Source organism: Podarcis cretensis (assembly GCF_951804945.1).
Source record: "Podarcis cretensis genome assembly, chromosome: 1".
Classification (NCBI taxonomy): domain Eukaryota; kingdom Metazoa; phylum Chordata; class Lepidosauria; order Squamata; family Lacertidae; genus Podarcis; species Podarcis cretensis.
The window spans coordinates 16,229,472-16,372,249 of NC_137170.1; the positions used below are offsets into that span (position 1 = coordinate 16,229,472).

At 44.9% G+C, this 142,778-nt stretch overlaps 1 protein-coding gene and 1 long non-coding RNA gene across 3 annotated transcripts; one reads left to right on the forward strand and one right to left on the reverse strand.

Annotated features, from left to right (window-relative positions):
• Positions 1 to 19,861: 19,861 nt before the first annotated feature.
• On the reverse strand, positions 19,862 to 120,320 carry TRAF3 (TNF receptor associated factor 3). Of its 2 annotated transcripts, none has more exons than XM_079947300.1 (13): positions 120,179 to 120,320; positions 118,511 to 118,570; positions 79,235 to 79,354; positions 71,911 to 72,169; positions 66,137 to 66,188; positions 60,623 to 60,727; positions 58,578 to 58,745; positions 56,905 to 56,985; positions 50,896 to 50,970; positions 40,619 to 40,711; positions 35,259 to 35,399; positions 34,708 to 34,882; positions 19,862 to 29,723 (listed from the first exon to the last, which is right to left on the reverse strand). In XM_079947300.1, the coding sequence occupies exons 4-13, from the start codon at positions 72,147 to 72,149 to the stop codon at positions 29,152 to 29,154; spliced, it is 1,701 nt and encodes a 566-aa protein (XP_079803426.1). In that variant the 5' UTR covers positions 72,150 to 72,169; positions 79,235 to 79,354; positions 118,511 to 118,570; positions 120,179 to 120,320; the 3' UTR covers positions 19,862 to 29,151. The 2 variants fall into 2 exon arrangements, with proteins under 2 accessions (XP_079803426.1, XP_079803425.1); XM_079947299.1 differs by lacking the exon at positions 120,179 to 120,320 and adding an exon at positions 119,146 to 119,497.
• Positions 46,976 to 48,447, forward strand: LOC307208962. Its single transcript, XR_013835276.1, has 2 exons — positions 46,976 to 47,588; positions 47,733 to 48,447. It is a non-coding gene; the product is annotated as an uncharacterized lncRNA (long non-coding RNA).
• Positions 120,321 to 142,778: the final 22,458 nt, after the last annotated feature.

The following is a 142,778-nucleotide window of genomic DNA, read 5'->3' on the forward strand; positions in this document are numbered from 1 at the left end:
ATTTCCCCTTTGTTATTTATATCAGTCCTGGAGGTGCTCTTGAATATGATTAGAGGGGACCGGTTGGTGGAAGGGATTCAGGTCGGAGTGAAGCAATATAAACTTAAAGCTTTTGCAGATGACCTAGTTTTGACCCTGCAGGAGCCAGAATCTAGTACAAAAAGAGTATTACAACTGATCCAAGATTTTGGTCGGGTGGCGGGATTTAAACTAAATAAACAGAAAACTAAGGTGTTGGGGGAAAATCTGACAGATGTAGAGTCGGAACAGTTTCAGAGAGAAACAGAACTAACTGTGGTTAAAAAAGTAAAGTACCTAGGGGTAAACATAACAGCAAAAAATCTGAGTCTATTTAAGGATAACTATGAAAAATGTTGGTTTGAAATTAAGAGAGACTTGGATAGTTGGACAAAATTGAAGCTTTCTTTGTTAGGCCGAATTGCTGCTGTTAAGATGAATGTATTGCCAAGAATGTTGTTTTTGTTTCAAACATTGCAGATTGTGGACAAAACAGAGTGCTTCCGGAAGTGGCAGAGAGATATATCTAAATTTGTCTGGCAGGGCAAAAAGCCCAGAATTAAGTTTAAGATACTAACTGATGCGAAAGAAAGAGGGGGCTTTGCCCTGCCGGACCTAAAGTTGTATTATGAAGCCGCAGCCTTCTGCTGGCTAAAAGATTGGCTACTTCTCGAAGACACTGACGTATTGGATTTGGAAGGGTTTAACAATGCTTTTGGTTGGCATGCATATCTATGGTACGATAAGGTTAAGATCAATAAGGTCTTTAAGAACCATATTGTCAGGAAAGCAGTGTTTAATGTCTGGACAAAATACAAAGACTTACTGGAAAATAAAACCCCGAGGTGGCTTTCACCTCTGGAAGCTAAGGCCCGAAAGAGACTTAATATGGAGGCCAAATGGCCAAAATATTGGGAAATATTAGAAAAAGACGGAGACAATTGGAAATTGCAGAGTTTGGAGAAAATGAAAGATAAAGTGCGAGACTGGTTACATTACGCTCAGATTAAAGAAGTTTTTAAAAATGACAAAAAGGTAGGGTTCCAGGTGGAGAAATCGAAGTTGGAAACAGAATTGTTAGAACCAAAAACTAAGGTATTATCAAGAATGTATAACTTGCTGCTGAAATGGAATACACAAGACGAAATGGTTAAATCGGTTATGATAAAGTGGGCTCAGGATATTGGGCATAATATTATGTTTGAGGACTGGGAAAGGTTGTGGACCACTGGGCTGAACTTCACTGCATGTAATGCTTTGAAGGAAAATGTAATGAAAATGATATATAGATGGTACATGACCCCAGTTAAACTTGCCAAAATATACCATTTGTCTGATAATAAATGTTGGAAATGTAAAGAACAAGAAGGAACATTCTTTCACCTCTGGTGGACCTGTCCTAGAGTGAAGGCCTTCTGGGAAATGATATATAATGAGTTGAAAAAGGTATTTAAGTATACCTTTACTAAGAAACCAGAGGCCTTCCTTCTGGGCATTGTCGGCCAGAAGGTGTTAAAGAAGGACCGAACATTTTTTATGTATGCAACAACGGCAGCAAGGATACTCATCGCTAAGAGCTGGAAAACTCAAGATCTACCCACACTGGAAGAGTGGCAGATGCAGCTGATGGACTATATGCAACTGGCCGAGATGACTGGCAGAATTCGAGACCTGGGAGAAGAGAGGGTTGAAGAAGACTGGAAGAAATTCAAGATTTATTTACAGAAGTATTGTAATTTGGTTGAATGCTAAGAAGGATGCTAGATCATAAATAATTGCCTACCATTAAATTAGATCTGAATTTGATGATAAGTGAGGTTGAGGGAAACATAAAATTTTCGGAGATTAGATTAAGTTAACGGAATAAGATTCAAGAATATAAATAAGATGATAAATTGCTGGGGAAAAAATTACAATGATGTAAGTGGGAGTGGGAGACGTGAGGGAGTCCAAAGAAGTTCTGAAAAATGTGTTATGATCCATGCTATATTGTTTACTATTTTTGCATTTTGTATCTAAAAAATCTCAATAAATATTCATAAAAAAAAAATTTGCAATGTTTGTATTCCAAACACCTTTAAATCATTTTCATTAAGTTTTCTCTTAGGGCATTACATGCCGTAAATTTCATACCTGTGGTCCATAACTGTTCCCAGTCAGCCATCATTATGTTATGTCCAACATATTGTGCCCATTTAATCATATCAGATTTCACCATTTCATCTTGAGTGTTCCATTTCAACAGCAAGTTATACATTCTTGACAAATTCTTAATTTTTGAATCTAACAATTCTGTTTCCAATTTTGATTTTTCCACCTGGAAGCCAACTTTTTTGTCCAAATTGTATGCCTCCATTATTTGATAATAATGGAGCCAATCTCGCACTTTATTTTTCAATTTTTCAAAACTCTGCAATTTTATTCTGTCTCCATCTTTTTCCAAAATTTCCCAATATTTCGGCCATTCACTCGTATTGTCCTTTTGTAAGGTTCCATGTGCTGGGTATATACAGTAATTCAAAAGGATATTTTACTCTGTAAATGTAAGCCTGTTCCGTACTGTTCTGTTGATAGTTTGAGTTAACTTCTGTCAAAACTCTTTCAATATAGGACATATGTTTTAGAGAATCATTATCCCTATTGCATCTCCAACAGTTAGATACCTTAAATAGCCCTTTTTAAAGCAAACATAATGGGGTCCAGTATAGTCCAAATATTAATGTTTTGTTGTATGAGCCTCAATTTAAGGTCCAGAGACGCCCTTGTTATAGCACTTAAAACAGATTCAAACTGTGTGGTCAAAATTAATAAATAATAATAATAATAATAATAATAATAATAATAATAATAATAATTGCCACTGACCTAGCCACTGTGATCCACGCGACGGTCACTTCCAGACTGAATTATTGTAACTCACTCTATGTGGGGCTGCCCTTGAGACTGACCCAGAAACTCCAGCGGGTGCAGAATGCCGCGGCGAGACTCCTTACTGGGTCCTCGCTGCGAGATCACATTCACCTGGTGCTATACCAGCTGCACTGGCTCCTGGTGGAGTACAGGAGCAGGTTTAAGGTGCTGGTTTTAACCTTTAAAGCCGTATACGGCCTAGGACCCTCATACCTATGGGACTGCGTCTCCTGGTATGCCCCACGGAGGACCTTAAAGTCTTCAAACAAAAACACCTTGGAGGTCCCGGGCCACAGGTTAGGCTGGCCTCAACTAGAGCCAGGGCCTTCTCGGCTGCGGCTCCAATCTGGTGGAACGCTCTGTCACAAGAGACCAGGGCCCTGCGGGACTTGACATCTTTCCGCAGGGCCTGCAAGACAGAGCTGTTCCACCAGGCCTTTGGCCAAGGCACAGTCTGACCCCCTCCTTTGGCAATCCTCACAGAACTCTAGCCCAATGGTTGCCATCAATTTGATATGAACTGGTTATATAATGAATTGATTTTAGAATGCTGTATTGTTTTACTGTTGTTAGCCGCTCTGAGCCCGGCTTTGGCTGGGGAGGGCGGTGTGTGTGTGTGTGTGTGTGTGTATTTATTATTATTATTATTATTATTATTATTATTATTATTATTATCTACATTGGGAGGAAGGTGGGGGGAGAGCAGCAGCACCTCCTGCCCACCAAGAGGCCTCTGTAGAGGCAGCATTGGGGGCACTGTCAAGGATGAGGCATATTTTGGTGCCACAGCAATGGCAGCAGTAGTGGGCAATGCATTCCTTGGAGGCTGGATCTGCTGCCCCTGTAGATCCTGTCGCCTGAGGCAGCTGCCTCACTTTTGTTAGTGACTCAAATTGATCCTCAAAAACGTTTGCCCATAGCAACAAGTTTGACCCTGGCAACAGGTCTTCCCCAGCAACAGGGTTGCCCTTAGCAAAAAAGAAAAGAAAAAAGGCTTCTTTATAAGGCAGGGTCTGGAGGAGAGAAGGCGTCTGTGGTGTGAAGGCTGTTAACTCTGGCCAAGATGGCCGAAGAGCAGTGAGACAGAACGATTCTCTGCATATAGTTCTGTTATGTACTGAAGTTCTCACCCTGGGCCAGCAGGGGGATACTCTAGATAGTTATGCAAATAAGGGATCGAAGGTGACGTTCAGTGATTGGATAGTTTTAGAAAATTGTTACAGTTACGTTGTACTGGAGCTCTATATAAGCAGGCTGACTGAACCCTTCAGTTCAGTTCTCTTCTGGCCTGTGAATAAACAAGAGCTGTTTGAAGAATCGCTGTGTCGTCTGATATGTTCACTCACAACTTAACAAGTTCTATTTCGCTTTCCTCTAGACCAGTAGTTATATAGGTTGTAGTGTTAATTCTGCAACAAATACTTTAAGAAGAACTGAAATGGGCGAGGTGTTTATTCCCACGTGGGAGTTCACCAACCGATGAGCGGAACTGAGAAAGGAGATTCCGGAAGACTTTCTGGGTGACTCTGGTGACTAAAACGGGGAACCCCAAACGACTGGCAAACTGCACTAACAACCATGCCCCATGGGTGAGCCAGCCCTGGTGCCCTCTACCCGAAGGGCTGTCCAGTCCAAGACCAGTTTAAAGAACCACAAGGCAGGACTGAGCAGTTGCACATCTGGAACATAGGAAGCTTATTCTGAGTCAGACCCTTGGTGGAACTCTCTGAGTATCACCTATGCTGACAGACCCTGAAGCAGCCTTTCTCAACCTGTGGGTCCCCAGATGTTATTGAACTACAACTCCCATCACCCCTAGCTAGCAAGGCCAGAGCTCAGGGATGGTGGGAGTTGTAGTCCAACAACATCTGGGGACCCACAGGTTGAGAACCACTGCCTAGAGGATGGTAGTGGCCATTCTCAGCCTTACTTGGATTGAACTTTCTGCATGCAAAGCTGAAATCATAGGAGCCAACTCCTAGGGGCCAAGGGGTCTTTGCCCCCCCCCAAAAAATAAAACATTTGTGAGGGCCGCCGCCCCCAAGTTGATGGGCATTCCAAATCTGCAACCTGTTGAGGAGTTCCTTTCCTTTTTAGTGTTCTGCTCGTCCTTGCATATTGATGAGAGAGGCTTCTTCTTCTGCTTCCTTTACCGCACCAGTCATTGCAGTACGTGCCTTCTTCACCCTTCTGCATGTAACACTTCCTGCTCTCTGTCTCGTCTTCTCTCAAAGGGAAACAACCCCTGTCATTGCAGCCTTTCATCACAGGCTGCTCCTGCTCCCTTAATCGCTTTCCCAGAGCAACTTTTGCCAGCCATATGCCAATTGCTGCTCGGATGTTGCTGGGGAGAGAGGGCAAAATGCATGCATGAGAATGTAACCAGTGGTGTAGCGTGGGTTGTCAGCACCTGGGGCAAGGCAAGTAATTTGCGCCCCCTAACCCTAACCCCCAGAAGTTGCGCCCGGTGCGGCCGGCCCCCCCTGCACCCCCCACGCTATGCCACTGAATGTAACTGAGCTGAATTAAAAGCACTTTGCAAAAACGCACAGACCAGCTATTATAACCATGCAAGTCTTTGTAGTGATGCCTTTGCCAGATGAATGGAGTCAGGGACATTACGCTGGTGACCTCACAAATGGATCCTGCTCAGTTAAGGCTGCATTTCAGGTCAGCTAGGAGAACCCATTCCAAGGACTCCCCCCCCCCCGACATAATGTATGATTCAGGAGCTAATGCAAAAGATTGTAGCTTCACAAGCAGAGGGAAATGGCCCTGACGTATGGCAGCCATCACATTATACTTCAGGATAAATGAAGAGGGGAAATACATCTTTCATTGGTTTAGCTAAGTGATGGGGAATCATTTGGCCTAGGCAGGCCAGATCTTTAAGCGGATTCCAACAACAGTGGTACCTTGGATTAAGAACTTCATTCGTTCTGGAGGTCCATTCTTAACCTGAAACTGTTCTTAACCACAAAGATTTCCATAATAAAGGACAAAAGTGGAAAGGACCTAACAGAAGCAGAAGACATCAAGAAGAGGTGGCAAGAATACACAGAGGAATTATACCAGAAAGAAACGGATGTCTCATATACCCCAGGTAGTGTGGTTGCTGACCTTGAGCCAGACATCCTGGAGAGTGAAGTCAAATGGGCCTTAGAAAGCACTGCAAATAACAAGGCCAGTGGAAGTGATGGTATTCCAGCTGAACTATTTAAAATTTTAAAAGATGATGCTGTTAAGGTGCTACACTCAATATGCCAGCAAGTTTGGAAAACTCAGCAGTGGCCAGAAGATTGGAGAAGATCAGTCTACATCCCAATCCCAAAGAAGGGCAGTGCCAAAGAATGCTCCAACTATCGCACAATTGCACTAATTTCTCACGCTAGCAAGGTTATGCTTAAAATTCTACAAGGAAGGCTCAAGCAGTATGTGGACCGAGAACTCCCAGAAGTGCAAGCTGGATTTAGAAGAGGCAGAGGAACCAGAGACCAAATTGCAAACATGCGCTGGATTATGGAGAAAGCTAGAGAGTTCAAGAAAGACATTTACTTCTGCTTCATTGACTATGCAAAAGCCTTTGACTGTGTCGACCATGGCAAACTATGGCAAGTTCTTAAAGAAATGGGAGTGTCTGATCACCTCATCTGTCTCCTGAGAAATCTCTATGTGGGACAAGAAGCTACAGTTAGAACTGGATATGGAACAACTGACTGGTTCAAAATTGGGAAAGGAGTACGACAAGGCTGCATTTTGTCTCCCTGCTTATTTAACTTATATGCAGAATTCATCATGCGAAAGGCTGGGCTGGATGAATCCCTAGCCGGAATTAAGATTGCCGGAAGAAATATCAACAACCTCAGATATGCAGATGACACAACCTTGATGGCAGAAAGTGAGGAGGAATTAAAGAACCTTTTATTGAGGGTGAAAGAGGAGAGTGCAAAATATGGTCTGAAGCTCAACATCAAAAAAACGAAGATCATGGCTACTGGTCCCATCACCTCCTGGCAAATAGAAGGGGAAGAAATGGAGGCAGTGAGAGATTTTACTTTCTTGGGCTCCATGATCACTGCAGATGGTGACAGCAGCCACGAAATTAAAAGACGCCTGCTTCTTGGGAGAAGGGCAATGACAGGCCTAGACAGCATCTTGAGAAGTAGAGACATCACCTTGCCAACAAAGGTCCGTATAGTTAAAGCTATGGTTTTCCCAGTAGTGATGTATGGAAGTGAGAGCTGGACCATAAAGAAGGCTGATCGCCGAAGAATTGATGCTTTTGAATTATGGTGCTGGAGGAGACTCTTGAGAGTCCCATGGACTGCAAGAAGATCAAACCTCTCCATTCTGAAGGAAATCAGCCCTGAGTGCTCACTGGAAGGACAGATTGTGAAGCTGAGGCTCCAGTACTTTGGCCACCTCATGAGAAGAGAAGACTCCCTGGAGAAGACCCTGTTGTTGGGAAAGATGGAGGGCACAAGGAGAAGGGGGCGACAGAGGACGAGATGGTTGGATAGTGTTTTCGAGGTTACCAGCATGAGTCTGACCAAGCTGCGGGGGGCAGTGGAGGACAGGAGTGCCTGGCGTTCTCTGGTCCATGGGGTCACGAAGAGTCGGACACGACTAAACGACTAAACAACAAAACCCCTTTAGCTAATGGGGTTTCCTGCTGCCGCGCAATTTCTGTTCTCATCCTGGGGCAAAGTTCTTAACCCAAGGTACTATTTCTGGGTTAGTGGCGTCTGTAACCTGAAGTGTCTGTAACCTGAGGTACCACTGTACTACAGGCTCCCCCTACATGTGTCTCATGCCCACCCACCCTCAAAAAAATCTGATCCAGAGAACTTGGGGAATACCTAGAGCAGATTTGTGGCGTACGCAGGGAGAGGTGAGGGCAGGCATTTCCAATAAACAAATGGAAATCTTTGCACTGATGGGATGCATTAGTTTGATACCACCCTTGATCTCTCCCTCATCTGGTGCTGTGGTCTAAACCACTGAGCCTCTTGGGCTTGCTGATTGGAAGGTTGGCGGTTCGAACCCCCGTGACAGGGTAAGCTCCCATTGCTCTGCCCCAGATCCTGCCAACCTAGCAGCTCAAAAGCATACCAGTGCAAGTAGATAAATAAGTACTGGTGCAACGGGAAGGTGAACAGCGTTTCTATATACTCTGGTTTTTGTCTTGGTGTTCCACTGCGCCAGAAGTGATTTAGTCCTGCTGGCCACATGACCCGGAAAGCTGTCTGTGGACAAACACCGGCTCCCTCGGCCTGAAAGCAAGATGAGCGCTGCACCCCATAGTCCCCTTTGACTGGGCTTAACCATCCAGGGGTCTTTTACCTTTACCTTTACCATCTGGGCAGGACCACTCATAATCATCTTATGTAATACAGTGGTACTTCGGGTTACAGATGCTTCAGGTTACGGACGCTTCAGGTTACAGACTCCGCTAACCCAGAAATAGTACCTCGGGTTAAGAACTTCAGGATGAGAACAGAAATCGCGCAGCAGCGGCGGGAGGCCCCATTAGCTAAAGTGGTGCTTCAAGTTAAGAACAGTTTCAGGTTAAGAACGGACCTCCGGAACGAATTAAGTACTTAACCCGAGGTACCACTGTAAGGAGATAGCAAGTCGGATTGTACTCCCCACATATCAGCTGATGGATTCAACTGATACTATGCAGGAATTGGTTGTGCAACAGAGGGTCCCTGACAGGCTGGGGGGGGGTTAATGCTGGGGGTAAGTGGGAAACGGAGCTGTTCTTTTTGCAGAGCTGGTGGAGTGAACCCTCCCCCTCTGCCATAGACAAAGAGAGTGGCAACTGGTAGCTGACAATGAAAAAAATAAAAACTCCTGCTGATCTTATGCAGGATCTAGAAGACGTCCCAGCCTTTTATGCCTGGCAGCTGGACAGCAGTTCAAAAGCTGGCATGTTCCTTTGCCAGCAGAAGTTGGTCCAATAAAAGACCAGCATTATTTTTGCTATTTCGCAGATTTGGCTTTCCGTCGCAGTTCATCAATAGCGGACTCTGAAAGGCGTCCTCTCCGACTCCTTTTATCCTTGCAGGTAGAATTAATGACATGGTTTGTGTGACAGCGGCAGCTGAAGGAAGCAGAGATGACTTTATCACACCCCTGAGATGATTTCCAGCTGGAACCACTGGAGGCCAAATGCATTAATTTCAGTTACTCTCTCTCTCGCCCAGCCATCCACTCCCAGTACAGTTTGTGATGATCACGACTGGTACCTCTCCTTGGCAAACCTATTGGGTTCCAATATGTAGCCTGTGAACAAGAGAGACTGAAGTATATTTTACGCTCTCTGCTGTCAGATGCAATAACTTAAATTTCGGAACAGAAGAAGAGCCTTGCTGCTTTGTTGTTGTTGTTTAGTCGTTTAGTCGTGTCCGACTCTTCGTGACCCCGTGGACCAGAGCACGCCAGGCACTCCTGTCTTCCACTGCCTCCCGCAATTTGGTCAAACTCATGCTGGTAGCTTCGAGAACACTGTGCAGCCATCTCGTCCTCTGTCGTCCCCGTCTCCTTGTGCCCTCCATCTTTCCCAACATCAGGGTCTTTTCCAGGGAGTCTTCTCTTCTCATGAGGTGGCCAAAGTCTTGGAGCCTCAGCTTCAGGATCTGTCCTTCCAGTGAGCACTCGGGGCTGATTTCCTGAAGAATGGATAGGTTTGATCTTCTTGCAGTCCATGGGACTCTCAAGAGTCTCCTCCAGCACCATAATTCAAAAGCATCAATCCTTCTTTATGGTCCTGCTCTCACTTCCATACATCACTACTGGGAAAACCATAGCTCTAACTATATGGACCTTTGTTGGCAAGGTGATGTCTCTGCTTTTTAAGATGCTGGCCTTGCGGCTAGATCAGGGCAAAGGCCCCATCTAGTCCAGCATCCTATTCCCACAGTGGCCAACTGAGAAGCTCAACAGCAGTCTCTCCCTCAGAAGTGGCATACAGAGAGAGGCATTTTTCCTCTGACTTTTGAGGTAGAAGCTAGGTACTATAGCTAGCAGCTATATACTCTACAGTATGAATTTGTCTATCCCTCTTTTAAAGCCATTCAAGTTGTCGGAGTGAATTTCATAGTTTGACTTTGTGCTTTGTGAAGAAGTTCTTTGTCCTGAACTTTTCAACATTCAGTTTCATTGGAAGGCACTGCATTCTAATATTTTCAGTGCCTACTAAAAACATTTTTCTACCCAGCTGTGTATTAACAGGTGTTTTAATTTGGGTTTTTTTAGCTTATCGTTGATTTATTTATTTCCCCCAAAAAATGTTTCAAAAAGGTTTTTTTAACTACTTTTTCTTTCACTGATAATCTTCTTATTTTGTTCCTTTGGTAAGCTGCTTAGAGGTTTTAGGGTTGGGTTTCTTTATTTTGTTGATTGTAATAAATAAATAAATAAATAGCTATACAAAGTTTTTTTTTTTGGGGGGGGGGGAATAAATAGGCAATAAAAACTTCTATCCACTCGCAAACTGTGTGAATTTCACAAGATGTCTTGTGCTTCAGTTAGCGTAGTGTTTTGGAAAGGGCAGATTTGGTAGGTTTGCCTTTAAAATGCAAACTGAATCAAATTTCTCCACCAATCCTAGGCACTAGATCCCTTTAAACTAGGTTAGGCAGGGGGCCACACATTTTTTTGGCGCCACAGTTGCTTGAGATTTTAAAAAGGCAGGAGGGAGGAGGTACGCAGGAGGCAACTAAAGCCAGCAATTCTCCTTTCCTCAAATAACAAGCATTCTGAATAAAAACCAAATCTCTCCATGGCTCTGGTGAAAGGGCTCCAAATTGATAAACTGGCAAGAGTTCAGCGATGGCTGAGGTAAAAAAAGGAGAGAATTTGAGGGTCAAACTGTGCTTTATACGTAATGCATAGTGTGTATCTAAGGTCTCTTGTTTTTCTTAAGTTAATTACAGCCACAGGGAGGGAGATGTTTACACTGAATGCCAACCCTTCCACCCAGCTATACGAGGCTGAACAAAAAGCAGAAATAGTTTCCGTTGGCAAATTAAGCTCAAATCTACACCATGCCTTTAAGACATGTGGCTCCCCCCCCAAAAAAAAAGAATCATTGGAGCTGCAGTTTATATAATATATAATAAAATTTATATCCCACCCTCCCCAGCTGAAGCCAGGCTCAGAGTGGCTAACAACAATAAAAGTAACACAGTTTACATAAAATCACAATCAAATTAATTGAAATGCATTCTAAAATCAATTCATTCTAAAATCAATTCAAAATCAAATTAATGGCAACCATTGGGATAGAGTTCTATGAGGATTACCAAAGGAGGGGGTCAGACTGTGCCTTGGCCAAAGGCCTGGTGGAACAGCTCTGTCTTGCAGGCCCTGCGGAAAGATGTCAAATCCTGCAGGGCCCTAGTCTCTTGTGACAGAACATTCCACCAGATCCGGGCCACGTCCGAAAAAGCCCTGGCTCTGGTTGTGAGGCATCTAATCATAAGCCTGCATTTTTATCAAGCTTATATTTTGATCAGGGCCTGTATCTTAAAATGAGCTTAAAGATTTTCAAATGTTTCATGCCAGGCAGAAGAGCAGCTGCCTAAGAACCTTGGCAAAATGTTTTTCCTCCTAGACAAGGGGGCCCCCTGATTTATAGCAGAAAACAATTCTCAAAGTCGTAAAAAGGGAATTACAGGCTGACAGCCAAGGTTACACTGACCCTACATATTACAGAAGATAAAAAAAGAGATAAACATAATTAAGAGTGGGTAAATAGTAAAATAAAACCATGTGCCTCCCATTAAACTTGAGCCATATTTTCCTAAGGTTCAAAGGTCAAGAGCAATGGAAAAGCATCTAGCTGGCAGAAAGGAAGAGAGTATTTTGGGAAGTCTTTTTCTAAAGTTGTTTCTTTCTTAAACTGAGATCCTTTTAAGATTTCTTTTCCTTTTAAAAGGTTATTTATGTTATGTATTAAATATATTGGCTTAAATGTAATTATGCAAAGGAATTAGAAGCTAAGAAATGTTAAATCCTTATGCTAGATTCTTATTTCATATAGTTGGAAGAGATCACAGGGGCCATCAGCCACCAGCCCAGCCCCCCTTGCCAAGCAGGAAACATCATTAGAGCATTTGTCAAGCTTTTGTTTAGAGACCTCCAAAGGAAGGAGATCTTTCAATGATGATCCTTGACATCTGTTTAAGATAAAAATTTGAGATTAAACCATTTGTTTTGGAGGGCAATAGGGCGAGGTGAGCTGGTAATTAAGGTTCCTTGTTGAGACACATGTAAGATATATTACTACTTATTTGTCATTTATAGATAGAAGAATATATAGCTTTTTGTTTCCCATAAAAGGACAGAAGGAAATGGGTGTATCTTTTGTGATTGGTTCTAGCAAACAGCCAATAGGAATTTCAACCAGGCGGATTGGACAGAGGCAGCCACAGGAGGAGCAAGGGGGCTGGATTAAGGAAATATAAGTGCTGGCCAGAATGGCAGGAGGCCAGGCCAGAGCTTGGTAACCATATACCACTGTGCCTCATATTTATTTATTTGTCTGACAAATAAATTATTATTTTAATTTCTCTATTGCTGCGTTGAATATTTCATTCCAGCTAAGCGTTAACCACAAGCAGGGTGCTACAGTTGAGGCCAGCCTAACCTCCCTGTGGCCCAGGATCTCCAAGATGTTTTTATTTGAAGACCTTAAGGTCCTCCGTGGGGTATACCAGGAGAGGCGGTCCTGTAGGTATGAGGGTCCTAGGCCGTATAAGGCTTTAAAGGTTAAAACCAGCACTTTGAACCTGATCCTGTACTCCACCGGGAGCCAGTGCAGCTTATATAGCACCAGGTGAATGTGATCCCACAGCGAGGACCCCGTAAGGAGTCTCGCAGTGGCATTCTGCACCCGCTGGAGTTTCTGGGTTTACCTTCCAAAGCACTACAGTTCCCAGCACAAATCTACAGTTCCTAGGATTCTTGGGAGGCAGCCATGTACTTTCAATGTCCTTTAAATGGTGAGGTTGTGACCTAAGTGCAGTGTGTGGTTTAACTCTGAGCCCATCAGCTGAACACTGTGTATCCCAATAGGTATTCAGGTACATAGGAACCAACTTCTAGGAGCCAAGAGGGTGTGGGGTGCTCAGCGCAGGGCTCAGCGCAGCACCCAATCTTCTTCCAACCATAGGGTGCTCCGGCGCAAGACGCAGGGGGCTTGGCACAGCACCCGGCCTTCTCCTGAACATGCAATGTCCTATGAGCGACTTCACAAGTGCACGTCGTATGCCATGAGTGTGACGTCACAAGTGCATGTTGCAAGTGCAATGTCAGGCCCAACTCTGGGGTTGCAGCGCTCATCTCGCTTTACTGGCCGAGGGAGCTGGCGTACAGCTTCCGGGTCATGTGGCCAGCATGACTAAGCCGCTTCTGGCGAACCAGAGCAGTGCATGGAAACACTGTTTACCTTCCCACTGGAGCGGTACCTATTTATCTACTTGCACTTTCGAACTGCTAGGTTGGCAGGAGCAGGGACCGAGCAACGGGAGCTCACCCCGTTGTGGGGATTTGAACCGCTGACCTTCTGATTGGCAAGTCCTAGGCTCTGTGGTTTAACCCACAGCGCCACCCGCTGAATAAACGCCTGTAAATAATGCTTACACATGTCTCTGTCTGCCACTTCCGTTGTGAGAAGTTATTCACTCTGCTGATTAGAGTGTGCTCAGCTTCTGAACGAATCTGAGGCTTGAGTTGCTGATTGATGCTGTTCCGGAGTTTGTCTGGCTGCCAGCTGGTGGCTGGAGCCAGCTAAAGGTAAAGGGTAAAGGGACCCCTGACCATTAGGTCCAGTCATGACCGACTCTGGGGTTGCGGCACTCATCTCGCTTTATTGGCCGAGGGAGCCGGCGTACAGCTTCCGGGTCATGTGGCCAGCATGACTAAGCCGCTTCTGGTGAACCAAAGCAGCACACGGAAACGTCGTTTACCTTCCCACTGGAGCGGTACCTATTTATCTACTTGCACTTTGACGTGCTTTCGAACTGCTAGGTTGGCAGGAGCTGGGAGCAAGCAACGGGAGCTCACCCCGTCACAGGGATTCGAACTGCCGACCTTCTGATCGGCAAGTCCTAGGCTCTGTGGTTTAACCCACAGCACCACCCGTGTCCCTTTGGAGCCAGTGCCACCCTTGGAGCACCCTTGGAGCACAGCGCCACCCACGTCCCCTTGGAGCCAGCTGGGGGCCTGCCAAATGCCCCCGTCTCCCTGGACACATCCCATCAGTCTCCAGGATTTCACACAGAGGTCTTTCCCAGTCCTATCTGGAGATACCAGCCAGGGATTGAACCTGGGAACTTCTGCACACAAAGCAGACGCTCTTTCACTGAGCTATGGCCCTTCCTTGATTTATCTCCTGTACCTTATTCCCTTTCCATTCTTCTTTTCCCATGTCACCAGGTAGTCTGTGACTGCTCTGTACCAAAGTATTTAAAATTGGTTGTAGGCAAACATTTGGGAAGTAACTTTTGCCCTCCTCCTGCTCCCCATCGTGTCATTAGGCAATGGTGCTGCATTATTTGGACAGCACAGCAGGACTGTGAGTTGCCGCACATTTCTGCTCAATATGTTTTCTTAGATGTTATTTTGTTTATTCTCTAGCTACTTGTTAGCTTCGGCTGGTAATAGCCAGAGGCTAGTTAAAAAGAAAATCCTTCTGCTTTTTAGTTTCCAGTATGGAGACGCTTAGGGGCACGGAGGAGTTAGAAGGCCAAACTAAATAAAATGCCACTTCTCCGAATGTAATTTGCATGCATGCTTTTTGTTATGTAAATAATAGCCTTATGGAAACATGAACAGCCTCAGGACAGGGGACACAGTGGAGAGGGGAAGCTTCTTTCTCTGCCTCCAAGGTCCTAACAAAATACTGTCTCTCAGAAGTTGCTATTTGCTCTATCGGCACAAGAGGCTCGCTCGTCAACAGTGCTGATAATCAAGATGTTTCTCTTCCTTAATTTATAACTAGTATCTTGTAAACTTTGGCTCAATCTTGCATTTGGCGCTGCCTAGCAAAGTGCTCAGCCCAGCCCAGCTTCATGCAGCCTCGCCGTTTAGGGGAGTTAGAACAATAAAACAATGAGATAAAACAATAAATTAAAACAACAAAACGAAGCACTAAAAGGAGTTAAGAAGTAAAATGGAAGAGAGGATAAAAACAAGTGCTAAGGGTTGGTTATAAAGCAGAAACTTGCCTTAGAGTTGGCCTTAGAGCTCAGGACCCTGCTTCAAGCATTTGACAGCCATCTTCCTTTTCCAAGAGGGAGCTTTCCTTGAAATGCAAATAGCAGTTTTTGGTGGTGGGGGGGGGGGAGAGAGAGAGATGTACCTTCCTCACCCATCACTCCCAGAGTCTTGAGGTTGTGCCCAGGTTTCCCTGTAGCTAGGGTATTGTTTTTGTAAACTGCTTCGAGGGCAGTAAATATAAATATAAATATAAATATAAATATAAATATAAATATAAATATATAAATGTTACTGTTGTGCCTGTGTCCTGCTTGTGTTGGTTGCTTTCCCTGATACTCTAATCATGGTCCAAGCAGCTTCTACAGCAGACATACACAGATGGCATAGTGTCATCCATTTAGGGCCATCATGGCTGCTGTGCTGTGCACATGGAATATACCATAACTGCTGGTTGTGATGGCTATGTAGGCCTAGCAGGACCCAGATCAAGAGCTTATAGGATTCCCACAGGCATTTGGTGCAGCTGAACTGCATGGGACACCTGCCAAGGCAGGAGCCAGGAGTCAGTCAGCAAGAGCTCCCAAGGTGTCAGTTTCAAAGAACAGCTCAAGCAGTTCTTCCCAGTGGGCCTTGCCCCGATGAAGCAGTTGCAAGGACTTGTCTTTCCCACCACTCTCTAAGTCTCCTCCTCCCCGGGGTCCTTCCCAAGAGACCTGAGACTTCTTCGCCTGGTGTGCCCTTGCTCTGCCCTCTTCACACCTCTTCTGGGAGACCACGGGAGCGGGGAGCTGGTCACAGTAAGAGAGGAAGACTCCCTGGCTCCTTCAGCAGCCTGCCTCATCTCTGCCTCCCCTCCTCTCCAGCCTCTGCTTCTGCCTCTGATTCTGGCCGGCTCTCTGCCACAGCCTCTTCCTGCTCACCAAACCCTGTTACCTCTTCAGCTTCTGATGCCTCCTCATCTTGTGCCCAGGTTTCCCACGGGCATCTGGATGGCCACCGTAAGAAGAGGATGCTGGAACAGATGGACCATTGGCTGCTTGATCCAGCAGACCCCTCTGCACTTAGAATACTAGATTAGGTAGGACTTTGGTCTGATCCAGCAGAGCAGATGGTGGGGAGGGGCAGCTCAAATGGATTGATTTATTGAAATAATCAAACCCAGTCACCCTCTTCCTCCATTTTGTCCTTCTCCATGTCTTTAATTTGTAAGCCATCCATAGCTCTCAGATTTGGACCTAGCAGAATGTCGAAGTCAATGGCATTTTTGTATTGTCAGGAAGTCTGTTTTTCTTCCCTTTACAGATAAAAGGGAAATAATATCCACCTATATAGGAAGTAAATGAAAGGAAATGGGCCGGTGACAGATTGTGGTAAATTGTGAAAATGGAAGAAATAAAAAGAAGACGACTCTGAGGCAAAATCATGTTTGACAAAACTATCTGTCACTTCTAAACTAGAAGCAGTAAGAATAACAAAAAACATTCCAGTTCCTGCATGTGATAATGAAAAGTCCCATGTGTGAATGAACAAGTAAAAAAGCCTTCGTAGAGTCTACATCATTAAGTGCACAGTAAATCCCTGACGATTTTGTTTTTGTTTCAAATTTAAAACACTGGGAGGCGGGGAGAGAAATGACTCTTAACTTCCTTTTCAAGAAATTCAGGCTGCAGTTATCATTTCTTTCATTCTCCTGCTCATGCAGAGAGCTAGCATCACACACATGAGAAATCATCTTAATTATTTCAACTTCATCTGCAAAGGGCATTAGGATTAATCATGCAGAGGCTGAGACACAAAGCAGGCTTCAGGTTTGAGATGAAGTATCCTAATGATGATACTACAGTTGTGTGTCAGCTTCAAGAGTGCAGCCTTGAATTTGATTCAGGAGGTATCTGTAAGATTTGAAGATGATCCTTTGTGCGTGCCTTGCTATGCTGCAGGATTCTATTGAATGTGGTGAACTGGTATGTTAATATTGAGCAAACTCAAGACTGTTAAATCACGGGAAGCTGTGTGTACAATGTCCACTTGAAGCATCTCCTCAGAATGTCTCCTCATTCTGGAGCACGGACAGTTGAATGAGAGAACAGGTCATTCCAGTGGTGGCCCTACATTTGTGGAAAACTCTCCTCTAAATAGGTCTGTCTGGTGCCTAACTTTAATATATTTTTTGTACCGCAGGGCTTTCTACATTTCTTAACAATTTAATGTTATTTTAATGCAATTCATTGTTAGCCTCTGTTTAGTGGATGACGATTAGCTGGTTTTAGCTCGGATGCGGGTCTTTAAATTTTTTTAAACATTAATATGAGCGTGCCAGCGTTGATTTCTATTTTTTTCCCATTTTGTTGGCTTTGTTATCGTGTTTGCATTTTGATGCTTTCATCGTACACCGCCTAGAGCCCTTCGCTGCATGAAATTGATAAATATACCAGACAAACAAAATTATGGAAAAGACTGAGAAAACAGTGTGAAGTCACAGAGCTGGAAGCTGTCCCTCTGATCCGGAGGCATGTATGATCCTTAAGAACTCCAGAGCATCTGTGCTGGATCAGAACAAAGGCCCAGCAACTTGTTTACCACAGTGGCTAACAAAATGCCTCTGGGAAGCCTTAAAGGATATGAGGGCAATAGATTTTTGTTTTTGCTCAGCAACTTCCGAGAGTGGAAGGAGCATATCGCCATGACGACTGATAGCCACAGCCTCTATGAATTTGTCCAACTCCCAAAGCATGTTCAGGGCAAAGGATGCCAGAACCTTATTTGGTGCGATCCCATTCTGCTTATAAACAATCTGCTCCCAAGAAACTGTGATGTCAAAACCTGAATACTGTACCCCAATCAAGTTCATAGCAGTACGTTACTTCCATACTCAAGTGTCCTGGGGAAAAGGGACATCGCAGCAACCTACAGCACAGAAAATACCACCATTTTATTTCTCAACAATGACATCATTGGGCCTTAAGGTCTGTAAATAGCAACACCCTAGAGGTCCCGGGCCCTAAGGAAGTCAGATTAGCCTCAACCAGAGCCAGGGCCTTTTCAACACTGGCTCCGGCCTGGTGGAACTCTCTGTCCCATGAGACCAGGGCCCTGCAGGATCTGATTTCTTTCCGCAGGGCCTGTAAGACAGAGTTGTTCCGCCTGGCCTTTGGTTTGGAATCAACTTGATCCCCTTCCCCTCTTTCATTTCTCCTTCTGTGATGGAACTCCTATTTGGGGACTTCCCTGGCTTTTTTCTGGCCCACGTAGGACCAGTCTGGATAGTTGGCCTTGCCGAAGATTTGATGTTTTCATCCCCAAAAAGTTTTTGAGTTGAGTTTCTACTGAAATGAGGCTGCATTTTAATGTTGTGTTTTAATCTTGTTTTTAAGTTGTATTTTAATCAATTGTTTTTATGCCTGGTGTTAGCTGCTCTGAGCCCGGTCTTGACTGGGGAGGGTGGGGTATAAATAAAAATATATATTATTATCATAATAATAATCATCATCATCATCCAACTGAACTCCTGCACTTTGTTTTAACCTAGCCAATGAAGAGTTTCACTATGTAAAAGAATCTGGTTTAAAATGTGTTAAATATTTTGGTTTTTCTAATACTTCTTTGCTGCTCCACATAAGAAAGTCCCAGCTCTTAGTATATCACAACTTTCATTGTTTTATTTCATCCTTTTCAGATTTTCATGCTTTGCTTGTTTTGTTGCTGAGTATATGAAAAAGCTGTGAAAACTGATTGGATTGAATTTCATATTGTTGTAAGACCAGCTCTACAAAATATTGAAATCTTCCCACTACTGTATTGCTGCCAATTAAATAAGATGTTATCCATTTCTTTGTCCAAGGTATTAAACTAATGTAGTGAACTATACCTGATAGGAATTGATTGAGAAGCCAAACTTAATAGTTCTTGTTTACTGTCACTCTCCACTCAATAATATACCAAGACTGAAATTGTATGCCCACTTTCCTGGGAGTAAACAATGCTGAACTCAATGCGCTTACTTTTGAATAGGCATGCATAAGATTGCACTATAAATGAAATGTTGAAATCCACCATTTGTCAGACCTTGATACTTCCTTCAAGTTATTAAAAGCATGTCTATGTTAAGCCAAGAGATAGCCTGCATGCAAAAATTGATCCAACACGTATCTCAGTGAAAGAAAATTCAAATCCTTTGTGGAAACAAATCTACACAGGATTGTATTTATCCCAGTGTTTCCCAAAATCAGATCTCCAGCTGTTTTTGAACTACAATTCCCATCATCTCTGACCACTGGTACTGCTGGCTAGGAATGATGGGAGTTGTAGTCTAAAAACAGCTGGAGACCCCAAGTTTGGGAAACACTGATCTATACACCATGAGTTAAGTTGTGGTTCTCCAGATGTTGGGGGACTGCAACTCTCGTAATTCCTAACCATCGGCTATAGAGATAATGGGATTTCGGAGTCCAGGAACATCTCAGGGACCACAGATGAATTATTTTTTTTGGGGGGGGTTATTGGGTTGTTGTTGTTTTGATTATGTATTTTGTGATTTTGTATTTTTATTTTGTTCTGTGAACCGCAGTGAGACCTCTGGGTATAGGGTGGTATATAAATTCGAAGAAGAAGAAGAAGATTCCCCATTTGTGAGAGAACATGTTTCTAGGAGCCATGAAAGTGAACTGGAAATGGCTCAACACCATACGACAAAATAAAAACACAATTCTGTTTATTTAAAAAATATCACTTCCTATTTAGGTTTATTGCCCCTCCCCCCTTTAATACAGTTCAGCATTTCAAAGTTTTGCATTCTACACACTGTTCTCATTTATTAGCATCAAAACACAAGACATAGCAAGACCTTCAAACACAAATAAATACCAAATAACAATACAACAAACCGAAGGACAACATATAATAATGCTATTGGGAAATCAGGGGCTTGTTGCTAATCATTATTAACAACCTGGGTATTGCTGAGCAATAAATTATACACTTTAAAAGTTCTTTTCCTTTAAAAAATAAACATACAAAAACCATTGATTACCAGATTCACTTACTTGCACTGTATCCTTTATAGCTATCAATAATTAAGACAGGCAGAATATACACAGTCAAATGAGGTTGGCCTTCTTTGGTCTTTGTTTCTGGATCAGAAAACCGAACACAACCAATGTACCTTTTTACCAAATATGAAATAAAAAGAAGTCACACAAGTTTTATACAGACTGATTTTGTACACAGTTCATGATTACTGGTGTGTTTTCAACAGATATTTCTTCTTGGAAAAGGATGCCCATATTATTTTTTCCAGCTCATTCAATAAATGGCATTTTATGGATGTTAAAAGGTTATCCTACTTGTCCTAAAGGAGAATGGATTCATTGCCCATCTCTTCAGCACGGGGGTGTCTCCCAACACCCCCTTTTTATCCCTAAATCATGAGAGCTTTTGGATCACAGCTGGGCGGGAAAATTATATATTTTCTTATAGTCATACAAAATGCAGAAGATATATATATCCTAGATAGCTACATGGAAAACAATACTAGGTGAATGATTTGGTGCCTCAGCACTAGCAAAAGCATTATTCCCACCCCCACCCCCAATTCTACAAGTACCAAAAACTCTGCGAGCAGAAGCAGTAATGGCTGGGAAGTGATTTGCTCGCAAGCGCCAGCCCAGTTCATAGCTCTAAGAGTATTCTCTCTGCAGGGAACGAGATCCCTTAAAGTATGCCAATAAATGGTTTAATCTCTCTCTCTATATATAAACCAGTTTACCAAGCAATCTGCAGGCAGTACTGCCTTTTATAAGAAGTTTAAAGTCCTTGCAGAACTAGCCACTGCAGTTAATAGTTTTGTTCTTAAGGACGACTTTTGAGTCCCTTACATGGCGGGTGGGATGGATGAAATCTAATCAGCAGAGTTAGGAAGGGAATCCCAATCTTAACTCCAAAAGCATTATGGGATTCCAGTTCAAAGCTGCATGCTTACAAATATTAAAAGTGTTAGCATGAATTCCCCATTAATAATAATGAAAATTATTGAATATTGACTCTCACTGCCTGATCCTAAGCTTCGATAAACCTTGCCGATCCTCGCTTGGAATATGGTCTCCTGATAGCTGGTCCCGCAAGTCACGCTCAGCATAATGCCAGAAGTGCAAACAAATGTTTAGGATCAGGGCTTAAAACTGTGAAGTGGAAGACAAAAAAGCTACATAGTCTTGCCAATATGTCAGAAGGTAATTTAGGATGAAACATATCCCTTTTGTGGTGTATCATTGCTTCGAAACAATGAAGGATGCCCCCTCATCAGCACCCACTAATGTACTTATTCCTACATCTGGCACAGATCTCAATAAAGTCTAGGGATCAGTTCCAACGTAATATTTTGCATCTGAAGGATGGCTCCTGAATTAATCATTCTCATGGGTGCATACTTGGAAAACACTGTCAGAACGGGCCAGTAATTCTACAAGCGGAGAATGGAACATCAAACTCCTCAGTACACACATATAAGGTATGAGCAAGTTCATTGGCTATAACCAGTAAGTGTGTGGATAGAGTATACACATTCCTTGGGAATACATTTCAGTAGCCATGCTGCAGATGCAAGAATGTTACATTGGATTAAAAGGCAGGAAGTAATAGTAAAGCCCTCAGTATTTTATTTTTGTTTAAAGTACATAATTAAAGTATTCACAGTGGAAAAGGTGACAGAACCAGAATTAAGTCATGCACTTAAAAATATTTTTAGTTTTCCTTGTCCAATAAAGCCCTTAAAAACTGAATCCTCTAAAACAAAGAACATAAATTGCTGTATCAGAAGATTTATTTATTTTTTATAAAACCAAGACACAGGTTATCGTTTATTATTGGGCACAAGTGGGAATATGTTATGCTAAGCTTCTCGTTAATCTCATGAGCTCTGAAGAGTAAAAAGGGACACTGGAACATGGACAGCTGAGTCAGCACATCACAAATACATTCCCAAAGCATGACAGCCGATATGTCAGTTATAGACTTTGCAATCCGTAAAACAGGTTCCTTGTCCCCCATCCCCCCCCCCAAATACCCATTCTTTATGGGTTAGAGATCAAAAAGGATGTTTCAGTGGCCTGAAAGCGGCACAAGGAAGTAAGAGCCGGTGTTTACCATATAGCACCAACACCAGCTTTTCCTCTGTGCAACATTCAATTTCTACATAGATAAGCAATTCTATGTTTATTCATTTTTTGAGGCTTGACTGACATTTTGTAAAGCAGTGCACAGATGAAACATGCACCAAGCACCAAGAGCTGTTATTTTAAACAGACTTGAAATCCCAGGTTCATTGGCTTGTAATTGTTTTTAGATTTATAACAGTGAAGAGTACTAAACAGTTAACTGTGGAAGCTGGTAGACATTCTCACACTGCCAATTTACTTATTGTTTTGTCCCTCCTCTCCCCATATTCCATTTCGGTCTGCTGAGTTCTATGGTCAGTTTCTAGCTTGACCCTATGGCCCCTCCAGAGGCTCTCAGATATGGATGTTTCCAAGAAGCAAGCAGGCTGCTACTTCACATCAGCCAAAGCTGATCTTTTATGTTCTGGGCTTTCGTTGCCCAAAACTATTACTTACATCCATGAGCCCCTCACATTCGCAGCAAAGGGAGGAGGTGGAAGGTAATTGAGCTACTAGAAAAGGACAAATTTCTGTGAGATTAAAGCTTCTGTCTTTTGCCTTGGAAAAAACCCAAACAGAACACATGATTTGTAGCAAACCAAGGCTATGATCTATTATATTAGGGTTTGTGCGGCACCAATTTTAAGGTTTCTTTCGTGGGCTTATTTCACAGAACCACAGTTCCCCCACCCCCAGTGGGAACTGGTTTTAAAACTCTTCTTGGATTTGGCACAAAAACATTTCAAGAGGACACCCTGGCTGTGCACAGGAGCTAATTCTCCCTATCACCCCCTTTTTTTGTGTACAAGGGACAAAAGGAAGGAACTTCTTTATGACCAGGTCAGACTATTTTGTTTCTGTCCACCTGGCTATTGTGATTTGCATGAGCCCCCCTGGGTCTCCAGGAGAGGCCTTTGAAATCATCAGATACCTGGTCCTTTGAGGTGGAGATGCCAGGGATTTTATCCAGGACCTTTTGCATGTCAAACATGTGCTCTACCTCCCAGCTATTGCTTCTCTCCCTATTAAGGGACTTTAGAGAACAGTTGGGAGCAGCTATTGGGAGTATGTGCTTAGAAGAATTCCGGCATGTGCTACATGCCTTTAGGTCCAGACCTGGAAAAAAAATACCAAGTTGTTGTTGTTGTTGTTTTTCTTCTTAAAACCTGCCCACCTCTTTATACATTTGCATAGTTTGCATAAATGAAGGCATCAAGACTACAGGAGATTGGAACTTGTGTCATCGAGGTGCAGAAAACATCTCCTGTAGTGACTGCTCTATGCCAGCCTTTGCATGCACCAATCAGTATTTCTAAAGAGGCTGGTTTGTCAGTGAAATGCCTGTTCAGCACAATGAAAAAGAAGATATAAACAGGTGAGGTTTTAGAGAGAGAAAAAGCCCACTCAAAGTTTTATAAGCAGGAGAAATTGGTAGTACAGTCATACCTCATGTTACGTTTGCTTCAGGTTACGTCCTTTCAGGGTACGTCCCATGGTGACCCGGAAGTACCGGAAAGGGTTACTTCCGGGTTTTGCCGCTCGCGCATGCGCAGAAGTGCAACATGACGTCACGCACATGCGCAGAAGCGCCGAATCGCAACCTGCGCGTGCGCAGACGCGCTGCTGCGATTCTGCGCTCTTTTCATGTTGCGAACGGGCCTCCAGAACGGGTCGCGTTTGCAACCAGAGGTACTACTGTACTTTGAGCAATACAATCCCAATCATTATACCAAATCTCTATTTGAATTTTGACAAAGATTAGTATAGCAAAACATAAACATTCCACATCTTTGAGTTTCCCTTCTCCCAAGGCGTAAGGAAACGCAGCTTTTATAAAGGAACTGAGAGTGCACCACACTTTTAAAGTTTTAAGAGATCTATTACATTCCATCGCTTGTAGAGCCATATCTCCACTTCTTTTCTTCCTATTCTACATTCTTCTCAAGAACAATGAAAGTTACAGTACAAGGCTGAAAGTCAATGCTGCATTTTAGCCGCTCGCATCTTACTCAATAATTGTGTCGTAGACAGCAGCTGAAACGAAATCAACAGAGAAGCAATGCAAATACAGTCATGCAGGAAGATCACACGTTGATCTTCAGGCACCGGAACAGTTTATTCCTGTTTGGATCTGAGACTTAAAAAAGAAGAAAACAGGGCGGACGCATGTGGTGCAAAAATTGTTTGATGTGGCAGTCTAAAGTGCTTTGTAGAAGGTAGGAAACAAAAGCTGCTTTGAAACATAGAATGGGGAGATAAAGAACAGCAGCAATGGGACTGTGCTTTCTTAAGCAGTCAGTGGCCAGAACTGTACTTTCAACATTGAGTTCTATATACCCTCGTGTTGCAACACAAAAAGCTAGTTATGCAACATCAGTGCAACTGTGGGGTTATCACAGGAGTGCAGAAGGGTGACACTAATCAACTAATGAATGATCTATACATCACCAAATTGGCCCTACAAGGCCATGAAGGGAGAAGTGTGATTTTGGGTTGTGCTCCCTCACGAAACTGTAGGATCCTGACATTTGAGCATCTTTTCGAGACATTTTAAGACCTTTAAACTGGGGCTGGTTTTGGCAATCAGAGTGGGGTAATTGCTTGCTATATTGCTTTTATTTAACTTGTTTTTTTATGACACTTTTTTTAAACCTACCTGAGCATTTGAGATAGGCTACAAATGTAAGTAAAATAATTCTGAAAACTTGAGGAAAGTTAAAAAAAAATTAAAGAAAGGAAAAAGAAAGACATTAACCAATAGTGCAAACCCTAATCTTATTTGAAGGCTGCATCTTCAGAGAGTAAGGTTATCTTAATTTCAGGAAACTGCTTCCTCCCCAAACAATTGTCCTGTGTGGCAGGCCAGCCAAATTTACTGTAGTTGTTCATCAGAAAAAGTGAGCCAATCAAGGTATATTCTATGAGCCAGCAAGTACTTGGGCTTACATCTTTATTAAATATCGAGTACAGTGGTACCTTGGGTTTAAGAACAGCTTAGTTTATGAACAACTTGGATTAAGAACGCTGCAAACCCAGAAGTAGGTGTTTTGGTTTGTGAACTTTGCCTAGGAAGCAGAAGAAGAGTTTGTATTTGATATCCCGATTTATCACTACCCAAAGGAGTCTCAAAGCGGCTAACATTCCCCTTTCCCTTCCTCCCCCACAACAAACACTCTGTGAGGTGAGTGAGGCTGAGAGACTTCAAGGTCACCCAGCAGCTGCATGTGGAGGAGCGGAGAAGCGAACCCGGTTCCCCAGATTACGAATCTACCGCTCTTAACCACTACACCACATGTGTTCCGCGTTCTGTTGAGTGTGTTCCATTTGTAAATTGAGTCACCCGCTGCTATGGGAAAGCACTCCTTGGTTTAAGAAGGCTTTGGTTTAAGAAGGGATTCCCGGAACGGATTAAGTTCGTAAACCAAGGTACCACTGTACTGTGATATATAACCTATTTACAACATAGCAGACTGCATACTTCACCTAAGATTAGTGACCAGTATCCTGAGCTGAACATGATTTTGCTAAGATGCTTGAAGTGAGTGACAAAGTTGTGATGTGGAAAAGGGAGTCCCAAGAGTCATGTCTGTTGTAAACAGCACCATGTTTGAAGGTCAAAATCCCACCCAACCCTTTTGGTAGTCCAAGCTACCTTTTTTCCTACAGGGTTGCGGGAGGGATTGCTTTTTAACAATGGAGAGAATCTGCACTATGAGTTATATGAGGAGCATTTGATATAACGAGGATGGCAGAAAGAAATTAAAAAATCCACGTCACGGTGGAGGGGAAATAATTATAGCAAGCAGTGTCACGGCTGGTGCTGTATTTACTCTGATGTTCAGCCGTCTTTAAATGTAGTAACATTTAAATGCCGAGGTCCCAATCAGGATACGGCCCAATGAGATTTAAGCTTCGGGAAGCTGTTGACTTAATTTGAACCCCATAAAGCGAAAACATAGAACTGTAAGCACGTCAGAGAGTTGATTTGAGTTTACAAGCTGAAAATTAGGCTTCTGTGGACTCAGGGAAAAAAAGAGGGACTGCACTGACTTCTACTCCATTCACATTTTCTAGGGTTTCAAAAATAAAGAGATGTTTTGAAAGGAATTCTGCACTGCATGGGGTCTGGATTGTCCTCTAGCAGTATCATATTCAAACAGGACATAAACTGTTCGTAGAAGACCGCGCTCGTAAAATGCCCATGACGTAAGAGCAATGAGGAGGGTGAGCCCTTTGGACATTTCCACTAGGGAATCCTGTTTTCAGTAAAATTCTGTAATGCATATACAAAAGCTCAGCTGCCTACATTCATGACTATTAAAAGAGTACCACAAGCCAACTTAACACTTTCCTCTAAAGCAGAAGGTTATGGGTTTACACCGGCCTGCGTAAAACTGCGCCAGGTTGTCTCTTCGGCAGGAGAAGTCTTCCTTTCGTGTCAGAGCTAGGATTTTAACGCTTGCCTTTCTCGCGGCAGCTTGCACCAGCGGACACAGCCAAGTTAGTACCATAAGAGAAAAATACAGTACTTTGAACCATGGAAGGCAAGAAGAGGAAGACAGGTTGCTACTGAATGCTTTGGCTGCCAGGCAGCAGGCAGTATTTAAGCAGGCGCCTGGGAAAAAATAAAAATAAAATAACCCCACGAGGATCACTCGGCATGCACGGTACGTATATATTTGTCAACAGAACAAAAAGGGGGGGAAAGCCTTTGGCAGGCACTGAGTGAAAAGGCACAGCCATAAAAGACAAGAGCAAGGAACTTAACTACAATGACGTGAGGTTTCAACTGAGCCCTAGACATGGAACTCTGGCTATAACACCCGACCGAAGCGGAAAGGTTGAGTGGGTACAACAATTGACTGGTTAGGAAAACGGGGGCCACGATCCCTCTGCCCGCGTGCACGTCAGCTCTGTCCAGGGGGAGCACTCTTAAGTGTTACACAGCCACCCATGCAATTAAAAAGCAGCACCCACATGGTTGGTGTAGTATAGGTCAAGCTATGCCATTAGACTTACTAGTCGCACAAGGGACTATTAAAAACAGAAGTCGGTAAGTTCTGTGGGTTGCAATCAGCATGATTCGAAGGCTGGGAAAGATGCTTCCTAGTAAAGGCTCAGGTAGTTGTTTATAATAGCAGGGTCCTGTGGGTTTTCCCTGCAGGGATGCATGTCGCACCCGCCAGAAAACCAACCCCCCCTGAATACATCCCCTTGCAAATTCTGAAACTGAGCCAGTTTGAAATGATGTTAGCTCTGCTACCTAGGAGCATGGCATCATTGAACAGCCGCTCTCCTTGGAAACAGGGGCGCTGTCAGAAGTCCTGGCTCCATAGGAGCACCGTGCACCAAATATATATATATATAGCACCTGAAGAAGTAGTATTCCACAACACTGAATGGATGGAATATCGGGTTAAGTCAGAAGCGCAGCTGTTGGGCTTCTGTTTCCGTATCTTGCGAAAAATATTGGCGTGGGTTTTTACAGACCAGTCAGCACATTATGCCTAAAGTCCAGTTAAAAAAATGACCATTTCAGGAATCTGAACTTAAAATCTGAATACAAAGCTATGAGCTATAAAGCAGCACGTTACAGCTAAGGCACATGAATTGCATGCAAGCCACCATTTCTCCATTTAAGACACTGCTTTCTCCTAACGGATTGTCCTCTGCAAGATGTGGTTAATTCCCAAGCAGAGGATCAATTAGCAGGTTTCCTATATAGGTATTACTCAGCACTATGCCCCCTTCTCAAACACCAAAAATATGTTGCACATTTATGCTTTAGCAAAAAAATAGATTATATATAGATATATAGATATATTTTTATAGAGCTTGGTCTGAGCGCATGAGGCAGAACTTTAAAAACATACAGGATTCCGTTTAGAACTCCAAAGTTCAACAAATGCCCTATTTTAGGGTGAAAATTATAAATCTGATAATGATGCACAGCATCCATGAGTGATTATTTTTTCTTAATTTTGAAATAGTGTCATTAACTACGACATATATTGTTAGGTTTACATTTCTAAAGAGAAATAACAGCTGTAGTTGAATAGTTTCTTTTCATATCACAAGTGATAACCTGCATTTGATCTTTTTTTTTTCTTCCAAGAAATATCAGTCTATCAACAGTTTTAAAATAAAATGCTTTTTTTTCTGTAGCAATTAATAGAACTCTAAACAAAAATATGACTCTGATTTAGACACTTTCGAGAAGATCTGGACATTCTGTCGAGGTCTTCTGGCAAAGTAATTATTTTAAAACAGAGACCAGGAGAGGCCTTAAAAATAAACAATATACTGTATTTCAGACAGGATTGCACTTATCGATTTTCAAAGTAATAATATCTTTTAACTGCAATGTTACTTCATAATTTCTTCTTCTTCTTTTTTAACTTAACATGCTGACAGTTTCTAGCTAACCCACATGTGAACTTTTACTTTTGTTTTCTAGTTAAAAAGGAATAAAAGTTTCATGTCTTTTCCAGCACAGGATATTTTGTCTCCCCCCCCCGCCCCTTCCAACCGATTAGAGATTACCAATAAATTATGAAAAGGTTTTCTGACTGTAATCGTTTGTCCTCGTGAGGATTAAGTGACTTGTCAGAACTCGAAGTGTTCCTATTATTTTTAATTAGAAAATATACCATGGTATGACTTCTTAATGGGTTGCTACGTTTGCCATTGGACCCCTATGCAAATTTATGCCTCCAAACGCTTCCTTCTGATAACACAAGGTTGTCCCCTCTGAGCTTTAGGGACCTCTTATTGAAGACAGGTAGATATAAAAAAGAGCCCCAAATGGAGTTGTCTTCTGTTGAATCTGCCTCTCTGCTATACGTCAGGGGTCTGGTAGGTCCGATGTATCCACTATGACTTTAATAAAAATAGTATCATCTTTAATATATGTTCCGTTTTCTAGAACAGTCTGTGCAACGAAGACTGGGCAGCCAGAAGCAATATTCATTTCTCCGGTGGGCTTCTTGAAACTACTGCTGTTGGGGTCTGGTTTGAAAGCATCCCCTAAATGGCGCCTGGAAGGTCCTTGATCCATCAACATAAGGGTAACTTTTTGCTTGAAGGGCCACGGAAGCAACGCGTCGTATTCTCCCCGCATGATGACAAAGAACAAGGACAAGTGCGTCCCTTTCCCCATGCCATCTCCGTTGAGATAAACTCTGGCACACATCTTATAGCCGAAGTACCCCGTATAAAAAGGTTGACTGTATAAGGACAACGTCTTCCCCATCACCGCTTCTTGCTTCCGACGTTTATAATCTCGGATTTTCCAGATCAATATGCCATTGTAGCTGGCTGTTTCCAAAACTTGAAAGCGGAGATCCATATCAGCCAATCGGATGTCGTGGACGCTCAGCATCTGATCATGCCTAGATAATTGTGATTCTAGCAGACCTGGAAGGAAAAGAGAGGAAACCCAAGCATTATCAAAGAAAAACATTTATTTGGGGGGTTTTCAGGTCAGTTTTTAAAAACGGTACTGGGCTTCTTTTTTCTTGGGACCTGAAAACACAACGTGAACAATGTAATACGATGGATCTCAGCAGTTAGCCTCTATATACAGTGGCACCTCAGGTTACATACGCTTCAGGTTACATATGCTTCAGGTTACAGACTCCGCTAACCCAGAAATAGTGCTTCAGGTTAAGAACTTTGCTTCAAGATGAGAACAGAAATCGTGCTTTGGCATCACGGCGGCAGCAGGAGGCCCCATTAGCTAAAGTGGTGCTTCAGGTTAAGAACAGTTTCAGGTTAAGAACAGACCTCTGGAACGAATTAAATACTTAACCCGAGGTACCACTCTGTGTGTGTGTGTGTGTGTGTGTGTGTGTGTCTGTGTGTGTGTGTATTTTACTGCTCGTGCAGACAGATGTATTCCAAGTGCAAAAAAGATGTAAAGAGCTCAATATGAAATGTTATCAGCAACAAAAATGCAAGGAAAGAAAGCAATACTTTGACAACATGACCCAAAACACAGCCTTAAGACAAGGCACACCTCACTGCCAGTTTCTAATTACCGTATTTTTCGCTCCATAGGGCGCACCTGACCATAGGGCGCACCTAGTTTTCAGAGGAGGAAAATACGGAAAAAAATATTCTGAATAAAATGTTGCACTAAACTATTTAAAACAGCAAAGCGGGTGGCTCCTGTCCGCTTTGCTGCTTTAAATCGAGCCTCAGAGGAGGGTAGGAAGGGGAACCATGGCTTATCTAAGTCCAGTTAATAATGCTGAGCCAGACTTATGGCCATCGAGATTAGCCTGGCCGTCTCAGTGGAAATCTGGGGAGGCTGGGGTGGACTTTCAGTGGTCAAAGTGTGGTTGTGTCTTCCTGCCCGGCATCTATTTCCTGCCGTCTTTCCCCCCTGCACCCCCGCACCCTGCTTCGAGGGAAGGAAGCGGAGCCATGGATCCTCTGCTCGCAACTGCAGTGGATTCCCTCCACTTTGAAGCAGGAAAGTGGGAGAGGAGCTGCTTACACAAGTGTAAGCTGCTACCCTCCCACTTTGCTGCTTCAAAGGGAGCCCAGGAGGAGGGAATCTGCTGCAGCCGCAAGCAGTGGAGGATCCATGGTCCCTTTCCTTCCCTCCTCCGCGATTGCTTTGAAGCAGGAAAGTAGGAGAGAGGCTGCTTACACAAGTGTAAGCTTACAAGTGTAAGCTGCTCCCCTCCCACTTTCCTGCTTCAAAGCAATCACGGAGGAGGGAATCCGCTGCAGCTGTCAGCAGTGGAGGATCCATGGTCCCCTTCCTTCCCTCCTCCGTAGTTGCTTTGAAGCAGGAAAGTGGGAGAGGAGCTGCTTACACGAGTGTAAGCTGCTCCCCTCCCACATTGCCGCTTCAAAGGGAGCCCGGGAGGAGGGAATCTGCTGCAGCTTCCCCCACCTCCCGCAGAAGCCGCACGCTCTTTAAAGGGGCTGCGCGGCTTCTCCTGGCTTTTCTGGGAGCCCGCAGGAGCCGCGCAGCCTTTAAAGGGGGCGCCGCTCTTGGGGGCTTTTCCCCGAGGAGGGAGAAGGGACTGATGCGGCCAGTCAGTCCCTTCTCCCTCCTGGGGAAAAGCCCGCAAGAGCGCACGAAGCTTGTGTGCGGCTCTTGGGGGCTTTTCCCGCCTGCCTCCCCCCTGCATTCGCTCCATAGGATGCACACACATTTTCCCTTGCTATTTAGGAGGGGGAAAGTGCGTCCTATGGTGCGAAAAATACGGTAATGCTTAGTCCACAGCGCTTTCACTGTGACATTTTGCTCTGTGAAGGTTGCAAAAAAGGAAGAAAAACCTTGCAATTTTGACTAACCGTTAAAGAAAGGTGCACAGTAGCATCCACAGCAGGCAGAACTGGGTGTGGTGGGATGTCTTACCTGGCTTCCCAACCCAGTGGTGGCTGCTGGGAACCAAGGAAGGAGGGGCGAGGCAGCAGAGAGGTCAGCAAAGTGTGGACACAGCAGCAGGAACAGCTGATCCCCTTCCCTGCTGCACCTGCCTCTACCTCTCCACTGCCTTGCCCATCTTGGTTACTAGCAGTGACCTGGGCATTAGGAAGCCAGGTAAGCAACATCCCACCCCACTTGCCACTACTAGTATTTGTTAATAATAATATAATAATTTATTATTTATACCCCGCCCATCTGGCTGAGTTTCCCCAGCCACTCTGGGTCCTAGTCAAGTGTTAAAAACAACACAGCATTAAATATTAAAAACTTCCCTAAACAGGGCTGCCTTCAGATGTCTTTTAAAGATAGGATAGCTGCTTATTTCCTTCACATCTGGTGGGAGGGCGTTCCACAGGGTGGGCGCCACTACCGAGAAGGCCCTCTGTCTGGTTCCCTGTAACCTCACTTCTCGCAACGAAGGAACCGTCAGAAGGCCCTCGGCGCTGGATCTCAGTGTCCAGGCTAAACGATGGGGGTGGAGATGCTCCTTCAGGTATACTGGACCAAGCCCTTTTAGGGCTTTAAAGGTCAGCACCAACACTTTGAATTGTGCTTGGAAACGTACTGGGAGCCAATGCAGATCTCTCAGGACCGGTGTTATGTGGTCCCGGCGGCGACTCCCAATCACCAGTCTAGCTGCCGCATTCTGGATTAATTGCAGTTTCCGAGTCACCTTCAAAGGTAGCCCCATGTAGAGCGCATTGCAGTAGTCCAAGCGAGAGATAACCAGAGCATGTAGCACTCTGGCGAGACAGTCTGAGTGCAGGTAGGGTCTTAGCCTGCGTACCAGGTGGAGCTGGTAGACAGTTAGGAGACTTGTTGGTATTTTAACAACGTAAGAACATAAAAAGGGGCTTGCTGGTTCAGACCGAAGTCTTACATAGCATTCTGCTCCGACAGCGGCCAACCAGATGCCCATGGGAAGCCCACAAGCAGCCGAGGAGCACAAAAGCACTTCCTTGCTCGCAACATACAACAGCTGTGGTTCAAAGGCTTACCAGAGGTACTCTAGCAATCAGCTCAGAGGAGGAGAAGTTATATGCTTAATGCCTGTATATATTCTCTGTGATCTCAACTGAATAAGAGACCTGCTCTATGGGACTCCAAAATCAATTTTCAAAATTCATGGTCTCTAGCAACATAGGTCTAAATGGCTGTGCCCCATTGTGCCCCCCCCCTTCAGGTGGCAAGGGGGAAAGTGCCCTGTGCACTGGTGAAATTCCACCGGTCGGCATCAAGCACAACACCCTAACCTGAGCACTGAGTTATAGATCTATATACAGTGGTGCCCCGCAAGACGAACGCCTCGCAAGACGGAAAACCCGCTAGACGAAAGGGTTTTCCATTTTGGAGGCGCTTCGCAAAACGAATTTCCCTATGGGCTTGCTTCGCAATACGAAAATGTCTTGCGAGTTCCTGCAGGGGTTTTTCCCTCCCCCCCTTTTCCTAAGCCCTAAGCCGCTTATCAGCTGATCCGCTAAAAGCCGCTAAACCGCTAATAGCACTAATCCGCTAAGCTGTCAATGGGCTTGCTTCGCAAGACGAAAAAACCGCTATACGAAGAGCCTCACAGAACAGATTAATTTCGTCTTGCGAGGCACCACTGTACTACTGTTCAGCAATGAATGGACTGCATATTTACACAACAGTCCAAGCAAGGTGCATTAACAGATGGCTTATTCTTCATAAAAGTTATTTTTTTCCTTGCTGATTCGCGTTTGAACCAAGCCGTATCGGGTAAGCCGCTAAGAAAGGCCTGCGTCATGTTTGTAGTTTTTATTACTTTGTTCACAGAATAAGGCAACGGTCTCATTTATTTTATCATGGTGATGCTCAAATAAAACATCCCTCTGAACTACACATAAAAGACAGTAAGCCCTACAGTAAAAGAGGCCACAGATTATAAATGGGGAGACTATAAAGGATTGGGGGGGGGGAACGATGACATTTTTGAAAACCGATTATGTTTTTGAATACTGATTATGCTTTTTCCATCACAGCGGCTGAAAAAGCATACCAGCAACTTGATTGGGAGGTACTAATGTCTGTTGTGGGACGCAGGTGGCGCTGTGGGTTAAAGCCTCAGCGCCTAGGGCTTGCCGATCGAAAGGTCGGCGGTTCGAATCCCTGCGGCGGGGTGCGCTCCCGCTGCTCGGTCCCAGCGCCTGCCAACCTAGCAGTTCGAAAGCACCTCCGGGTGCAAGTAGATAAATAGGGACCGCTTACCAGCGGGAAGGTAAACGGCGTTTCCGTGTGCGGCTCTGGCTCTGGCTCTGGCCAGAGCAGCGATGTCACGCTGGCCACGTGACCCGGAAATGTCTCCGGACAGCGCTGGCCCCTGGCCTCTTAAGTGAGATGGGCGCACAACCCCAGAGTCTGTCAAGACTGGCCCGTACGGGCAGGGGTACCTTTACCTTTACCTTTAATGTCTGTTATGAGGAGCATCCAAAAGTTGTTATTTCCATCAAATTTATCACCCACCCTTCACCGGCAGGTCGCAACAACTTAAAATTCAAGATTAAAGAGAGTTAAAGCGGGTAACAACCACAGGAATAAGGTGGGCCCTGGAAACACAAAATTTCAGGTGTCAAAGGCAAGGTATAAAGAGGACTCATAATGTTCGTTATTAAGGGGTTGGGCCACACAACCAAAGTGCATAGCCTGGTTTTCTCTGACAGCCACATGGTTTGGCAAGGGAATCGCATAGGCTAAGGTCCTCAATTGCTGCTGTAGAACAGACACAATGGGGATGAACTTCTGAGATGGCTATTAACCAGACAGCTCTCAAGAAACTACAAGGTTTGCAGTTATTGCTTGTCTTCAGAGGGGAAACATCCCCAGCAGGAGTTCCATTTCAGAATGCACCTTATTAGTTATTTTGACAGGATCTGCCAGGCAAGTTCCTTGCTGGCTTTGTGCTCAGATTTATTTATTTTTTATATTATTTTTTACCTGCATTCCTATTTCCTTGCCCGGCATTCTTATCGACACTTTCCAGCTCAGTCACTCTGTTCTGGAGAGACTCGACGCTGCTCTTCATGCTGTCTGCCTCCTCCCAGTTCTGTCGGAAGGGACGGATCTCTTTGTCCAGTTCTTTCAGCTTCTCAGCTTGGCTGTCTATCACTCGCTTTGAGAAAAGAATAAATCTTTTTTTTTTTTTAAAAAAAAATATTTAAAAGGAAACCTCCAAGGGAAACAACAGATGAGGGAATATAGGAAGACTCGCTATTACTGAAGGAGGATGCGGGAACTGCTACGATGCAAGCATTTAAAGTCAATAAACGTGCATGGATTGTATTGAACGCTAGTACAACCCACCCCAATAAGCCTTCGTAGCAGCAAAGTAAATGGCAATAGACGTGTTCGACTGGACTTTATTCCTAGGAAAGTGTATATAGGACTACAGCCTGAATTGTCATACTTTGCTCTGCAAACAGGAAGGCAAAGAGGAGAAAAATGCTCACCATGCTCTGCTCAAGCACGGGAAGAAATCAATAACTTACCTGTAAGTGATGTATTTTGGACTCATTACTCCGCAGCATTTCCTTCTGTCTCTCAATTTCTATTTCAAAGCTACAAATCTGATTGTGTAAAGTTTGTATACTCTTGTTCTTTTCCAAACTTTCATTCTGGAGCATGGCCACCTGGGGGGGGGGGGGAGAATAATCTACAATTACTCCCACCAGACGTACGCAAAAAGAACCAGCCATCTCTCACAAACAAGGAGGAGCGTTCCAAATAAAATATATCTTCACTGTGTTTCGTGTATTTTCTAGCCCTTCCTGAAAGCAGATTTCTTCTTCTTCCTCCTGGATTAAAAGGAGGAGTACAACACTGGTCATAGCTCTTAACTTCTAAGCAAGTTTCACTTATTTAGTTGGTCGTTCCCAAGGCTTTGATTTCTGGAGATAAGGAAACTGCATTATTTGAGAGCAATCCATACTGGGCATCCAAGTCCTTTACAATAGACAGGACAGTAGAAAGACTTACAGAATAAAACGATGACCGAAAAGAAAAACAGAAAAGAAGAGGATGATTAAAATTGCTTCACCCCACTTGGTGTCTAAAAAGAAATAGGCTGTAGCTGCTTTAAGAATCGTATTTGAATAGTTCTTCAGTAAAGGACACAAGTCAAAACCAGCCTGTAATGATTTCCATGGATGAAAGATACATACTTAGGGAGCAATATGAAAGAACAGGGGTGTGCACTGATGATATCATCTAAAAGAAATCAGCTTGTGCTTTGTTGTTGGAAAATACCTAGCGCACCTACTGGACTGTGCTGGAACCACAAAGAACAGCTGACTATCATTTTTCAGTCACTGTGAGGATCTTTGCTCTATTCATCAGTGCTTTTCTTCCCTTCAACCATCTCACACCTGGAACCCTGCCCTCTCGTCCTGGCAAAACGTGAAGATTGCATTCAGCATTCATCAGCAAAACAGCCAAAAAAGGAAACAGCTAGAGAGGGTATTTATGTACCTGAAATACCACCACAGACTGCCTAGGACCACCACTTGTGATCCATCTTACAAAAGTAGGGAAGGTTTCTCAAATGTTTCCGACACAATGCTGCCTATCAATAACACCTGTGCCAGTATTGATAAGGATGAAAGCACCCGGTTTTCTACCACAAGAGGGGTCAAACTCTTTATAAAACTGGTTGCCCTTCATTTTGCAATAAAGCCACACTTCCTTGCCAAAACAAAAAAAATTTGCTTCTTTCTCCCTGCCCCCAAAATGAAATTGTGTATGAGAAGGAAGCAGGTGCTTTTAAGATGCAGAAATACTAAGGGGGTGGGGGATTTGACAGGCAGATTAGTCGGCCCACTGAGATGGCATAACTCAAGGATAGTTTGTCAACCCTAGGATTTCAGTCCTCAATCTGCTCTTGGCTTTCCTGTTGGTTCCTGGATCTATGAGTGATTTGAGCATTCAGCCCAGATTCCTCTGAGACATGGCAGTTAAGTGCACTCACCATGCCAACACACATACCCAAGCCTAGGGGTTAAAAAACCAAAACTGAATCTAGCTTTGTTAAAAGTAGTAGGAGAGATGAGGGCATAATACATGCTGGTTTTCTTTTGACATCTGAGAAGGGAACAGACCGTTGCCATCCTCAAAGGCATGGGTAGGCAAACTAAGGCCCAGGGGCCGGATCCGGCCCAGTCGCCTTTTAAATCCGGCCCACGGACGGTCCGGAAATCAGCGTGTTTTTACATGAGTAGAATGTGTCCTTTGATTTAAAATGCACCTCTGGGTTATTTGTGGGGCATAGGAATTCGTTCATTCCCACTCCCCCCAAAAATAAGTCTGGCCCCCCACAAGGTCTGAGGGACAGTGGACTGGCCCCCTGCTGAAAAAGTTTGCTGAGCCCTGCTCAAAGGGCTGACAAGGGGGTTTTCTTGGTAAACATCTGAAGAAAAACATCATTTCCAGGTTCCTCTTCTGCACCAAAACAAAATAAAACAAAAACCCAAACCCAAACCCAAAAATCTTGTAGCATTTGCCAGTTATATTCCAGCTATTTCGCACTGGACAAGCTGTCTAATACATTAGCACACTAAATTCCCTGATTATTTCAGAAGGCTATTTTTAGAAACCCAACCACAAATGAGCAAACTTCTCAGCTTGTACCAGATTTGATAAAATGCTTATCGCTATTGCCTCGGGCTAAAAGAATAAAATCTCTTTCATCAGCTAATAGGTTTTATTAGAGAGAGGGCGAGGGGTTCAAAATTTGAATTTGGATCGCTAGTTGCGAGATCCTTTTCGAAAGAAGTTTCCGTCTTGTAAAACTGGGGAGGGGTTGCCATCCTACTTTGGAAAATTTTCTAAGTGAGGATTAATCTGGCAACTCTCCTCCAGCTGTGCGAAGACAACTTCAACCAAACCAAATGGTAAAATCAGTGCCAATCTGAATTACCAACTGTATAACTGCATCTGCAGATTATAGATACTACTCAGAGGTACTTCTGGGTCTTTTGAGAGAGCCTTTTTGAGTGAAAATGGTTGTGTCCCGTCCCCCGTCCCCCAATCTTTTCTACTATGCTACTCAGGGTATAGCTATGTAAGATGGCAGTTTGGTATCAGTTTAACAATTGTGGCTTCCTCCGAAAAATCATGGGAATTGTAGTTTAGTAAGGAGAGCTGGACCATAAAGAAGGCTGATTGCCGAAGAGTTGATGCTTTTGAATTATGGTGCTGGAGGAGACTCTAGAGAGTCCCATGGACTGCAAGAAGATCAAACCTCTCCATTCTGAAGGAAATCAGCCCTGAGTGCTCACTGGAAGGACAGATCCTGAAGCTGAGGCTCCAATACTTTGGCCACCTCATGAGAAGAGAAGACTCCCTGGGAAAGACCCTGATGTTGGGAAAGATGGAGGGCACAAGGAGAAGGGGACGACAGAGGACGAGATGGGTGGACAGTGTTCTCGAAGCTACCAGCATGAGTTTGACCAAGCTGCGGGAGGCAGTGGAAGACAGGAGTGCCTGGCGTGCTCTGGTCCATGGGGTCACAAAGAGTCGGACACGACTAAATGACTAAACAACAACAAGGACATTGAGATCTATTTAAAAGATCTTTAGCCATGCTCACAGAACTACAGTTCCCAGGTTCCCCAGGGAAAGGTGATGGCTTCTGAAGTCTGCTGCACCGATTACAGCTCAGTAGAGCAAAAATAAGAGCAAAAAGAAAAGATTCTTTGATAAGGGGACTGATGAGGATGGCTGTTTTTTGTTTTTTTAATCTGTCAAACCTGCCTTTTATGTAGGCAGGATAGAAATCTCACAAATAAACAAACGAGACATGAAACAACCCTACAGAACAATCGTACGTAATTTTATTCCAGTAAGTGTGCGTTTTCTCCTTTGATTGCTAAGGATTTATAATTGTTCAACTTACTTTATGCTGATTTGGAAGGAAAAAAAAAAAGTTTTAAATTTTAACTTTGGTTAGTCCCGCCAACCAAACCTCTCACATCTTAAACCACATATGGGACTTCCGTTTTCTGAATACCTGATCAGTTTGCATTAAATTAGGTCAGGAGTCCATTTCCCCACCCAACTCCACTCCAGAGCTTTGTTTGCACCATGAACACAGTAACATGCAAAAAGGGAACAGGCCAATCAGGTTGGTTTTTTTTTCCTTTCCTTTTGCTCTTGGGGCTTTGGAGGGGGCAGCAATAAATGTGAACTATAACTACATATCAGTCCCTAAGTAGAAAAATGAATCAACTTAGAGCAACACCCATGGCTATTTCAAACCTAGATCTAGGCATCCAGGGAATTATCCATTTTATTATTTAACCAAATTAACAAAAACCAGCACACACAGAGACACGTATATTAAACTACCTAGTGGGGGAGGGGGCTATTGGTTTGTTTTGTTCTTGTAAAGGTAAAGGGACCCTTGACCATTAGGTCCAGTCGTGACCGACTCTGGGGTTGTGGCGCTCATCTCGCTTTATTGGCTGAGGGAGCCAGCGTACAGCTTCCGGGTCATGTGGCCAGCAGGACTAAGCCACTTCTGGCGAACCAGAGCAGCGCACAGAAACGCCATTTACCTTCCCGCCAGAGCGGTACCTATTTATCTATTTGCACTTTGACGTGCTTTTGAATTGCTAGGTTGGCAGGAGCAGGGACCGAGCAACGGGAGCTCACCCCATTGCAGGGATTCAAACCGCTGACCTTCTGATAGGCAAGTCCTGTGCGCTCCCGCTGCTCGGTCCCAGCGCCTGCCAACCTAGCAGTTCGAAAGCACCTCCGGGTGCAAGTAGATAAATAGGGACCGCTTACCAGCGGGAAGGTAAACGGCGTTTCCGTGTGCGGCTCTAGCTCGCCAGAGCAGCGATGTCACGCTGGCCACGTGACCCGGAAGTGTCTCCGGACAGCGCTGGCCCCTGGCCTCTTAAGTGAGATGGGCGCACAACCCCAGAGTCTGTCAAGACTGGCCCGTATGGGCAGGGGTACCTTTACCTTTACCTTTACCTAGGCTCTGTGGTTTAACCCACAGTGCCACCCGTGTCCCCTGTTTTGTTCTTATTCTTGTTCTTATTATGTATTTTGTGTTTTTATCTTGTATTTTTATGATGTGAATCGCCCCAAGATCTACAGATGAAGGGTGGTATAGTAGTAGTAGTAGTAGTAGTAGAAGAAGAAGAGGTTCTTATGCCAAGAAGCAAGAAGGGTTGGAAAACATTTTCTGCAACGAAAGAGAGACACGGGTGCACTGATTCAAGTGTAACCCTTCGTAGTACTTTCCAGATGTTGTGAGACTACAACTCCCATCATCCTTGAAGATTGAGCATGCTGGCTAGGGATGATAGGAGTCGTAGTTCAATAACATCTTGAAGGCACAACATTGGCTACGCCTGCCAAGTCTACCCAAGCAAGACCCTTTAAAACTGAGATGCCAGAGAATGGAAGTTGACACCTTGTGCCTGTAAAGTATGAGGGGTCTAATACTGAGTTATGGCCTCTCGCTCTATGCTGAGCTGCTGGAAATGCCCACATTAAAAACATCCTTAATATCAAGCAGCAATGCAGGTTTTAATAGCGTAGGTTTTTCTTACTTGCCTGTATTTGTAAGGCAGCCCAATGGGGGGGGAAATTATAATTAACCAGTTGGGAGTGAAAGACTAGTTTACCTATCTATATTATGCACATTCTACCAGTTAATGAAAACCTCTTTGGAAGACTTCTTGTTTTTCAAACCATAAGAACAAAAATCCTGCAGCTACACAATTCATTGCTTTTGGAAACAGAGAAGTGTTTCAGCGGCTGTTCCAAACTCCCACAATGGTATCCCTGCTAGATGCATAAAACATAAAAGTAATGCAGATAAGCTGAGGAGGAGATGTACCTTATTTTCTAGACAATTACTCCACTCTTTCAATAAGTCTACATGCTGCACTGCTGAGGTGGCTTCATGTGCTTTAACTTGCTGGTTTGTTCCCTGTGACAAAGAACATGATTTAGCCAACTTCATTTCTTAGCCAACACTGCATTCAATGTAGCCACCCAATGAACCCACCCACCATAGGTTTGACCCATGATACATTTCTCAGGCATATTATTGCAACAAACCTGCTTTAATAATAATAAAGACACACAACACAGAGACCGCATTTGCACATCCTGCTAAACCATAGGTTGGTGCAAGGTGCACAAGCAAACAATGTGCCACAGGGAGCCTTGAGCTTATGTGCTCCAGTCTTCCTTTTCCTCCACCTGTGCAGCTGGGAGGAGGAGTTTCATGGCCCAGGTGTTGAAGCTAGATTGTTGTAAGGCAGCCTTCCCCAACCTGATGCCCTCTGGATGCTCCTGGACTACAACTCCCATCATCCTTGCCCATTGGTCATACTGCCAGGGCTGATGGGTTTTGTAGTTCATCAAACGTCTGGAGAGTACCACGGCCATGAGGGGCAGCTACTTTAACCTAACCATAGGGTGTGTTTTTTTAAATTAATATTTTATGGAGAGAATTTCTTTTATTAAAAAAAAAACAGGGTAAGGAAAAAAGTGAGAATGAAAAAATAAAGACAAATACTGTTACACTACCACACATTAATATACAGATGGGAATATCCTTATCCTAATACACATATAACTGTCAATAACCTAATATATTCTGTGCAAATGTCACTGTATCTATCCAAAGAAAGTCTGCGTCTATAAGCTGCCTGTCCATATGTTGCCAATCTTACGTTGTCAATCATTGATTAAGGGGAATTGTATCTGTTGGGGTGCAGAACTTACTGGGTTAATTGTGTTCTGAGTTGTGCCTCCCATTCTGACGTTTGAAAGGAGGGAGGAGCTCTACTTGTTGTTCTCTCTGTGTCTCTGAGAGAGGACGCCATGAATGCTAGCAGTCCAGGAGAATTTGGGAAATGCTGAGCTGTAAATATTTGCTGCAATAAAGAACTGATGAATTTGGACATACACAGTGCTTGGTGTGTTTGGATCTGAAGCAGACTGCAACGGTTTTGATCCGCTGTGTTTTTACTCTGCAAGGCGAAACCGGAGGAGAAGAAGGTCTGAGAGCAGCTTGGCTGGGAAGCGTGCCGGACCGCATTATGCTGGGGCTAATTGGGGCCATAAAGTAATTAGCCAGCCAGTGCCAATTAAGATCTTATCAAGATTTCGTCACAGGTTATGGAGGACCTAATTACCGCTAATAAAACTGTTGCTAAGAGTCTGCCGGTGAGCTTTGAAGTCTTGAAGTCAGCTTGGCAATAGCTGGAAGACGCTACTGAAGCAGAGCAGAGGTCTGCGTTCTGTGTTTTGCCTGCTGCAAAGAGGCAAGAGTTGCTGAGGCAGAGAGCTGGGAAAGCAGCTGAGAAATCGGGTGCCGGAGAGCTGACTGGTGAAACGTGAGTACAGCAGCTGGGGCCCCGGGAAAGAGGAGAGAATGGCAGACAGCCAGGTCTTTGAGGACGTTCCGCTTGAGAAGCTCACTTTAAGAAGTTGGGCAACCTGGTCCAGAAGAGTAAGGGGTTGGTTTCTGGTTACTGGGCTTTGGGATGTAAGCCAGAGAGAACCGCTTCCCCTGAATCCAGGTCCTGAAGGGACAGACACTGCAGGCTTTGAGGCTGCGTTGCCTGAAGATAGCCAGCAGAGAATGCAAAGAGAGCTTGCTATGCTAAAAGCATGCGTACACGCATCACTTTTGCCCAGTTTGGAGGGCGTAAAGTCAGCAAGGGCTGCCTGGGAGGTGCTGAGAAGTTTGTGTGAAACTTCAGCAGGAGGCCAGGGCCCTGGGCAAGTCATGAAGAGCCCGGAGATGGCTGTAGCCCCAGTCCCTGAGGTGCAAGTCGGGGGGGCTGAGAATTCCAAAGGCAAGTTTCAAAAGTTTTCCACTGTGAGTGCTGAAGTGAAACGCAGTTTCAGCGAGGGCAGGGCTGGCACAGAGTGCTCTTCCGGAAGAAGGGGGGCCAGGCCAGCTGAAAGGAGCCCTGGGCAGTATTTTTCCACTGGGGATTGTCGTCGTCAGCCAAAGGCTGGGAAGCTCCGGAGAGCTAGACGCTTCAAGGTCGGCCACCTGGACAAAGTGAAGATAAGGCCTAAAGAGTCGCGTGGGAACGCAGAGGCCAGGCCGGTCTCCAAGGCAACGGAGGAGGCTACTTCTACGGAAGCTGCCAAGGTCCTGAGCAAGGGGGAGTTGGTTGCCAAGACAACCAGACAGAACTGCTGCAGAAGCCCAAAGAGAGGGAGCAGCGATACGTTTGTTGCCAGTATGGCTTTGTTTGAGGACAGCTCTGAGAGACACACTGATTTTCGTTTTTTAATCGACTCAGGAGCTAACTGCAACCTGATCTCAGAGACCCCTGCAGTCGAGATGTGGAATTGCAAGGCAATTCCGGCTGGGAAAACTGTTCAGTTTGCAAGTGGGGAAAAGAAAAATGTGAATAAAAATGCAAATGTATTGTTTTCTGTTTTGCAGGAGCAGATGGAAGTTTGCATTGTACCAGGAGTGCAACACTGTATTTTATCTGTGCCTTATTTGTTGAAAAAGGGGTTTAAGGTTTGCTTTGAACACGATGTTTGTACAATCTCCAAAGGAGGGAAGCAACTGGTCAGAGTTGCAAAGGGGCAGAATGATCTCTTCATTCTTAAAACGTCTCTGGAGGGTGAGGGGAAGGTTGAGAAAGCACAAGCCCTGCGTGCTACAGTTCCCACTCATGTTTCATGTTCTTGTGTGTGGCATAAGAAGACAGCCCATGCTTGTCTTGAAGAACTACAGGTGCTACCTGAGGTTTCCAAAGGCTGTAGAATTGCGGAATGTGCAAGAGTCCTAGATTGTCAGGCTTGCAGACAGGCAAAGGTAAGAGGGTGCAGTTACCCCAGGGTGGAGAGGGTAACCACAAAACCTTTTGATCTTGTGCACATAGATCTGTTGGGTCCCATGAAGGAACCAAGTTTGGGAGGGGCCAGGTTTCTGCTGACACTGCAGGATGATTTTTCGCAGAACACCTGGACACATGGTCTCAAATCCAAGGAAGATGCAGCACAGCTGATTAGGTGTTGGATTGAGGAGGTGGAACTAATGTTCTCCACCAGAGTCAGGGAAATTGCTAGTGACAGAGGTTCACAGTTTACTGGGTCTGCTTTGCAGAAGTTCTTTCACAAGAAAGGGATAAGTCACACAGTGACTTCTCCTCAACAGAGGGGGGTGGCAGAGCTCAGAAGTGAGGCTCTGGTTAAGGCTGCACAGGTGATGCTGTCAGACTCTGGGTTATCTCCGAAGTTTTGGATGGAGGCAGTTAAATATGTGAGCTTCACCTGGAATCGGTCCTACAATTCAGTGGTAGGAGACACACCGTTTTTCATGCTTCACGGGAGGAAGCCTCAGGTTCACTTCCTCCGTGAGTTCGGATCAACGGCCTTGCTGCCGGTACCTGAAGCTTTGCGAGGGCCAGGTGAACCCAAGTTCCAGAAAATGATCTTCTGTGGGTATGAGCCAACGGCTCGTGCATGGAGGTTTGCGTACCCGTCAGGTGATCAGAGTAAGCTGCTGATCAGTAAACACGCTGAGTTCTGTAAGCAGGAGGAAAGGTCAAAGACCCCTGCCAGACGTGATATCCTTTCAGAATGTCTTTCTGATTCAGAGCAGGAAGGTTCTGATGAGGAGGAAGGAGAGCCAGGGGCTGAGTCTGCTGATGACGATCAGCTCACTGACCAAAGTCAGGAGCAGGATGGGGCATCTCCACAAGTTGTAAAAAGGGAGCCCAAGAGTGAGCCTAGTTCTCCTGTGAGGGTAATTCCAAGGGTTCGAAGACGTGTTAAGTCAGAGGGGGAATCCCAGGATGCAAGGGACACACCTGCTGACCACAGTGAGTCAGAGGAAGTGCCTGAGTTTGTGCCCAGGAGGTCCAGTCGCACAACGAAGGGAATTCCACCTGAGAGGTATCAGGCCACAGGTGCGTGGGTAAGTTTCGCACAGTGCGAATCTGAGAGTTGTGAGGATGTTCCACAGATGCCTGACAGGAACGCCAGGAGAGGGCGCAAGGCATTGGGGAAGGGATTGATCTCACAGAGGTCTGCAAAGGTACATCCACAGGTCTTGTCAGAATGCTTGACAAGAGGGGGTGTTGGGGTGCAGAACTTACTGGGTTAATTGTGTTCTGAGTTGTGCCTCCCATTCTGACGTTTGAAAGGAGGGAGGAGCTCTACTTGTTGTTCTCTCTGTGTCTCTGAGAGAGGACGCCATGAATGCTAGCAGTCCAGGAGAATTTGGGAAATGCTGAGCTGTAAATATTTGCTGCAATAAAGAACTGATGAATTTGGACATACACAGTGCTTGGTGTGTTTGGATCTGAAGCAGACTGCAACGGTTTTGATCCGCTGTGTTTTTACTCTGCAAGGCGAAACCGGAGGAGAAGAAGGTCTGAGAGCAGCTTGGCTGGGAAGCGTGCCGGACCGCATTATGCTGGGGCTAATTGGGGCCATAAAGTAATTAGCCAGCCAGTGCCAATTAAGATCTTATCAAGATTTCGTCACAGTATCTCCACTCTTCCAATTCATCAGTATCAGCCTCTTGGCCACGGTTAATGGTATTTGCAGTTTGTCTGCCATGGCCAACTGTGGTTAAGTAACTGCAGAAGCAAAAGCTTCTGAACTCCTCCTGGCCTTGCTGCAGCTCATTCCTGCTCATGCGCTTCACTGTAATCTGTGGCTTAGCATGATGTGCAAACACAGCCTGAATTCACCTTCCATTCAGGGATGCTGGAGCCCCAAACCCCTCCCCCGTGGCTTTAAAACTACCATGCAAAAAGAGGTTTTTGTTTTAAAATGCATTTCAGAACCATTTGTGTAACCACCAAAACACACACACACACACACACACACACACACACACACACACACACACCAGCCTTCAAAAGGTAAAGGCTCAATCCACCAAACCTTGCCCGTGGGAAAAAAATTCCCTATTTATTTCATTTAAACAGTATGTTGAGGAGATGAACAAAGGGGCAGGAACCCTATTTTTCTACAGTGTTTTGTTAAGGTGAGACCTGAATCACTCAACTGCTTCCTCTACTAACCTGACCTTAATTGCTGGCCATATAAGCAAGAGTTCTTCCACCAAGGGTCCCCAGAGGTAGAGGTGCCTCCACACAACCTGCTTATTAAGCATTCAACCAGCTTGCACGGTGGCTGTTATTACGGCATCTGCCAATTAGGAAGCGTCCAGCCCAATTAGATTTGCACGGAGGTTGTACAACTACCCGTCAATTGCTTTTTCTCATAGAATCGTAGAGTTGGAAGGGACCCCAAGTGTCACCTAGTCCAGCCCCCTGGGGCTCAACTAAAGCACCCCTGACATACGGCCATCCAACCTCTGCTTAAAAACCTACAAGGAAGGAGAGTCCACCACCTCCAGAGAGAGACCGTTCCACTGCCGAACAGCTCTTACTGTCGGAAAGTTTCTCCTGATGTTTAGTCGGAATCTCCTTTCTTGTAACTTGAAGCCGCTGGCTCGAGTCCTACCCTCCGGAGCAGGAGAAAACACTCGCCCCACAATACAGTGGTGCCTCGCAAGACGAAAAGAATCAGTTCCGCGATTCTCTTCGTCTAGCAGTTTTTTCGTCTTGCGAAGCAAGCCCATTGACGGCTTAGCAGATTAGCGCTATTAGCGGATAAGCAGATAAGCGGCTTGGCGGCTTAGAAAAAGGGGAGGGGGGAGGAAAAAAGCCCACAGGAACTCGCAAGACATTTTCATCTTGCGAAGCAAGCCCATAGGAAATTCGTTTTGCGAAGCACCTCCAAAACGGAAAACCCTTTCGTCTAGCGAGTTTTCTGTCTTGCGAGGCATTCGTCTTGCGGGGCACCACTGTATCTAAAGCAAGGATGTCCAGCTCTGAAGAAGTATGCATGCACACGAAAGCTCATACCAAGAACTAACTTAGTTGGTCTTTAAGGTGCTACTGGAAGGAATTTTTTTATTTTGTTTCAGCTCCCAAGAGACTGTGATCTACTCCCAGTATAAAAAAACTGGCAGTGATCTACCCATTGTCAGTATAGGGAAGAGGAGCAGCATGTGTGGGTGGATTGCCCAGAATTGTTGAGCTTTTCTTGGGGAGGATTACACAGGGTTTTTTTTAGCTTTTTCCATGAAACTTGTACACGATCAGCCAGAATCAGCCAGGTGATCTACTGGTTGGGCATCCCTGACCCATAGCATGTTTTCCCCTTCGCTTCCCACTTATCACGAAATTTATTTATTTATTTTGCTGTGCAAGACTGCTTTAACCCATTTAACAATGCACACCTAAATTTGGCAGCATGCAAATTCAACTGGACCCCCTCCTGCAAAACGGCGAGCCTGGAAGGGACCTACAATTCACACCATCCCTGAACGTTGTTCTATGTTGACTGGAGATAATGGGATATGTGGTACAGTGACATCTGAGGACCCAAGGGTAAAGAAGCTCTTGTAAAACCTGCATCTTCCCTGAAGACTCAGAACCCTAGAGCTGTGGGGGCCATTCTCTAAGGGGCACAGACCCTGGTTTGCTGAGCTCTCTCTTCCAATGTGGTCTGGAGAGTGCTTCTCCTTCTCTCATAACACTGGTACCCAAGGTCATCCAGTGCGGGTGATTGGCAGGAGATCCAGGTCAAAACAGTTTCTTCTCGCATAGCATCCTTGGGATTTGCTGCTGCGAGATGCTTATGATGCTGCTTTTACAAGGGGGATTAGACCAGTTCACAGAAGATGAGGCTCTCAAAGGCTGTGTGATACATCCTGGATCAGAAACAGCGTGTTTCTGTATGGCAGCCTTAGGGAAAAGGCTGCTCCTTTCATGTCCTACTTCCCAGATGTGTCTAGCTCAGTGTTTCCCAACCTTGTGCCTCCAGCTGTTTTTGAACTACAACTCCCATCATCCCTGACTAGCAAGACCAGTGGCAAGGGATGATGAGAATTGTAGTCCAAAAACAGCTGGAGGCACAAGGTTGGGAAACACTGGTCTAGCTAGCCACCATGAAAAACAGGATGCTGAACTGATAGGCCTTTGATCTGTTCTCTCTTCAAACCTTTAAGGTTGGAAGCGAATCACAGATGTCCACAGAGTCTGGCTTCACTGTGTCTTGGGGGGGCACAACAACGCAAGCTTGCCAGGGGGCAATTTTTACTTGCTCCCCAGCAAGTGGCTATTTGCAACCTGCCTTCCCAAGCAGCATAGCACAATGCCCAATTTTTAAGCAACAAATTAGCCAACAATTACCTTTCGAATCTACGTGCTCTATTTTATTTTACTTGCCTTTTCTACTCTATGGTTATCACGTTCCCAGGGAAAGGAAGGAAGTGTGAGGCAGAGAGAGGGAGAATGGTGGAAAAACTGTGAAAAGCAATATGCCTTCTGCTCTCTCCTGTGGCCAACGGGACACAGGTCTAGTTCTGGTGCTGCAAACCATTGATCACAACCTGTTCTGAAGCCCCTGAATGTCTTCACTCATTGGCCTAAAGGGTTAATTCCACAGGAGCAGAACTTGGTGGATTGTCTACCCAGGAAACTGGAGAAAGTAAACCAACAGGATCTGATGCTTTTATATACGGAAATGCTCATTGGCTGCATTTGGATATAATGCTAAACCATGGTTTAGTGTTACAAGGACAAGCTTCAGTGAGTCCTGCCCTTCTGTTCTATATTAACAGCAGCTTTAAAAAGAAAAACTTATCTAGACCACTTTTTTAAAAAATAAAATAAAAATAAAAATATGTGTAGTAGTTTAGTGTTTTTTCAACTCTAAACTCTGGTTAATTTTAACTATGATTAAACCATAGCTAAAACCATAAACTATGGTTTGAAGTTGGTTTGTTTCCACTAAGCACAGTTAAGATTAACTGCAGGTTGTCAAGGTTCAGATGACACACTAAACTACAGCAAAATAGAAAACAGACGCAGAAGCTCCGGGTTCACTGAGGCTTATTCTCATAATGCTTAGCTATGATTTAGCATGACGCCCAAGCCAGTCCACTGAGTGAAAAGAGAACAAGATGTTTGTGGGGTGGGGGTGGGGAGCAGATTGAAAGATTAAAATTTAATTCATCAACCCTAGAAATGGCAGTACTGCTTCAAGAGAGTGAAATTTTCCATTTTAGACAGTTTCCAAAATGCTCTGCTTAATGCTTTTAGGTAATCAGAAAATATGTGATCCTTACAAACACACACATCAGTATGAATAACTACTACATACAATTACACAGAAAACAAGTAATATGCGGAGTATGTACATCTGCTTTTTTCAGTCCCTTTAGGGGATGAGACACCGTGCAAAAATGTTTTGTGTAAATTAACCTTTTAAACGTGCGTAAATCAAGATGCAAGTTTAATATTTATGTGATTTCCAATGTACATGTTCTGTATAATAGGTATTCCAGTAAAATATATATCTACATACGCACAGAAACACGGAACATAAAAGTAGTGATTGGTGATAAGGGAACAGAAAGCAGTGCCAACAAGACAAACTATTTCTACCACTGAGAGCAACTGTGTTTGTGTGCAAACTGTTGAATGCTTTGTTTCCCAGGTGTTAAGAACCCCTTGGAGGTTTCTTCACAGTGTAATCGTAATCAAGCCTACTCAGGAGTAAGTCGTATTAAATTCAATGGAGCTTGCTCCCAGGTAAGTAAAGATAAGATTACGGCTCCAGCCCTGTTGCTCCTCACTGCTCTTATGGCTTGTCTGTGCTACAGATATATAAAGGTAAAGGTAAAGGGAACCCTGACCTTTAGGTCCAGTCGTGGCCGACTCTGGGGTTGCGGCACTCATCTCGCTTTGTTGGCCGAGGGAGCCGGCGTACAGCTTCCGGGTCATGTGGCCACCATGACTAAGCCGCTTCTGGCGAACCAGAGCAGCGCACGGAAATGCTGTTTACCTTCCCGCCGGAGCGGTACCTATTTATCTACTTGCACTTTGATGTGCTTTTGAACTGCTAGGTTGGCAGGAGCAGGGACCAAGCAACGGGAGCTCACCCCATCGCGGGGATTCGAACCGCCAACCTTCGGATCGGCAAGCCCTAGGCTCTGTGGTTTAACCCACAGCGCCACCCACGTCCCTACTACAGATATATAACCCAGTTTAAAAGAATATTGAGAACCGTAGCTCTATATCGGAATTGGACACAGCTACTCACCACCCAAAAACCACCTGCAAATCTCACTAATTTTGGGAGGGCGATACCTGTGAGTTTGGGGGGCTCACACTTGGGCTAAAGAGGGTTTAAAATTTTAAATTAAAAAAGCAATAAACTGCAGGTCTGCAGAATGTCTCTTTATATCCTTGTTCCGGCACATTTCCTCAAAAGGAACAAGAAAAGGGCAATTTATATTAGACTAAGCACTTCCCACTAATGTCCAACCATCAATGGGTTTCACTGGAGAGCTAAGACAAGAGGCATGGCAGGAAAGGAAGAATTGATCTACCTGGCAAAAAGTCTCATTTTAAAGTTCACCGTCTTCCACTTGGCACACTCATTCTTGATGGCTTCGTTTGCGCATGCCAAGGGTTGGACAATGAACCTACTCGTTGTAGGTATGAAGAACCAGGGTCATCCTTCCCCCAGCGCAGAATTCTGCAGGTGTTTGGGGGCCACTGGGCACACTGGGTACCCCCGGCCTAGGCTGACACATTTTAAACTCCTTAAAGGACACTCACTAAACCTCCACATATACCCTGTTTAAACGCACAAGGGCAGAAGTTGCAGGACAGCAGCTGATAGCAAGTTAAGCCTTCCGTGGATTTTATAGGGCACAAGCAGTATTAAGGGCCAGAAAGTTTCATTGCAGAAAAGTAGTAAGTTTTGTGGAAACAACTTAAGTAATTGCAGTCTGCTTTCTTGAGGGGCAAATTGTGCCTTTCGAATTCCAAATGCAAGGTATCTATTATGTTAAACAACAGAGTACTGAAACCCTGACACACTGTGGTTCCTAGAAACACGCTTACACATTTAAATTTCTATGGCAGGTAAACTGATCATCACCCAATACATAACTTCAAAATCACTCAAGCCACTGGGTGCCTTTCTCTTAGCGGATAACGAGAGACGTCAAGCCCAGTCGAGAGAGCTATCAATAAGTATTAAGTTTTCTTATTGTAGACTTTCAATCAAGTATATAAATCATTATATACTGACCTGAAAAATGCAGCCATAACGCTTAAAACTACAGGTGCTTGGGGCATTAATACATTCTGACAAATGTGCATTCAACTGTAACGGGAAAAAAATGTGAGTTTTTTTCTTTCTTTCTTTTTTGAACGGAAAAAAATGTATGCACAATAAGGTTCATAAGTATATTGGGCACACAATGCAGGTTTGTGCATTCTGTGGCTTGGTTTTGTTTTTGTTTTCTTGCTTTCTTTAAAGGCATGTGCTCGTATATTACCTCCAGTTGTACTTGAGGGGTATACATATACACATGTAATCACAAGAACATTCCAATAAGATATACAAAAGTGACACATTTACAGTGAAACCTCTTTGGGTGGCTACTGCAACCTGATTCAAAAAGGACCTCTGCACGCTTCCCGCGTAATTTTGATTTCTGGTGAGAGACTAATTTCTCAAAGTTATCATGGTCCGCTGAGCAGCCACTCTCGACAGCAGTTTCACTGTATTAATAATAATGCACACACACCCCTCCCTCCTGCCCTCTCCGAAACTGTTTTTAATTCGGAACGGATTTTTTCCTCTTCCCGAAACGTGTCATGCAAAATTCCAGTGATAAGAATAAAGAACAGAGTGACAGAGACTTAGAACAAATATTGCATGAAACGGACATATACATTTTCAATAAAGAAACACGGGTTTTATATTTACAGAAGCAGCAGGCAGAAATAAGAGTTACTTAAAGTAGAGAAAGGATCTTTCACACTCAGCATATATAAGCATTTCAGCTAGTTTTGGCTGAGAGGGCAGCAGCTAAGATCAAAACAGAAGACAGCAAGGAAATGGATAAATAATAAAGGAAGCAAAGGTCCGTAAGTTTCCATGAAATGTTTTTGGACAGGCGTTGCTAGACTGCCACTCCCATAATCCCCAACCACTGACCATGCTGCCTGGGGATGGTGGGAGCTGGAGTCCAAGAACTTCTGGAGAACCATGTTTCCTGTTCCCTACATCTGCTTTAGGACCTTTCAGGGTCCTAATATTGCCTATTCCAGAGCCTAGGGCAGGGTATACCAAACTTGGGTCTCCAGCTGGTTTTGGACTGCAACTCCTTTCATCCCTAAATGGTCAGGGATGATGGAAACTGGAGTCCAAAAACAGCTGGAGACCCAAGTCTGGCCTATAATGTACAATCTCTCCAGAGCTTCAAACCGCCTCACTCCTCGACCCATCCTTGCAGCTAATAAGGCCTGCATAGCCAGCTTTTTGTTTGAGGTTTGTAGCACATGGTGTGAGAGAAAAGCAGGAGAAACAGCAGATGATGTGTCCCTTATTATCACAAGGCACAGAAATAATCTAGGAATTTACTAAAGGTCTGATCCTGAAAACTTTTTATGAACCAGAAGACTTAGTGAGGAGATAGAACTGATGGATTCCTTCCTCTTACATTTATACCCCACCTTTCTTCCATCATGGAAACCAAGGCATCACACATGTTATTCCCAAGGAGTCCCAATTTCAGGCCACTGACCACATCCAGAGCGGGTTCGCTTCGGCCTTACATGCCTCCAAAACATCCTTTGGGAGTTGGTGCTGACCACAAATATTGTCTGGCCTCAAAAGTTCAGATCACCTGATTTGGGGCATTACCTCAGGCCGCTTTATTAAATTGCATTTTACCTTTCCAAGTTCACTACATTGTCTGTGCACCGTCTACACAGCCCAAACCAGGACAGCTCACAGGAAGATAAATCAGCTCATATAATCTTTGCACCAGATTCGCCTGCGGATGGAAAAGGTGGCTCCACAGCACATCGATAATAATGACCATGCTCCTCACTTTCAGAGATGCCTGTGGGATTGTTCCCCACCATTTTGGGAGGCGGGACTGAAACCTGTTGTTTCGTAGTATATTACTCATGAGAGAACAGGCATTATATGTTCTCTCTCTCTCTCTGCTCCCGACCTCTGCTCAGCACATACACTTTGACTTATGACAGGCCTGCTCCCCCAGTTTGAGTAATCACCTCTGTCAGTAGTGTTGTTGTGCTAAAATTGATGTTTATTAGTATGTCCCGATATCAATACTGAGCATTCTTGGGGTGCTCTTGACTCTAGGGTCAGATTCAACTGAATCTGGCACAACAAGACTTCCCTCTCACTTGAACTCCCCCCAAATCAGCTCAGGAGAACCTCAGAACAGAATGGAGGGGAGGAATAGGGGAGATGGTTCCATTTGGCAAGTGAAATTCTTGTGTTGATGGAACAATCAACTTAGCATGATGCTAAGTTAGCATCTTCTAGGGTCTTAACTTCCATGTCAGTGGACCATTAGTAAACAGGCTTAAGGATTTATATCTTAAGAAAGTTAATATCATTGATCCATAAAAAGGTAAAGGGACCCCTGACCATTAGGTCCGGTCATGGCCGACTCTGGGGTTGCGGCGCTCATCTCGCTTTATTGGCCGAGGGAGCCGGCGTACAGCTTCCAGGTCATGTGGCCAGCATGACTAAGCCGCTTCTGGCAAACCAGAGCAGTGCACGGAAACGCTGTTTACCTTCCCGCCGGAGCGGTACCTATTTATCTACTTGCACTTTGAGGTGCTTTTAAACTGCTAGGTTGGCAGGAGCAGGGACTGAGCAACAGGAGCTCACCCCGTTGCAGGGATTCGAACCGCCGACCTTCTGATCGGCAAGTCCTAGGCTCTGTTGTTTAACCCACAGCGCCACCCGCGTCCCTCATTGATCCATGCAGACAGCTAAACAGTATGCCTTATTGGACCATCACAAATACTATTTCCCCCCTATTTCATACCAATAAACTAATGTGGAACAATACATGACGCTGGTCGATGTATTTCTATAAATGTGTGTGACAGTTAATGATGCGAGGTGCATTTATGTGCTCATATGCAAATGTCAAATGAGAACTGATGGGCAGAATATGGGGTGCTCCCAGAGATTTTCCGCTATGGCCTTCCCTCCCCGCAGTTTGTTTTCAGTTTTGGACATGGTAGGGCATGGCAAGGAAAAAATGGCTGGACAGTGTTGCAGGGGAGAAGCAACAGACAACAGGAAATAGCTCTACCCCTTCCACATCTTCCAGTTCTACCCTGCAATCCCATAGGATGTTCATTCTTACTTCCTTCAGCTAGATGTTTATCCTAAAGACTGCGTAATTAAGTCACTCTTAACGCTATACTTGAAAATGATGGTTACAGGAGCTGGATCACCTCTTTAAAGTTAAATTACCAGTGCATAAGTTTTGTTCCCAGTAACAAAAAAAATCCACAAGTCAAATTAAGTGTAGCAGGAGATGTCTGTGCGTACACAATGTCAAATGCAAAGGGTGGTTGTGACGGACGGCTGACCCAGACCAATCTGGTGGTGCAGTTCCCCTGAAACTCCAGCAGAGTACCGAAGCCTCTCTCTGATTGGCTACAGAGTCGGCTAGTCACACAAAGGGGAGGAGCAGCACTTTTGGATAGAGAATAAAAGGAGCGCTTTCGGAGGGAGAGAGTTAGAGAGGGATAAGGTTCAGGTTATGAGGCAGGGCTTGATTTGAGATGTTAGACAGGGTTTAGGTTGAAAGATAGGGCTTGATTTAAGAGGAGAGATAGGGCCAGATTTGAGAAGATGGACAGGGCTTGTTTTGAGATGGGAGTGAGACTGAGGGAGGACTGGTCCTGAGTTCAGTTAGACTATCCATAGCGAGAGGACAGAGACTCACAGCTTAGATAGGGAGACTGGGTTGAGGGTCTGGGAAAGGTATACGGACAGGAGTTTCCTGGGAGGGCTGTGACTGAACCGGGAGAGGGAAAACCTGTGGAAATTCAGGCTAACGGCATCTCTTTCTAGCCAGGAAGGGAGAGTTCTTCTAGGTCCAAAACTCCCAAACCAGTAACAAGGGGTGAGGTGATTCCCTGGGTCTGTTATGCTATTTTGAAATACCTCAGGAGTGAGATTGTTAAGTGAGTGGGTAACTGGGGGGAAAGTGCCCCTCGCTCATGAACCAGGGTAATAAATCTGTGAAGGAAGCTGTGTTGCAATAAAAGTATTTAACGGAACCGCCTGTCATAGCTAAGTAGCAGAAACTGATTTAAGCATCTTACCAGCTGATTAATAGCGGCTGGAGTTTAAGAAGAGCTGTGCCGATACTAGTGTATTTAAGACCGTGACATCTTTTTTGCCCACTTCTAGTGATAAGTTAACTTCTCTTTGTTGAATACACTTTTCTTGTTTGTTTGATCAACTGCTGCCTGGGACTCTAAATCATTAAGTTTTCTCTCACACAAGTCCCCCACCCCCAGACACCCCGTGGTAAATTTGCAAAACTCTGTATTAATTGATGTACGGTTAGGTGTGCACGCTATATTTAATAGGGGGCAGTTAGCGGGGTGAGTCCGCCGCATTATTAATTGGTGATAAGCGTCTGGATCCGCTACAATGAGGTAGTTCTTGTTGAGGTTCTTTCAATTGCTGTTGAAAATCTGGTGCCCATGTTTCCCTTATCTTGCACCTGCAGGTCTTGTAATTAGTGTTCGAAGGTCCAAGTGACCTGGCAACTGGCCAAGAAGGTCACTGTGACCTGGCAAAAGTGTGGTCATTCTTGGGTATTTTAAGAATGTGCTGGATAATAATAATAATAATAATAATAATAATAATAATAATATAATAATAAATTTTATTTATATCCCGCCCTCCCCAGCCGAAGCCGGGCTCAGGGCGGCTAACAATAATCAAATAATCAAACAATCAAATAATCACACATTCTAAAAATATTTCATTATAAAAATTAATTAAAATCAAATTAATGGCAACCGATTAAGCAAGATTCTGTGCAGGTTGCCAGAGGAGGGAGTCAGGCTGCGCCCTGACCAAAGGCCAGGTGGAACAACTCTGTCTTGCAGGCCCTGCGGAAGGATGTCAGGTCCCGCAGGGCCCTGGTCTCTTGTGACAGAGCGTTCCACCAGATTGGAGCCGCAGCCGAGAAGGCCCTGGCTCTAGTTGAGGCCAGCCTAACCTCTCTGAGGCCTGGGACCTTGAGGATGTTATTATTTGCAGACCGTAGGTTTCTCTGTGGGGCATGTTGTGAGTTGTGCTTGCTTTGCATTTGAAGCCTGCACCTTCTACTACGGATCTAGTGGAAGCATATAGAGTATTGAAACTGCCTTAAAGCTTTGGACCTGGTCAGTAAAGGACTGAACTGACTGAAAAGCTGGGAGTCCGGCTGAATTTCTTCCAGCACAAACTGGGGAGCTGCACACGTTTGCTACATGCCATACGCCAACTGGTGCAAAGACTTCTGGTTGCATGAAGGAACTTCCCATCCCCAACCCCCTAAATCCATTTCAGGGTTTCTCCCAACCATCCAGAACAGATATGGGGAGAGCGCAGAGGTGCACAGAGAGCGTAGAGAGCAGGGATTTGTACTCACAGAAATCCATGTGCTAACGGAACTGCTTTGTTGGGTACTACACAAAACATTTTTAAAAACTGGGTCTTTTGTAAAAAAACAAAAACAAAATACAGCCTCAGTGTTGGAGAAGCAGACTGCAAGACTACATATTATGAACTCTTATTCAAATTATTTTAGGGTGTTGTTTTTTTTATTTAAAAAAAACCTTTTAAAGCATTTAAAACTACAACTTAAATTCAGAATACGAACACCACCTAGATGATGCAAAGGTTACACGGTGCCGAGAAATTCTTCTTTGATACCTGCAGTAAGCATTTTGAATTTAGCTCTAACTATGACTGAAGCGATGAGAAAATAGATGGGATCAACGCCAAAAATTTAGGAGAGGGGGAAGCGGAATTTGCATTACAAAATCAGAGAAGTCTATAGAGATTTCTTTATAACAGTACGAAGGTTTGTTTCCTTTTTACCAAAAAACCCCCCAAAAACACACTAGAGCTGCTTCTCGCAAATTTCTTGCACGTTATTACTAAGAACAACATTCTAAGCAAAGTAATATGACAGGCTATTCTTCATTCTTTCATTTTCATGAATGGCTGTGCAATATGATCTCTTACCTCTTTTCTCAGGAGCGCTGAAACACTACATTTATGAGGACACGTGACCATAACGCAAGGGCAGTCTGCATCTTCATGTTTCTAAGCGGAAGAATGGGAAAATCACACACTTGAAAGTCCATTAATAATTTTCGCAGGAGCACGTCTCTCCTTCGTAATTTACATCTCAAGACTCTGATCTTCGGAGACATATTGCGGTGTTTATGAAGTCATGCAACCCTCGTTACCGAAGTTCACACTTAGAGCATCAACACACTTATTTCCTTTCTGATATAATTCACAAGGGTGCACATTATTTTAAAACGAATTATTAACGTAAATAAACTAAAAACCCTTGCTTTCAGCTGTAGCACACTCTTCAACCTCGGGTCCCCAAATGCTATCATCATCATCATCACCACCACTATTTATTAGATTTCTTCCCTACAACTTCTCTCCCCCCCAAAACTCCATAAAATATTAACTGCATGGATTTCAGACTATACAGCTGCAATTCCAGTGTTATAGTTTTAAACCATTTTAATTTTCATTGTATTGCATTCCTTAGACATAGTTGTGATTAGGTGATATATGAAATCTATAAATAAATAAATATCAGACATGCACATGGGGGTGGAGGCTGACACCGTGAATTCACAATTCTCTGTGTTGTTAAGTTTATTTTATATTATTATTATTATTATTATTATTATTATTATTACTACTACTACTACTACTACTATTATTTATTCTATCCTATACCCTCAGATCTCAGGGGAGTTCACAATATAAAATAACAATATAAAAACACAAAATACATAATGAAAACAAGAACAACAACCCTATAATCCCTAACACATTTTAAAAGGGCACTGGATGTCAAACAACCAAACACCTGGTTAAAGAGGAAACGTATTTTGCCTGGTGCCTAAAGGTGTATAATGAAGTTAAACTAACTGATTAATTAACAGGCTTCTATTACACTGGTCATCAGTGCAGATACCAGGGCATGAAGCATAAAGCAAAGCATTTGAAATATAAGAGACAATAAAACAAGTTGACAAAACGGAAAAATTAGGAACCAGTGCAAAAGTCACCAGGCTCTGGAAAGCTATGGAAAATCGGTTTGTTAGTTCTTGAGCTACAAAGGGGATTTCCAACTCTGTGAGGCATGCAGAGTCTATGAATCCTTGAGTTCTAGCTAGCAGAACAAAAGATATTTAAAGATCTCGTTTGCATAACTTTGATTCCCTTCCCTCCCCACAAAAAAAAACCCCTTCCCCCTTCCGAAAGGGCAGAGAGAATTGTTTGCTTTCTTTCATTTTCAGAATGTCACTGGAAGGCTGCCTGATATGATAAAAGATGGATGGGTTTATCTTGTGACCAAAACAAGAGGCGCCTCCAAGGAAGCAGCTGTTAATTAAGAGCAGGTCTCCTTTTGATCAGCTTAAAATGTTTCTCCAGTAAAGAGAAGAGGTGTCTTCCTGCACTGGGCACAGTGTCCCATTCACTGTAGATCAGATTAGATTCTAAGCAGAGATCACAGGTTCTATACTACAGCACCATTTGTGGGTCCAAATGCTTCCCTACCGTTAAAAAAACAACAACCCTTTTAAAATTTCCTGCTGTACAGAAGTTGAAAAAGCAATGGCAACTTTTAGCAATGAACTATTTTAGTGAAAAGCAACACTCACCTGTATCATAATCATTGGGACTTGGTTTTTACAGTATTTACACGTTGTTTCCCGATATTTACAGGTCTTCTCTACGTGGTCTGGCAAGTCTCTTCGCAGTATTTTCTCCTTACAATCAGCCCGAGGGCATGGAAGCTCTTCAAACAGACAGTCATTTCTCAGGTGGGTCTGAAGCAAACATGTACCAGGCGGTCATGTACACTTTTGGGTTTCACATTTTCTCACTTTAGCCATTAACAGGTAAATCTTACCAAGTTAATTTAAAGAGAGATAGCACCACTCTTTCTCAAAATCAACCCTTTCCCTCGTTTCAGATTAAGTGCAAATATACTGTATTTTTCGCTCTATAAGATGCACCAGACGATAAGACGCACCTAGTTTTTGGGGGAGGAAAACAAGAAAAAAAATATTCTGAATCCCAGAAGCCAGAACAGCAAGAGGGATCTGGCTTCTGGGATAGCCTCTTGCTTTTCTGGCTTCTGGGATAGCCGCACAACCTGCATTCGCTCCATAAGATGCACACACATTTCCCCTTACTTTTTAGGAGGGAAAAAGTGCATCTTATAGAGCGAAAAATACGGTAACTAACCAGCACAAAGCTGGAAAAATCTCAAGACACCTGGCTACCTACACACCTGCGGTTGCCACCCAGAAAAGCTTTAAACATGACTTTTGAAGAAGTGGTGGTTGATACCTTTGAGACTAACTCCTAAATCTTACCAAAGTAGCACCTAGAAAAGGTAAGGAGGTTTCCCAGCTTTGTTCAAAAAAGCAAAATATTGGTACCTGACATCTTTCGTGACCACACAAATCCTAATGGCACAGTTCCAAACATCTTGCCTCCTCTACCCACTGTTTCAAACGCTTCCTTTTCACACACATTTAATGAATTAAATGCCCCACCTTTCCTCCCAAGGGAGCTCAGGATGGTAATCATACAAGCGATAAAACAATCAAAAAGTCGAAAAAGCAATTCCAATAGATGCAGATGAAAATGTAGATTCTGCCAACGATGCTTGGATAACCAGCGCCTTTTCTCACATTGCATTAGGAGCTGGTTTACAACACCCCCTGCCAGATAGTCACTTTATTCTGGTGCTTTGGTTTTGATCTGACAGGTCACAAACAGTGACTGGAGTGTGACCTGACTGAGGGCTGGACCAGGAGAGAGAAAGTAGGGGGAGTAAGTGTTGGGAAAAGCAAGAGAAAGATGCTTGGTCTGTTTTTTTGAGATCTCAAAATCCACCTTTAATGATTTCAACAGGGAATGATATTTGAGGTTTCGTAGTCTAGAGCAGTGTTTCCCAACCTTGGGTCTCCAGCTGCTGTTGGACTACAATTCCCATCATCCCTGACCATTGGTCTTGCTAGCAAGGGATGATGGGAGTTGTAGTCCAAAAACAGCTGGAGACCCAAGGTTGGGAAACACTGGTCTAGAGGTCATTAGCTGCTCTGCTTTCCAACATTCGTTCCCTCGTTTTGGTTAATAGGGTGGACACGTTTGCACATCACAATAAGCCAAGGTTTCTGGCGTGCTGTAGTTTACTTTGGATGAACGGCACACTTGCACATGCTGCCCAATCACTCCCTCCCTATGCATGAGCCAGGAAGCAAAACAAGCAGCTGCAGTTAAAAACTGGCTTCCCATCGCATCCAAACCCAGGACTGTGGTTGGCTCCTCCCTAACAGGCTAGGATCTGCTAAGCCTATTGACTAGCCATGGCTTAAGCCAATATCAAACCACGGCTTAAGGTTGAGTAGCAACCCTGCCTTATTAAGGAGAAATAAATGAGATGTAATGGGAAGCCATTCTTAGATGCAACTTCCTTTTTTCATTTCTCCCACTTGCACCAGGGGAGTGGTGACGCAGGAGCATCTGGGCAGCTCGTGGGTATTAAAGTGCATAACTGAGAAACCTTGGCTTACCTTAATGTGCGAACGCAGCTGCTGGGGAACTTTAGTTAGTTGACCACAGAACACAGACCACACCATTCTGTAAACTGGGGGGGGGGGGGGAGTAATTGCAAGATATTCCGACTACTTACAAGCAACTGTCCCAAGGTCAATTGTTCTCTGCAACCTTTATTTTCATTCCTGCAGAATATCTGAAGGGCAAGAAGCTCCCTCCGACAGCAATTATCTTTAAATATCTAGAATTAAGAGACATTTAACAGATGGTTTATAGCAATGGTCCAAGTCTCCACACTATTGCAGCTCTGCTGCATGATTGTAAGTGGCTGACTAAAAGGCCAGCTTTTTAACAGCTATATAAAGACACACAGAGATTCGCATGAAATGAGGAAAATTGTTTTCAGAGCAATTTCTCGAGAACAATATCGGCTAACACCAGTTTTGAGCGCGGGTGCTGCTGCTGTCACCTCGTGCCGACAGGCTATCAGTCAGCACAATGAAAACATTCTGATTTCTGCATGCACAGCAAGACAACAGTGTTGCTGTGATGTCCAATGTAGCCTGGGAAAAAGCTCTTTTTTATTTATATCATGTTCTTCTGCTCTGCTATGAATACAGGTCTGAAGGTTGTCTACACTTTTAGAACACTTGTTTCTCTGCTCAGATAATTTGCCTTTTTTTATTAGCAGGTGCACGAGTACAAAAAGCTAGGACACAAGCAGGTTTGCTCTTGGTTTTGTGCAAAGCAACGTGAATGAGGAGCTACAAATTTTTTAGCTGGCATCCCAATGAATCAAAGGGGAGAGCATGACTGGCTATTCCAAATTAAATCAGAAGATTGCTACTGAATATTCTCTGTAGGTAACCTTTCATATCCTCAGCTGGTACAGATTTATACTTTAAAAAGCCCAGCCATGAAGAAGCCTCTTAGACTGAAGACACTGAACAGCCACAACCTCACCTAACCTTTTGTGGGGATAATGAAGTGGCAGACCACAGACCACATCAGCCCAACTGGCACCCTTCCAAAGGAACTACAATTCCCATCATCCCTGACCAATGGGCCGTTGCTGGTTGGGGCTGATGGGAGTCGAACAACATCTGCAGGGCACCAGATTGGGAAGGCTAGACTACATACACCAGTAAACTTGCTTTTATCTTGTATTTTAATCTGTCGACCGCCCTGAGATTTTAGAATGAAGGGTGGTATATAATAAATAAACAAAATTAACTGATTTTGAATCACCCAGACAGTTTTCTAGGCCCCATGGAGCCAAGAGAGCCTGAGTGAAGTCAATGAGCATTCATTCCTTCTGACCAATATGATGCCCACAGGTTTATTGTGGTGTATGCACAGACAAAGTGAGATCACAGATCACTGATATGGTCCCCTCTAAATATGCCTCTCAACATAGGTTGGAGTTGAGGCTTGGGCTGATGACACCTGGAGAGAACCAGGGTCTACCCCATCACCGGTGGCAGAACACACTATGCTTCTTGTGGCCCAGCAAACACCCAACTCTCTTTTCCGCAGACCACACAGACCCAAGTTTAGAACATCTGAAGATAGGACAGATGGCCCGTGGGAAAGGAAATCGGCTTTATGATGAAACAAAAGCCTACACTGGGTTATAGAAATCTGCCATGAGCAACCAGGGAGGAGAGAAACGCAATAGGACAGTGAAGAGTGTGCACCAAAAACGCTCTGTAGCCAAAATGCAACAAGCTCAGCTGCAGTAGCAGCAAAGGAACAGAGAATGAGAGAAGGGATCAGGTGGCCAAACCCATGATGGAGTGAAGAAATATGAAAACAACCACAAAACAACAGTTAAGATTTGTCTTTACTAGGCACTGGAGAAGAGTCAACACTTCTAAGAAGCCTCCAGCTCAACTAGCTTTGGCATGGTGACGCATTATCAATTCCCACCTCCCTTCCCGCCCTCCACTCCAATAAGGAAGTAGGAGGAGTCTTCCTGGATGATGTCGTCAACAACTGCTGACCACTGCTCCATGTGGCAAGCCATCTCTCTACAGCTTCTTGAGGAAGAAAATTCCAGACTGGCCTTTGGCTGATCCTGGGGATGGCAGAGTACAAAAGGGATAGCTGCCTTGGTGGATATTTGCTTGAGCAACAGGGCCTACCTGAGCTGTTGCTCACCTTGTGTTTCGCCATTTTCCTGCATTATGTTGGGATTCACGTTTATGTGCCTCTATGGGCATTAATTGCCCTTGAGCAGGCACCTTCGATTCTCTGGACCAATCCCCAGTCTGATGTCAATGCTATTGTTATATCCTCCCTAAGTGTCCAACATTTGGCCCAGGTGCTTGTATTAACTTGCTTGGGTATGGTTTTGGAACGTGAGGCATGCCTTGTGCCACCTACCTCTGATCCCACACTGGTCTTGATCACAGATCATTGACCATAAAGCCTTGATCTTCACACTGATTCATAGACCACCTGGTTTTAAGGATTCAGTCCTGTTGGGTTTTCAAATGACCCAGTTCTCACAACAATGCAACGGAGGCATGGGGCTGGTATCGACAGCCGTCCTTTCTCCTACCCTGCATGTTTCAAATACAACTACTGCAGTCTTGGTGCCCAGCTCCAGTCTGGATACCAGGATTACCTTAGTATGAACAGTCTCAGTATCCTGCTAAAGCTGTAGTACCTAGAGCATTTCTTGGCCGGCTCCAGTTCAAGCCTAAACACCTGGCATTCCTTGGATCTGGAAGTCTCAGTAGCCAGGCACATGCCTTGGTACCTAGAGTGTTTCTCTAAACTGGCAGTCTTGATGTTTGACTTGTATTCTGGTCCTACGGTTCCTCAGCACTAACTCATGCCTAGTGCTAGTCCCAATATCTAGCCTCTCTCTCTGTCCTGAAAGGTTTGAATCCCAGCTCAAGTCTCAGTTATTGGGGGTTTTTAATGCAAAGTTCCTCTGCTTACATTCCAATTTCAGTACCTAACATTTCTCAGCAATGATGGTTTCAGTGGCAGGTCCCATCCTTTGCCCCTGATATCCAACTCTATCCTCGGCATCGCGTGTTCTCTGTACAAAGGGTGTTCAAGCTTCAGTATCTCCTGTCTTCTCATTACTGGTCGCTCTAGGACCCGGACTCAGCCTTGGAACCTCGCATCCTCTACATTTTATGGGCTCAATGTGGGCATCTTCATTGGTACAGGTGGCCTTGACACCTACGATGGTGTCCCTGGGTGGGCATGAACCACCAACCTACTTCAACACCTAGTGGCCACTGGTGGCCTTGACATCTGGCTTATGACTTGGTGCTCATTACAGAGGCAGTCCCAGCCAAAGCCCTTGTGCCCTACACTTGGCAACCCTTGGCGTAAAGCACACACAGTTGAAATGCACTCAACAACATAGGCGCCACATTTTCTGGGTACATAACTGCTTTTCCCTGAATGATCTGGGTTCCCAACAAGTTCTAGCACAAAGTGTATGCTGTAAGGTGAGAGGAACCTTAAAATGTGGCCCTCCTTGCATCTCCATCTGGTCCTTGGGGGTCTCACCCAGGCCTCACCTGTCACCAGCCCTGCTTAGTGCCTTCCTGGAGTGCTCTTGCCTGACTAAAATGTCAACAAAGTTTTTTGCTTGCCATGATGGGAGGCAGGTATGTGTGTCTACAAAACCTCTGGCTTTTGCACAATCGTCAAGAGTTGCATGCAGCTTTAAGTCTGGCCCCACATGCCACTGGCATCTGGTCTCCAGAAGCCTGCCCATGAGCAAAGGCAGCTATAGGGGCCAAAATTGCTCCCCACCCCTGCTGTGCAGACTTGCTCCAAAAAACATGTAGCCTTGTAAACTGGCTTCAATCCTGGAGCGTGCGGCCTTCGCAAGGAGTGTTTGGGTCTGTGATCCATACCACAACATCTAGCCTTCTGCTATGAATGCTTTATTTGCACAGCAGGCTTTCTCCTACTCCTTCTGCGCTCTCTGCATGCTCCCCAGCATCCCTCCGATTTGATTCGCCTTCAAGTGAACTTCATCAGCAGCCCACGTCTCCACAGCCCTTTGTTAGCCTCTATCTGCATGACTGCACCTCTCTTGGACTGCGGAATGCAGCATTGTTCTTAGAGACCGCATGCTGTTGACTACCTGGCTGTATATATCCTTAAGGCTCGAGTTCCTACCTGCCTGTCATTCATTAGCCTCATCCCAGTAGCAGCAGAGGAGCTGTCCTTACGAATCAAAGCAGATTACACCACGGCTATGTGTCTCCTGATCAGGGACAATGCGCACCAGCACACTTTCTGCATAGGGAGCATCTAACCTTCTAGGGCTTCTGGGACATGCCCTGCGTGTTTTCCTTCAGCAGATGCACCTGCCTAGCTGTCTTCCAAGCACCTGCCCAGCTTGAGTGTCAACGCAGAGCCACTAACTGGTGCAGCAGGACCAGAAGCAGGGTTTTCATGACAGCCTCAACCATCCCGCCAACTTTTGCCTAGTGACAAATCTCCATCAGATGATCGCTGTCAAGCATCACCTGCTGGCTTTGCTACAAGACGAGTCAATACTTGTACTTGAGAGGAATACCTGCTCTTTCATCGCTGGATGCAACTTCATCTACTTTCCCCCATGGGGACTGGACAAACTCCACACTAGTAAAATGTGAAGAGACAAGTCATTCTAGTTTTTAACACTGATGCTGCCATGGGGCAACTATCTGCTTCTCTGGTGAATTGACCATGACTCTATAAACCTTCTACAGCTTCCCTTTCTTGCATGGATCCACATCCATGAAGCTCTATTCAACTGCACAAGCAGAACGATTTCCACTTGTGCCAAGGGACTTCCTCCTCGCCCCCCTCCTCTTTCCCCCACAACCCCCAAATCTGCTCCAGAGTGTTGTGGGAACCTCCACAATAGGTTTAGGGAGTGAATGGGGTGAAGAACATTCTGATGCATGAAGAGAAATCATTGCACTGATGAAACATTTCCCATAGCACTCTTGTGAATACAACCCATGATCCTCAACACTACCAGCTCCTACGTTCTTTGGGAGAACTGCGGGAGTAGCCAATGTGGTAGGGTTCTCCACAAGTTGTGGGACTACAACTCCCATCATCCTTGGCCATCGTCTCCACTGGCTGGGGCTGATGGTAGTTGCAGTCTAATAGCATCTGGAGGACACCATGTTAGCTACCCATGGTGTATTGTTTGCAAACTCCCTACTGCAGAACTATCTTGTCATGCTTGCCTTGTTATAACAGAACTTGTGCAAGATAACTACATCTCTATCCGCCTGTTATGGATTGTTGGCTACACGCACCTTGGCTGATTCCTCAGGGAAGAACTGCAGTTATTTGTGAATGGCGAGCAAGTAAGGAGACAGTTCATCATTAGCTGTTTGCTATCAGGAGTCAGAAGATCAGCTATAAGAATCCTGCTCTACCTGCTTTCCTGGGGGTCAGGTGGGCCCTGTTTTTGAAAAGGACAACCCATACAAGAACTGCACTCGTGAAAGATTCTGGAGCAAGAGAAAGAAAGCTAGAAATGCATTTACACTGCAGAAAGTAAAGGCCAATTTCTTGTCTGAGATAAGCAAAGCAACCTAGTTTAAGATGCACAATAATGTGGTTTGTTTTTGGTTTTTTGGGGGGAGGGGGTGGGGAGATGGAACTATACCTTATCTTTCACTATTGTTTCTTGACATGCTGTACATTTTGGAATTGCAGAGCTAGAAAAGAAAAACAACAACAACAACTGATCTTACACCAAAACTTTGTTTGCATACATGTAGCATTTCATATATGTTGACAATAAATTTAAACAGAGGTCAGTACATTTAAAAAAAAAAGAAAAATAGGCAAAGGGTGGGACCGCACTAGTCACAGAGGTTAAATGACACACATACACACAAAAAGCAGGCAGAATACAAACAATCAAATCAAAATGCAGCCTTTTAGTTGGGTCCAAAACTTACTCCTGTATGAATGAAAGGGCAAAGGAAACGTTGATCCAACAGAGGCTCCCCACTAGTGAAAGGGAGCAGAGTGGCAATTTCTATTGGTTTCCCCTTTCCACTGCAACCCCCAGCACAAGCACCTATGCTCTTCCAGAAAATAGTCTCCCAGGAGAGGTGGTGGACTCTCCTCCCTTGGAGGTTTTGAACCAGAGGTTGGATGGCTGTCCATCATGGACGCTTTAGCTGAGATTCCTGCATTGTGGGGGCTTGTACTAGATGACTCTTGGGGTCCCTTCCAACTCCACAGTTCTATGATTCTATGACCCCCTCAACCCTCTGGGCTGAGCATCTCAGGGGGCTACAGGGAAGAAAAGGACTCAGCCTCACATCCCATCCTTCCAGCACAAGGAGAGCTCTGCTCAGCGCAAGTCTGGACCCAGCCCTGTGATGTTCAGAGCAACTTTCCTTCAAGCAGAATTTTATTATCTCCCCCTTCCTTTTTTTTTTTTTTTTTTTTTTTTTTTTTTTTTTTTTGATCTGCATGAATCTCCTTGCATTAATCTCCTGGTATGCACCGCGGAGGACCTTAAGGTCCACAAATGACAACATTTTGGAATTCCCAGGTCACAAGGTGGTTAGATTGGTCTCAACTAGGGTCAGGGCCTTTTCAGTACTGGCCCCGACTTGGTGGAACACTCTGTCACAAGAGACTAGGGCCCTGTGGGACTTGACATGTTCCCCCAGGGCCTGCAAGACAGAGCTGTTCCGCCTGGCCTTTGGTTTGGACTCAGTCTGACCCTTATGTTACCCTCCCCTTATGGTCTTGATTTATCGGCTACTTTTAAAATGACGCTGCATTTTAAATTGCATTTTAACCTGTATTTTAAATTGGTTTCCTTGTTCCCCCTATTATGTTTTTACTGTGATTTTATTGGTGTTAGCCACCCTGAGCCCAGCTCTGGCCGGGGAGATCGGGGTATAAATAATTTTATTTTTATTATTAATTATTAATTATGTTTATTATTATTATTATTATTATTATTATTATTATTAGCAGCAGCTCAGCGAAGACACCAGGTCTGCATTCTCTTTGCCAACAAGGTTAAGTCTTCCCAAGAGAGGTTGTGCCAGCTTCCCTTAACCAGGTGCTTCTCAGTCAGGGATGATGGGAGTTGTAGTCCTAAACAACTGGAGGACACCAGGTCGGAGGAGGCTGGGTTATACTATTTACGGCTATGACAAAAGTTTATGGCATTAAATGCCTGGACAGCTCAGTTGATTAGAGTGTGGTACTGATAGCACCAAGGCTGCAGGTTCGATCCCCGCATGGGACAGCTGCATATTCCATCTCTAAAATTCTATGTTTTAAAAATGGGAAACCATAACTTTATTAATGATGTAGCAAGCTTACTGTTCCGGGTCAACTTTTAAAAGCATGGCTATAAACAGTTTCTTTTTTAAAAAAAACCCTACTTGCGCCATAAGACCGTCTACCTGCAACACTGAGCCAAAGCTCTTGCAAAAGCATCATAATGCTATTGCAATGCTCCATTCACAATCACTTGTCGGCTTTGATGCAACAAGAAGATTACCTTAAGAGCATAAGAGAGTGAAAGCTTCCTTTCTTACTGACAGCAACAATGCTGGGAGATAAGGTTGCTTTGCAGCTGATGCCTTCAGACACACTGTGTGCACACACAATTCTTCATGAGTGGCGGGGGGTCCGCTCCCGTACAGCTCACTATGCCCCCCTGACAGCTGGACATGCACAGTGCTGGCACAGCGATGAGTTGGGGGGGGGGCCTTCCTAAGGGCACCTGCTGGCATCTTCCAAAGAGGTCCAACATCCCTGCTCGTCTCCAAAGCTCCAGTGCACAGTCTGTATGCGTGCCAAAGTTTCAGCCCAGATTGTCTGCCGCTCAATGGATGAGTAAAGGTAAAGGGACCCCTGACCATTAGGTCCAGTTGTGACCAACTCTGGGGTTGCAGCACTCATCTCGCTTTATTGGCCGAGGGAGCTGGCGTACAGCTTCCGGGTCATGTGGCCAGCATGACTAAGCCGCTTCTGGCAAACCAGAACAGCACACGGAAACGCCGTTTACCTTCTTGCCAGAGCGGCACCTATTTATCTGCTTGCACTTTGACGTGCTTTCGAACTGCTAGGTTGGCAGGAGCTGGGACCGAACAACGAGAGTTCACCCCGTTGCAAGGATTCGAACCACCGACCTTCTGATCGGCAGGCCCTAGGCTCTGTGGTTTAACCCACAGTGTCACCCGCGTCCCTAATGGATGAGTAGAATGTTGGCAATTCAGTTGTGCAAAATGCAGCGGCAATTGCTGTTCTAGACGGTGCCCTTGCATCACCTATATTAGCTACTGCAATTGCAGCCCTTGATTACTCTAGTCAATTTAATCCTCATCTTTTAAATGCTGTCATGCTAACAGCAACACACTTCCTAACGTCTTAGTAGGCTCACAACCTTAACATGAGTTAACAGAGTGATGCAGCAGCAAAAGGAAAAGAAAGCTAATGCTATTCTAGGCTGCATCAACAGAAGTACAGTGTCCAGATCAAGGGAATAGTCCCACTCTGTTCTGACCTGGTCAGACCACACCTGGTGTCCAGTTCTGGGCACCACAATTTAAGAAGGATGTTGACAAGTTGGAGCGTGTGCAGAGGAGGGCTACCAAGATGATCAAGGGTCTGGAAACCAAGCCTTATGAAGAGCGGTTGAAGGAGGTGGGTATGTTTAACCTGGGTAAGAGGAGACTTAAGATGAGATGTGATAGCCATTTTCAAATCGCTAAAGGGCTGTCAAATGGAAGATGGAGCAAACTTGTTTTCTCCTGCTCCGGAGGATGGGACCTGAACCAATGAACCAAGTTACAAGAAAGCAAATTCCAACTAAACATCAGGAAGTACTTTCAGATGGTAAGAGCTCTTAAGACAGCAGAACGGACTCCCTCAGAAGGTGGTGGGTTCTCCTTCCTTGGAGGTTTCTAAGCAGAGGCTGGATGGCCATCTGTCATGGATGCTTTAGTTGAGATTCCTGTGTTGCAGGGGGTTGGACTAGATGACCCTCAGGGTCCCTTCCACCTCTACAGTTCTATGATCTCCACTGACTCTCTTCATTTCTTTCATCTCTAATTTTCCTTCCCTTTGAGATGAGGATAATGCAGGAAACTTGTGTTCTGCATTAGAACAAATACCATTCATCTGATACTGTGCTAGTGTCTCCTAGTCCTTATTGAATGCACTCAAGCATCCTGTTTGCTCTTTTAAACTACTGCTGCATACTGAGCAGTAATCTTCACTGGGCTGTCTTCAGTGGTTCTTGTCTCTCTATCCTCAGATGACCCAGAGAGAGAGAGTGCTAAAGGCTCCACGGCATAATCGTTATATTCTAACAAGTACACGAGAACCGAGAATGGAATTGCTTTCCACCCACAGCTCCAAACCCAATGCGGTGGCACGCTCTCCATTCATTTTAACAGTCGGGAGTTGGAAATGGAAGTGGAGCCCACACAATCACTGCAAACAATGATTCTAGAAGAATTATATAGAAGGGGGAATGGTATGCAAACAACAATGCACGAGCAGCGAAACACCACAAAGCCATTTACTCTTTGCAGCTTTCAGGTTATTTGAAATTCATATTATTATTTCATTCACACACACACACACACACTTTCAGAAGGCCATTTGCTTGGTACAACACAGAAAACACAATTAACATTCAATCACATACCTAAACATCTTAGGGAAGTAGATGCCCACCAACTTAGCATTTTGGATTACAAGTCTCATTCTTCCCAAGTTGATTTCATCATAACAGGAACCTTCCCCCCCCCCCATCTTTCACTTTACCTCATCTAATTATTATTAATTATTTTGCCTCCCTCTTATCAGCTGTTAACAGCGTGAGATGACAGCATTCTACTACGAAAATCGTGTGTGTGTGTGTGTGTGTAAAGGGACCCCTGTCCATTAAGTCCAGTCACGAACGACTCTCGGGTTGCGGCACTCATCTCACTTTGCTGGCCAAGGGAGCCGGCGTACAGCTTCCGGGTCATGTGGCCAGCATGACTAAGCCGCTTCTGGAGAACCAGGGCAGCGCATAGAAACGCCATTTACCTTCCCGCCGGAGCGGTACCTATTTATCCACTTGCACTTTGACATGCTTTCGAACTGCTAGGTTGGTAGGAGTAGGGACTGAACAATGGGAGCTCACCCCGCCGTGGGGATCCGAACCGCCGACCTTCTGATCGGCGAGCCCCAGGCTCTGTGGTTTAGACCACAGTGCCACCCACCCAATATACACAAATGACTTTCGTCTCTAATATATCCTGCAGTGCAGGGAGTTGGACTGGATGGGCCTTTGAGTTCCCTTCCAAACCTATGATTCCATTATACATATATCCAGGAAGAAATAACTAGACTTTTTCCTTTATTTGCAATAAAACAGCACTTTTATCTGTAGGACTCAGTAAGATTTGTTTCTGATGTCTGCATATTTACAGTGATTGATCAAGAAGGACAAGAAGCCTAGGTGCTGCGCAATGAGCTTAGCAGCAGTAGCGAGCAATTAACAACTGCCTGAAACAATATTGCAGCCCATCATTCCAAAAGCTCAGAGCCACTAGGAAGGCCCTAGGGCTGAGTGTCTTCTTCACTTCCCTGTTTTCTTCTACAGCTATATAATTGTTGACGTGGATGTTTCATATCTATCCGGCAAAATACGAAAATGTCAACTCCTTCGTTTCTCTGGACTATTTCTGAACCGGCAAATAATTTATGGTAATGTTATCAGCATCAACTTACAAGAGATGCAGTTTAAAATTAGCTACTCTCTCAGGTGTTTCAAAACTCTTGCTTTGGTCTTTAGGGAAAATATAATCCCATTCTTTCCGACTATCTGTCTGTCATAGAACCACAGAATTGTAGTGTTGGAAGGGACCGTGAGAGTCATCTAGTCCTTGCAATGCAGGATTTTTTTTGCCTAATTTGGGACTTGAACCCACAACCCTGAGATTAAGAGTCTCATGGTCTACCGACTGACCTATCCAGTCTGTCTTCTCTCTCTCTTTCTCTCAGTAACATGTATCAAGCACTAACTAAGGAGCAAAGGAGTTTTGGTTGACCTTCACAGTCAACCAAAATGTATGGTTCCCCTAACTATGGTGGGGGGCAGAATCGCATACCTGGTGTCACATAGAGCACTGTTTTCTGGAATGCCTCTGAAGTCCAGAGTGAGGTCACAGAGGAGCCCACCTGCCCACTTTGACCCAATTAAAAAATGTCTGGTGAGCTCATTTGTGGATTGTTAGATATGAAACTAGTCCAGGTGTTTGCTCTTTACTTTATGCATATATATTCAACATGCAAAGTTACTTCATGCCTAGAACTTGACCACGAAAGGATTTAGGATAGAAAGCCAGCACCTTGCCTTCAGTACCATTTTACCCCATTGAAACAATACCAAGAAACACTAACCTTAGCAAAGCATTCATACAGGTCTCGCAATACCGATGCCCACATTCTGTCTGCTTTGGATTGCACAAAATGAGGTGGCACTTTTCACATTTGTATTTGTCCTCCACTGCATTCACAAATTTCTCTTTGTAGCCACCTTGTTCGGGCACGTAAATGGATGGCACTGGGCTGCGGTCGGGATTTGCCTTTTGGACCAGTTCCACTGACACCGGGGGATCTGTTTTCTTGCTTGCGTCCATGTTGCAGTTGATAAATATTACTAAAAGAAAACACATATGCACACAAGCATGAAGAGAGAGTCTTGTACCCACACAATTCAGATGAGAAACAAGTGCGTATTTCATGCAAACATTTGTCTAACGTTCCTCCAACACCATGAGCGTTGGAACATATTGAGTACACAGAAATATGCAAAAGCACTTCCCTCTCCTTCCTTTGAAGAGAAAGTGCACACATGCAGATTCACTACTCAAGAGCTGCAGCAGCAAGTGGTGATTTGCATACATGGAAAAACAGCTTCAGACAAAATTCCCATATCATCTATCACCTCAGACACAATGCTTCTCCAATGAGGTTGTTCCAGCATTCAGTTGCAAACGACCAAATGAAAAGTCACCAACTTGTGTCTTTGGTGGGGATCCTGCAGCCCTGATTAAGTCCATCAGACCGCTTACCTGAAGCCACAGTCACCTGCCCTACACCTGACATCAGGTATTATGTTAAGGTGTGGTGCAGATAAAGACGCAGCTCCCTGCCGAAAGGAAGGTTTGAAGGCAACTGCAAAGCCATTCCTTTTATTCCAAACTATGCTGGCCAAAGAAATGCATCACCTGACCTCAAGGTGACGCAAAGCTATAGACAGGTGGATGGCCAGGATGAAGCCCACCAACCAGATCCAGGGCCCCCACCCCACCCCAACTTACACTGAAGATGTTGGAATTTGATATAGGTGCCTAGTCTGAAAGTAGTAAGAACCGATTAAGCCTGAAATATACTTATTTTATCTAAAATATTTATACGCCACCCGTAGAAGCAGACTCATTCAAGGTGGCTTCCAAAAAAAATGCCAATTAACAATACAGGCGCAATAAAATATTAACAGGTCAGCGATTAATATGACTTAGGCCTCCAATTTTTGAATTGTGGTGCTGGAGGAGACTCTAGAGAGTCCCATGGACTGCAAGAAGATCAAACCTCTCCATTCTGAAGGAAATCAGCCCCGAGTGCTCACTGGAAGGACAGATCCTGAAGCTGAGACTCCAATACTTTGGCCACCTCGTGAGAAGAGAAAACTCCCTGGAAAAGACCCTGATGTTGGGAAAGATTGAGGGCACAAGGAGAAGGGGACGACAGAGGCCGAGATGGTTGGACAGTGTTTTCGAAGCTACCAGCATGAGTTTGACCAAACTGCGGGAGGCAGTGGAAGACAGGAGTGCCTGGCGTGCTCTGGTCCACGGGGTCACAAAGAGTCAGACACGACTAAACAACAACAGACCTCAAATATTTGAACGGACAGCTCCTTCCCTACAAACCCTCTCAGGTTGTAAGGTCAACAGAGGGGGTCTTCTGGGTAGTCCCACATCCCTCAGAAGTTCAGGAAGGGTGGCCATGAAGAGGGCATTCCCTGTGGCAGCCCCTGAGTTGTAGAATTCTCTTCCCATAGAGGTGTGTCTGACATATTCAACTTTTGGCAAATGCTGAAGAGGCACCTCTTTGACTACCCGAGATGTGTGTGTCCTCAGGGCCCATCCTATTCCTGTGTCTGTACTGCATTTCAACCGTATTTATAATTCTGAATTTTAAACTCCTGTCATATGCCCCAGGACCCGCTTGTGAAGGGCAGGTAATAATCATCAGCATCATCCCAAAACTACTAAAATATGACCAACCCCCCCCCCCAACGATAGTCAAAACCCTAAACTAAAACACCTTCTGTGGAAAGCCAGCAAGAAAAGATGGGTTCTCCGACATTTTCAAAAGGCTGGGGCCCAACTGGCAAGACCTTCAATGAAGCTGGCAACACTAAAAACCACAAGGAGTAGCCAATATTCTCCTTAAGCTCATTCACAGCCCCAAAGAGTTAGGGTCATTACGAAAACAGCGAAGAACAATAGAAGCAGTAGGCTATCTACTCTGTAGCCTCCATTGCCTCTAGCCGTATTCTGTCCGAGAATACGGTGTTAGGAGACTGAAATATAGTAGCTGTCAACATACTACTGCAGAAACATCTGACCTGGTTACCTCTTGTTTATCTCTCTCCCTGGCCTTCCCCTTCTGTCCCAGTTCCACACTTCAGTCAACTCAGAATGCCTTGCTCTTAGATCAAGGTCGGCCAGTTCCTCAGAGGCGATGTAACGAGATCTTCTTACAACTGACAGCTAGAGGGCATAAATTAAATTTCCTGCCATCGCAGCCTTCCCAACAGTCTGCACTGTCACCAGAATGCCTTCCCTCCTGACTCCAGCCTACTAAGCATTCCCGGAGGGCGAAGAAAAATCACATTTCGAGCCGAGAAAGGTAAAAGAACCAACGCACATCTCCATTGCACCTCAATGGCTACAACCTTCTTGGAGCCATTTCTATTCCCTCTGTTTAAATTATTGTGAGCCGCTCTTGACGCTAGTCCCTAGACATAACTTGGCATGCCCTTGGTGTTAAGCAATGAACAGTAGCAAATAGTTACACACTGCAAAAAATCAAAGCTTATATTAAAAGCCGTTATAGAATTCCCTTCCCCTCATGCCAAATCCAAGGATGCATGGCCATTTTGTTTCCCAAGACGTTTAATGGTTGCTAACAGGGCTTTGGCTATGTTAACTGCTTCCCAAAGAGGCTGCTGCTGCTGACTTAAATAGCTACTTATTCTTTTCTTCTCTTCTTTTTTTCAAAAAAAATTAATATTATCGCTTCTTTTTAATCCGTTTGCAAATTCAAAGGAAAAAGAAGAGGGAAGAGAACTTTTTAAAGAAAATTTTAAAATAGTATTTTTATTACTTTTGTGTATTTTTATTTGAAAAAATTATATTAAAAAACAGTATTTGTGGTTTTTAAAAAAATTATGGAGACTTCACAGAATGTAAAATGCTATGGGAACTTTGAACAGAAAGGCAGGATAGAAGCTATGCAAAATAAATAAATATAGGTGATAGATTATTGAAACAAACAGCAAACTCTTCATTAGAGGAGCAGGCTTTCTACACCAAATGGAAGTACTCACTATCTATCCAGATATACTCTCTTCAAATCCCCTGCTCTCTCATTCTTAAAGGTAATGGTAAAGGAGCCCTGACAGTTAAATCCAGTAACAAAATGCTCTGGGGTTATCTCGCTTTACTGGCCGAGGGATCCAGTGTTTGTCCGCAGACAGTTTTTCCGGGTCATGTGGCCAGCATGACTAAGCCGCTTCTGGTGAAACCAGAGCAGCGCACAGAAATGCCGTTTACCTTCTCGCCGGAGTGGTACCTATTTATCTACTTGCACTTTGACATGCTTTTGAACTGCTAGGTTGGCAGGAGCTGGGACTGAGCAATGGGAGCTCACCCCGTCGTGGGGATTCGAACCACCAACCTTCTGATCGGCAAGCCCTAGGCTCAGTGGTTTAGACCACAGTGTCACATTTTGCTAATGCTTGTACAGTCAATATACACCCGAACCCATTTCTGGTAATATAAGAATTCATCAATATCCCATTCATACACAAGCTTCCCATGCTTTGCTTGGGTTGCCTTTCAATAGCTAACCTTGTTTCAGATTAATTTTTTTCATCGAATGTGTTTAAATCAGGACTACTCTGCTAGAGAATTAAAAGCAAATGAAATTGGGTTGTCACACAGTGCTTGGATCAAATACTGCATCTGCCTCATGCAGAATCTCATGCAGAATTCATGTGGCGTTTGAAGTGTGGGTATTTCTGCAGGAAACTGGAGAAAACCCAAGCGCTGGTCACTGAGATGGCACCTGTGATCCGCCGCACGTTCAGCTTATGTCACTCTTTGCCTCTGAGGCTCCCGATTCGGCGGTACCTGTTTTATGGCGGGGCAATTTCATTTTAACATTTTAACACAAGTGCACCCCCCAGACAATTGCTCATTTGAGTTGAATCCAATTAATAGTCGTATGTTGCCTTAGAGCCAGGGCGGCGAAACAGATCTGATCACAGGGCCGGATCCTTATTTCCTCAAACTCCAACTCTGACACACCCCTGACTGACACCTGTCAAAAGTTCAGAGGAGGGGGGGTTACAGCAACCTCCTTCTGAGATGCTCCCTGCAATTGCCCACTGGCTGATCACAACTTGGAAGTCAATGGAGACAGGGAAAAGCTTATTGAAAAAGGAATATTTTCTCCTCTGCTGAGAAAGCGGTTTGTATTTAATGGACTTCCTCCAGTGCCTGGAATACAAACTCCTTCCTCTGGGAAGAAAGAAAAAGATGCTGTTTTCCTTTTCTTTCCAAAGGTTGTAGTTTGTATTCAAAGCTCTGAAGGAAGCACCATGAATGCAAGTCGCTTCCTCCAGCCCCCCCCCCCCCCCCCGCTATGCTAGGGAGTTTCCAGAGGATTAGAGCAGTTTATCCCAGCTGATTTTGGCAGCTTTGGCTGTGCAGGTCTCTCTTAAAGCTCTGACAATCAGCAAGGCTCTTCAAGGAGCCTTACAAAGGGGCGTGTAGACTTTCTGGCCCAGCTATGATTTTACCTGTTCCACACCTGACATCGCATAGAGCATCAGGTGTAAGGCTTGTGGCCATGTCTCCCTGGTGGGCCAAATGGGAAGGGCAAGCAAACAGGCCAAAGGTGCCGCACTCCTCTCTTACAAGTTAACAGGCAGTATATAACTTACATTTCAAAGAAAATAAAATTATTTATTTCTAGTCCCTTTTTATGGAAGAAAGAATTATTATTTATTAAATTTGTATACCGCCCGATGCACGCAGGTCTCAGGGCGGTTCACAGCATAAAACTGCTATATAGAAGCATAAAATACGTGATAAAAAATTAAAACAAGAACAGTCATACCTCATGTTACATATGCTTCATGTTACATTCTTTCAGGTTATGTCCCGTGGTGACCCGGAAGTACCAGGAAGGGTTACTTCCGAGTGCCGCCGCTCGCGCATGCGCACAAAATGACATCACGCACATGCGCAGAAGCGCCAAATCACAACCCGCGCTTGCGCAGATACGCCGCTGCGGGTTGCGCTCTTTTCATGTTGCGAACAGGCCTCCAGAACGGATCCCATTCGCAACCAGAGGTACCACTGTAACTCCTCCATCCTCAGCACATTTTCAAAGGGCATCAGATGTCAATCAGCCAGAGGCCTGGTTCAAGAGGAAAGTTTTTGCCAGGCGCCTAAAGTATAATGAAGGTGCCAGGTATGCCTTCCTGGGGAGAGCATTCCATAAATGGGGAGCCATTGCAGAAAAGGCCCCGTTCTCGTGCTGCCACCCTCCAGACCTCTCATGCTTAAATAGCTGTGCTTAAATGAAGATGCCTCATAATCTGCCCTCTCAATCACCTATCCCATCTATAGCAGGATATTAGCAGACATGAGGCACTTTTACAAGAGTGTTTTGCAAAACCAAACCAAAGCAAGAATTTTCGTGAAAACTGGAGAAAGCATATATATTCAGTTTCCTCTAGTCCTCCTCACTACTGCTGCCACCCCTTGGTTTTGCAACATCTACTTGTCTGTAAAAAAAAATAATACCCAAAATTTCAAGAAGAACGGTAGACGGGACAAAAGCTGTCCCTCTCCTTCCCATTTTCCACTCCCAACTGCAATCCTTCAAGCTTGCCTTTCATTTAAAAAAATAAAATAAAGGAAATTGAGATCAGGAGGAAAGAGATCAGGAACTGTGCATCATGTATGGTTTGGCCCTGAGAAGAGGTGGGCAGGTCAGCGGCTGATTTAGGGACTCATCAAAAGAGGTTGTTAAGAATTCACCTGAGCAGATGAGATCACCAAGAGAAATAAGCGTGGGCTTAACAAGTTTCTCCACTCCTGAATAAAGCATAAATTGGGGAAGAGAAGGTGACTAGAGAAGGCGATGAAGAAATGGTTTTACAATTTGAGGAGAATTACAGAGAGTGCAGGATGTCAGGGGCAGAAAGAAGACAGCCATTCAATGTTTAATAGACACGCAACAATCAAAAGAAGAAACAGGAAAATAGCACAGACCCCCCCCCCCCAAAAAAAAAAACCCTCCCAAATAGCAGTATTTTGTCATATGGAACTGAACAACTTGATACAAAAAGGAAAGTGGTAAAACACTGCTATTTGGAAGAGTTTTTTGCTGCTATATTTTTTATAAGTGCCTATTCACAGAGGCTCAGAAGCAAATTCAGAAAGAGCAGCCTACGAGGGCTTTCTGTAAGCTTTAGGCAGCCTGATTGTCAGCTGGCAAATCATGCTTCCTATCAACTCAAGACATGGCTCCTCAGGGTTCCATTTTATGAAACAGCATATATTGGCTATCGATTTCCAGAAAACAGCCAGAAAAAATGCACCAGTAAGCTATATCTCAGCAGGAAGTAGTGCTGACATACTAAAGACTTTGACAGGAGGCAGAAAAGTAATGCAAGGTGCCCAGGAGGAAGAGAACTTCACCCAGGTGCCACCCTGGATTCTTGGGTGCGATGGGAACAAAAGGGTGAGATTGTCCACAAAATTCGGAACCAACTAAAAATATGAATAAACAATTCAGTATAATTTGAACACTACACTTACAAAAAAATTAATCCAGAAAATGAAAAATTTGCACTCATATTGGTCCGTATAGTTAAAGCTATGGTTTTCCCAGTAGTGATGTATGGAAGTGAAAGTTGGACCAGAAAGAAGGCTGATCGCCAAAGAATTGGTGCTTTTGAATTATGGTGCTGGAGGAGACTTGAGAGTCCAATGGACTGCAAGAAGATCAAACCGATCCATTCTGAAGGAAATCAGCCCTGAGTGCTCACTGGAAGGACAGATCGTGAAGCTGAGGCTCCAATACTTTAGCCACCTCATGAGAAGACAAGACTCCCTGGAAAAGACCCTGATGTTGGGAAAGATGGAGGGCACAAGGAGAAGGGGATGACAGAGGACGAGATGGTTGGATAGTGTTCTCGAAGCTACCAGCATGAGTTTGATCAAACTGCGGGAGGCAGTGGAAGACAGGAGTGCCTGGCGTGCTCTGGTCCATAGAGTTACGGAGAGTCAGACACGACTAAACAACTAAACAACAGCAGTATGCCGCTATACCACCAATATTCTTGTTTCCCTACACAAAATTTATCCATTAAATTTGTATACCACCGTTTCTCCCCAAAAGGAGCCCAACAGCTTACCTGTATAATGGCAGACGAAAGGGGCAAGGACATCTACGTTCGAACAGAGAAGAAAAGGCAACAAAAAAAGAACTGTGAATCCGTTTCCCAGTTGATACCTTCAAATGTTGACTCCTGTAACTTAAGAGACAGAAGAAAACACAATTTAAGTCCAAGTGCAAAATTGAGATTGAATTTAAAATCACAAAAACCTCTGGAAAGTAGCGATAGAAGGACCTTGTGAAATTTGGTTCTCTTAATTTCTCGTTCTTCCAAGCTTAAAAATCCAGTTTCCCACATTTCCATAGCAATCAGCATTTTATTTTTTAAAATCCCCATGAAAACTTCATACACATTTTTAACTAAGGCATGTGTTTTTGCAAGCAATTTCTCCAGAGCTTTACAGGGCAGGCAGGGCGGCAAGGAGCAAAATGTGCCCCCTAACAAATGCGCCTGGGGCCACCAACCCTCTGGCCCTCCCCACACAATGCCACTGCATAGATTTATTGATGGCAAACATCCTAGCATAACTAAGCAGAACATAAAAGGACAATGTCTTGCAAAAACGAAACGGGGGAAAAAACCCCCCGATACTTTTCAATCAGATGCCCAAGCGTACTTTGTACTTGGCAAGCAGGAGAACAGATTTTTACTGATCACAAGCAGTGCTACTTCCAGCACAGTTCCAGATCTTGATCAAGACTGATAGGTTTAGGTGTGTGCTTTATGAATGTCGTTTAGGAAAGCAGGTCACAGGACCAATGATTCATGTAGCATTGCAGCTTTGCATATCTGGCTCACATTATCCCTAGTGGAGCCCCATGACAAAGACATGCCCGGGCATCCTGAAACACAACGGCAAAATCGACACCTCCTAGTTATAAAACAGAAGAAGCAGCTACACCTTACGCAGGAAGAACCAAGAGTTCAAAAGGTCTCACTTGTGAATAACATATTCACAATCTCACCTCCCTTCCCCCCCCCCCCACGTTCTGTCAGAATTGCTTTTCTGCGAGGGGAAGAATTTGAATTGTCGCAAGAAATGCATCTTCCCTGCTCCACTCTAATGTATGTGAGTAAATCGGGATAGCAACAGTGCCAGATTTACATATAAGCTAAACAAGCTATAGCTTAGGGCCCCACTCTCTTGGGCGGACCCAAAAAACTTAAAGGGGGGAAAACCTGGATGTACATTTCCAAAATATAAGATAAAAAACAAATAAAATAAAACCTACGTACAGCAACAGCGTTTTGTGTTGTGTATGCTCCTATGATGTAAGTCATGGGCCCCGCCTGCTAGCCTGCTCCCTAAAATATCACTGCTTTGCTCTTTTCTATATATAGGGTGCCTACATTCTGCATGTGCAAATAGCTTTAGATACCTATTAGGTCCATAAATTACCATATAGTATATATTCAACACAAAAAACAGCAGCAATTTGTTGTTGACAAAGGACAGCTGGACATATAAAGGGCCCCATTACCTTCAGTAGCTTAGGGCCTCATCAAACCTAAATCCGGCCCTGGCTAGCATGCAATGTTGCAAAGGACATTGTTATGTTTGCGGGTGCATGAACACACCTCTGCTTGCCCGGGTAAGGATCAAGCCTTTGCCAGCTTTCAACTGAAATGCAGGTTTAAAAGCCTAAGCTTTCTCAACAAGTCTTGTTTGAATGCTTTCAAAACAGCTTGGAGGGCGCGAACAAACCACTCTCCACTTTCCCATCTCTTCCTGCTACGAGGTCCCAGAAAACTATCTTTGGGGCAGAAAAAAGATGGGTAGGGCAGGTTAGATAGCAGCAGTGAGCACTCCCCAAAACCCTAGCCAAAGTGGCATTTCCTGCAGAAACCCCAACAGAAATGACTTAATAGCATAGGCTTTGCACCAGGGATTCTAAATGACATTTGGAGGATACTTCAAACAAAACAAAAAAATGCATTTTTTTCTAGCAGACAGTGCCAAGAGCAAAACAATACTGTAGGATTCTCTGAGTGTTTAATGGCTACTTCTGAAAGATGCTTAATTCGTGTTACGGGGAAAAACTGGGCTGCCTCTTTGTACTTAGTCCTGCAATAAGTTTCTCTAGTGCTGCAAGTACAGTTGTGACTTTCTAGTAAGTATAAATTGCCCAGCTTGACACCCTTGCCTTCAACATTTTAGGTTATAGTTCATTCCAAGGGATGCAGTAATGTTTCTGCCCACCTTTCCCAGCAAGATGGCTTTCAATATTTTGGCTGCAAAGAACAAAGCTTTTCGACTGAAAAGAGTACGTTCTAGCGAGCAAAACATCTGAAATGTTTCAAAGAGAACCTTGATCCCTTCCACTGGTTTAGACTAAACTTGCAGTACTACTATTTAAAAGTGTACCTTAAAACAAATATATATCAGTGACAGCAGCACAGCGGAGATAGCACACGTATATTTCCACTTGCTCTGACAAGAGGTATTTATTTCACTTAACTTAGACCTGGAACGCCTTTACCATAGATTGCCTAAATGTGGCCTAGAAGCAGTAAGAGTACCTGTGATTGATTGGGCCTCGGCAAACCCTAGACAGAATCATAGAAGGGTCAGCTAGTCCAACCCTCTGCAGTGCAGGAATATATGACCAGCTGCTTCTGCTGCTGAATGGAAAGCTACATTCCCATTCACTGCATATTTCCTTTAAAAAAAATATTCAGGGAGCATATATCTCAACTGATATTTCTACCCGAAAGAGTCTCCACCCCCATCGTTCAGCCCAGACATTGAGGTCCAGTGCCGAGGGCCTTCTGGTGATTCCCTCACTGTGAGAAGCCAAGTTACAGGTAACCAGGCTGAGGGCCTTCTTGGTAGTGGCACCCACCCTGTGGAACATCCCCCCACCAGATGTCAGAGATAAACAACTACCAGGCTTTTAGAAGACATCTGAAGGCAGCCCTTTTTAGGGAAGCTTTTAATGTTTAACAGACTATTGTATTTTAATATTCTGTTGGAAGCTGCCCATAGAGGCTGGGGAAACCCAGTCAGATGGGTGAGGTATAAATTATTGTTGTTGTTGTTGTTGCTGCTGCTGTTATACCCAGGAACGTGTGCAGAGGAAGGCAACCAAGATGACCAAGGGTCTGGAAACCAAGCCTTATGAGGAATGGTTGAAAGGTATGTTTAGCCTGGAGAGGAGGTGACTGAGAAGAGATAAGATGGCCATCTTCAAATACCTTTATGGGAGATGGAGCAGGCTTGTTTTCTCCTGCTCTTGAGGGTAGGACTTGAGGCAATGGCTTCGTTACAAGAAAGAAGATTCCCACAAAACATTTGGGGGGAAATTACAGGCAGTAAGAGCAGTTCGGAAGCGGAACAGACTGCCCATGAGATGCGGTGGACCCCTGGAGGTTTCTAAGCAGAGGCTGGGTGGTCATTTGTCATGGATGCTATAGCTGAGATTTGTGCATTGCAGGGGGTTGGACAAGATGACCCTTGGGCACCTTCTAACACTATAATTCTATGAAGCCCAACTGAGAAGTATTGTTGCTCTACGAATGCTTCTGCAGAAACGTAAGAACAGCCTGCTGGATCAAGCCAATGACCCATCTAGTCCAACATCCTGTTCTTACAGTGGTCAACCAGATGCCTGCAGGAAACAAGTGAGCAGAACATGAGCACAAGAGAATTCTCCCCTCCTGTGGTTTCCAGCAACGGGTGTTCAGAAGCATTGCTGCCTCCAACTGGGGTGGTAGAATATAACCATTGATAGCCCACTCCTCCTCCGTGAATTTGTCCAATCCTCTTTTAATGTCATCCAAGTTGGTGGCCATCACTGTCTCCTGGAGAGCACATTTCATAGTATGACTATGACGAGTTATTTTCTTTCAACTCCCCTTAATCTTCCGATGTTCAACTTCATTGGATATCCACAAGTTCTACTGCTATGAGGGAGAAAAACCTTTCTCTATTAAATTTTCTTCATGTCATTGTAAGTTTTTATAAACTCTTATCATGTTGCCTCTTACTTGCCTTTTCTTTAAATTAAATAGTCCCAAATGCTGCAACCTTTCTTCATCCTCTTGATTATTCTTGAAGGCACTTTTCTAAACCTTTTCCAGCTCTACAATATCCTTGCTGAGGTGAGGTGGCCAGAACCTACAGCTTGTGTGCTCCACTCTCCTCTTTCATGAATCAGAGAGAGATTGAAAGGTTTTATTTTCAGTTTCAAACAGACCACAGTTCCCGGTGACCTCCAAGCTCTGTGAACTGTGGTTTGTTTAAACTAGGGTTTAGTGAGAACAAGGCAAGATCTAAATCAAATTTTTACTGACTACGCAGTAAACACAGTTTGAACAAATGGTGGTTCCCCGACTTCCAAACTCTGTGAACTGCAGTTTGTTTAAACTAGGGTTTAGTGAGAACAAGGCAAGATCTAAATCCCTTTTTACTGACTTTTCAATAAACATAGTTTAAACAAATGATGGTTCCCAGAGCTCAGACACCACAAGCAACTGTGGTTAGTTCAGAAGTAAAGTGGAACCTTTCAGCCTTACCAATGAACTCAATGGGACTTACTACTGAATAGAGCTGTACAGGATTGTGCTGTAAGGGCTGTCAGTCTGAATTTAGAACACCTTTGCATTGTAGCTGTCAGGGGACTGCCATCAGGGCCAGAGGGAGAGAGCGGGCTCCAGAGGGATTCCAGAGAGCGTCCCGGGATGGGGAGAGGCAGCCCATCTTCTGGGGAAGGGAATCAGCGTAGCACCAGTGGAGAAGGGGGGCAGATGGGGGAATCGGCGAGGCGGTCCCATGACTCCTCACCGGGGACCAGCGGGGAGAGTAAGGGTCCTCCGCTGCCCACACCCTCCTTGCGCAGAAGGCTTCCGCGCAGGGAGAGTAGGCGGAGACTAGGCGTCAAACAGCTTCTTTGCTGGAAGAAGTTCAAGAAACGCCCACTGACGGATTCTGCCAGCGATTGAGACAGCCACGGGCGAGTGGCTGTCCGGACAGAAAAGGTTCACTCTGGCAACCCAGCCAGGTGTGGCGCCGGTTTACGCATGAGCAACCCCTAGAACCATTACAGTAGCACACATAAACCTATGTGTCACGGGGATCAACAAGGGCCATGTATTGTAGAACAAACCCATCCATTACAGAAAATAATTTAAATGTCAAGGAACAAATCTAATTGACCTTATGAAATTTGCAAAACCCCTGTTCCAGAAAAGAAGAACGTCTTGTCTAGGGACACAGAGTGACAAATGTAGAAGCCTTTTAAAGGCAGATACAAGAGAAGATTGTCCTCTATTACAGCATTCTCCAAACATGTGCCCTCAAGAACCACAGCTCTCATCAGCTTCACTCACCATGGCCAAAGCATCTGAAAGGCACCTTGGAAGGCTGCACTAATACAGCTTTTCTGCCGTAACTTCAAAAACTATCTTTCCATACATTACATGATTCTTTATTTCAAACTCACATGGAGGTTATTATAAAAGAGAAGAGTTTCACATAGCACGTTATCGTAGGGGTGGGGTGGGGGAAAGATCCCTAATTTGCACCTCTGAATGAATTATATAGTTGAATTAATTAATCAATCTATCTTGAAATCTGCATTTCACAGTATATTTCACACTTATCAACTAGCAAAATATTAATCAAAAAGGGAATTTCGTATGAAGGAGTTGTCCCGGCTATTGCTCCTCTCTGTAAGTCCCTGTTCACTCTTGGCTTTCAACTTACATCCCTTCCAAACAATCAAGTATGGTGGTTCCTGCACCTCTTCTTAACATGAAGCGAGTTGGTTGGTAGACATGCAAATAGATTTGAGGTGAAGCTGAAGAACAGCAGCACCCCAGCTATGGAATGCCCTCCCCTCAAAGATATAGGTGGCAACAGAATTAGCTGACGTTGGATTGTAAGCAAAGAGTTCAAGTCTTTGCAGGGGGTTAATGCAGTGCAGCCAGTTGTAAACCAATAGACTGCCTGTAGTATTACTCATGGTGTTTACAAAATCTGATGTTTTAACTTTTACATTGCAATGCTCTTTGTGGTTGTAATCCTTTGTGTAGGTTCCATGATGCAACCCACTGTGGGATTGTGTATCAATGAACAGTGGACTAGAAACTGAATTATTAAAATTATTTGCTCCTGATGGCACCAAGGCAGCTATGGCTCCTTTAAGAAGGAGAACACCACGTTCCTCTATGTAGTTTGGGGTGTGTGACCTTTTAGAGGCTCTCTGCCAGATGGAAGGATATGATATATTATCTTCCACCTCTCAGTTTTCCCAATGGTACCTCTTCACACATCCAAAAAAGAAGAGAAATAGCAGATTTTGTGAAGTCTTTTGTCTGCTGACTATGCATTGGTCACCTTTTAAGATGTTGTACCCAAATTTTGCAGAACTGCTCCTGAGATCAAGGAGCAGGTTTTCATCTATGAACACCACTGGGCACCATTTTGAACCAAGATGGCGGACTGAACTTTTCATAACTGCCCTGGTTTTTCAGTGTCTCAGAATTCCTGAGAAATGCCAGGTAACAAGGCTGCTTGTAGTTCATGCGAAGAACAGCAAGGAATGGACAGATAGGATATTTCAAGAAAACCCAATAGAATTCGGTGGCAAATCCACTGACACACGCCCTTCTCCTTCCTGCCCCCAACCTACACGAGCTGTGCCAGTGAGCAAGGCTCTAGACAAGACAGTAGCTCCACAACCAATCTCCCCTATTCAGGAAGGTCGGGTTGCTCTGACCATGTCACGAAGTCAGAAAACTTAAGTTTTATTTATAGAAATCCTTTGCCATCTTCAGATCCAGAAGTCGCTGCTGGCAAACACTAATGGGATAATGGAATCAGTTGCCAACTGGTTTTTGAAGCCAAGGAACTTTGAAATAAAATGCATTAATAGCCGTTTGGCATTTAAGAAGTTTCTTTTTTTAAAAAAAAAAGAAAAGGAAAAAAAAGAAATGAAGCCCTACGTAAGCTGCTCTTGCAATATAGTTAGAATCACTGGAGGGTCCACAGGGATTTCTACTGACAGCGATTTGTCTGGTGGTATTACAAGAAGCTGTACAAGGACGCTAAAGATATTTGGGATGCATATAAGTAGCAGCTTCTAACTGGCAAGCTGCCAGATCAAAAGGTACCCAGAGGACACCCGCCATTTTTTATCCTGCAAGTCATTACAGCATAGTAGAGGCTATGGAAATAGATGGTAATAAATGCACTGCCTCAGCAGCTACGTCTATTTTAGCTGGTGGTAATCAGGATTTCTTCAAATAACCAAGATTAATTTTTTTGTATAAGCGAGTAAGCAAGGAGGCTGGGTTGGAGATCCAGAACTGGTCAGCCCCAGTACCATTGCTTGAGAAGTAATCCAGCTTCACCCCATTGCCTAATGATCCAACGTTATCAGGTAACGTCCTCCTCCTTTCCCTGAACCTGCTCTTCAAATCTTAAGAAACGTGTGTGAAGCAATTATTCCCTCGGTAAAACGTTAACAGGCTGAATCTCGCAGAAAATCTGCAGGGCTATTTCACCCATACAAATCAGCAATTTCTGTTAACGTTTCCATAATTACTAAATGAGACAGTGTTAGAAGACAAGTTAATTGCCAAAGGAGGTGTAGCTGTCGTGAAATAAATTATATTAATATACTTCCTGTGTGGATTTCCCTGGTGCCGTCATGGAGCAAGGGTGGGCAAGCTGTGGCCTTCAGCCTAATTTCGCACACGTGTGGGTGACTAGAGGAAGAGACGCGGGACAAGAGGAGAACAAAATGTGGGAGAGGGCGGAACAAATGGTGCAATGGAAGGGGAGAACTCCTTGGTAAGAAATCAGAGGACAAACATGTGCAAGAGAGACTTGTATGTCCCTTGGCAGCCCACTCAGTGAGGAGATAAGGAGAGAAAAGTGTCTGGTACGCAGAAAGAAAGAAATGGGTGGTAGTAAGTTCCTCCCCAACAGATTATCCTAAATTAATTTATTATTACAGTGGGTTAAGAACTTAATTCGGGTTAAGAACTTAATTCGTTCTGGAGGTCCGTTCTTAACCTGAAACTGTTCTTAACCTGAGGTACAGTGGTGCCTCACAAGACGAAATTAATCCGTTCCGCGATTCTCTTCGTCTAGCGGTTTTTTCGTCTTGCGAAGCAAGCCCATTGACAGCTTAGCGGATTAGCGGTCTAGCGGCTTTTAGAGATCAGCTGAGAGGCGGCTTATCAGCGGAACAGCTGATAAGCAGCTTAGCGGCTTAGGAAAGGGGGGGGGCGGAAAAAACCCGCGGGAACTCGCAAGATTTTTTCGTCTTGCGAAGCAACTCCATAGAGAAATTCGTTTAGCGAAGCGCCTCCAAAACGGAAAACCCTTTCGTCTAGCGGGTTTTCCTTTTTTTTTTTTATAAATATTTATTGAGATTTTTTAAATACAAAATGCAAAAATAATACACCATATAACATGTATCATAACATATTTTCAAAGCCTCTTTGGACTCCCTCACGTCTCCTGCTTCCACTTGCATCATTGTAAACTTTTTCCAGCAATTTTTCCAGCAACCTGTTGTTGTTGTTGTTTAGTCGTTTAGTCGTGTCCGACTCTTCGTGACCCCATGGACCAGAGCATGCCAGGCACTCCTGTCTTCCACTGCCTCCCGCAGCTTGGTCAAACTCATGCTGGTAGCTTTGAGAACACTGTCCAGCCATCTTGGCCTCTGTCGCCCCCTTCTCCTTGTGCCCTCCATCTTTCCCAACATCAGGGTCTTTTCCAGGGAGTCTTCTCTTCTCATGAGGTGGCCAAAGTATTGGAGCCTCAGCTTCAGGATCTGTCCTTCCAGTGAGCACTCAGGGCTGATTTCCTTCAGAATGGATAGGTTTGATCTTTTTGCAGTCCATGGGACTCTCAAGAGTCTCCTCCAGCACCAGAATTCAAAAGCATCAATTCTTCGGCGATCAGCTTTCTTTATGGTCCAGCTCTCACTTCCATACATCACTACTGGGAAAACCATAGCTTTCACTATACGGACCTTTGTTGGCAAGGTAATGTCTCTGCTTTTTAAGATGCTGTCTAGGTTTGTAACCCGAGGTACCACTGTACTACTAATTAAATTTGTATACCTCCCTATGCCCATAGATCCCAGGGCAGTGGACAACACAGAATGTGGCCCTCAATAGAGAGGGGGGGGGGGGAGATTACCCAACCCTGACATAAAGAGGTTGCTGTTTTCCCCAAAGGTTTTTGAGGGAGGAATCAGATTTCTAAATCCAAAATAAATAAAACATGCTATTCTTTCAAAAACATTTCAAATCCTGCTAGAGGCACAGTCTGGTACAAAATATGGCGAAGGCCCATATGCTGAATTTAACTCCAGTCCACTGAAATAGACCCAGAGAGATACACATGTGCAGCCCCTGATATGCAGTAGCAAAACTTCACAGAAAAAAGCGTATTTCTAGTTTCTTGCCTAACAGTCAAGCCTCAAAAATTCCCCTGCACATAACACAAGGTGCTACCTTTCTGACTCATGAGCTGCACACCTGCCTGCCCCTCCTTTGCAAGTGGGAAGGGGCAGGCAGAGGAGTAGAGAAATGTTACCATAGACTTGCACTTTTCACTGTCTAATACTAGCTCACACCAATTACTGCATTGCAGTCTTCCTTGATGGCTATACAATCAAGTCAGCATGGGAAAGAGCTTTAGGAACACAAGTATACAGTAAACTGCTTTTGCAGGAGCCATATAATTAAGCCGATTACCTTCAAGGCATTGCAAATTGAGTCAGGACAGAAGTTACCAAAGTAGGGTGGAATCTTCATGGCCTGACCTCTCTCTATTCCTTCCTCCAAGCCTTTTTTTGCTGCTCCAGGAAGTGTTTCATCACTGAACTGTTCATGGAATACCTATTTCGCATGACCAAAGCGGAATTTGTGAAGAGGAAAAACCAGATTTTTATCGCTACTTAGCTCCAAGCAGATTTTCTTTCTTTCTTTTTACTCTTAACACGTTTCGCTCTCTCTCGCACAAAATAGTGCTATATAAGACATTCGTCAGCAAGCAAAGAATTTGACCCGGTATTCCATGTTGCTGCAAAGCAAAAGGTCCATTATCTGGTATTGACCAATACTTTTAAAACAGGGGTAGTTATGACAATGTTCACCTTTGCGAATGCAGTGACACCCACTACTGTTTTAATTAAACATAGCAAAATGTGGGGGTAACCACCTTGAGATCAGCCCGGGCTAAATGGATTTTTAAGACGATTCCACTGAACACAGCAGAACCACCAATTCTGAATTCCATTACACTGCTTTTCCATTACTGACACGTTCATTTTGCCATAGGAAACATGGGAAGGTGCCTTATTCCAAATCCAACGACTAGCTCAGTAAAGCCTGAGAGCCAGTGTGGTGTAGTGGTTAAGAGTGGTAGACTCGTAATCTGGTGAACCAGGTTCGCGTTTCCACACCTCCACATGCAGCTGCTGGGTGACCTTGGGCTAGTCATACTTCTTTGAAGTCTCAGCCCCACTCACCTCACAGAGTGTTTGTTGTGGGGGAGGAAGGGAAAGGAGAATGCTAGCCACTTGGAGACTCCTTAAAGGTAAAGGGACCCTTGACCATTAGGTCCAGTCGTGACCGACTCTGGGGTTGTGGCGCTCATCTCGCTTTATTGGCCGAGGGAGCCGGCGTACAGCTTCCGGGTCATGTGGCCAGCATGACTAAGCCACTTCTGGCAAACCAGAGCAGTGCACGGAAACGCCGTTTACCTTCCCGCCGGAGAAGTACCTATTTATCTACTTGCACTTTGACGTGCTTTTGAACTGCTAGGTTGGCAGGAGCAGGGACCGAGCAACGGGAGCTCACCCCGTCGCGGGGATTCGAACCGCCGACCTTCTGATAGGAAAGTCCTAGGCTCTGTGATTTAACCCACAGCGCCACCCGCGTCCCTTTTCGGAGACTCCTTACGGTAGTGATAAAGCAGGATATCAAATCCAAACTCCTCTTCTTCTATAGCACACTGACTGGCAACAGGATTTCAGGCAGGGGGTATTCCCAGCCCTACCTGGAAGATGCCAGGGATTGAACCCGGACCTTCTGCACGCAAAGCAAATGTCCTACACCGAGCGGTGGCGCTTCCCTTCCATATTACATCCACATCTGCGTAACAGGAACTTCGTGCACATGCTTCTTGAACCCGGAAGCATTTTGATAGCACTGTTCATGTGCCACAATCTGAGGTGGATGATCCCTACCACAATGTGCCCGAAAATCATTTGCGAAGCAGATCATCTGAATTGCTATTGCTTTGCCAAGAGGTAGGGAGGATTTCACCACATTGAAGGCAGGCGTCCATCAGAATTCCCAGGCGTATAACTGTAGAAGCACAAAGCTCATTACCGTTTACTTCCAGCAGAGCATGTACTATGCTGCCAACTAGTGCCCAGATCAACACAACACACTACAGTGTAGAGACTAATATGTCAGTTTCATTTTCTCATTTTTCCAGCCTTAAATTTGGTTTGCCATAATTCCACACCACTCTGAAGGTCCTCATGAAAATTCGCTTGCATTTTATTGCACGTTCCTCCTACGCATTTTTGCAAGCATTCCAAATAATGTTTTTGTTATTTGTTATTTTCACTTACACATGTGCTAATACATGCATACTTTCCCCTAATATGTGCATTCTTTGCATATCCCTTTTGGTTGGAGGCATCACAAAATTTGTACCTGTTTTATATGCTGAATTCATGCCCAATTTTAGCAGGGGCAGGAGATTCTGTGGTCAACCAGGGGAGACGGCTACAAGTACATAGGTGCCTGCTAGCACCATGTTGGCGCTCCTGAACTATAAGGGCAATGACGAGAAATCCAGCAAACAACTCCCATTATCAAGAACCATCCTAGACAATGGTTATGCATTATGGAAATCGTAGTCCAAAAATATTTGGGAGCCCAAGACTGAGAAAGACTGCTCTTGGCAAATGCTGAATGCCACCTTAAAAGTTTAACCCAGAGCTTTCCAAACTGTGTGTCACAACATGTTAGTGTGTCACCTGCAGTGTGTAGGTGTGTCGTGTGTGCGCTCCTCCCGGGGCGGGAGAGAGGTTTGTGTTTAACCTCTGGTTTACTAGTAAAAGTGAATTACTGTGTCGTGAAATGATGCATGTCTAAAAAGTGTGTCACCAATATGAAAAGCTCTGGTTTAACCTGTTGAAAAACTACACCACACTTGGTTTTTACAGCCAAATAAAACTCTTCATATTAGCAGGCAAAACCCCACTCTAAAAATAAAAATAAAAACAGAAATACCATATTTTTTGCTCTATAAGACTCATTTTTCCCTCCTAAAAAGTAAGGGGAAATGTGTGTGCGTCTTATAGAGCGAATGCAGGCTGCGCAGCTATCCTAGAAGCCAGAACAGCAAGAGGGATTTCTGCTTTCGCTGCGCAGCGATCCCTCTTGCTGTTCTGGCTTCTGAGATTCAGAATATTTTTTTTTTCTTGTTTCCCTCCCCCAAAAACTAGGTGCGTCTTCTGGTCTGGTGCATCTTATAGAGCAAAAAATACGGTAAATGTTTTGTCTGTGGCAAGCAAACAAAGGAGATATTATCAAAATGTCCAAACAAGAGCCTTTGGGCACCTCCTGGCGCAACCAGATGAAGTGTGATGCATTTGCTGAATACTTGAAGCCATATAGTGCCTACAGTGATAATAGGGGATGAGATCGACAGCCTGGGGCAACTATGATTCCAAATGAGAAACCCTGAGCAAGCTTCATTCACCGGGACATAGTTAACCTCGTAGGAACATTTTTAATTAGCAGCCAGATGGAATAGTTTACACTACAGTTCTCTCACCAATCGCATATTCCACAAAGTTGCTTGGCGAAGAAGAAAAAAGGTGGTTGTTTAAATATATGTACATATATATGTGCGTGTATCTTTTATTCAAGTATTTACTGGCCAAATTCCAGGCCCTCGCCATGCACAACAGAGTAAGATGAATTTTATACTTTAAAACGATCAGATCTTAGCACAGCCTGAAGTTTAAGGGAGCAGTTTTTAAGACAGGGCTAGGCTCTCCAATAAGGGACATGGGTGGCGCTGTGGGTTAAACCACAGAGCCTAGGACTTGCCGATCAGAAGGTCGGCTGTTCGAATCTGCACAACGGGGTGAGCTCCCGTTGCTCAGTCCCTGCTCCTGCCAACCTAGCAGTTCGAAAACACATCAAAGTGCAAGTAGATAAATAGGGACCACTCTGGCGGGAAGGTAAACGGTGTTTCCGTGCGCTGCTCTGGTTCGCCAGAAGCGGCTATGTCATGCTGGCCACATGATCAAGAAGCTGTACGCCGGCTCCCTTGGCCAATAAAGCAAGAAGAGCGCCGCAACCCCAGAGTCGGCCACGACTGGACCTAATGGTCAGAGGTCCCTTTACCTTTACCTAGGTTCTCCAACAGGGGTGGCTAATCTCCACACACACACACACACACACACACACCCCACCTCCCAGCCAAAAGCAAACCTTGGTGACATCTGGTTTGCTGAGTTAGACGACTCGGTGGAGCATGAGATTCTTTATCTCAGGGTCGTGGGTTTGAGCCCCATGTTGGGCAAATATTCCTGCACTGCATGGGCTTGGACTGGGTAATGCTTCGTTGTTGTTGTTTAGTCGTTTAGTTGTGTCCGACTCTTCGTGACCCCATGGACCAGAGCACGCCAGGCACTTCTGTCTTCCACCGCCTCCTGCAGTTTGGTCAGGCTCATGTTTGTAGCTTCGAGAACACTGTCCAACCATCTCGTCCTCTGTTGTCCCCTTCTCCTTGTGCCCTCCATCTTTCCCAACATCAGGGAGTCTTCTCTTCTCATGAGGTGGCCCAAGTATTGGAGCCTCAACTTCACGATCTGTCCTTCCAATGAGTACTCAGGGCTGATTTCCTTAAGAACGGATTGGTTTGATCTTCTTGCAGTCCATGGGACTCTCAAGAGTCTCCTCCAGCACCATAATTCAAAAGCATCAATTCTTCGGCAATCAGCCTTCTTGATGATCCCCTTCATGGATCACTGCCTTGCCGCGGCGAAGGGGCTTGAATAACTCTGAGAAGCTATGAGCTTTGCCGTGCAGGGCCACCCAAGATGGATAGGTCATAGTGGAGAGTTTTGACTAAACGTGATCCACCTGGAGCAGGAACCGGCAAGCCACTCCAGTATCCCTGCCAAGAAAACTCCATGGACAAAGGCAACAGATAATGCTACCTCTCTTTTAAATCAGAACCAGTGAAGGCAGTGAAGGTCCTGTGTGAGTGTCTGGAGGCGGCTGGAGGATGGATGGCAGCTAACAGATTGGGGTTGAATCCTGACAAGACAGAAGTACTGTTTTTGGGGGACAGGGGCGGGCAGGTGTGGGGGACTCCCTGGTCCTGAATGGGGCAGCTGTGCCCCTGAAGGACCAGGTACACAACCTGGGAGTCATTTTGGACTCACAGCTGTCCATGGAGGCACATGTCATTTCTGTGTCCAGGGCAGCTGTCTACCAGCTCCATCTGGTACGCCGGCTGAGACCCTACTTGCCCGTGGACTGTCTCGCCAGAGTGGTGCATGCTCTGGTTATCTCCCGCTTGGGCTACTGCAATGCGCTCTACGTGGGGCTACCTTTGAAGGTGACCCGGAAACTACTTCTAATCCAGAATACAGCAGCTAGAATGTTGACTGGGAGCGGTTGCTGAGACCACATAACATCAGAAGCCGCCCAGAGTGGCTGGGGAAACCCAGCCAGATGGGTGGTGTATTATTGTTGTTGTTGTTGTTAGTAGTAGTAGTAGTAGTAGTAGTAGTAATAGTATTACAAGCCCGGGTTCCAATGTAAACACTAGGCCAAATGACGGCTTAGCTCCCAGGAGCGTGGCATCAGCAGCAAGGGAAAAGAGCAAAGCAGCCACAATTTTCCCAGCATGCTTCCTTGTTTGACCTGGTTTGCACATAACACTAAGCCAATGCCATGCTTTACATGGAGACAGCAGGCAAGGAAGTCGGGAATTCAACATAGATCTCATCATCTGGCAGGGAGTAGCAATGTGCCATTTGTAACATCCAACTCTGCCTTTTAAGACACTTTCGAAGTCTTGCAGACTTGGAAATTCTGCCACAGTCCCAACTCCATTCTTCCTGCCTTCCAGAAGGGCCATGGCTCAGTGGTAACAACATGTGCATCATTCAATCCTCAACATCTCAAGTTAAGGGTGGGTTAGACCCCCTGTCTGAATCCTTGGAGGGCTGCGGCCAGTCAGAAGCACTGAGCTATACAGTGGTACCTTGGGTTACAAACACCTCGGGTTTCAGACTCCGCTAACCTGGTAGCACCTCGGGTGAAGAACTTTACCTCAGGATGAGAACAGAAATCGCGCACCGGCAGCCCAGCGGTAGCAGGAGGCCCCATTAGCTAAAGTGGTACCTCAGGTTAAGAATGGTTTCAGGTTAAGAACGGACCTCATCATCATCATCATTTTTTAATTTGTATAACGTCTTTCTATCTTCCAATACTCAAGGCGATTTACAAACTGAAGAAACAAAAAATGTACATCTTATAACAATCTAATGCAATACAAAAATAGGCAACCTACATCAAAAAAGTAACATTCAACAATCATTAGAATAGTATTAAATAACACTGGGCAACAATTTTTTACTTTTTGAATGTTGTCTAGATTTCTACAAGTGATTTAGGGTATTTTTGCACTGCTGAATCAGAAAATGGCATCCGTTTCTCTCCATCAGGTCAGGTTTTTGTGCTATGTTGATTTGAAAAAAATCAGATCTTGTGACAAAATCGATTACATTTTTGTGGCATTATCAGCTGATTTTTGTCAACACATATCATCCTAAATATGTTTTTAAGAGAAGTTACAGGTAGGTAGCCGTGTTGGTCTGCCATAGTCAAAACAAAATAAAAGAAAAAAAATTCCTTCCAGTAGCACCTTAAAGACCAACTAAGTTAGTTCTAGGTATGAGCTTTCGTGTGCATGCACACTTCTTCAGATACACTGAAACAGAAGTCACCAGACCCTTCTATATAGTGAGAAGGTGGTGGATCTGTGGTGTCACGTACATAGCTGGGAGCACTGATGGCATATGGTTATCCTTATATTGGACAACTCTATCAGGAACCACCAAGCTTGGCAAGAGTTCCAAAAGGAAAAACAAAACATTTACCACGCTCAACTGGAGCTACTGAAAAAACAGAAAAACAAGAAACTCTCTAACCTTTCCAACCTATAGGCTACTAACCAAAACAAGATCAACAATATTGTCAATCTCTCACAGCAAGCACTCAGCCCAGCTGAGGAATCAGTCCTTTCACGTGGACTGTCGTTCTGCCCTGCCAAATCCCCGCACATGATTCAGTTCTGTGGGGACTTGGAAGCATTTTTCCGCCGTTTACGCCTGAAGGAGTATTTTCAACACACACAACAACAAGACAAAGCAGAACAAGCAACAACTTCACAACACAACACCTCTCAACCCACTGGAGAACAACAACCACCCTCCCAACAGAACACTGACCACCAACTACCGCCGAAAAAGTGTTACACAAAAAGGGACTCCACATGGACCCCTCCTGATGGACGCAATACCACACTGGACTTGTACATTGACTGCTTCCGCCACAGAATCCAAACAGATGTGACCAGAAGACACCATCGCTTACAACAAAATCTAAACCATGCTGAAAGGAGAGCCATAGATAATCTCAGAAACAACCCAGACATTATAATTAAAGAAGCGGACAAAGGTGGAGCTGTCGTCATCATGAACAAAACTACATTCAGGAGGCTCACAGACAACTTTCCAATACCGCCTTTTACATAAAATTGGACTCAGACCCCACACAAGAATACAAAAAAGAACTGAACAAGATTGTTAAGGAGCTACCCCCACACATCCAAGAACAGATCCTCACAAACACACCAACAGAACCTCGACCAGGAACTTTCTATCTTCTACCTAAAATACATAAACCAGGAAATCCAGGACGCCCCATCATTTCAGGTATTGGCACTATTACAGTGGGTGTCTCCGGTTATATGGACTCTGTTCTGAAACCATATGCCATCAGTGCTCCCAGCTATGTACGTGACACCACAGATTTTCTGAGGAAAATACAATCTTTAAATAATCTTCCTAACAATACTATACTAGCTACTATGGATGTGGAATCTCTGTATACCAACATCCCACACAACGATGGTTTACAAGCTATAAGGAACACCATTTCAGATAAAACCACAGCGGACTTTGCTACCAAACTCTGCCAATTTGTCCTTACCCACAACAACTTCAAATTCGGTGATGACCTGTTCCTTCAGATCAGCGGCACAGCAATGGGCACCCGCATGGCCCCACAGTATGCCAACATCTTCATGGCAGATTTAGAACGTTTCCTAAACTCCTACCCACTCAAACCTCTCTTGTACCTGCGATACATTGACGATATTTTTATCATCTGGACACATGGTCAACAGACCCTGGACACCTTCCACCAGAAATTCAATGATTTTCACCCCACAATCAACCTAACAATGAATCAATCTATGCAAGAAATACATTTTTTGGACACTACTATAAAAATACAGGATGGGCGCATAGACACCACCTTATACCGTAAACCAACTGACCGATAAACATATCTACATGCCTCTAGCTACCATACCAAACATACCAAACAGTCCATTGTATATAGCCAGGCACTACGTTACAGCCGCATCTGTTCCAATTCTACAGACAGAGATTCTCACCTAAGAGATCTACAGCAAACCTTTTTAGAACTAAAATACCCAGCAGATGAAGTTAGACAACAGATCAACAGAGCCAGACTGATACCCAGAGAGAACTTGCTGCAAGACAGACCCAAAAAAGAAAATAACAGAACACCTCTAGTCATCACATACAGCTCCCAAGTTAAAACAGTACAACGCATCATCAGAGATCTACAACCTCTCCTGGACAATGACAGTTCTCTTTCTCAAGCTCTGGGAGGAAGACCTTTCATTGCCTACAGACAGCCACCCAATCTTAAACAACTCCTAACCCACAATAATACTACTACCAGACTTAACACAGACACTGGCACCAGAGCCTGCAATAAACCCAGATGCCAACTTTGCTGCCACATACATCATTACTGGCCCCAACAACATCACACATACCATCTCGGGACTATTTAATTGCTCATCGTCTAACATTGTGTATGCCATCAAATGCCAACAGTGTCCTTCAGCTCTCTATATTGGACAAACAGGCCAAACCTTACGCCAAAGGATAAACGGACATAAATCCGACATCAGGAATCACAAGACAGAGAAACCAGTAGGAGAACACTTCAATCTCCCAGGACATTCTATACAAGATCTCAAAGTAGCTGTTCTATTACAAAGGAATTTCAGAAATAGACGGGAAAGAGAAGCTGCTGAATTGCAACTTATCACCAAACTTAAAACCATGGAGAGACCTGGTCTTAACAAAGACATTGGATTCTTATCTTATTATACATGACAAAGCCATTTTTCACCTTCTCACCCCTTGCTTTTTCCTGTAAGACCTATTGCAGTCGTTAAGAGTCATCAACAGGCTCATCACAGCTTACTGTAAACTGAATGGTAGGCATTGATAAAGGTAAAGGTAAAGGTAAAGGTACCCCTGCCCGTACGGGCCAGTCTTGACAGACTCTGGGGTTGTGCGCCCATCTCACTTAAGAGGCCAGGGGCCAGCGCTGTCCGGAGACACTTCCGGGTCACGTGGCCAGCGTGACATCGCTGCTCTGGCGAGCCAGAGCCGCACACGGAAACGCCGTTTACCTTCCCGCTGGTAAGCGGTCCCTATTTATCTACTTGCACCCGGAGGTGCTTTCGAACTGCTAGGTTGGCAGGCGCTGGGACCGAGCAGCGGGAGCGCACCCCGCCGCAGGGATTCGAACCACCGACCTTTCGATTGGCAAGTCCTAGGCGCTGAGGCTTTAACCCACAGCGCCACCTGCGTCCCGTTATTGATAAAGGTAAGTACACGTAAATTGCATGTTGCTTCACCATTTTTCAAACTTCAGAGCTTGAACTTCCATTTCTTGGAACTCCTGGAATGCTCAGCGGCAGGGAGGTCTCTCTTCAGAGTCCAACAGTAGTCAGCCATCATGACTGCGTCCCAGGGACCCTGATACCTGGTCTCCATCTCTTTCATGTCCTGATGAAATCTCTCCCCCTGCTCATCACTCATTGAACCCAGGTTCTCAGGAAACCGGTCCATATGTGAAAATAGGTAGTGCATCTTGACACTCATGTTGCAGCCCAGGTTTCTGAAAGCAGTCAGCATGTTGTTGACAAGTTCTGCGTAGTTTCTGGCCTTATTGTTGCCAAGAAAGTTCTTCATTACCAGAACAAATGCCTTCCACGCTTCCAGTTCCACTTCGTTCACTGAGTTTCCGATCTCTGGATCTCTGATGAGCTGACGGATCTGAGGACCGTCAAAGATGCCAGCTTTCAACTTCTCCATGGTCAATCCTGGAAAAGCCTGGCACAAGTAAGTGAAGCAGTCACCATCCTTGTCCAGAGACTTGGTGAACTGCTTGATTAAGCCGAGCTTGATGTGCAGTGGTGGGAAGAGCATTCTGTCTCTGTCCACCAGAGGGTCGTTGATGACATTCCTTTCTTTGCAAGGCACCAATTACTCCCGCACAGGCCAGTCTTTCTTCGTGTAATGCTGAGCACGGTCCCTACTATCCCACATGCACAGAAAACATGGGTACTTGGTGAAGCCAGACTGTTGTCCCAACAAAAAGTTCACCATCTTCAGGTCAACACAAATAAACCACTTATGCTGATCATAACCAATTTTCTCCAGCACATACTTCACCGCTTCATAGTTCTCCTTCAGTGTAGTCAAGTGAGCCAGGGGTATAGAGGCAAACTGGTTGCCGTTGTGTAGCAGAACACATTTCAGTGATTGCTTGCTGCTGTCAATGAACAGTCTCCAATTTTGGGTTCGTACTGTGGCACTCCAAGCTTGAGCAGAAGCTGCACAATATCTGCACAGTACACCAAGTCCTTCTCTTCCGAGAAAAAACGGAGGTACTCTTGATGCCTGTTGCGGAAGAAGCTGATGCGAGCACTGTCAGAGAGGAGGTCTTTTTCCTTCAATCTGGATGCCAACAGTTCGGCATGGAGTTTCCTATAACTTTGTGGGGCGGCTGCCCCATTAACTTAGTTTTGATCCCCCAACTTTATGCTTTGCCACACTAATTTATGGAAGATTTCGAGGTTTTCTGACTTCAAACTGATCCCTTTTCGACATAATCACCCAGAACTATCGGACCTGAATACTTCTTGTCATTAAAATAATCATTTCCAATCAAAACAATTATTTGACATGCCATTTTACCCCCACCAACTTCTTCTAAAATGCTCCACACAAGCGTACATGTGAACAAAAACGTAAAAAACCAACATGTGGCCATAGCTCAAAAACTTGACCTGACTGAGCAAAACCAATGTGATTTTTGGATTCAGCGCATCAGATTCGTCCTAAATCAACTGAAAAAACGCAGACAACAAATTTGTTGTTGACCAGTGTAATAATAACATATAAAAGTTAAACAGAAATCCACTCAACAGTTACAATAAATAATTTCCAAACTATAATCAATAAAACGACGGCAAGCCACAGTACATAAAATAATACAATTCAAATTGAGAAGCAGAGACTAGAGGGTGGGGCAAGACAGGTGGACCTCCGGAACGAATTAAGTTTGTAACCAGAGTTACCACTGTATAGGCCATTCAGCTCCAGAAATATAGTAAACTGGGCTTCTTGTTAAATACACGTCATTCTCTTTTCATAAGACTGCTCTCCAAGAGGAAGCACTACTGGAAGAGTAAGGTAGCGCTCAGCTGCTACAAAAGGAAGGTAGTTTGCCTGCGCTGAGGTTCCCCGATTCCCATAACATAAACAAAGCACAGGCTTGAAAAGGTACTAGGACCTTCCACCCGCACTAGAAGAGGGTATCCATTACTGCAGAGTGGCAAAGCATGATGCAAGGCCCCACTCCACGTTTCCGAGTGATAAATACATTATGTACTACTGCTGGAAAACTTGGTCCTGTTTCTATTGGAAATTTAAACACCCAGGGGTTTCCTGCTGGGAGACGAACCCGCAAAGCTCGTTTTAACTGCCTGCTATTAATATGCACAAGCTATAAAGCAAGCCTCAAAGGCAGACAATAAATAGAAATTTGGGCATACGCTGCATCTTTCCAAAGTGTGTACACAAATATTGAGACTACATTCCCTATAAACATTTCTCTCTTCTGACTCCTACTACCTACACGGGTCGAATCCAATGAAACGTAGGGGGAAAATATTTTGCTCCAATACCAAAGCGTCTACAGACAATTGACAGCATAGTTTTGAGCTACACATCTGATTTATTATAGAACCATAGAATTGTAGTGTTGGAATGGGTGCTTGGGGTCATCTAGTCCAACCCCCTGCAATGCCGTAATCTCAATTAAAGCATCCATGGCAGATGGCCACCCAACCTCTGCTTAAAAATCTCCAGTGAAGGAGAGTCCATTCCACTGTCAATTATATGGGGCTTACGCAAATATTACGTTTAGACATAGATATCCAGGAAGCCCAAAAGTGGTGTCAACACATGGATCTAGTAGGCAAGCAGATACAATTCTACTTTGCCTCCTGATCATTGCCTGTGGTTAGCGTGGTCATCCAAACCGAGCGAAAGAAGCGCTTGCAGGAACGTTGAACAATCTGGGCTCTACATTTTGCCAGGACTCTTGAATCCGATAAACATTCAGACCGTCACTTTTTTTTTTCTCTCCTTGGCAATCATTAAGTATTTTCATTTTAATAATGGGATAAACTTTACACATAATTTTTTTTAAATAAATAAATAAATGAATAAATAAATAATAAAATTTTATTTATATCCCGCCCTCCCCAGCCGAAGCCGGGCTCAGAGTTATAAAAACATTGCAGCAATTAGTCATTCTGAAATATTTATTAGAACACATCCTGGCCTCCTGGTAGAAAATGCAAACTATTTTTTTTAAAAAAAATTATAAACTTATAAATGAAATTCTGGCTCCATCACGACCATGTGAGCTGGCATACACAGGTACAGATGGGTCCCCAGAGCCTGAAACCCTGGAGAGCCACTGCCAAGAAGTGTGGACAATACTGAGCCAGTCGTGCTAATGGGTCCAATTCAATGTACCTAAGAGACTCCCATTGTTTTCTTCCCTTGCAGCTATAAAAACTGAGAGTCAGTCACTTAGCAGCAGCCAGCTACAGTCATTCAATATTATTTTGATATCCTTTGCTTGATTGTAGTGGAGACGTACCAAGAATGTGCATCCTTACTTGCTTCAAGGCCCTCCATCAAACTTCAACAATTGAGATATGGAGCCAACACTGAAAAGGCTCTATCTGTGGGGCTCGTCCAATGGATGGGTGGAGTTGGGCTCCGTCTTTATTAGTTTTATACAAACCTTAAAAGCTTATTTCAATATTTTTTTATTATGAACTCCGTGAGCAGGATGCATACTGTTTTTAAACTGCTGCTGTTTTCAGCTTTATCTCTGGATTGCGGAAAAATTAAACAACTGTTTCTTTAAAACATAAATCGCTTATATTAATTGTTTAAGTACAGTGGTACCTCAGGTTAAGTACTTAATTTGTTCTGGAGGTCCGTTCTTAACCTGAAACTGTTCTTAAGCTGAAGCACCACTTTAGCTAATGGGGCCTCCTGCTGCCGCCATGCCACCGGAGCACGATTTCTGTTCTCATCCTGAAGCAAAGTTCTTAACCTGAAGCACTATTTCTGGGTTAGCGGAGTCTGTAACCTGAAGCGTATGTAACCCGAGATACCACTGTAAAGGAGGGCTTGGTGGCATATAGATATTGTATTTCATAGGGAAAGAAATCAACTGTCCCACATAATCACTTAACACCACCACCATCTAGACCTCCATAAACAGAAAAGGCTTAAAATTTCCCTACAATAGTTGTTTAACTTACACACTTGAGTATCTATTGAAACAATGTGATTTGCTGTTGGGGTTTCAACATTCCTTTAGAGGGATTATAATCTGGATTGCCAATTTGCGTTGTTAATTGCATTATCGTAAAAGATACTATCTTATTCCCAATTTTTTGCAAGGAAACACAAGGCGGCCAACTAATCATTAACACACACAGAGTGTGTGTGTGTGTGTGTGTGTGTGTGTGTGTTTAATCTCCAAACTTAAACTGAGCACATAATCAAAAATAATGACAACAAACTCAGAACAAATAGAACAATTCCAGGACAGCCATCAATTCATCACAAAATGTAAGCTGGGACAGGTATAACTATCCATCTGCAAGTGTTTTTGCTTGGCAGGCGATTCCACAGAGCGGACTCCACAGCAGAGAAAGACCTAAACATGGCTGATACCAACCTAATCTCAGAAGACGTCAGAGAAAGTAGGCAGGAGCATATTGCTCGCCTCTTGCTGAATTGCACATCCTCTTCCGTTCCTTTTAATAGATTAAAATGGAAACCTACCAGCAAACTATTCAGTCACTTGCCCGATTTAAGGGTCTGTAGCAGATGTACGTTGAATAGATGGAGCTTACAAAACGCTTCAAGGGGGTTTCTTCTCAGCTCTGCATTTGGTTCATTCATTCAAGTGACTTAGCTCTTCAAAGGCTCGCCTGCGTTAAGTGTTACAGCGATTCTATCCCGTTTGGATATTGGTACCTCGTTTCTAGATTTCCATAAACTGGTGCTTTCCTTTTTTCTTACGTATATCTGTGTCAACCCTGAGGGACTGTAAATGCTAATTGTATCTGAAAACTTCCTGCTTGATTTCCACCCCCCATCCCAACCACCAGAAACACTAATTCCTCATTAGGCATTAATTCCTAATTAGGTGCTGTTATATATTTAGGAAGGTGATGAATGTCAAGGTATAAACTCCTTCAGCTCGTGCTTCAGAACACATATTTGTCCTCAGGTGCAAGCTAAGTGAATTGTCAAGAGGTTCTTCAGAACGAACAAGATTTCAGTTCAGAGACTACAGTGCTCGCTGGTACTCCAGGCTTGAAAAACACCTTCATTATCTTCTCCACGCTGTGGATCTCTCAGCAGCAAGGAATCAGGGATCAAGCTTCAAGAACGGTGCAGACTGTAACGGAGTTAGTTTGCTCTTGTAGCAAAAAGCATTAACACAAAGAATTTATTCACCCACCACTCTGGTGTTAAAGCAACAACTGACGCAGAACACACCACCTCTGGGACGGTGCCTTTAGGACACAGGTGGAGGAAAAATGTGGTTCTTCATGTCTTGTGGACAATTCTCATTATCCTTGGCCACTGGCCATGTCACCTTGGGCTGATGGGTAGTGTTCGGAATTAGCAAGGCGTCAGGAGCATTTTGAACCTGGCTTTTGGCCACTTGCGACTAAGTGAAGGTGCCTGGACGCCAGGATGGCACCTGACATCTCCACCATCTGGAGGTGCATGCCTGGAAATCCTTGGATCTGAACTGTTTTCATGGAATTCTACCTGTTATATTTCATCTGCACAACTGGAATGAATTTCTGGAACCAAAATGATTTTTTCTGAGCGGGAGCAGTCACACTTAAGAAAAAGAAGTCAGAATAAGCCAAAATATGCGTGGACCGTCCCTGGATCAAGGGACTTTTCTTATTTAAGTTCTCAATGCTCTTAAGTTAGCTGAAGGTGGTCATATGAACTAGTCAGATGTTTAACTGATGTTTATTTGGGGGAGGGGAATAAGACTTAAGAGCCATATTGCCCCAAAATGTAAAAACTAGACATTCCATTTTGGCATCTTTAACCTTGGTTTAGTACACCCCAGGTAGTTTGGTTGCTGACCTTGAGCCAGACATCCTGGAGAGTGAAATCAAATGGGCCTTAGAAAACACAGCTAATAACAAGGCCAGTGGAAGTGATGGTATTCCAGCTGAACTATTTAAAATTTAAAAAGATGATGCTGTTAAGGTGCTACACTCAATATGCCAGCAAGTTTGGAAAACTCAGCAGTGGCCAGAGGATTAGAGAAGATCAGTCTACATCCCAATCCCAAAGAAGGGCAGTGCCAAATAATGCTCCAACTACCGCACAATTGCACTCATTTCACACGCTAGCGAGGTTGTGCTTAAATTTCTACAAGGCAGGCTTAAGCAGTATGTGGACCGAGAACTCCCAGAAGTGCAAGCTGGATTTCGAAGGGGCAGAGGAAGCAGAGAACAAAATGCAAACATGTGCTGAATTATGAAGAAAGCTATAGAGTTCCAGAAAAACATCTACTTCTGCCTCAGTGACTACGCAAAAGCATCTGACTGTGTCGACCACAGCAAACTATGGCAAGTTCTTAGAGAAATGGGCATGCCTCACATGTCTCCTGAAAAATCTCTATTTGGGACAAGAAGCTACAGTTAGAACTGGACATGGAATAACTGATTGGTTCAAAATTGGGAAAGGAGTACAGCAAGGCTGTATATTGTCTCCCTGCTTATTTAACTTATATGCAGAATTCATCATGCGAAAGGTTGGATGGGATGAATCCCAAGACGGAATTAAGATTGCTGGAAGAAATATCAACAACCTCAGATATGCAGATGACACAACCTTGATGGCAAAAAGTGAGGAGGAATTAAAGAACCTTTTAAAGAGGGTGAAAGAAGAGAGCAAAATATGGTCTGAAGCTCAACATCAAAAGAACTAAGATCATGGCTACTGGGCCCATCACCTCCTGGCAAACAGAAGGGGAAGAAATGGAGGCAGTGAGAGATTTTACTTTCTTGGGCTCCATAATCACTGCCGATGGTGACAGCAGCCACGAAATTAAAAGACCCCTGCTTCTTGAGAGAAAAGCAATGACAAACCTAGACAGCATCTTAAAAAGCAGAGACATCACCTTGCCAACAAAGGTCCATATAGTTAAAGCTATGGTTTTCCCAGTAGTGATGTATGGAAGTGAGAGCTGGACCATAAAGAAGGCTGATCACCAAAGAATTGATGCTTTTGAATTATGGTGCTGGAGGAGACTCTTGAGAGTCCCATGGACTGCAAGAAGATCAAACCTCTCCATTCTTAAGGAAATCAGCCCTGAGTGTTCACTGGAAGGACAGATCGTGAAGCTGAGGCTCCAATACTTTGGCCACCTTATGAGAAGAGAAGACTCCCTGGAAAAGACCCTGATGTTGGGAAAGATTGAGGGCACAGGGAGAAGGGAATGACAGAGGCCGAGATGGTTGGACAGTGTTCTCAAAGCTACCAGCATGAGTTTGACCAAATTGCAGGAGGCAGGAGTGCCTGGCGTGCTCTGGTCCGACGAAGAGTCAGACACGACTAAATAACGAAACAAAAGCCTTGGTTTAAGGTGCCATTTTGGTACCTAGCTTATATATCTGAGTTTCTAATGCTACTTATGGGAGTTGGAGTCAATCTGCATCTGGAGAGCCACCAGTTCCTCATCCCTGAAGCTAGTTGTTCAGAAACACACACACATCTGCAATTTACATTGGGGTGGCGGAACTCCAATTAAAGCAAATGGGAGCTTTTTTCCTCATACAAATTGCAGGTGCCGGAGCTTGATTTGGACCAAGGCTCTGGCATGAGCAGGGGAGGGTGGATTAAAGCCACTCTACCTCCACCCACCATGGTTCCAATCCAGATCAGGGACTTGCTGTGTCTGCAGTTTTCAGGTCTGTTTGTTCCTCTTCTGCAATGTGATGAACAATCCAGGGCAGAAGAAGAGGGTGGGATCGAGGAAGAGAGGCCACATGGGCTGAACAAGAACTCTCTAAAACCTACCACCTTAAAGATTTAACGTATTTATTGAGAAATGCTCTTCTTGGTTCCTGCAGGAGCCAGTTCTGCAAAGTTTAGTGTTATTTTCCAAGAATTTTGTTGTTGTTGCAAAGTTCAATGGTGAAAACGTATGTTTGAGGAACGCGCTCCCTCCCTCCCAACACCGAATTGTCACTGGAGAGTAGAAGCAAGAGAAGCAACTGAATGACTTAATCAAAATCACAGTATGTATGAGTTTAAGAGGCCGATAGGAAGAAGCACCCTCTGGACTGGTCATTGATCTGGTTCAATTGCAGGGCATTTAAGCACCACCACATCCTTAAAGGTAAAGGTAAAGGTACCCCTGCCCATACGGGCCAGTCTTGACAGACTCTGGGGTTGTGCGCCCATCTCACTTAAGAGGCCAGGGGCCAGCGCTGTCCGGAGACACTTCCGGGTCACGTGGCCAGCGTGACATCGCTGCTCTGGCGAGCCAGAGCCGCACACGGAAACGCCGTTTACCTTCCCGCTGGTAAGCGGTCCCTATTTATCTACTTGCACCCGGAGGTGCTTTCGAACTGCTAGGTTGGCAGGCGCTGGGACCGAGCAGCGGGAGCGCACCCCGCCGCAGGGATTCGAACCGCCGACCTTTTGATCGGCAAGCCCTAGGCGCTGAGGCTTTAACCCACAGCGCCACCTGCGTCCCACATCCTTAACTTTCCTTTAAAAAGGGGGGGAAAGAAAAACTTCCGTGGTACCTGCTGATTTGCTTACAGAACCACAGCCTCTCTAGACTGCAGGAAAAGGTGTCTTCTTAAAAGAACTGGCTGAAGATGCTTGGCTGATCAGCTGCCCCCAATGATGTCAAGGAAACATCATTTACAAGCACATTGGAAAGCTATGCCCAAGTTAGGCAAATGGAAATATCTTGGGGATCAACAAGTGGCTGAACAACAGGAAGCAAACAGTAGAAAGAAGTACAAAGGGCAAACAAGCAATGAAATCCCCTCAAGGACCTGTATTAGGAGACTGGAAAAACTCCAGGAAGACCTATCTAAACTGAGAAAACAGGCAATGAACACATAAATAGCAGCCAAAATGAATAATGCGCACTAATACCCAAGCACCTGAGTCTGATACAATCTGAACTGGCCATAATTGCTGAGGAAAAGAATGTGGATTCGTGGTGTAACTGTATGTTACACACAGTTGTATGTTGCATATAGTAGCACGAGTGCAATGGGGCTGTCCTCCCTGCCCCGTATCTGCTCTTAGGGATCAGGAAAGCCCCCCAGAAGAGCATACAGGGGAAGGAGAGGTTTCATTCCATCTGACAATCAGAAATGCTTGACCTGACTGAATGGTCTTAATAGTGTAATGTTTAATTCAACACTAGGTTGGGAGTTACTAGAAGAGGCAATGTTCGAAATTAGCCAGGTGCCAGGCGCGTTTTGCACCTAGCTTTCAACCACTTGCGACCAAGTGAAGATTCCTGGTCGCCAGGTTGGCACCTGACATCTCCACCATCTGGGGATCATTGGATCTGGGCTGTTTTCACACTCTAAAACCCCATCCTGCAGAATTCTGTTATATTTTATCTGTACAATTGGGATGAATTTCTGGAACCAAACTGATTTTTCTGTGCAGCCTGAGAAGGAACAGTCACCATTAAGAAAAAGAGATCAGAACAGGCCAATACACATGGCCAAGGGACTTTTCTTCTTTAAGTTCTCAAAGCTCTTAACCTAGCTTCAAGGTGGTCATCTGAACTAGCCAGATGTTTGACTGAGAATCAATCAGTCAGTCCGTTATTTGAAAAATAAGGCTTTAGAGCCATCTTGCCCAAAAATGGCAACTAGACATTCTGTTTTGGCGACTGTAACCCTGGTTTAAGGAAGCCATTTGACACCTAGTTTATACATCTGAGTTTCTAAGACTGAGAAAGAGGGATTGGATAAAGGAACATAAGGCCTTCAACCAATCATGTTGAATTAAGCAGGCCTAGACCTTGTTGAATCTAAGCAGGCCTAGAAAGAGGTTGGGGCTCCTTTCAGGGACTTTCAAGTTTAGGAAAAATATACATTATACTCTTTATTTTAAAATAAATAGAGCCCACCACCCCACCAAAAAAAAGCCATAAAGGGCTATAAAGTAACTTAAAATGGGGTTCAGACAAATTCTTGAAGGGTAAAGCTATTGATGGTCACTAGGTGCATACTATCTAAAGTATTGGGAGGTGTTATGGCTCTGTATACCAGTTTCTGGCAACCACAAGTGGGGAGAGTGTTGTTGTGTTTGTGTCCTATGGGGGGGGGGTGTCCCATAGTCATCTGGTTGGCCATGGTGAGAATGGGATGTTGGACTATTCAAGCTTTTGACCTGATCCAAAAGAGTTATTCTTATGTACACCACTGAAGAACAATGGGTAAACCAAGGTTCGATGAACCCTAAACACTCTATTATATTTATTTAAAAAACCAACCTCTGTTGAGCTGATGCCTACTAAAAGGAATAAGGGAGGAACAAGGCTGCATGAGGAGCAGGTTCAATGGCCTTGGTACCAATACTGAGAAGGATTCACCCCGTGTCTCACGACCCTCCACTCTTTCAACAGAGGGGGTACCCATCCACCTACCTTCATTAGAACCTTTGTGATTTTTCTAAATTAAGAATGGTGTACAAATGAGCCTAATAAAGCAATTACATTCCTCCAGTCCAAATTAAATTTAAAAATATAGTCTTTTATCCCAATCTAGGTCATTAATAACCTTAATGCCATTAGGCTGGTCACATGAACAAACACAAATTTTAAAAAAGGAAATTCCCACCAACACCGCAGAGTCCAAATCCTGACATAATTTAGACTGACATCTGAACCATCCACCAAGTATGGTTTGTTTTTGTTTGTTTGTTTGCTTGTTTCTTTCTTACCTTCCTTCCCAAATCGTTCTCAGTGGTGGCTGGCGTCACACATTTCAGGTGGCATGCGCAGAGTCCTCCTCTGGCTGCACTGAATAGGCCCCAAGGAGCATTTTGGGCTCCATTATCACAGGTTATTGCCACCCACGTCTGCCTCTGCAGAATTACTTTCAGGGGGGGAAACAAAACCTGAAATTGCTTTTATCTCCTTTGCCAAACGCAAAACTCAGAAGGAAGGTCATATGAGTTGAAGAGTGCACACACTTTTTATACAGAGGTTCCCAGGTTCAGGTACCTCCTGGTTAAAAGGACCAGGTAACAGGTGATGGGGACGAATATCTGCCCGAGATCCTGGAAAAACCACTGCCAGCCAGACAACAACAGACTAAACTGACAAAAGTCTGACGTGGCACATGCCAAACTTTTTATTAAATTTATATGATCATCTATCGATTAAAATAATCTCTAGGCACGTTACAAAATCAAAACCATTGTATACACAAATTACAATAATGAAAATAACTGAAGTCTCACACCACCACAAGGCCTTCCTTGGTGTGGATGGAATAAAACAGCTTACGGCTCACCTTAGAGCCACACCAAGAGAACATCATTTTTAAATCATTTTTATTATTACTTATTTCTAGACCACTTCATATTTTAAAGAAATGAATCTCAAAGCGGTTTACAATATAGACATAAGATTTATTTAAAACCATGTTAAAATAACAAAGACTAAGGTTTGTTTTAAAATGAGATTTGGGGGGTGTACAGCCAATTCCCCATCAGCAGTTACAAGAAACACAGCCCAAAGATTTACAGACTGCAAGAGAATTAAGCCCCAGTAAATAATAATGATTTGTAGGATTAAGTCTTCATGAGAAACGCATGGGTAGCAAGGACAGTGCCAGAAGCACAGCTAGCAATTTCTCGTCTTAAGCTGTTGCTGGACTCCAGATCCCATCAGCCCCAGCCAGCATGGGCAACAGTCAGGGATGATGGGAGTTGTGGTCCTACTACATCTGGAAGACAACAGAGTCCTCATCCCATACCTAGGAAACAACAGAGCCTGGTAGGCATGATGGCTATGCTGAAAACACATAGAAATCTCACACAGCTTTGGGTTTCGTTCACAATACACACTTAAGGCACATAGCTTTCCACTATGTGCCCTGGGAACTGCAGTTTGGTAAGCATGCTGGGAACTGTAGCTCCCTGAGAGGTTAAGCTACGAAGCTTTAGGGAAGCTGTGGCTGTTAAAGTAGCACGAATATGCTCTAAATGTATTGCGCTCATGTGGTGTTGGTTGAGACTCAAATTTTGGTGGATCGTGCTAACCAAGTTCTAGGTAGGCTGCTAAGTTAAATAAAGGTGGAGTTTTCACCCGAAATAACTCACATTACTCAAAAAGATTGGACATACGTATGGCAAATACTTGAACTAAACTATGCCCCCACTTCTACAGGGACCCAAGAGAAATTCTGCCACTCTATATCAAAAGTAAATAGCCTTTCAACCCCTATTCTGAGTGCAATGAATCATTCTGAGAAGGTAGAAAGCCCTCATGCAGTAAGCTAACCAAAGTTTTTCACGGCCGGATGTGATCCATCAGGAAAAAAGAAGTGAGAGAAAAGTGGCTGAATTGCTTGCAACATACTTAAGCCTCTCAACAACTGCTTCCATCGTTTTAAGCAGCACCATGAAAACGGCATTGCAACTACTACCCATGTATAACCAAAGAAAGCAAGAAATCTACTAGTGAATCTCTGGCTGATTTGCAGCGCCCTCCTCTCTCTCCTTTTCTATCATGTCTATTGGGGAGATGTGCAATAAATCAACAAGGGTTTCCAATTATCAATTGTTGAATAACAGCAACACCGAAAAGGTGTTGTCGTCCCCCACCCCACACAAAAAAATAAAAATAAAAAAATAGGCTGCTGACACAAAGAAAGCTTTTGGGGAAAACCTGGAATGGATTTTTGTATGAAAGGATTGGGAGCTGTGATCTAGTGTTGAATGGGATCCAATTGGTGCCACTGTGCTCATGCAAGAACTTTAGACCCAGCAGATGTCTCTGCTAATGAGAATGAAGGGGTTTTGGGTGGGGGGTTTTTTGCCTATTTTCTGTTCCCTTGCAACACCCCACCACCACATCCCACTGTGTTCTGTAGGGTTCCCTGGCAGTCAAGACCTTTCTTGGGTGCAAAAACTGCTTCTCTTCATCTTTGATTCTCAAATGTGTCTGCTAGATCAAAAGCCCTTCCATTAAGTGCCCTTAACAAAGCCAAAGGCTCAGACACCAGGAAGCTTTAAAACTATTTAAAAATACCACTTTTACATTATTTTTTAAAGAAGACTCTATAGATAGATAGCAATGCATGTCTTCAGCAAGCCTTACATGAGGCACGCCCCAAGGGAGATTATATTTTAATGTCTCCTGGATTTTATGGCAGAACTCTGAAATATGCAACTCTATTAAATTCATGAAGCCAGAAAGTTTCAGCTGTTGCTCCACAAAGGATGTATTGCCACACAACGGAAGCCTCCTCTTTCGCCTTCAGCAGCTGTCAAACTCTTCCCTTCATCTAATTTCTCTCTCCCCTCACCGAGAAAGTCTCTGTCCTTTGAATACGTCTCTACATTGGCTCCCTCTTCCCTCCTGGATTAAGTTTAAAGCTTCTTTTATTTTGCTTTAGTGCCTTTGTAGTATCAGCTGTTAGCGTTTTCTTCTTCCTCGTTTTGGCATTATTCTCACTTCATCATATGAGAAAGATGCCTTAAGAGCAGAGGTGTGTGGAGTTTGTGGCCCTACAGATCAGCCTTTCTCAACCCTGGGTCGCCAAGCTCTTGTTGGACTACAACTCCCATCATTCCCTAGCTAGCAGGACCAGTGGTCAGGGATGATGGGTGTTGTAGTCCAACAACATCTGGGCTGCTCTAGATGTTGCTCAATGCCTGCTCCCATCAGCACAAGTCAGGGTTCATAGAAAATTGGGCTGGAAGAACCATGAGGGTCATCTAGCCAAACTCCTTGCAATGCAGGAATCTTTTGCCCAACATGAGGCTTGAACTCGCAACCCTGAGATTAATGGTGGGAGGGGGGGAATAACATCTGGAAGGCTTCAGGATTCCTATTCCCTGCCTTATATCATTGCTACACCCAGCTCAGTGTTTCCATCTCTGACAACATTTCCCCAGGGTCTTGAGAATGGATCGTTCCCAGTCTCACTGCCTGACCTTCTTTCCACTCCAGCACCACAGGTACTCATAAACCATGGTCCATGAAAACAAGACCAGACCAAGGAAGCACCCAGTATCACTAGCATTCAGCGTGACTTGAGGTCACACAATCTAGGTCTGCAATGCAGGCAGGCAGGCAATTGTGTGCAAAATTCCAGGGGTTCCAGGCACTTAACCTGGGGTTCACATTTCCATTTGGAAACGAGGCACAGCAGAGACTGGGGTGGTTTATTTACACATATAGTGGTACCTCGGATTAAGTACTTAATTCGTTCCGGAGGTCCGTTCTTAACCTGAAACACCACTTTAGCTAATGGGGCCTGCTGCTGCCGCCGCGCCGCCGGAGCACGATTTGTGTTCTCACCCTGAAGCAAAGTTCTTAACCCGAGGTACTATTTCTGGGTTAGCGGAGTCTGTAACCTGAAGCGTATGTAACCCAAGGTACCACTGTATATACAACCTGAGCCTACGGTGAAGCGGTTCACAGCATCAACACCCCAAGGGGTGTTGTTGTTTCTTCCACAACATCTGCCTTGGATTCAAAGATAAATCAACCATCATGCTCTGAACCTCATTCCAGCTTGCCGCCTTTACCAGTCTGAAACCACTTTTGTCCTCTAGAGCACATCACGGCCAACTCTAAAATTCTACTCCAAATTCTGCCTTTGTCTTCTATGAGCTGGAGGAGGTGCCCCCACCCACTTGACCTCGGGCACAGAGCCCCCTCACCTTGGCTTTCCTAATGGCTCATCAGCTTATTTTGTTCTTCTGATGGCCCATCACCACCTCAGGAAAAGGACCAAGCTTACATTTTAACATTTGCTGAATCCAGGAGTGTGTGCCACCCAGAAACTCTTAACATGGGGGAGTCTGAAATGCATGGCACAGGGGAGTTGGGCACCCACAAACTCACAATATATAGCTGCCTGTGACTGTGGAGAGAAAAGTATCTCCTTTATGGTACTCACAATAGCACACAATCAATGGTGCTTCAGGATCAACATATAATAACTATAATGCCCAGATTTTATCCCAAGCAACCACTGAGCAGGCACATCAGAACCTCTCTCGTATCGCCTAGTATAGGAACCCTGACTTGGTCTCTTTCTGAAAGCAAGTGTTTCTTGGGTAGGTCTAATGACACAACACTGGGAACTTCAATGCTTCCTTTGCCACTACATATTCAGAGTTACACCATGGATTCAAGTAAGGCAGGAAACATGGAGTTTTTTGGTGGAGGGTTAGTATTCAAATATGGGTTTTCTCAATTTTGTAAGGTATTACCATTTTACTGGTTAATGCCATTGTTAGCCACAGAACGAAGACTTATAACTGGTGGGTGATTTGAGTCTCTTGTTATTCCTGGCGGAAGGTCTGGTTTTCAAAGTGATAATAAGTTTATGTATTGGAATGGAGGTTGCCCTTCTGAAGATCTTGAAGGAAAGGGTTCCTTGTGTGTAAAGTAAACTAACCATGACACTAGAAAGATGGATGACTACCTTTCACCATCATCAGAACTGGGTATAAACCATATTTAACAGAGTAACACAGAAAAATAGTTTCAACAAGATCAATGTCTGCTGGTATTTTGAAAGTTATTAATCCAGACACATTAATTTCAGAAGCTGGCTCCTTTCATCAAATCTTATTCAGAGAAGAACTGGTGCATCTACGCAGCCTGTATGATGACGACAGCAGTCAGCGGGAGTTCCAAGTGATAGAGCCAGGATCAGGAGCATGTAACCCTGCAGTTCTTGTAGGACCACAGCTCCCCAATCCCTAACCACTAGTCATGCTGGCTGGAGCTGATGAGAGTTAGAGACCCAAAACACCTGGAGAACCACAGGTTTCTCACTGCTGTCAGCACTGGGAATCTAGAAAAGCAGGCAAGCTTTACTTCGCAATGTATTTATTAATTGCATTTGAAGCAGCTGTTTCAAGTATAGCATCAAAACTAGTGTGGTACAACGGCTAGAGTTTTGAGCTTGAAAATAGGAAACCCATGTTGAAATTCCTGCTCCATGAAACCTTGAACAAGTTGCTGTCTCTGTCTCTCTTTTTCCCTCCAACCACAGTGGTGAGTTGCGGATCCAAGTTTCCTGGAGGAACAGCTGATACAAAAATCAAAATAAATAAATCAAAATAAATGTCACCTGGAGTTACCAGTGGCTTCCAGCAACAGCTCCAAATCAATGGACCTGTGTTCATTCACATTCTCTCCCCAACCTCAGTCTTAAGGGTTGATCTCCCAGCCAAAATTCCACTTCCTCCAAGAAGGCTCTGGGATGAGTAGTTAACTCTGCAGTATGGAGATAAATCAGCTGACTGCAAGCATCTGCAAAGATTGTGGAGGTACTTCTGCTTCTTCTTATAAGGGAAGCCCCCTGGAAGATATTGCTGGTCATCTTCAAGAACTTCATGGTGGGACCTGCAGGCTTTCTTCCTCCACCAGTTTAAAAAGTGCATGAAAGGACACAGGGCGAGATACATAGGTTTGGTGACAGAAAGCAAGGCCATCTCAATAGTGGTTTGTAGGCTGGGTAGTTCCTTCCTAAGCGAGATTCAGAGCACTTCCTCACCAGTGTGTTGTATGGGCAACATTTTTTAATAAAAAAAACTTCTATCTTTGTAGGGAGTTTGGAACGAATTATGGATAACTGATTGTTCCTACTTTTTTCAACCCTAGCTTCAAATACATTGGGATGAGGGAGTTTAAAATTAATACAAATTAACTCTCCGTTTTTAAAAGGCTGTACAGGGATCTAAAATTATGCTCTTGAATAAATGGTAGGTACCTGCGTTTCAGGGTTTGTTTTCAAAAACGAATCCACAAGGACCCAATGAAAGTTTCATGCTGGCATTTCTCTCGCGCCTGCCATGCGGCATTTACACAAAGTCTCTTTGAATACGTGCAATACTTTCCGCTAGTGGGGTGGAGCTATAAACTCAAGGTACAGTCCTGGTTGTACCCTAAACATTGATTGTTTTTGCTGCAGCAACATTTTAACTTTCGTTTAAGGAAAGACAGCAACACTTCTGTGCTTTCCTACCAAATCCAGCCATATGGAGTAGAGTCTGCAGTAAGATCCAGAATTAGCTCTGAGCATCCTTAGGAGATTCTTTCGAAAGCAAGGAAGGACCACTCCAGAATTCTACACACAATATAAATTGCTAGCTAGAACGGCTCTGTCAAACAAGGCTGACACTATTACTCCCTTCTACAATTCCAAGAGGCATAAAACAGTAAATCCCAGAAGAAAAGGCACTGGCATGAAATTATTACTGAAACAATACTACCATATATGTGCATGCAGATAAAACCACACACCTTAAAAGGCTACCAATGAATTTACCATGACGGGAGTCAAATCAGATATAACTATTCTAATGTTGGGGGGGGGCAGTCAGAACCCCCAGACTGAAGTACTTTAGGGTTTCCCGTAATGAAGAAATCCTTATTTTAAAAAATAAACCACTTGGCTGCAAAAGAAAACTTTGTACCCATTTTATAGGTGCATTTCAGAGAACCAAACCTCCCATTGACCACTGCTACCCAATGGGCTAGCTCAAGCTTATTTCACCACCACTGGAGAAGGGGAAGCAAGGTCACACTCTGGCACTTGCTAAATGACCACATCCATAAAATTCCAGCTGACTGCACAGATCAGGACCGCATGCATTCTATTTTGTACATTACCCTTTTTATTTTATACATGCACAGGTCCTATTTTATGCCCACATGTGGGTGTCTACTGCACCTGGAGGTGGAACAGGTGTGCGCGCTGGGGAAGGCAGAAAGCCTTCTGCTTGTGGGGAAGTCCATGCAGACTGACCCAATGGCTACAGCCACAGACAGTGAGGACAACAATCTCACTTTCCACTGGCTAAGAAATCGACGAGGCTAAAAGAAGCCTGTTGAAAAGAGCGTGGAGAGCGCCACTGAGTCAAGACACTGAGTCACGAAAGGTCATGTCAAAACATTTCAGGAGGCAATTTGCAAGCAGCCGGCTTTGCAACTCTAGTTTTGTTGTTGTTGTCGTCTGCTGCTGCTTATGTAGACTTGCATTGATTTTAAGAATAACTGGGATCCAAGCCTATATTATTATTACTATTATTATTTAAAGAAACCCATAAAGGGAAAACAAAACTTAAGAGCACATTGTGCTATTTAATTCCAGCGTGAATATTCCAACCACTCCACTGCATCATCCCCTTTCCTTTAACCTACAGCCTCTTTTCCATCTCACCTCGTCTGTATGCATTGCGATGTAAAAGTCACTTGAGGGCACGGAAATAATTCGCATGCATTCAGGCATTCTGAAATGCATCCTCAGCACAGAACCCCTGTTTCCTTTAACAAATCCCTGCCGGTTTCGGAATTTTCATTGATGCTCTTCTCTACAAATTCATCCCTGGTCATTGAAGGATACAGCTCTCAATGGCTACTACTCACAATGGGTATATACTTCCTCCAGATCAGAGGAAGCATGCATCTGATTGCCCGTTGCTGGGAAACAACAACGGAAGAGAATTAAGGTCTCCATGTCCTGCTTGCGAAGCTTTTCAGAAGCATCTTCTTGTCTTGACCAGTTGTGTAAAAAAGGGATGCTGCACTGGATAGGCCTTCGGCTGGATCCAGCCCAGTTCTTAGGTGTCTTACTACACACTGACAATTACTACAGAATTCCTTGCTTTTAACCCCGTGATGTGTTTCATACCCACTGATGACTAGATGGCAATAACATACACATTAATTCAACTGAAATGTCTCGTGTACGGCAATCCCAAATCGTCTGCCTATTTCACTTCCAGAATGTCTGTGTCCAGCTGTCACAAAAGTTCAGCCTTCCTTACTGCTGTATTCCAGGAAAGCTCTGGATGTCAGTATCCTTCCTCACCCACATGCTGGATTGGCTCCTTTGCCACCATAGGCAGAACATGTTAAATGTTCAGTGCTACTGAACCAAAAAGCATTTCACTAACATACCATACAACAACAATGAACGCAGCTTGCATTTAGAAGCATGTGCAAAATCCTAACTACGAAGATAACTTTAGCTGCCTAACCTCAAGTAAGATCACTGTTTCCATTATTAACCAGGTATTCTCAGGGGCTTCCCAACAAGACCAAGAAACCACACATTCAGACACGAAAGTGATTTTGCCTCGTACGCTTAATGTCTTTCCTATAAACACTTTAAACTAAATGCACACATGCTATATTCACAATCCAGAAAATCCAGAAAATGTAACTTTGAAAAACTGCCTTCTCTTATTTTAAAGAGCTAATTATATGCCAATTCAAAACCATAAGCTGGACCTTAGTGATTCAACGAGATTGTGGGGTGGGGAGGGAGGAAGGCATCTGTAGATGAAAATGTGTTCATAGGTTGCAATTCAGCTATCGTACACCCCCAGTAAGTATCTGAAATAAGCATTTTGCACTAAACAGCCAGGGTCAGAATCCATGTTGAAAGCCATTCGTAGTACTGCAATTCAACAGCATATGCTAGAATAGAAGCTACACCCCTTTATGGACCGTACTTTAGGATTACAATACCACTGGTGCAATCCTAGCCTCAAAGACGTCAACAGAAATTCAGTCACCTAGGTCAGTAACAGGCAAAATAGAGCCCAAATGCATCCCTTAAAAGTAGTATAACACGCAATGCTTTTCTGTAAATTCATTGATCACAATGCACAACGTTCAGCCATCGCCAAGAGACTGACAGCTCTTCTTCCCTCCTCACCCTTACATACACACACAAATACGCAAGCATTCAATCTCCTTAAAAAAAAAACAAAAAACCCCGATGATGCGTTGCGGATCCTTCCCATTCTGCTACTGGGAAATGGTAAGAGCAAAGAGGCTTAACTACAGCTGGAAGCAAGGGCTCCTGCAACTGGAAGCCCATACAAATCCTCTATCGGCAATACCCTGGTACAACACTATGGAGACATGACCAGAATGCTAAGCGAACTACGATTTTCCAAGTTTAATCATACCTCCAAGCATTATCTAAATATACATCTCTCTGACTGATCAGTTACTGGCTTTTCCTTCCTGCCTTACTGGGGGGGGGGGGGGGGGGCAAAAACATAGCAGTTACTGCTTCTAACAAAAGATTTCATCTGCAGAGGAATGACTCAGGATAAAACTTTTAAAAACCCCATTCCCTTTCATTACACTACGACATGACGTAATCATACACAAGTTAACATTCCCCACATGTTAGAACCATGCGCATCTAAAAAGCACCGTGAGTTGCAAACGGCAAACCAATTCATAATGTGTAAAGGCCATAATAGATACCTTTCTTTCTGTGTCCTTTACAGAAGAGCTCCTTCTTCCGCACTGGCTACAAGGCTATTCCTATGAAAGAGCACACAGACACACACACAAGGGGGTTTTTTTTCCAACAGGAGAGGATGCACGCACCCATATTACAGATAATTTATCCTGTATCTTGTCCTAGAGCTCTCCCTCCACTTGCAACTGCAATGTTCCCTTATCCTGCATGGCTGCTACCACTGATTGAAATTCAACATGCAACCTACTGCAAGCATCAGTGCAGTCACCATGAAGCAACCAAGCCAAGAAATAAAAAGGTTTAGCCTGTGGGAACATGCAGAGTGGATACAACAGGAGTTTGCCACAAGTGAATTAAAAAAACAACCCCATCCCAATAAAAGGTTTGCAAGGCAAGACACTTCCCCTTTAAATACCTACGGCCCGCCCACACGGACTGCATATGGAGGGAGTCAGAAATTAAGAGAGCACTCTGCATTCAAACAGCACATCAAATGCATGCAGAGACACCTTTAAGGCACAGCAATGGGAGAGGAAGAGGAGCGGGGGGGGGGTCGAAGCATGCTTCCTTCACCAGCAACCCACATATACACATAAACCATTCTGAATTTATTAATTTATTAAAAAAAAAGACTTACTGGTCTGATCCACTTTCCAACACCGAGACGTTAAGGTGTTATTTTCCCCGGCCTTCTAAAGTAGTCTCTCTCAAAGAGCAATAATGCACACCCAGGCGCGCGCGCCCCCGTCTCTAAAGCAAGCACCGGGGCAGGCTGAAGCGGCGGGGTGGGGTGGGGGGCGAGCAGCAATAGCAGCAAACAACTGGAAGGATGAACTTGGGAGATCTGGAGATCTGAGCAAAGCCAGTGGCTCAGAAGCAAGCATTTGCTCCTGGCGTCGAGAGCAAGAGCAGCAGCAGCAGCAGCAGCAGCAGCGAGCGAATGGAATCTACCTCTGAGCCCCAGAAGCCTGTTCCCTGGCAGTCAAAGCATGGAGAGCGAATGGGACTGAGCACCCGGGTCCCTGCATAGTCCCCGGGGGCAGACCCCCTTCGCGGGCAGCTGCTCGAGTAGAATGAGGGGGTGGGTTGGGGGGGCGCCGGAGAGGGAGAGCGAAGCAACAGCCGCGAAGCGGGAGAGGGGGGCGGGCAAGCGGGCGTCCCCTCGCGCGCCCTCAGGCAGCCCCGACGGCTCCTCGCGCGCTCCTGCCCGCCGCGGCGCAGCCCAGCCTGCCGACCTTCCTCGGCTCTCGCCCTGCCAGCCCCTCGCAGCAGCAGCAGCAGCAGCAGCTCCAGCCCAGGAGCCGAGGCGGCGCCACCATGAAGGCTGCCCGGCCACCCAGCCGCCCCTCTCCTCCTCCTCCTCCTCCTCCCTCACGCCCCCTTCCCTTTTCCCCGCGGAGGCTCCGGAAAGGACCTCCGGCATCCACCACCTCCTTCCCCTCACAGCCTGCGCGCAAATGCAGCAGCAGCGGCGGCGGCGGGAGCAGCCAGCAGACCAGAGGCGCCCCCCGCCCGCCACACACACACAACACACACGCACCCCTGCGCGCGCACACACACACACAAACACACACACACACCCCGCCTCCTCAGCCGGAGGGGACCCCACTCGCCTCCTCTCCCCGGATTCTGCCTGCGCCTCGAGGGGCGCAACAGCCCGGCTGCCCTACCTGCTTCCTTCTCTCCTCTCCCTGCGCGAGGAAGGGAAGGGAAGGGGAAACGGAGGAGAAAAGAGCCGTCGCTACCAGCGCCGCCGCCGCCGCCGCCTCCTGCTGCACCAGCAGCAGCCCCGCCAAACGCAGCAGCAGCCGCCGCCGCCGCCTCGCTCCGGCTGCCTGGAAAGTCCCTGGTGCGCTGCCCCGGCTCTCTTTCTCTCCCTCACCCCGCCCCGCACTTCCTCTCCCGCCCTCCCGAAGCCCAGGCTGGAAATCCCCGGCACGCCGCGTTCCCTTCCCCTCTCTCTCTCTCTCTCTCTCTCTCTCTCTCGCCCTGCCCGGCTGCTCGCTACGGCGCAAGCACAAGCGCCAGACAGCAGGCGCGGCAAGCAGCTCGCCGTCGCAAGCCAGGCGGGGAGGGACTCCGGCAGGCGCGCGCCAGCCCCTTTTCTGGGCGGCCGGCGCAGCGGACTGGCTGCCTGCCCTGCCAAGCAAAGAGAGAAGCAGCGGGGGGTGGGGGCGGGGGTGGGAGGGGCGAGCCGCTCTTCCCGGAGGGATTTCATTCAATCCGTCTCGCACGATCCGGCCCGCCTTTCTCTTGCAGCAAGCGCGCGGGTAGGCATCGGGAGAGGGTGCCCCCCACCCAGCCAGCAGTAGGCCAGGAATGGCTTCAGGGGCTGCGCTTTTTCCTCTATTGCACACACACACACACACACACACACCCCACCGGGATTTATAAGCCTGCTGCTGTGGAAAGCCGATGGCGAGCGTGGCATCTCTGAGCATGTGCTGAGCGCTGCGCCCTCCTTGCACTGGGGACCCGGTTCCTTGCAGGCCTGGTGGTTTCCAGCGCTACCCAGTCGTTGCTCATCCACTGTGTTGCTCTTGCACGTTGGTCTTCCGGTCCTTAAGGTAAACGGGGAACTGCTTTCCGCAGTTTGGGAGGTATTTTTGTGTGTGTGTGTGCATCCTGCTGCATTCCATTCGCACTAGTGGGTGTGACCCACTAGGCAAGGAGGCGAAGAAGGGACAATTCTGAGCATGCTCCTTTTTTTAAAAAAAACAAAAACACAACAACACACGTACACGTACAAAACCACAACTCTTCAATTTGGACTAAAGTGCTTTTTAATTTACTAAGCCCCACTGCACATTGTGGAACCTGTTCTGAACAAGCAGACATAGGTGTGTGCTGTAAACGATTAAATAGGCATAACCGTGCCGGTGAGTTGTTCAATTGTTCCAAAGTGAAAAGACATCATTAGTTTTGGGGTGATGTGATCATGATTCATAAGAGGCACCCACTTAGAAGTCCCTTCATTCTCACCCAGAAAGGGCATGCCTCTTCCAAGACGACACTTGCCATTTGCAGTTTGTATCAAAAATAGTTTTCCACCAGTTACTAATCTAGCCCAACCTTCGCCAACCGGGTGCCCTCCAGATGTTTAAGACCACCACAGCCATGGTGATGGAAGTTGTGGTCCAAAACATCTGGCAGAGATACCAGGTTGGCAAAGGCTGGGCTAGCCAATGTTTCATCACTCCTTATTTTCCAGTCGAGTTATGTGGAAGCAAGGCAGTTGTTACTCAATGGCACACAATATGTTTCAGAACTGAGCACTGTAATTTGGGTTCTGGGTCTCAGGTGGTGTAGTCAGCCTAAGCAACAACCCAAAATGTCACACTTATGGCTGGGCTAAAATCACACTCACACAAGATCCCACCCCCAAATATTGTCCTCTTGCAAAAACTGGGCCAATCTGCTGCTGCTTTCAAGACAATGGCAGAATTTCTCTTGATTTTTTTTAGGAGGGGACCTGGTTTACCGGGTCTCAGCAGGAACTGTGGCTTGCAGGAAGTAGCAGAGAGTGCCTTGCACCACTTCCTCCTGGCGACACTTCCCAGAATGCCTTGGCCAGCGTTGGCCCAAGACATATTGGCACCCGAGGTGAACCACAAAATGGCGCCCTCTCCCCACCAGAGAAGAAAGGGTGAGTTAAGATCTACATCAGGGACAAGGGAGGAATAAGTATCTGATTGGGATCTGCGAATCCGCCCCTCAGCCTGAGGCAGTCACTTCACCTTGCCTCATAGATGTGCCGGCCCCAACTTTGGGAACAACAGGATTCTGGAAACTTTGGCCAACCAGAAGCTGAGCCAAGAGCCTTGTGCCCTCTGCAATGAACTTTTTTTTTAAAAAAGGGTTAAAGTGAAGGGGCACAGAAAACCCTTGGCCACCATGTGATATTAAGTTCAGTAAGCAACAGTCCCCTTCTGAACACTTTGAAGAAATTCCTTTCTCTACCCCCAACCCCTTTTCTGTAGAGAGTTTTGTTTAGTTCCCCACCCACCCAACAAATGGTTGAAAAATATATTTTTGCTGCAGTTCACTACATGACAGTGACGGCAGGGACTACTGATTAAGTACACGTTCGTTCGCAATGTCTCTCTCTAATATTTTTCTTACAACGTGTAACTTTGTGATCGGTTGGGTTGCAAAAGTACAACAAGCTTATGCGCATTGTTGGGCTTGCATCCCACACATCTCATGTTTTGTGTTGTGTTGTGTTGTGCTGTGTAGGATGCTCTGCCAGTAGTGTGTTGTACCCTCCAGAGATGCAGGTGAAAGGTAAGGAAGGAGGCAGAGACCAAGCCTGTGAATACATTATTATTATTATTATTATTATTATTATTATTATTATTTATTTATCAGCTGTCTTCTAAACCACCCTCTTGAAAGTGATTAACACACAAGGTGATTAGAAACAGTGAAAAACATAGGAGCAACAGATGCATTTAAAATATGACTAACGAGTGGACCCACATAAAGACCCGTTCATCCAACGGGGGAGGCTGTCAGAACGAAAATGTCCTGAATTGTTTCCAGAAAACGCTGCTGGTGGTTGCCTGTCAAATCTTGACAGGAATGCTGTTCCACAAAATGGGGGTCGCCACATTAAAAGCCCTGCACGGAATTACTGCGGAACGCACTTCTGAGATCTTTGGATCTTGCAGGGGAATCTCTCCCTCAGACCACAGCAATCTACTGGGTATATAAGGAGGAAAGTCGATCTCTCAAGAAACCTGTCCCTGAGCTGTACAGGGCATCATATTATAGGGCCAACAACTGGAACCTGGCCTGGTTTCAGATTGGTAGCTGGTGCAAATCCTGAAAGCAAGGTGTCATCTGCTGGTGGCAGTTTGCCCCCAGAGGCAGCCAAGCCACCATGTTCTGCACCAGAGGTATCCTGTAGGGTTTTTTGTGTGAAATATGTGGTTTGATGCATTCCCCCCTCCCCCCACACACACACCAGCTAGCTTCGGTCCAGACTGTAGCCTTATTCAATCCAAATTTGGACTGAATAATTTGCAAATTTGTGCAAATTTGCAACACCAAATTTATCTTCCATGGCGGGAGGCGCACGTCCTATGTGTCCTCTGTGCACACGCACAGATCATAGAATCTTAGCACTGTAGAGTTGGAAGGGACCCCTGGGGGCATCTAGTCCAACCCCCCCCCCCCCCCCCGTGATGCAGGAATCTCAGCTACAGCATCCATGACAGATGAGCATCCAACCTCTGCTTAAAAACTTCCAAGGAAGAAGAGTCCACAACCTCCCGAGGGATGAAAGCGATGCCTAAATTTAAATACTTTCCAACAACTTGGGTAGTGAAAATAAAGGTGGCATCATGGAGGACAAGGCTATTAATGCCTAGCATTCACAGTCGGAGGCTGCAATGCTTCTGAACACCAGTTGCTGGAAACCACAGGATCCAGGAAGAGTGCTCTTGCACTCGGGTCCTGCTTGCAGCTTTCCTGCAGGCAATCTGGTCAGCCACACTTGCCAGAGTGGTGCATGCTCTAGTTATCTCCGGCTTGGACTACTGCAATGCGCTCTACGTGGGGCTACCTTTGAAGGTGACTCGGAAACTACAACTAATCCAGAATGCGGCAGCTAGACTGGTGACTGGGAGTGGCCGCCAAGACCACATAACACCAGGCTTCTCGGTAGAGGTGCCTACCCTGTGGTACGCCCTTCCAGCAGATGTCAAGGCAATAAACAACTATTTTACTTTTAAAAGACAAGTCTGAAGGTGGCCCTGTTTAGGGAAGTTTTTAATATCTGATGCTGTATTGTTTTTAATATTCAGTTGGAAGCCGCCCAGAGTGGCTGGGGAAGCCCAGCCAGATGGGCGGGGTATAAATAATAAATTATTATTATTATTATTATTATTATTATTATTATTATTATTATTGGCTGCAGGAAGCCGGCCAGTGTGGGAGTCATACAGCTAAGGCAGAGGCTTGTAAATACTCCAGGGGCCCCCTGACATTCCTCTGGGCAATGATTACCTTATACGGAGAGGGAGTGTCAAGCCTTGACCGGATGAGGTAACAGGAGACTTTGAAAAACGGCCATGCGGCTGGGAGAACAAAGGAGATAATAAAAAGTTGCCGGAAGAGAAAGGCTGGAAGGAGCAGCCCTCCAGTATTATGAAAATACTCTCTGCCTCATTGTGTCTTCTTTCTGTGCTATGCTAAGCACCATCTATGACGGCAGGATTCCGACAAGTGGTGCTCTCTCTGAGGCTCAATTAAAAGAAGAGGAAAACTTAAAAGAAAAGAGGCTGACTAAAGAAAGCAGTTGAGATGGACTTCAAAGGCTAAAGGAAGCAGTTGAGGCTGACTTCAAACTTCAAAGGAAACCGTAAGAGGCTTCTCGATCATCGACTCATCACGCCCGGAAAGGGCTACACAGCGCTGATTTCATCTACGGATCCCTGGTGAGTCGATCCCTATTATATTGATTTTAGAAATATGGGCAATTCCCTGTCATCTCCGCAACAGAAATTTTTAAAAGACTTACAATTTCTCCTCTCCTCCAACAAATTGGAAGTTCCTGAGGGTGATTTGATACAGCTCATTCTAGCCATTGATGAGCACTGTCCTTGGTTTCCAGCAGAGGGCACATGGGAACTAACACAATGGGATAAGATTGGAGCACATTTTCATGGACATCCCAGTTTTGGTGTTCGAATTTTAAATGCATGGTGCAAGATTCGTTATGCTATGGGCTCTTTATCACCAAAAAATATCTCCATGGCTGCATTGCCAAAACAACCTTCAACTTCCTTAATTCAGCATGCTGTTATGCCATGTGTTCCAGCACTTGTTTTGCCAGCAGCCCCAGACCCCAAACCTCCAGATTACAGTGCCTCACCAGAGGACCCAATCCTGCAAAAATACAGTGGTCTGGCTGGAAATGACCCTGCTCTTTCAGTGGCAGAACAAGCTACCCCCTTTCAACGTGCAGTACTTGCCTGTTCCTTATCACAGGATACCATGGCATTCCCTGTTATCGTGCCCCCTGCTGGTGCTCCAGCAGGAACTCAAGCCCAGCACCAACCTTTTGACTTTAAAATCTTGAAAGAACTGCAATTGTCAGTTAGGACAAATGGACTGCAAGCTCCATTTACACAAGCTCTTTTGGAAGCCACATTAGCCCAGCTATTGGTTCCAGATGACATCAAGCTTTTGGCATGTACAGTGTTACCCCCATCAGCAGGTGTATTGTTTGCCAATGAATGGGAAATCGCCTGTCGTGCTTATGCTCCTGCTTTACTGCAACAAGCAAGAGGGAATAATCCTAATCTTACCCTCGCAGATGTGATGGATGCTATGATGGGGCGTGGGCCCCTTGATCAGGCTTCAGTGCAAGCCACACTGCTGCAGATCTTATTGAAGGATACTGCTCTTGCTGCTCAACAAGCAATGAGAAAAATCCCGGAACCCACCAGTATCCAGTCTAGGTGGGGTTCAATCAGACAAGAACCTAGAGAATCATATTCTTCCTTTATGGACAGGCTGATTGCAGCAGTGAGTAGACAAATTGAAAATCCTGAAGCCAAACAAATAATTATCAAACAATTGGCCTTTGAAAATGCAAATGAGGATTGTAAGGTTGCGTTGCGCCCGATAATACACAATCCTGCTACAGACACAGCAGCCATGCTTCGCATTTGTCAGTCTGTAGGTACAGCAGCTCATCTGCTGGTGGCAGCGCAAAATAAAAACCAGCCTGTAGCCACCGATACAACGTTTCCAGCGTGGCAAACCAAAATCACTGATACCTCAGTGTGGGTAGAGTGGCCTCCACCAAAAGAAAAATCCGCAGCAATGGCACCATCTCGTTTCTGAACAGCTTATTTCTGAACAATTGACTTTCGGCCACATTGAACCACTTTCATCCCATTGGCTCCAGCAGACAGGGAACGGTTTGCTTTTACATTGCCAGTACATAACAATTTGCAGCCCACCCAGCGATATCAATGGGTTGTCCTGCCTCACAGCATGCGGAACTCCCCTACACTTTGTCAGCATTTTGTGGATGAAGCATTGAAACCTTTCCACATGCGCCACCTAGAGGACAAGCCTTTGTGGGTTCCAGCTCGATGCGTGCAGCCATGGCGAGTACCTTCAGTTGCGGAAGTGCCTTCCCCACCATCTGCCTCGTCATCCTTTGTTGCATCGTTATACAAGGAAGAGAAGCAGACGACCCAGTCCAGTTGAAACCACCATATTTCACCCTATCGGCTGGCAAGCTGCAGTCGTCAGAATCCTACTCTGGCTGGCAGCATCCACGGCTCAGCCACTCTCGAACTATAAGAACAGCTTTGTTGAATAAGACTTTTAGGGGGAGAAAATTATCATAAGATATGGAGGAATAATATTTTTGTGCAAGATATGATTAAATTTACTAGTTTATTGCATGCTTCTAAATGTTGGTTATGCATGCACATGCCCCCTTTTGCCAGCCACTCAGGCATAATGCTTCATGGTGTGCCTATTAATGGATCTTTTCAATTTACAAATGTTATATCACCTAACCAAACTTTTTGGCCTCCAGTACAATTGACCCTCCATGAGCCTGCCCCCATTTGTTTTCAAATTAGAGAGGGGAAAGAATCATGGGGCATATATCCAAACTGTCAATATACATTGAAATTCATGTTTAATAGCTCTTGTTCTCTTACAGGAACATACAGTGACCAATCTCAGTGCTGTAGGAGTGACACGAGTGCATGGTTAAAAATTAGGAAAGAAACCTACCATGCAAATTGGAGTCTGAATTCTTCTATCTCTGGCTTAGCAAATACTGCTGATGAGCAATTTCATATCAGTTCCTTATTTACTGAAGCCTTTACTTGGTCCCAACAGAGTAGTAATATCAGCCAGTTACTCCAAAGAGAGTTATGGTTGCCTTGTGGCAGATCCATGGGCATGGTTATATTCTTGGCTTCCGGATGGAAGTTGGCTTCGACATTTATTAATTTTAGTGATCATTATAGTAGTTATTTGCATTATTTTGTGTTGCTGTATTCAATGTATTCCTTCCTTAATCTCTATATGTACTGCATGGTTCTCCAGTCCGCGGCCCGCTTCCGGTTTCACAAGAGTCGCTTATCGCACTCGATATAATCGTATTGGAACGGACAATTATGACTGATTAATAAAATAAAGAAAGAGGGCATGTGGGAGTCATACAGCTAAGGCAGAGGCTTGTAAATACTGCAGGGGCCCCCTGACATTCCTCTGGGCAATGATTACCTTATACGGAGAGGGGAGTGTCAAGCCTTGACCGGATGAGGTAACAGGAGACTTTGAAAAATGGCCATGCGGCTGGGAGAACAAAGGAGATAATAAAAAGTTGCCGGAGGAGAAAGGCTGGAAGGAGCAGCCCTCCAGTATTATGAAAATACTCTCTGCCTCATTGTGTCTTCTTTCTATGCTATGCTAAGCACCATCTATGACGGCAGGATTCCGACAGGCCAGCTTCCTGGGAAGCCGGCCAGCGTCGCAGCAGGCGGTCCCTGTTCTGCTCCGTGCACGGGAGGCGGGAGGCGGGGGTCCATGGGCCGGTTAAACAACCCCCATGGGCTGCTTGTGGCCCATGGGCCTTAGGTTGCTGACCCCTGTTCTAGCCCATAATACGAAGCTCTGGCTTCCTAGCTCCAAGTGCCTGTAGGCTTAGCTTTTCACGAGTTTGCTCAAGAAAGGAGACGAGGTGGGTGGAGGGATGGGGGTAACCAGCGAGGCAAATCGAAGCGGACAAATATATCTCCACCCACTAGGCAAGGGGCAACATGGAAACATGGCCAGGTGCACAGCAACACACAAAACTGAACTGAAACGCAGTGAGGGGGGCAGCATGCTAGTCCTACTGCAGAACAGGACTTCTGCACTTGAGAACATAGGCAGGTTCCACTGCTAGTCAGTGTAGGAAATATGGAGCTAGGTAGACCAATGGTCTGACTTCAGACCGGCTTCCTAGGTACCTATAATGGTAGTTGGATTTCATTTGGTGGTTGGCTTAGCGTCCCCATTTGAGTGGATGTTTCGCCTTGAGGCTGATGCTGAGCTTCCATCTCTGGTTCGCATTCCTCGTGCCACCCCCTGCCATGAAAACCAATGCGTGCACAATCACTATGGGACTGTTAAATTGTGAGCTCAGCTGGACTTAATGGCTAGCAAATTCGCTGGTGACTGTAAGCTTAATATGTAGAATTATTGTGCGTATGAAAAATAAATGAAGTGCATATTACTATTTAGAAAAAATGAATCGAGGGAGACCTCGGCCTTGTTCTCTTTGTTTTGGTTCATGCTATTTCAGCCTGCAGGAGAGGTCTCATGTACGCCTTCTACCATATGAAGAAACTCCAAAGCCATACAGTTCTTCGCCTACAGAAATACAGAAGTCAAGGGGGGATATTCTGGCCAAACCTTCTTCCCAATATACTCGTATGCAGGACCACTCAATCATAAGAGTCTCCAATTTGAAAAGTATAATCCAAAAACAGGATCGTCATCACTTTGTCTGGTGTTTATAAGGACTCCAGTATCTCTGTAAAAGGAGGAACATGGGATAATAATAATAATAATAATAATAATAATAATAATAATAATAATAATACCCTGCCCATCTGGCTGGGTTTCCCCAGCCACCCTGGGCGCTTCCAACCGAATATTAAAAGCAATGCAGGGTTCCAAAAAAATATTAAAATACTGTAATACTTCAAGCATTAAAAGCTTCCCTAAACAGGGCAGCCTTCAGATGTCTTCTAAAAGTCTGGTAGTTGTTGTTCTCTTTGACATCTGGTGGGAGGGCGTTCCACAGGGCGGGTGCCACTACCAAGAAGGCCCTCTGCCTGGTTCCCTGTAACTTGGCTTCTCACAGTGAGGGAACTGCCAGAAGGCCCTCAGTGCTGGACCTCAGCGTCCGGACAGAACGATGGGGGGGGGAGAGACTCTCCTTCAGGTATACTGGGCCGAGGCTGTTTAGGGCTTTAAAGGTCAACACCAGCACTTTGAATTGTGCTCGGAAACGTACTGGGAGCCAATGTAGGTCTTTCAAGACCGGTGTTATATGGTCTCGGCAGCCGCTCCCAGTGACCAGTCTAGCTGCCGCGTTCTGGATTAGTTGTAGTTTCCGTGTCACCTTCAAAGGTAGCCCCACGAGGAGCGCATTGCAGTAGTCCAAGCGAGAGATAACCAGAGCATGCACCATTCTGGCGAGACAGTCTGCGGGCAGGTAGGGTCTCAGCCTGCATACCAGATGGAGCTGGTAAACAGCTGTCCTGGGCACAGAATTGACCTGTGCCTCCATGGACAGCTGTGAATCCAAAATGACTCCCAGACTGCGCACCTGGTCCTTCAGAGGCACAGTTACCCATTCGTAAGGTTTTCATTGGGTAAGGTAAAGCTAAAGGGTAAGGTAAAGTAAAGGTAAAGAAGGCTAAGAAGGAACAGCATTCTCCATTGTGGTGCCCTCTAGATGTTTTGGACTACAACTTCCAACCACCCTGGCCATTGGTCATGATGCCTGGGGCTGATGGGAGTTGGAGTCTGAAACATCTGAATGGCACCAAGTTGGGAAATGATGAGAGAAAATGTTCGGCACGGCTGGTTCTGTGCAGAATGAGGCAGAGGCATGCATCGCTTTGCAGCATGTGTGGGGCGTCATCAGAGGGTGGCAAATGTATTCCGCAAGGCAAGAGGCCCTTTGGGATTTTCCACCTCATGTGCCGAGTTCTACGCAATCGCTGGAGATGCAGACAAGAAGAGGAAGAAGGAGCATCGCAAATGAAACCTAAAATGAAAACAAGAATCATTACCACACTGAGAAAAGTTAGTCTTTAGCCAGTGCTGGGAAGTGTTTGATACCATGATCTAATCAGGGTTCAAAGTTACTCATTAGCAACCCAGGGGTCATTTGGTGTGTGTGTGTGTGTGTGTGTAACTGAAACAAATCAAGTACAGTGGTACATCGGGTTACAAATGCTTGAGATTACATACACTTCAGGTTACAGACTCCACTAACCCAGAAATAGTACCTTGGGTTAAGAACTTTGCCTCAGGATGAGAACAGAAATCATGCAGCGGCAGCAGGTGCTTCAGGTTAAGAACGGACCTCCAGAACGAATTAAGTTCTTAACCCGAGGTACCACTGTATATGAAGAGAAAGAATTATATCAAGTGTTAGTAGACCAATCAAAACAAATTGATTTGACAATCAGGTCCACTGGGTTTAATAGGCTTATGCTGAGTAGTTACATAGTTGGACACAGTGCCATAACTAACCACAACTGCTCCTGGTATGCACCATAGAGTGTGTCCTTTCCCCATATCACTATTTCTAGAAATCAGTGCTATTTTTCTAGAAAAAGAGGTGCCGGAACTCACCATGAACACCGCCCAGGTTCTCTTAGAATGGCAACGGCGCCCAACTGAGAGGTGCCGGAAACAAGTTCTGGCTGAAGAAAAGCCCTGTTACAAACTATAATCAAACCCAAATTGTGATTTTTTTTCCTTGGCAGCAGACAGCCACTTTGTTAACATATTCAGTTATTTTCTTTCCACAAGTGATAGGTTGATGGTTCAATTGCAAGAGGATGATGAGACTCTTGATGAGACCCAGGTTTCTGGGTGGGAGTTGATCACGGAGAGGTTTTGCCAAACGTGCCTTCCTCTTAGCTCATTTCTCCTTTTCACTCTGAGTTTGTGCTTCTTCAGAGTCCACAACACCTTTGGTAAAGGCTGTTTTCCAGTTGGAGCGCTCGCATGCCAGTGTTTGCCAGTTATCAGTGCTTATACTACATTTTTTTTAGGTTTGCCTTGAGAGCGACTTTAAACTTCTTTTGTTGTCCACCAGCATTTCGCTTTCCATTCTTAAGTTGGGAATAGAGTAGCTGCTTTGGAAGACGATAATCAGGGATCCGAACAGCATGAATCCAAACCCTGATTAGATCACTAAATTAAGAAGTGAAACAATCTCACCCTACAGTCGAAGGTCAAAAAGCTGTTGAAGAAAAGGCACTTGGTGGCTGCTGAACCCAAATCCTATACAGTAGTACCTCTGGTTACATATGCTTCAGGTTCCATACGCTTCAGGTTACAGACTCTGCTAACCCAGAAATAGTGCTTCAGGTTAAGAACTTTGCTTCAGGATGAGAACAGAAATTGTGCTCCGGTGGTGCGGCGGCAGCAGGAGGCCCCATTGGCTAAAGTGGTGCTTCAGGTTAAGAACAGTTTCAGGTTAAGAACGGACCTCCGGAACGAATTAAGTACTTAACCCGAGGTACCACTGTATAGGCTTTCATAACTCCACCAATAAGCAAATACCTTTTGTCTCAAATGCTAGGTAACATGTATAGTACATAACTTTCTTTTGCCTAATAAATATTATCCACTGGCCATGTCATATTTGTGTGTGTGTGTGTGCTATTGAGGGTTATTCATTTGTTTTCTTAGCAGTGTGGTGATAAACCCATAACAAAGGAAATGCCCTTTGCCCATTGCTGGAAACTGCAGGAAAGAAGAATGCACTAATGCCTGGACCTGCCTTGTGAGTTTTCTATGAGCATCTGGTCAGCCACTGTGAGAACAGGATGCTGGACTCGATGGGTTATTGGCGTGATCCAGAAAACTCTTCTTTATGTCCTTAAAGAGCAGTTCTGTTGATGATAAGGAATTTGGCTGCTGGGCTGTGGCAGAGAGAAGACAGAAGATAGCTCAGATCGCTGGTGAACATTGGGGAGCAGGGAAGAGCCATTAACCCCCAGCAAAGCAAGCACACCTCCTGTAGGGAAAACATTGGGTTGCTGGGGACTTTTTAAAGTTATTTCATGACAGGCAAATAGAGCAGAGCTGAGGATAAGCTCGCTTGGCTCAGCTAAAGGGCAGGGATAGGTCAATTGCAAGCTAGAATTCTCTGCATAGAAACTAGCATAATACTGGACTACTTCAGCCAAGAGGAATGTGCAAAATTATATAAGGCTTTGCTGCCTACACTAATTTATTTATTTTATTAAAAAATGCCGCACCAACCCTTGCTAAACGAAACTCACTCAGAAGAGAGAGATGTCTAGGTGGACAAGGTGCCAGTTTCTAATATAAAGGGGACCCCTGATCGTTAGGTCCAGCCACAGACGACTCTAGCGTTGCGGCGCTCATTTTGCTTTACTGGCCGAGGGAGCCAGCGTACAGCTTCTGGGTCACGTGGCCAGCATGACTAAGCCGCTTCTGGCGAACCAGAGCAGCGCAAAGAAACGCCGTTTACCTTCCCGCCAGAGCAGTACCTGTTTATCTACTTGCACTGCATGCTTTCGAACTGCTAGGTTGGCAGGAGCAGGGACCGAGCAACAGGAGCTCACCCCGTCGTGAGGATTTGAACCGCTGACCTTCTGATCGGCAAGCCCTAGGCTCTGTGGTTTAACCCAGCAGCATCAGTTTCTAATACATTGGTACCTCGGGTTACCGTAAGTACTTAATTCGTTCCAGAGGTCTGTTCTTAACCTGAAACTGTTCTTAACCTGAAGCACCACTTTAGCTAATGGAGCCTCCCGCTGCTGCCGCCGCGCCGCTGCTGCACGATTTCTGTTCTCATCCTGAAGCAAAGTTCTTAACCCGAGGTACTATTTCTGGGTTAGCAGAGTCTGTAACCTGAAGCGTCTGTAACCCGAGGTACTACTGTATAGTGATATTGCAAAAGTGCAATGGCATATTGGCAGATAAAGAAGTGACATTGCTTGTATAATATTGTACAGTGGTGCCTTGCAAGACGAAATTAATTCGTTCCGCGAGTTGCTTCGTCTTGCGATTTTTTCATCTTGCGGAGCGCGGATTCCCTGGGTATTAACGGCTTTAAGAAAAAGGAAGCAAACCTGCCAGACGTTTTCGTCTTGCAAAGCAAGCCCATAGGGAAAATCGTCTTGCGAAGCAACTCAAGAAATGAAAAACCCTTTCGTCTTGCGCGTTTTTCGACTAGCGAGGCATTCGTCTTGCGAGATACCACTGTATTGTTAGCAGGACAGTCTCAAGCAAAGATGTGCTCTCCCAAGCCCACATTTTCCCAGCATTTTCGCATTCCTGTCTCAGCGACATCTATGCTGGCTTGGACATGTCCACAGAATGGAGGATGGCAGGATCCCCAAGGACGTGCTCCACGGGAAGCTGGCATCAGGCGCCAGAGGTGTCTGCAAACATGAAGGTTGGCAACACCAAGCCAGCTATGTGGGAATCCCTTGCAGACGACCACAGTGCCTGGAGACAGACAGACAGACAGGTTGTGTAACCACAGCAGTGACCAGAGGAGGAATGACCGCTGGGAGGAGCCCAGAGAGAAGAAACACCATGTTGCATCTGCAGCAACACAACCGGACGCCTTCATCTGCCCCAGCTGCAACAAAACATGTCTCTCCTGTAACAGTCTCTACAGCCACAGCAGGCGCTGTAACTCTCCAACAGTTTGACTTAACTTCCAAAGGTGTACTCTTCCATTATCTCTGAAGAAAGATAGCTGCTGACAATAGTGAACAAATGAGAGATTCCCCTATAGATTTTTTTTAGGTACTATCTACAATATATTGTGCTTGTGGCAGTAAAACAGTGATTGGCTGAGTGAAGCAGAGTATTCTTCGGAGAACACATTTGCAGACCAGCTTCTGTGAGGGAAGAGGAAATTGTCGGTTTGGCTGGGATTGAAAACTCACGTGCAGAATTGAAAAGAGGTCCTGAATGTCCAGAGACTAAGGATAGGAATCCTAGAGGCAGGTAAGCTTAATAGACTGTGCAGACTAAGCTAATGGATTGAGAGAGAGCCTGATAGGATAGGGGGGGACATAGCAATGAAGGTCAGGGGAGAGAGACAAGAATGCTAGGAAGTCTGACAAGTAGTTAAAAGAAGCAGTTACTAGACCTATCGTCTAAACCCTTACAGGGGAATTCTGGCTTCTATTGTTGAAGAAGCATTATGACATAATAAGGCAAAGGGAAGCAGCTGGGGGCTGAAAAGCTGTGGAAGACAGCCTGAGTTGCAAATGCTTATTTAAGAACAGGAGAAGATTCCAGCTGGATTAGGCCAGTGGACCATGCAGTCCAGCACCCTGTTCTCACTGTGGTCAACTAGATACTTCATAGAATCATAGAGTTGGAAGAGACCACAAGGGCCATCGAGTCCAACCCCCTGCCAAGCAGGAAACACCATCAGAGTACTCCTGACATATGGTTGTCAAGCCTCTGCTTAAAGACCTCCAAAGAAGGAGACTCCACCACACTCCTTGGCAACAAATTCCACTGTCGAACAGCTCTTACTGTCAGGAAGTTCTTCCTAATGTTTAGGTAGAATCTTCTTTCTTGTAGTTTGGAACCATTGCTCGTGTCCGCTTCTCTGGAACAGCAGAAAACAACTTTTCTCCCTCCTCTATGTGACAGCCTTTTATATATTTGAACATGGCTATCATATCACCCCTTAACCTCCTCTTCTCCAAGCTAAACATGCCCAGCTCCCTTAGCCGTTCCTCATAAGGCATCGTTTCCAGGCCTTTGACTATTCTGGTTGCCCTCCTCTGGACACGTTCCAGTTTGTCAGTGTCCTTCTTGAACTGTGGTGCCCAGAACTGGACACAGTACTCCAGGTGAGGTCTGACCAGAGCAGAATACAGTGGCACTATTACTTCCCTTGATCTAGATGCTATACTCCTATTGATGCAGCCCAGAATTGCATTGGCTTTTTTAGCTGCCGCGTCACACTGTTGGCTCATGTCAAGTTTGTGGTCAACCAAGACTCCTAGATCCTTTTCACATGTACTGCTCTCAAGCCAGGTGTCACCCATCTTGTATTTGTGCCTCTCATTTTTTTTGCCCAAGTGCAATACTTTACATTTCTCCCTGTTAAAATTCATCTTGTTTGTTTTGGCCCAGTTCTCTAATCTGTCAAGGTCGTTTTGAAGTGTGATCCTGTCCTCTGGGGTGTTAGCCACCCCTCCCAGTTTGGTGTCATCTGCAAATTTGATCAGGATGCCCTGATTAAGGGGGAACCCACAAGCAAGTGATGACCACAAGAGCCCGTCCCACTTGTGATCCCCAGCAGCTGATGTTCGGATGCCCTAGTGCAGGGGTGTCCAATGGGTCGATCTACCTGTCAATTGCAGGGTGTACCTGGTTGATCTTCTCTTCTCCCCCCCAAAAAAAGCTCAACAACTTTGGCTGATCCTCCCCCCAAAACTCTGGTCAATCCAATGGGTAGATCACTGCCAGTTTATTTATAGTGGGAGTAGATCACAGTCTCTTGGAAGTTGGACACCCCCGCCCTAGTGCATTGAAGGCTGAAGGTAGAACATGGCCATAAGAATTAGTACCCACTGATGATATTATCCTCCGTGAATTTGTCCCAAGTTGACGGCCATCGCTTCATCTTGGGGGAACAGATTCCATAGTTTGAATAATATCTTCTGTGTAAACAAACGGGCTGGTTCCTTGGCTATGGGCTTCTTGTTTCACAGAAATCTAGTCCTTGTCCCTTGACTTCTGGGTTGTGGCACTGCTCTGAAAAAAGTCAATATATTCATGTACCGTATATTGATATTCCCCCCAGAAAGTTTCTCCATATCACCACCACCATGACGATAAGAGATTTGATTTCAGCATGGAGCATGATGTGTCTGTGAAACCTGCCTGTGGATATACATGGTGCCTCCCTCCATTTATTTATTTCATAAAATTTATATACACCGCTTGAGCATGAAGCTCATGCTATTATCATGATTTTAAGCCATGCTTCATTGGCAGTGGCCACTACTTGATCGAGAACCCAGTACTGGGACACCAGTTGTAGCAGACAGGTAACTGGGTGGGGTGGAAATGGGGGTGGGAAGAGGCAGAGAAGATGTGTAGGTGGAGAAGGAGGACTGGACCCCATCATGGCCATTGCAAATGTGGCAGGAAACAAAATGTTCACTGCAGCATCTATAGAAAACCACTTCATGCCTTATGTTTTTGAATGGCTTTTCCTAGCTTCAGTCAATCTCAGTGCCAATTGTGGGGCACCCACAGTGGGCGTGTTTGAGCACCCAGCACAGCTCCATCATTTCCAAAGCTAGCCAGACATTTGGTGGAAAAATGCCCAATTTCTGGCCACCCCCAGCGAGAACCTTTAAAAACAAATTACGGTGTTTCAATATCCTATAGCAACTTTCAGAACCACAATTTTAGTATGAGACATCGTCCTCATTGAGCCTTTCGGAAGTGGCAGAGGAAGAAAATGGTTCTTATCAGATCAGAAATGTGTTACAATAATGTTCATGCCTCGTGTTTTGCCTGTCGTTTGTTTTTATCTGTTTCGACATTAAGCTGGCCTGCAACCTTAGGCTGCATTTACACTCCACAGTTTGTTGTGAGTTTCCATTGCCGGTTTTTAATCCGTGTTCACATGCTGGATGAACTACATTATCCTGTAGTTTGTTGTAAGATACTACTGTTGGCTGTATTGCTTCTCAAAACAGCCACACTCAATTGGAGTCCTTAAGCCACCTGTCTCTGGCCAGGTGTGAACACCTTTGCCTAGGGGCAACCCAGTCAGATTGATGACATATAAATAAATAAATTTATTGTTATTATTATTTAATTTGTATACCGCCCTATACAAATGCAGGTCTCAGGGCGGTTCTCAACATAAAATGACAATATGAAAACACAAAATAAATACAGTGGTACCTCAGGTTAAGTACTTAAATCGTTCCGGAGGTCCGTTCTTAACCTGAAACTGTTCTTAACCTGAAGCACCACTTTAGTCAATGGGGCCTCCCGCTGCCAGAGCACGATTTCTGTTCTCATCCTGAAGCAAAGTTCTTAACCCAAGGTACTATTTCTGGGTTAGCGGAGTCTGTAACCTGAAGCATATGTAACCTGAAGTGTATGTAACCCGAGGTACCACTGTAATATAAACAAAAACAACCCAATTGTCCCTGCCCCCTTCCCAACACATTTTAAAAGGGCATTGGATTTAACCAAAGGCCTGGTTAAAGAGGAACGTTATTGCCTGGTGCCTAAAAATATATAATGAAGGCGCCAGGCGAACTTCCCTGGGGAGAGCATTCCACAGACAGGGAGCCACTGCAGAAAAGGCCCATTCTCATGTTGCCACTCTCCAGACCTCTCGTCGAGGAGGCAAACGAAGGAGGGCCTCAGAAGATGATCTCAGGGTGCAGGCAGGTTCATATGGATGGAGGCAGTCCTTGAGGTACAGTGGTACCTCGGGTTACATACGCTTCAGGTTACAGACTCCGCTAACCCAGAAATAGTACCTCAGGTCAAGAACTTTGCTTCAGGATGAGAACAGAAATTGGGTGGCAGCAGCAGGAGGCCCATTAGCTAAAGTGGTGCTTCAGGTTAAGAACAGTTTCAGGTTAAGAACAGACCTCCGGAACGAATTAAGTACCGTATTTTTCGCTCTATAACACGCACCAGACCATAACACGCACGTAGTTTTTAGAGGAGGAAAACAAGAAAAAAAATATTCTAAACGAAACAGTGGATGTATGATTTTTGTGGTTCATGCTGTGGCCACAGACATGTGATCTGACAGTGTGTTTGGAGTAGCCCAATGCAAAAATCCTGAGGATCCATGTGGATCCATGCTTTGTAACCACGTTTTAAGTGGGGAGGGAAGGAAAAGCACTCAAGGGACAAGAAGCACGCATGGGGTGTGTGGAGAAGGATGCTGTTAATAATGCTATTTAGCGAGCTGAGTGGGGAGGAGAGAGGGACAGAGAGCCTGCTTGCTTTAAAGGAACCAACCGGACAGGAGCCGCTTACAAGCGTGTAAGCGGCTCCTCTCCTCTCCCGCTTTGCTCCTTTAAAGAAGCAGGCTCTCTGTCCCTCTCTCCTCCCCACTCAGCGGCTCTTCTCCCGCTTTGCTGTTTCAAAGCAAGCCACGGAGGAGGGAAGGAAGGGGAACCATGGATCCTCTGCTCACCACTGCAGCAGATTCCCCCCGCCACCTGTAGACATTCCCTCCATAACACGCACAGACATTTCCCCTTACTTTCTAGGAGGGAAAAAGTGAGTGTTATGGTGCAAAAAATACGGTATTTAACCCGAGGTACCACTGTATTACGGTCCTGAGCCATTTAAGGCTTTATGTCAAAGACAGCACTTTAAATTGGGCCCTATATTATTATAGGGTAAAGACTTCCCTGTAGGAAACAACTTCACTGTACGGCGGTAATGGGAACACATCCCTACAGTGAAAAGCAGGATAAAAATACCACCCCTCTAAAATACATGCATGAACAAGACATAATATGAACTATGAAACAGCCCTGGTACTTTCCAAAGGATAAGGGTGGGTGTGTAAATAATCTGAGCCAACGTGGTCCAAGTTTGGATGGGGAACAATATGAATTACAAGATGAGTTCTCATTATTCAAACTCACACCCAGCTGTATTTTAGGCCTTCTAAATCAGCAAATGCTAAATTATTGCACTGACATCTCTGGGCCGGCAGCCAAAGGAAACTTTCAAAAACGAAAGTTCAGCTGATGCCCAGACAAATAATAATCTGGTTAGGGTTAAATCCATTCTGTTTCAAGCAAGAAAACAAACAGGGGGGAAAATGTGGGAAATGTTCCATGCAGACATGCCTGAAGTCAGGCATTCAAGCAGACACAGCATCAAAAAATACACACTTAAGGTGGCAACAGAACCATCACACATCACCATGCAAACCAACAAGTAAATAGAGTGCAGTGACTGTGACAGAGGAGAGAGAGAGAGAGAGAGATGTGCTGATGTTTCTTTTCTATACCTGCATCCAGAAAACAAGGAAGTCTGTTGAGTCTTCGGCTATCACCAGTGACACAAGTTTTCCAATTAAATACAGTGTTACCTCGAGTTACAAACGCCTCAGGTTACAAATTCTGCTAACCCGGAAGTGTTACCTCGAGTTGAGAACTTTGCCCCAGGATGAGAACGAAAATCGTGTGCCAGCGGCGCGGCAGCAGCGGGAAGCCCCATTAGAGAAAGCACGCCTCTAGTTAAGAACAGTTTCAGGTTAAGAACGGACCTCCAGAATGAATTAAGTTTGTAACTAGAGGTACCACTCTAGTTCAAAAGATCTTCATCTTTCCCCACACTCCATTACAAGGTGGGTGGGGGAACCCTGTAGGAAAGGAAATGTTGTGCTGTTGTTCTTGTTGTTTTACTACTATTATTATTACAGTGGTACCTCAGGTTAAGAACTTAATTTGTTCCGGAGGTCTGTTCTTAACCTGAAACTGTTCTTAACCTGAAGCACCACTTTAGCTAATGAGGCCTCCTGCTGCCGCTGCGCCGCCCCAGCACGATTTCTGTAATCATCCTGAAGCAAAGTTCTTAACCAGAGGTAATATTTCTGGGTTAGCGGAGTCTGTAACCTGAAGCATATGTAACCTGAAGCGTATGTAACCCATGGTACCACTGTATTAGGATAGTATTTATAATCCACCCTTTACCAAGAGGTACTGAGGGTGAATATATACAGTCTCTAAACCAAATTGAACATTAGGGTTAAAACAGCATAGAAAAAAATACAGACTTCAGTTACAGATAGAGCCAGCAGCAGCAACAGAATTGTATTCTATTTATTTGTAAAAGTGTTTATATACCATTACAGTGGTACCTCAGGTTACATACGCTTCAGGTTACATACGCTTCAGGTTACAGACTCTGCTAACCCAGAAATATTACCTCGGGTTAAGAACTTTGCTTCAGGATGAGAACAGAAATCGTGCTCCGGCGGCACGGCAGCAGCAGGAGGCCCCATTAGCTAAAGTGGTGCTTCAGGTTAAGAACAGTTTCAGGTTAAGAACGGACCTCCAGAATGAATTAAGTACTTAACCTGAGGTACCACTGTACTTTCTTTGATCTGTCTGTCATCTTGCAACATCCACTAGACCACGAGTTCTAGTGTTAAGAGAAAGGAAGGAAAACCCTTCTGTATCAGGGACTGGACATCGGAGGAGGAATGGTGGAGACCACCTCCCACTTCTCTTGGACCTTCCCGGGAACAGGAGGACACTACAGTCATACCTCATGTTACGTTTGCTTCATGATACGTTTTTTCAGGTTGCGTCCTGCGGCGACCCGGAAGTACTGGAAAGGGTCACTTCCGGGTTTCGCTGTTTGCGCATACGCACAAAATGACGTCACGCGCATGCACAGAAGCGGCAAATCGCAACCCGCACGTGCGCAGACACCCCCGTGCAGGTTGCGTTCTGCTCATGTTGCAAACGGGCCTCTGGAATGGATCCCGTTCACAACCAGAGATACCACTGTATAGATTTAGAACAGTGGTTTGCAGAAGGTCATCGTTCAGAGGCTACAGAGTGGAGAAGCTAAGAAATATTGGGAGATTGGCAGGAGGAGAAAGAAGCACCAGGGGAGAGACAGCTGACAGTCGTGACTTTAGAAAGCATTCCTGACTGACCAGGACCAGGCAGGCATTGAGAGTAGGAGAACAGAAGGCTCAGAGGCAGAAAGCACAGATCAGCCAATGCAGGAATGATGTAGAATAGGAGAGACAGAGGGGGTGGGACTTCTTCCTTGCCTAACTAAAAAGTCCCAATCTGCAACTTTACCTTGCAGGGTAAATCCCATTGATTGTTGTGGTTGGGTAGTAAATTAAAATAACAGTAACAGTAGTAATAAAGGATGGGGAAAGGTTTCTAAGTGGTTTGTGATGTAATAACCAATTGTTATGAAAGAGCTCTCCCACCGGTTATCTTGACTGACATCGCAAGTCCTGGCGTCAATCAAACACACACGACAGCACCGGATTTCCCTCATTCAAGAACCCCAGACAGTGTTGCCTTCTTTTGCAAATTGGCAAAAACCATCGGCATGGGGTACCATGGGGAGAAACAGATAGGCCACCACTAAGCTAAACAGATTATCTTTCCTCTGGGATAAGGCTTTGGCGTGTTAGAAAACTGCCAACAAGTGCGCCGAAAACCAAACAAAGCATGCTGTGCAGCGTTGTTCTGCCTTAAAACACCATCTGCCATTTTCTAAGTGCACGGCAGAAACGTATCATTATGACACTCAGCTTCCCCAACAAATCTAGAAAGCCAAGAACACAACAACAAACAAAAAGAATGGTGCGTTATTTTGATTGTTTGTTTTCCTCACTAGAAGGGATCTGCATCCATCTAAGTCCTCTGGACTTGGTGGTACCTACCCAAAGGACCTCAAAGGACCTAGCAGGAGAAATCTCATTCTATTTGAGAAGAAAGGGACAGTGGCATTGCTTCTGCTCCACACAATTCTACACTATGGTCGTAAGGCTAGTGGCATAGTGTGGGTTGCCAGTGCCCTGGGCTGCGCAGAGGGAGGAGGATGGAAAGAAATGGAGTACGCATGCACATTCAACTGCCTAATGGCATCCATGTCACCCAGCTGCAAAGATAAGAAAAGAGTTGTTCTGCTGTCTGGAGAAGTCACTTCCTGGTTCGCATGGAGAAGCCATTTTCAATGGAGCCCAGCGACGGAAGCCACAGGTGTTGAAATTTTGCAGCCCCTAACAATTTTGCACCCGGGGCAACTGCCCCTGTGGCCCCCTCTCACACTACACAACTGCATAAGGCCCTTCAGCATACAAGTGCCCTCTCAGGACTAAAGACTGTGTACCAGTACATACTCAAGCGTTTCCTCCTGAGGAATTTCAATGGGGCCAAAATGTATAGCACGCAGGATGCCCTCCAATATGTACTGATGTTCCACAGTCATTTACCCCCCTCCCCATTCCACCTCTAACTAATCGCAAGCCCAGCAGCCCAATCCTAGGCTTGGTTACATGGAGGTAATGTTCCACTGCGTTCAATGTAGCTGCTTACCAAATAAGTCTGCACAGAATATGCATACATACTCTGAAGTAAGTCCACCCTGTTCAGTGGGGTTTACTCCCTAGTAAGTGTGTTTTGGGTTGCAGCCTTAATGCATCCAGTCTTGTAATATGCAAGGCCTATTGAAGCAGCACTGCACAGTGCTCAAAGCATAGCTCCCCTTCCCCCACAGCTATATGAACACTCGATAGCCTTTTGAATTTGAACTCAAGCGTCAGCTAGCATTTCTAGGTGAGAAGTAATTACATGCAATTATGTAAGCAGCAAACCCCGCGTAAGAAGTCTTGCTCTCAGAAACACACAGTGTTGGTTTACTAAACCCTCGTTCAACGGCCAGAGGCAGAAGCTGACAACCAGGACTGGCCCAAGACATTTTGCCGCATGAGGCAAAACAGAAGAT

Bases quoted from the DNA above. Each gene is read 5' to 3' on its own strand.
- TRAF3 (XM_079947300.1), bottom strand. From the start codon at position 72,149: ATGGACGCAAGCAAGAAAACAGATCCCCCGGTGTCAGTGGAACTGGTC. The intron at 34,883-35,258 runs GTAAGTTATTGA...CTTTTCTCAAAG, and splicing joins CCAAAATACATCACTTACAG to CGAGTGATAGACAGCCAAGC. The intron at 29,724-34,707 runs GTAAAAAATAAT...TTTTCCTTCCAG, and splicing joins GCAAGGAAATAGGAATGCAG to GTCTGCTAGAATCACAATTA.